The following is a 131,114-nucleotide window of genomic DNA, read 5'->3' as shown; positions in this document are numbered from 1 at the left end:
CCACCTTGAAAATATCTCCCAGTAAAGTGTGCAAATGGATCTGTGAGACCTCTGCTCTTCTACCGGGCCAAGTCCGTCCAACAGATAAATCAGTCAAACCTAAAATCTGTGCCGTAAAACGTTTGTGTCACAGCGGGATCCACTTCGTGATGGACCCTGACAGGAGTATGCGGCATAAAAGGGAAGCAACATGCGATAGTCTGGAAGTCATTATGCAAAAGAGGTTCAAATCTCTCTCCTTCGGTTTCCCTAAAGCAGCTGTATTCCCTGAAGCCCCCAAGAGGCCATAAACAGGTTCTGAGAGCATTCTTCGGGGATGTCTCAGAGATGTTGGACACCCCCCCTCCCCCGAACAGCGGACACACAAATACACATTCTGGGCACATCCATCAAAAAGATTTAAAACGGTTCGAGGAAGAGAGATGCAAAAACCAAGCTTTTATTTTTTATTTTATTTGGTGATACCAACGTTCTAATATTCGTATTAAAATGCTTGCAACAGGTGATGTAACTATCACAAGATAGTGAGGGAAAACCGATTTATTTTATTAATCTCGAACACCTCAGGGTGACATACTAAATTTCATTCGCCTTTCTTCGCACCCCCAGCCTATCTTGGCTCAGCTAATGCCTGAGCTGCAGAGGAAAGACAGCCGGTAAACAAGCCTTATAATAAAATGAGACAAAAGCCAGACACCTCGCTGTTGCTTTGTTGAAACGAATTTCTGTGCTGGTAAGTTCAAGTGGATGTGTTTGTTTTGTGGGGTGGGCCTTTTGTAAATTTCTTTTTCGCCAACTGCTGTTTGACATTCCAGTTCAGGACACACGCTTGCAAGCCAATGTCCTGGGATTAACTTTGTTTTCATTCTGGCGTGCTATAAATAGACTGGATTCAATTAAAACTTAAAAAAAAAAAGTTTGCAAAGGGAAAGAAGAAGGCACCGGCTAAAGTGCAACCATTTGTATAGTCATCTGCATCTAATCAAATTGTTTCTCCTGTCCACAGATGCTTTATTTTATCTCCTCACATTGTATTCTAGATGTTCTGCACCTTAGTTAAACAATAAGGCACTGAGGTTTTGGTGAATGGTTGGCTTCTAAGTTTTTGTTTATCTGAGAGTGTTGCGAAAATGACCTGTTAAAAGCATCTGCTGACCAGTAGCTGCAGTTCTTCCCATGCTTCAGCGCTTCTCCAATTCTACAGTGATTGCAAATCCTCATACTTGGAGAAGTTGTCTGTCTGTCTTACGGAAAATAACTCACGCTGTATCCTGCTGAAGGACCAAAAAAGGTCAGAAGATACCAACTAAACACAGAGGTGGACACAACAACAAAGACAAAAAATGCATTTATTATTATTGTTTAGATTTACTGAGTTCAAGGGCTTTGATTATCACAAAGTGCAGTTGGCTTCTTGTTCAAATATCCAAAGTGCTGATAATGGATAATCTGATGTCTTTGAACCTAATAACTCGTTTCTAAAAAAATATTTTAATTAGAACCAAAATATCGAAAATTAAATAAAAACAAATTTTAAGGGTGCACATGTTTGGATCTCTAGAGCTGGCAGCAGAAATTGGTTAACAATTTAGTTAGGAAGTTTAAAAAGATAACTGTACCAATTAATTATTAATCCCTGATGTTGAGAGTCCGAGTGTGTCTCAGTGTCTCTTTGCAAATAATCAAGACCGTCATGTCACATTTCATATATCTATACTGAAACAGAATCTCTTCCTCTCACAGAGATTTTTCTCTGGCTTTGCCAAGGCGTCGAACCCGCACATGGCCATCAGCAAGGCTCACTGATGTTGAAAATGTTCCTCAGGATGTGTAAACCGATTATCTCGCCCCCCCTCCTCCTAAGACCTGTCACTGTGAGAGTCTAGGTTAGTTCCTGCTCGTCTTGTTGTTCTGCCAGACCGTAAATTGCGAATGTCTCAAATTCAGCCTGACCTCACCCAGCCTATGATAGTAATACACTGCATTACTACTTCACGTATTGTTGGAACCTGTATTTAGGTGGAGGTGTGGGAGTTGGTGCTTTCGCCTGCATCCAAAGTTCTCAAACTGTGGTGAGAGTATCATGAGTAGCCTTTAGTGACACCAAGAGAGAATATTACATTCAGCAAATAAGAGCACATGAGATTTTTGTCTCAAATAGAAACTACTCAACAGAGAAGCATGGTTGTGAATATTTTTTGAACGATCACAATAACTCAAGCCAAAAGCCCATGAACAAGTGCTGGTTGCTACCTACGTACTTCTGAAGTTGTAACGCTGATCTAGAAATTACGTCAAACCCAACTTAACCAGTGGTGCTACTTGGAACTTGGAAAACAAGATTTTCACCCATTATTGTCATCAGTAAAAAAAGCTAACAATTATTAGGACTACAGGCTAAAAACTGTACATTTTATGCATTCAAACAATAAAATGCCAACAGACATTATTTGGTGGGCCTAGTAGAAGTGTGAAAGAATTCATGAGATACAAACTGTCAGAATTACATTTTATTACTGCAACCATCATTACATTTTAAACCTACTGCCACCATATTTCATTTTGAGGTTGGTGTTGAACCTTCCTAAAGAGAATTTCAACTACCGTATTTTTTGGACCATAAGGCACCCCCGGCATTATAAAACGCACATTGAATTAATGTGTCTTTGTGCGTCTCTGTCCACATATAAGGCACACCGGATCATAAAGCGCACCAAATATTTTTCCCAACCGTGTAACATCACTCCGCCTCTTCACGTACACAGCTCTCTCCTTTTTTTTTATATACTGTAATCTGCATGCTTTGTTGAGGTGAAGAACCCAAATATAAACAACAAGGGAAAAAAACAAGAGGGAAACAAGGATTTAATAAAATAAAAAGTCAAAGAAAATGTACATTCACAAAGAACAAAGGCAGTAAAGGATTTAACACCACTGGTCAAACCAGGGACTACAATAGGGACTAGAAGCAATGAGGTGAATGACAGCATGTAAACTGAGAGGAGCAATTATTGGACTGGGGAAAGGTGAGGCTTGTTAAGTCTGTGGAAGCAGTTGGAAGCCATGAAGCTAGAGGCGACTGACAAAAGCTGGTACTGGAGAAAGACTGAATAAACACAATAGGAGAAACAAAAAATATCATAAGAATGTATGAAAATAAATCACAAAAGCCTCAACAAATCCAAAGTAAAGCAACAAAAGCACGCATCCGCAGACTTGATTCATACAGTCATTTACTGCCATTCAAACTCTCGTACATTTTTGATTGTAAGAAATTAATTTGAACACAAGTCTGACGCTTACTGACGTGTACGAGCTTTATAACAGCTGGGTTGGAAATGTAAGGAACTCGGGAGATCAACAGTGTTCATGCGGTGTACTTTTTAAAAATTTGTTGCGTTTCAAGTCTTGCTGTTTTAAGGTCCAACTGGGATTCTTCACATGCAAAATAAAGCTAAAAAGAGAGCTGTGGGACATTCCCCATAATAAACAAAGAAGTTTACAGTTGCACGCCACAATTAACAGAGAGGGAGATCACAGGGTTTTAAAGTGGTAAACTCCCTTAAAACTTGTTGACAACAAGAACACAGCAACTGGCAAGTACCTTGCATTGTTGCTTCCACTGTGTGAATTGTTAAAAATCTTATATTCTGTCCATAGCAAAACAGAAGTAGAAAACAATTAGGCCTTTGAGATTTAATTCAAAGCTTCAGATAAAAAAAGAGAAAAATAGTAGGTTTCCATGAAAAACTCTGGAATTAAGAAGCAGAATCTCCATTTGTTTGGGGTTTTTGTTGCTATTTATACACAATCTTGAGTTTTCTTTGCAGGTTTACATCACATACAAATGTGTACCTCATGTGTTTGCCTAAGACAGATCGCCAAATGCAGCTAAATGCAAACAGGCAGCCATTTGGGCATGTTTGCCAGCTGGCATCATCGGTGGTGGCCTTCAGCTCGCTCTGCAGCGTTGTACAACCGTAAACACAAACAAAGAAGTGAATGTGCTGAGGTCGGTTGTCAACGGTTGGCTGCACGTGGGAAACATTTGTGTGTTTTTCCCAGGTCCCAAAATCCTCCCTCAGAGGACAAAGAATGCATTGTGCCGCTGTTGATCTGCTTTAGAATCTGTGTGTGGTGCCATTTGGTGCTGATTTGGTAAGATCTGCATCCTGATCAGATCTGTCATTGCAAATCTCAAGGCTTACAGTCTAATGTTACTCGGTTTACGGAGTTGGCAGGGGATCAAAATCTTGCATTATTTCTATCACATCAGGCAAACCTCACAGGCCTAAAAATAGAATCTCGGGAAGAAGAATAAGAAGCAGAAAACATGACCATACCAAAGCATCATTGTGTGGGTGGTCAGTTTCTTACTGGCTCAAACAAGTTTTTTTTTTTTGGAAGAACTTTTAAACTTCAGACCAAACAAAAAGGCAAATTGAAACCACTATGTATACATATTTGTTTATAGCTGGATATATTGGTAGATATTCAAATCGTAAGCTGAACTGTGTGTGTAATCAATCATTTTTAGTTCAGAAAACAATCAGACATTCTATGGGGAGAACATACACAGATGTTGCAAACTTATCTTGGAAACTAAATTCATTTCAATTCAGTTTCATTTATATAATGCTATACACAGCACATGTCATCTCAAGGCACTTTCCAAAGTCCGTTTAATCAAATCATACAGAAAGATTGGTCATAAAGTTTTCCATCTAAGGAAACCCAACTTATTTGATCGTGTCTAGCAGCATTCGCTCCTCCTGAAAGAGCATGCAGCTGCTTTTGCAACAATCTCTCATACTCTGCATGCATGAAGCGAAGGTGTCACAGCCAAACACTACACCAAGACTGATAAATACCTACGATGAAGGAAAAAAGCGAGAGAACATTAAGTTAATGTCATGATTTCGGCACTGCTGTCTGGTTTCTCATGTCCCAACACCTGCTTAGCTCCGCCCATTCCTCATCACCTCAGATCTGTTCCACCTGCTCCTACTAGTATATAACCAGCTCTTTGACAAGACAGCAGTGCCAGTTTATTTCAAGCCAGTGGTGAGATCTATTCCAGCGTTCTTTATTCTGATTTCCTGATCCTGACCTGTTTTACCTCCTGACCTTTGAGCCTGCCTGTTCCCCGCCTGTCTGTGTATCGTATTGGACCTGCTACCTGACCACCGAGCCTGCCTGACCTCGTCTTGCCCTCCAGTCTGACCGTGTACCGAACCTGGATCTGTGTCCCGACCTCGTCCTGGATCTCCCTCTGGCGCTTCAGCTGACATCTGACCACCTGGCTCTGACCTTGGATCTCGTCCCCGACATCGGCTTCTGGTTCGTCCTCCTGATCTTCCTGCTCACGATTGTCCTAGCGGTTCTGACCTCCTGCCTGTCCTCCGACCACCGATACTTCTGCTTCAGGGACGTTCTGGGCGGCAACCGCCGCGCCGGATTAGCAGCCCGCAAGCAGGGATCTACCTCCGCTACTAGATCTGAACTGGACATTAAGACCAGGTTAGTGACCGACACGTTGGTGCGCAAACACTTTCAGATAAGCGTGGTCACTAACCTGTTGTCTCCTCCTGCAGAGGCTCCCGCTGTAGACGCTGACGCCTCCCGCTCCGTGTCTGATTTTAATAAACTTTTAAACCTAAACTGTTTGTCTGCCTCGAATACTGGGTCCACTTGTTCCGAGCCTAACAGTTAAAAATTCAAATAACAACAAATAAGGCAAAATTGGAGAACAGTAGGAGAACTCAGCAGAGTGAGAGAAATAGATCTTAATACCCTCCAGCAACCTAAGCCTATAACTGCAGAGATAGGTCAGGATGAGCACTATAGTTAGAGTGGCTTATGTTATTCTGAGCTACCTTTATAGTTATGATGCTATAGGCTTAGGCTACTGGAGGACATCAAGGTTTATTTTTGTATTTGTCTCACTCTACTGAGCTCTACTGTTCTTCAATTTTGCATCGCTTGTCATCATTTCAGCTTTTAACTTTTTTTGTTCTATCTCTTTTTCTTCATAGTAGGTATATCTGGTCTGGCATTCTTTTAGCTGTGACATCCTCCAGGGAAGACAGATAACCCGCTATTACCATCTAATGTAGAACAGATTACTGGATCAATCTGTGCTTCTGTGCTTGTTTGTTTCTGCTCTGTCTTCTTTAACCCGCAGTTGGTAGAGGCAGATGATCGTTCATACTGAGCCTGGTTCTGCCGGAGGTTTTCCTTCCTGTTAATGGGGAGGTTTTTCTTTCCACAGTCGCTCCATGCTTGCTCAGTATGAGGGATTGCTGCAAAGCCATGGACAATGCAGAAGACTCTCCCTGTGGCTCTACGCTTCTCCAGGAGTGAATGCTGCTTGTCGGGACTTTGATGCAATCAACTGGTTCCCTTTATATAAGACAGTTTTGACTAATCTGTATAATCTGACCCAATCTGTATAATCCGATCTATCTATCTATCTATAGGACTGTCTCAGAAAATTAGAATATTGTGATAAAGTTCTTTATTTTCTGTAATGCAATTAAAAAACATGAAATGTCATACATTCTGGATTCATTACAAATCAACTGAAATATCGCAAGCCTTTTATTGTTTTAATATCGCTGATTATGGCTTACAGCTTAAGAAACCCAAATATCCTATCTCAAAATATTAGAATATCGTGAAAAAGTATACTAGTAGGCTATTCAACTAATCACTTGAATCATTTAATTAACTCGAAACACTGCAGGGTTTCCTGAGCCTTGAAAAACACTCAGCTTGGTTCAGTAAACTAAATCACAAGTATGGTAGTGGTTAAGAGACGACATAAGACTCTCACAGTCACTGCTGTACTGACCATGGCATTACTGTCCTTGATTGGCCTGCCAATTCCCCTGACCTGAACCTTATAGAGAATTTGTGGGGTATTGTGAAGAAGAAGCTGAAAGACACCAGAGCCAACAATGCAAATGAGCTAAAGGCCGCTATTGAAGCATCCTGGGCATCCATAACACTTCAGCAATGCCACAGGCTGATTGCCTCCATGCCACGCCGCATTGATGCAGTAATCTGTGCAAAAGGATTCCCAACCAAGTACTGAATGCATTAATGGACATTTTCAAATGTTTGATTTTGTTTTGCTGTTATAATTTTTTTTTACTTGGTCTGAGGAAATATTCTAATATTGTGAGATAGGATTTTTGAGTTTTCTTCAGCTGTACGCCATAATCAGCGATATTAAAACAATAAAAGGCTTGCGATATTTCAGTTGATTTGTAATGAATCCAGAATGTATGACATTTCATGTTTTTTAATTGCATTACAGAAAATAAAGAACTTTATCACAATATTCTAATTTTCTGAGACAGTCCTGTATGTATGTATGTATGTATGTATGTATGTGTGTATATATATATATATATATATATATATATATATATATATATATATATATATATATATATATATATATATATATTGTAACGTTACAACATGTTTAGAACGTGACTATGTTTTCGATCTTGGATACTAAATTAAAAATTTCTGTGTGTTTTAGAAGAAAATTTGCTGACAGCGGTCCTGTGGTTAGCGGCTTGAGAGGTGAATTTTGCAAAAGAAAAGTTGTGGTTTCAAGGCTCCAAAATGCATAAATACAAACAACTTGAACAAAGACATGACGGAGGCCTGATGTAGAGCAGGGTGTTTTGTAATCCTTTTCATGTGTCTGACTGATTTGTTTTGACTTGGGCATATTAAATCTTGTATACTTTTCCTTTTTGTCAAAGTAGAATTGAAATGTTTGGGGGTCCGAACAGTAAATGTCCTCGTTTTGATGCATACCAGCTGCCCTCGGGAGCATTTGCTGCAATTCTGTGTACGTTCTTGAAAAGTCCTTGAGGTCAGCACGCTATTCAAAAGAGTTCTTGATCCTTGGTTTACTTTACAAAATGCCCAGTTTAATTACTTTTTCCAGCCCCGTCTGTCTGTTTTCTCCTTTTTTAGGACCTTGATTGTTTACAAGAGAGCAAGAGAACTCCATGAGAAGCGATCTGACACCCTGGTCACATGATCTGATTGGCTGCTTTAGATATAAAGTGGAGGGTCTGGGTGATTTAGACGTTTCGTTAGTAAGGGCGTGGGAGAGGGGGTGTCTGATGATTTGGTTGAAAAAAAAAATGAACTCAGCATGGTGAGCTTAATTAGGTGTGCTGGATAAAATGAGACCTAGTGAGAGAGACAGCTTAAACATAGGTAGCAGACAAAGAGTATCAGATGTCTTCCTTCAAGGTTTGCTGGACGGTGCATGGAAGCCTGGACTCTGACAAACTAAACACAAAGCAAACTTTTGTTGTCTTTCATATGAAATGAATTTGAATAGGGAAAAATCTTTAGTAGCTTCATGCTATTGCTCATCCAAAAATAAGAGCAACCACGACCTGTAGGCTATAAGAATGGTTTCATGTCTGTCGTCTGTTTACACAGCTTTCTAATTACGAGATTCTCATGGTATTATAACCTCGAGTAAAAACAGCATGGTTTCACTATGCTGCTTTATTTACGCAACAATTCAAAGCAAAAATGTGTAACATGATCTCTTTTATTTAAAACAGAGAAGCGGGAAATTTTATATGGCTTATTATAGAATGGCATATTGATTATTACAGCAATAATGTTATCTATAACATTTATTTTTTGCTAAATATTTCAGATAAGCATGTAAAGCTGATATAGCTGATTGGTCAGGCTGCCAACTTTCATTTGGCAGCTTAACAGAGATGTTGCTTGTAGCTTGCCCACTTTGGTGCTTAAACGGCGTCCCTTTATTAGGAGTGCTATGGATATTACCAGAGTGGAATTTGTCTTTCTTGTAAACGAGAATAAAGTGTAGCCTTCTTTCTGTTGGCAGACCAGCAGTTCAAACCAAAGCTGTGAGGAGGGGCACCACTGCATTATTTGATAATTTGATAATAATGATACTGGCAGATAAAACTTTGGTCAGCAAATTGTGCTACAAAGAATAATACTCAGTGGACTGATAATTCTAAAACTTAATTATATGGGCACTGGAAAAGAGGGTATTTTTTTATCAAGAGACACACAAACATTTTGATAGTCACATACATTTTTTTTCTCTTTTTTATATGTATACCTGTTTGAAATAAACTAAACTAAACTAGTTTGAGCTGAAGAAAACACTACCTTATCCAGTTTAATTTAATCTGCATTTAATATATAGGAAAATGAGAACTAAATCACTTAACTTGCTATGTTAGCCTCCCTTGAATTTTACTTCAGCACATTGCTTTCACATTAAATAATTATGAAACTTCTCAACTGCATCTTCTTTGCAAACCCTGAAATACTCACTAACATCTGTTTGTTACTCTAACAACAGTTGGGAAGCACCAGGACATTAAATAATAATTACTAGCATCTGGTCAGTGTGCATGTGTGTACCCAGGAAATGTAGTTAGGCTCATAATGGGCCCTCCTAAGCCACAAACCATTTGCAACACAAGATAACTCCTTAGTGCATGTTTTTCTATACTGAATGTTCAGCATGGCAATTTTAAAACTCTTAGAATGACTCCGTGAGTGCTTTATTAACTTTGGTTTAATGTGAAAGATTCTTCATATCTGTAAATGTACTTTTATTGTTATGTCAGGGTGACTTTTTGGTACAGTTTCGCATATCTACACAACATGCCAAATGCCATTCATCATTTTGATGGCTAAGAATTTATTTGTAAAGCAAAAAATCATGTACTTCAAATAAAGTTTCTTGTAAATTCAGATGCCCCCCAATTAAATAGTAACAATGATATAAACTCGCTCTAGGTTTTAAATGTGAATGTCTTTGTTTTAACTTTGGAGTTTCAGAGAGCTCAAATTGTGTATTTGTCTGTTTTCCATTTCTGAATATTGCAACCACATGAATTAAGCTTTATGATTTCGCTTCTATTATTTGTTTCCCCAGATGCTGCTTTAGGCTCAACATTACACATGGCAACATTGTTTCCAGCCCATGTCATTACAAAGGATTAAGGATTTTCAATGCAGGGGATGTAATACTTCTATGTGCGCATCAAACTAGGAGGGAAAGGCTGTGTGTGTGTGTGTGTGTGTGTGTGTGGGTGGTGGTTGTCTTGTTATCGGAATAAAGCTGTTACTAATCAAAACAATTGTCTGCAAGATTTCCTACAGCTTTTCAACTTTGGTTACTGAAAATCTATTGTTGGTAAAATAGCTGCAGTGCTAATTCACCTTTCCACCTGAAAGATTGTGTTGCACATCTCAGAACTTGATTTTTCCACATGCGGGGATGAGACCCAAAGTTTCCTTTTTTGGCCTGCAGGAAACTAGGAAACTAACGCTGCAGATTACCTGGAACACACCATTAATTTTGGTCAGAGAAGATGGATGAAAAAGACAAAAGACTTTATACTTGGGCAGCATTTCACATTCAAACAGGACAGTGATCATGAACACAAATGGAGCAAATGTTTTCACAGAAAGAGTGACCCAAATCCTTTCCAAGGATTGCTGATGATGTTGTCCATTATCAGAAATAAGGTTATTGATGATAATTATAAAACAAATTTCAATATTTTTCAATCGAGGCCCAAAAATCTTTTCAAACCGGATGACTATTTTTCTACAAGGCAAATGTGCAAAACCCTTTTTCAAGTTTCAGATCTACAAGGATTTCCACATCCCTTTCCAACAGAAAATCTGAATTATTTGCTTAATTAAAATCTTGCACACAGGTAAAAAGAACATCATTTTAATCTAATCTTAGCTTTTTAATATATTGTTTGGCCCTCAGTTACTTTTGACGGAAGAATATTGGCCCACACGATGAAAAGTTTGAACACCCCTGGTTCAAATAAAAGCACAATCATACGTTAGAATGGCACAGTCGAAATATAGAGAAAGCAAATTGAGAATTTTTGGCAAAAATTTTAAATTGGCAAAACAAAATATGCTTAAAGGCTGCTTATCACGCAATATGTCTGAACTTAAACAACTTTGCAAAACACTGGAAAAAAAACAGTCTGTAGACGCATAGAAACATAACCCAAAATTGTCTTCAAAGGTGGAATGAACACAAATGCAGATGTATTATAATTACTAAAACTAAACACATATGTATCAGTTTTCTTCTATGCACTACTTTGTGTTTGTAGATCCCTTCAAAACACAACTTAGAACAACTTTTGCAATCATTTCCAGTGAAGAAACATTTGTGTGAGTAAAAGAAAGTAATTTATTTAGGTTTGCTTGACAGTTGGTCAGAAGCACAGCCTGACTGCCTTGTGTTTGGCAGCGGGCAGAGTGTGCACAGTAGACATATTTTTAACTTGAAAACAGCTGCATCCTGTTGGAAGCATGGGTTTATGAGAAAAGCACTGAGTCTTAAACCAACCAAAAATGAGAAAAACCTAAATTAAACTGAAATTGTGAACTATAATTGCTCTAAATAATTTCAGCTGAAGTGTAATTGAGCAATGATTATTTTTTTATTTTTTACAATTTTTTTCCAAAACAAAACCATATTTGTGATTCTCACTATTTGTACTACTATATTATTTACAGAACTTACATATCAGGGACTGCAGAAACCAGCAAAAGATCCAAGGGGTTTTCAGTTTGAAATATGTGTATATCTTTCAAAATAAATATCCAAAATGATAAGTTGGGCCTAAAACCAAATTCCTTCAATTCAGGTGGCAACACAAGCACAAACTGGTTTCACAAACAAGTCATGAGTGAAACTTAAATAGCGGTTGATCAGACCACTGTCGACACAAAAGGGGAAATACCAACTAACCAACACTTAACAGACAAACACAGGTCAGGATAGTACTGATAAGTAACCTACATATACAAATCAAACATATTTGGGTTAGGACGACTTGCACAACTTAGATGAAGAATTAGGCCAATAATAAGCACAAAATATCTCCTCGTCCAACGATCAGGCAGGGGTATTACCCATTTAAACAGCTATAGTATGTTATTTAGGGAGAATTGATGCAACTGCGACAGCAACTCCAAAAGTGACTGGTAACACAAAAAAGATATGCATATTAAAAAGTAAACGTAGTACAGTAGACTGACAAAGGTAACCAAATGCATGAAAAAGTAAGGTTCATAAACGGTACTAAAGTTATTGGTATTATTTTTTTACCAAATTATGAATTTATTTTAAGAATGAACAATAATCAGAAAATAAAACAAGCATTACGATTCAGCTGTGGCAGTGTGGCAGCAGGAGTGGCTGTCCCATGCCCCCTTAGATACACAAAAACGTTAAAAACAATTAATAAGGTTGTTAGAATTTTGTTTGTCTTATATATTACAGTCCAACAGACCATAATATGAAAAGCACAAACCTTTGAGGCTGGTGTCATGCCAGGATTTGTGCAACAGAAGAGATGACATAATTCTCTCCAACAAGGGAAAAAAAAAAAAAAAACCCAGACAGAGGCAGACAGCTCATGATTACAAAACTTTGTCCTACCTGCATCCGCTCGCATTCTTCAAGTCTACGTAACACGGAGGGAAAACCAGACTATACAGATTTGCCGCGCATTTAAAGGACCCCTTAGTTTGTTCTGAAGGTATGCCAAGTTAAGATTGTCAGGGGGAATAAGAACAGAAACATTAGAGTCTTTTTCACTTAGATTTACTGCAAACGGGCTTTTGAAGAAGTTTTTGATCCTCTGAATAAATCTTCCACACAGACAACTGTCCTCTAAGGCTTTGGTTAGTCAGCCTTTGATGAAGCCAGAGGTCGCAGGCAGATGAGCAGTCTGTAAATACAGTCTGAGGAGAATCTTTTGGTGACGCAACTATTGGCTTTGTTTACAGGTCTGTAAAAACTGTGCGTACACACTGTTTTTTTTTTCCCTCTCTCCTTTTATTATACTCCTGCAGGCTTTTTGCTTAAACCATGACGGCACCGTGATGACTGATTGCACCACTGTCTGTCATGTTGTGTTTCTGAGTTGGACTCGAGCTCCAGCAACAGACAGACAGAATTATAATGAAAGATATTTACTAAAGAAAAGGGACCACAGCCAGCAGGGAGCAGTTAAAGCAGCAGGCCAGTGAGAAGAAGATGACAGCGACGGATTAACAGGAGCCTCTGAGGATGGCTGAAAAGTGCAAGTCCCGTTGTATACCGAAGGAATGGCGTGATTACTGATGCAATGAGCAGGCGAAGGTAATTTTCTGAATGTGAAGCAGCTTACCCGTGCTGTCCTGCGGTCAAAAACATCAGACATAATCTAGGGGATTTCTGTAATGTAATTTACTATTTACTAATTTACACAACTACATGTAGGCATATGAGCAGTGAGCAATATTCATATATCTCATTTTAAAATGTTGAAATCAAAGAAATCTTGATTTATTTATCATTTATTATTATTGTGACATCAGTGTTCACAAAACGAATAATGCATGGTCTTTCAACAATTTCAAGTAAATAATATAACATCCATCCATCCATTTTCAAAACCGCTTAATCCCTCATGGGGTCGCGGGGGTTGCTGGTGCCTATCTCCAGCGTTCACTGGGCGAGAGGCGGGGAAATAATATAACAATTTATGAAAAATATATTTTTAAAGCATGTGTCATGTGGTGCCCCCCCCATGGTTGGTGCCCCTGGGCACTGGCCCACTGGCCCTAATGGATAATCCGGCCCTGGGAGCAGGTGTGGCAAAGAAAGGGCCGAGGCAATAAAGGAAAATAGGCGGGAGAATTCAGGTGTTTCAATCACTTCCATAGCACGGTGGCGTAAAATAATTAACCATCTAGGCTGCATGCAGACTGCTTCTCTCTCAGCAGCTCATTGAATTCCACAATGGCACTGATAGGATTTTGCCTGTAAAAAAAAAAGAAGCTTATTCATTGAATTTCCTCAGTGCCAAATATTACACAGACACCTATTAATGACATCATCGCAAAATGAAACAAATGGAAATGACAGCACCATGTCAAATAACAGAGTGGGGTCAGCAGCTTCTGAGAAGCATAGTGTAGGGTGGCAAACAGCTCTCCGTAGTGTGAATAGCCACGGAGCTCCAAACTTCATGTGACCATCAGATTAGCTCAAGAACAGTGTGTATAGAGCTTCATGGAATGGGTTTCCATGTTCCAATAGCTGGTTTCAAGCCTTACATTACCAAGTGCAAGGCAGAGCCTCGGATGCAGTGATGTAAGGCACGCCGCCACTGGATGGGAGAGCAGTGGAGACATGTTCTCTTGGGTGACTGATTATTACTCCCCGTCTGTCAATGAGTCTGGGTTCAGAAGTTGGCAGGAAAACATCACTTGTCTGTCTGGGCTGTGTCAAGAGTTGTGACGTCTCATCATTTGTGGCCAGTGGGGCCAGGCCCCACCAGATGTCGCTGTGGAGCGCCATGTTCACAATAATCAGTGGGACAGGATTGTTCTATATAAAAAAAAAAGACAGATTACCTTACCAATAAAATTCTGTAAGAAACGTTTGTGTCTATATATCTAAGTCTGCCAGAATACTGACAAGCTCAGTAGGCTAAATCCTCTTGAGGTGCCTTGGTATTGGGGCGGGCCTACCAAAGTTTGTTTAAATAATGAACATATGAAGTCACAATGCACATGCCTTACGCGATCTCAGTAGACAGCTGTGGGGCACAAATCCTACAGCACCAAGCTCGGATCGTCCAATCAAAATACTGGAAATCCACACGTTACGTTTATGTTCTGCCAGATAGTGTGCGACCATCTAGTGTTGGTTGGCCTTGCTAGCTCATTGAAGGATTGACGTTAATCTTTACTGTTCAATAAATGAACTTTATTAGTGAGCCTTTATTTGTAATTTTATGTATAACAATTGTATTACATTTATCTTATGTAAAATGGCATTTCTGTTGTGTTGGTTTATGCAAATTTATCTGTTTCATTTAAAATTCAAATTCAGGTTGTTTTAATCACAGAAAAATTAGTTGCTGCTAATGTGTGTTAAGAGTAAAGTTTGGTACATAAGGGCTTATGGTGTGGGGCTATTTTTAAGGAGTTGATCTTAGTTCTAGTGAGTTGTTTTTGCTTCAGTACACAAAACTATGGGTGGGCAATTTCATGCTCTCAAGTTTTGGGAACAGTATGGGGATGGCCTATTCTTGTTACGTAATTTTGTGCCAGTGTATAAATCACTGTAAAAAGCTGTAGATGGTTTGGTGTGGAAGAACTTGACTGGCGCAGAGTTCAGACTTCAACCCGACATAACACCTTTGGAATGAATAAGAGTGTGGAGTGTGAGCCAGACCTTGTCCTCCAACATCAGTGTCTGACCTCACAAATATGCTTCTGGTATTATAGCCAAAAGTTCCCATAAACACACTCCTGAGCCTTGCAAAAGCCTCCTAAGAGTTGAAACAGTTATTACTATCCCTTATATAGGAAAATATTTGCCCTATCTTTATAATCTGACCCAATCTGTATATTCTGATTGAATTTTACTTTGGAAAGTGCCTTGAGATGACATGTTTCATGAATCGATGCTATATAAATAAAATTGAATTGAATTAAATTGAATTACTATAAAGGGTGGGGTGACATCACATTAAATGACCCCAGTCAGAAACTATGATTTTACAAATTTCTATATCAGTAACACACGAAATGAAATTACGGTGCCCTGTTGGCTTGTTATATTTTATTTCTGTGTTTCACACTTTGTTTTTGCTCTATTTGTTATTAAACAAACAGCTTTAGTGTATATTTACCTAAACGAGCAACGCCAAGTGGATATGCAAAAAGAAGGAGGATAATTAACCCTAACCTTGTAGATTGGGTTGGTGTTAAATCATGCTGAGCTGTCACTTTACTGACAGGCATTGCAGGACGGTCTCTTGTTGTATCTGCATCAACTGTCGACATCTCGCTTTCTGAAAGTTCAGTGGCACTGCCGGCAAGTGGCACAGCAATCTGCTGATAGGACCCAGTACAATGTTCTTTCAGGCTCAAAAAGGACAATGTAAACTATATCAGGACGGACGCTTGCCTATTTTGTTTTCTTTGAAGATTAAGATTGTTTTGGTGTTTTTCTTTTGATGGTCAAAATGATGTGGACATGATAAAATAGTATTTTCACAACAAAACTGATCATAAATGTATAACATCATTTAGTCGTGGGCTGTGTCTTCAGTTTTCACACCAGGACTGTGTTTTTCGTTAGCAGAAATAGATACAAATGGACATATTTGGGGGGGTTTGTGAGGCAGGTAAAAGTGTAGAACATTTATTTCAGCTAGCCAGCCTGCAGTGTACAGCAACAGTTGGGGGGGAGGATTTGTATTACTCTATGCTTCAAACAGCTGGAGTAAATTCTAGTCCCTCTGGCCTGTTTGATTGATTTTTTTTTTCTTTTTTCCTGTGTTTTGACAGAGCAGCAAGTGGTACCTTGACTGCAGTAACCTGCCTAAATCAGACTACTACTCTTTTTTCCTGTAGTACAAAACTATATATAGTCTACACCTTGACTATAGATAAACGTCGGCATATATATCTGATTAATACAAATATTTATACTGCTTTAATTCTACTTGACCTGAGTGATTTTCACCAATGCAGTCGACTGCAAATTTGAAAAGTTGACAGTGATACATCCCTGATGCACCTGAGGTTGATGCCCAGCTCAAATGGAAGATCTCCCTCTTAACTTTACAGATGCTGTCGTGGCTCAGTGTCTGACTGAAACTGACTCAGGTCTCAAGACAGGACTCCACACGTGTGCTGTTTTCTAATAGACACATCGTGGAATGTCCATGAGATCATTCCCTCTGCATTAGGGAGAAAATGTAAAAAAAAAAAAAAAAAAAAAAAAATCGACTCAGACCCACTGACTCACTCTGTAATTGGCTGGGGAAATGAAGGAATCAAGCAGGCTGTGAGGATACTAGAATATCCACTAACAACATGGGAGAGGTCTTCTCTGCCGGTGAGACGTCCAAGTTACAGCACGACATCTTTGTCTTTGCTCTCTGCTAGTCATGCCTTATGGCTTTAAACTTAAGACCCTGGTCGGGGAGTAATTTGCTGGATTTAGGTTTCAGTGCAAACACCAGATTATCTTCTGAGGACTTAAAGGTTAGCATATTTTCTCAATTTTCTCTCTGTATTATATCTTTATATTATATCTCTATATTTGTGTTTCTTCAGAGAATTGCCCATAGTCTGTTGGACACCTTCAATTCTCTGAACAGATCCTGTCAGAAGTTTATGTACACAAAATGACGACATAAATGTCATGACAAAACTGGTCTATGGACTTAAATGAAAGAAAAATGAAAAATATTTAGTGTTTTCTGAAATCAAACTAGGATCAATATTATGAATGCAACACAGCGCCATAACCAAACAGGCACACAGAATGTTGTCCTTTAGCTTGCCAAGGCCTCTTAACTTCCCGCTAGTAAAAGCTTTGACATGCCAGCCTAAAAAAAAGTTGTTTTTTTTGACAGCACTCATCTAATAAAGAAATACTCTGTAAGCATGCCCAGGAACTCACTGTAGATTTAAGAAAGACACAATATAAGTCTTTATCATTGTTAAATAATGTTCACTAGAGAGAGCTTTTAATGAAGACATGAACTGTGGCTCTCAGGTTCAGCATTATTTGTGTGGCTAGTGGAAGTTGACCCCAGCAATGTCTAAGACAACATAAAAAAAACAATTACCTGCCAGAGCAACACTAGCACTGTAGAGGTGATATCCCTGTGGGCGAAGAGGGTTTGAAATGCACTTTAATCAGACACAGGAATGACTGAATCATTCCCCTTTAAAGATTTGTGTTAATCCGAAGCATAAAAGTGGGTAAACTTCAAGGACATTAATAGAGTCACGATGTGGATAAAACGTGCAGATAAAAAACTCAATACAGCTACCTTATTCTTCAAGCAGAACTATTTAGACACACATTATTCCACAGGGACATTAACTAAAAAACCAAACCGGCATCGGCTGTTGAATAGATTTAGGAAGCCAGCATCTGCTTTTTCTTTTCTTTATTTCGTTTTTTTTAGCGACAGAGAAAGTCTATGGTTATCTACAATGAAGACTGTGGTAGGTTGTTGTACGGCTACAATGAACTTCCTACTCTTAACACCCAAAACCAAGAATAACCCAGAAAAAAAACTACCTGTTATAAATTTAAAGCTGCTGCAGAAACCAAAAATATTACAATTGTTCAAGTCAGCCCTATCCGTTGATTTTTACCCTGGCATAGCCTCCAACTTTATTTTGGCTGTTTACCTTTGAACATGTTCTATTTTTGCAGAATGAGTTTGACTTAGGTCATTGTCAGAAACCCGTAATCTGGTCAAGAAGAGTACACAACACAGCTCATATCCTCATCATTTTATCAGAAACATCTTCTTTCTTTTTCCGACATCTACTTTTCTATCAAAAATAGACATCATACTAAAAATTGTAATCATATTTGGTTGAAAACAGCCAGTGTTTTATGATAGAGTTGCCCTATGTTGTTCCAGTCTGACCGAGGATAAACGATGGTTACTAAAATATTTGTGCAAAGGAGCAGCTTGAAAATGCATTGAAGTGGATGTTTATTACCTTTGTGTAAAGTTTGACTCTATAGTTATTTCAGAAAATCCACAACAGAATGAAAATTTTGACCATCATGCATCTAAATTTTGCCACCGAGTGTGTTTTTCACCTCAGAAAAATACAAAAAGGGAACAACAACAAAACCTGTAATATATTATATTGATGATGAGAGTTGCTAAACTTCCAGTAGTAGAAGAAAGGGATTAAAAAAATTGTGAATGAATAGAGGACTAGTTTTATAATCTTATTCCCTTCAGTACATGGTAATAATCATGTAAATCACATTTTCAGCAGCCTAAACTGGGGTTTTGCATGTAAACACAGTTATTATGTTTTACTTACAGTTATTTCATGAACATCTAGACAACAACACCATATGGTATCAAAATGGAAACTTGTCTTTATTTGTAAAAAATTCAAGTCACCATGAAAAATCATTTTCTTATACAACACTTAGTCCAAAACTTTACATAATGAGGGGCAGATTAGGCTTGGTAAACCAGGCAACACTCTCCAGCTCACTCTGGGGAATCCCAAACCATTCCCTGGCTAGAAGGGATATCTAGTCGCCTTGGTTTGTTCATGGGTGCATGCCAGGGTGTAAACTCAATAGGATGTGCACAAAAAAGTTTGAAAATGCCAAGGCCACCTCAAAAGACTCCTTTGGTTGTGGTGGAGAGGCATCTCTACTCCAATGTCCTCACGTCCTGCACTCAGTATCTTTCAGGCTGAATTGGGACACGTTGGTACGGAAGCTCATTTTAGGAGCTTCCTGTCGTAGCAGCCTCATCACACTCGGATACGAACCACTTCAGCGTATGCTGAAAGTCGTGGTTTGAAAATGCGACAGGAATCCACATCATCTGCAAAAAGCAAAGGTGAGACGTTGAGGTTGCAGAAACCAGACGGCCTCCTCTCAACAACTACACTTTGAGAGATGACAAGAGTCTGACGTACACTGGGGACAGGTTCAACTCTGAAATCAAGATGCAGATGTAACTAATACTTATATTTAAGATATTTTTTAAGAGAGTGGTGCACCTTATTTCAGGGGAGAAACTCCTGACTTAGGGCATGAATATGCTCTAGCATTATTAATGCTGTCATTTTGTTTAATTTCTGAAGAGGATCCTAAGACCCAACAGTTGCTGGGAACCTCTGACCTGATCTACAGTTTGTAGCTTCTTTGTACAGTACGTATATTGGCCGAAACCAGATATTAACATAGCCCTCTTGAAGAGACGGATTACCTTTTTTTTTCTATCACTGTTTGACAATAAATAAATAAGAATAAGAATGAAAAAAAAACATGTTTTAATTTTTTTTCCAACTCTCTTCACATATCTGTCTCTTATTAATAGTACATTGTTACATTACTGACCTTAAAAACCTTTAATTGAAAAACAACTGTGAGAAAACGTTTGGTTATAACCTTGAATTGACGGTCGGTGGTCACTTAGTGTAACAGCCGCACCAACAGTAACTCAGCTCTCTGCCAACCACAGATGACCCTTTGCCAAATAAGCAGCTTATAATGGTTTCTGGAAAAACAATGAATTGGGACTACTGCTGTTATTAACATCTGATTCTTATCCCTGTATGCCTACTTATGAATGTCTCTGCCTCTGCTTCTTTCCCTTATCCTCTTGTTTGAGAGTCTGGCTCTAACAATAAGCCATTTACCATCCAGAACCTCCTGAGAATTTATTGTTGAACCGATATTGCTGTTGAATCTGTCTACAGCAATTATATGCGCATCTTACCACCCACACAGCGTGTGCCAGAGTAAACTGATCCTGGTTTGTTGGTTGCCTTGTTAAAACACACCTTTGCCCATACATTTTTGGTGAGGTATCCATCCATCCATCCATCCAGCCATCTGTACGTCCATTTGTCCGTCCATCCATGCATCTCAAGAGGTCACCAGGCAAGAGGAGGGGTACGCAGGGCAACACTGAGACAAAGAGAGCAACAACCACGCAAACACATGATCACTCCTAATGGCAATATAGAAAACCCAATTAACCTAATTTGTATATTTTGGACTATTGAAGGAAGCCAGAAAACATGGAAAGAGGAGAGTGTGCACACTCCAGGACCCAGCACCTGAGGAACCTTTTTGCTGCAAAGCAGCAATGCTGACAACTGTGCCGGCACCAATCTCTTCCACAACGAAACGCACCAAAGACAATTGCATCTTTGATAAAAAGTATTATCAAAAAGAGAATTTTTTCAAGATGTTCAATTAAAAGGGGCACACTATCAACATATTATATACTGAGTGAAATATTAAATATTTCAGAGGCTATGTCTGTCGATTGTGATTATGTCTTACAGCTGATGAAACGCCCAAATTCTGTCCTTGGAGGCTCAGTGGGTAGAGTAGTCGTCTTGCAATCGGATGGTTGTTGGTTTTTATTTCAGCTTCCCCGTTACATGTGCTCCTGGGCAAAGCACTTGTATGTGTGCGACTGGGTGAATATGGCTTTTGTTTAAAGCACTTAGAGCAGTCAGTATGACTAGAAAAGTCCTAAATGCAGTAAATTCAGTCCGTTTACCCAACAAACTGACAATATCATTCAGGTAATTAATCATTTTGGATGGTGTTTGCAAGTTTCCCCCTTTTTTATGTAACAGACATGGTGGCCAAACACTTTCATTAAGAAAATCATCATAATAACACAAAATATCTCTCTGTCATTATTCCTTGCACTTACTGTAGCAGAGGAAAATCATTTTGGTAAACCTAGCTGACCAAAAACAGAATTTCACGTAAATTATGGATGAAAAACAAAAGTTATTGTCTATCTAACAGCGTATAGTTTTAATTGATTGTTCTAATCAAGGCTTACAGAAGGGGGGAAACGCTTTTTATTCGCCTACAGTTTAACCACTGGAGGATCAGAGCCCTGGAGATCTCCTCCCCCTCTCATGCGCTCAGACAGGGTGAAGGCGGGCGTTTACCGACGTCACAGGCGGCTTCTTTACTTAAACTTGAATCAGCAGCAGCAGCGCAGGGAAGTTTTCATAGCTGGGACGGCGTTGCCTAGCAGCTGGGAAGAGGACTCTGACTACTTCACGCTCGCTTTTCTTTACCGGACTTTCCCATTTCTTCGTCCTGTCATCTGAGTTGCAAAAAATATATATAAAACAAATCTAGATATCCAACATGTCCTATACCGTGACACTGAAGGGACCCTCTCCGTGGGGCTTTCGTCTGGTGGGAGGACGGGACTTTAGCACACCGTTAACCATCTCCAGGGTAGGTCGCGGCTTTCTTCTGCTTGTGCGTGTCCATTCATTGAGCTGTGCGAAAAAGGAGGAAAAAAACGTGCGCTCATTGCCTCGGCGGCAAACGGTTTTTATGCAGGCATTTAGAGATTGTAATAATGATCTACGATGAAGTAAATGGTTTACTGATTCTTTGAAAAAGCTGTGTAGAAATATGAGCCCTGCTCCAAAACGCGCAGATCGTGCCGTCTGTTTTCTGGCAGGTGATTTGCCAGCGCAGTCACTTTGACCAACTTACAGCCCTACCAGAAAAGGATGGTCATCATCATCATCATCTTTATAATTTATTTCTTCTTATTATTTACGTGGTTAAATAGTGCTCAGTGGCAATTGGGAGTTTTGAATAAAATCTAATTCTAGGCTATTGAGGAAATGTCTTATGATGAAACAACTGTAAGCAGCAATTGTGGATCAACGTGTAGTTTATACTGTGAAGCTTTTTGTGTGATTGGATTGAACTCAATGTTTAGTAAAGGGCTTTGAGACGACATTTGTGGAAGATGGTGTTATATAAAGGAAAGGAAACTGAATCAGTAGCTTTATATCAGTCAAACATGTAGTGCGCAGCAACAGGTGAGGTGGTGGTGGTGTGTGTGTGTGTGTGTGGGGGGGGGGGGGGCAGGAATATACAAATGGAGGAAATCAACCGTCAAAATGTGTTTATATATATATATATATATATATATATATATATATATATATATATATATATATATACCTTATGCTCAGGGTGGAATAACATAGGGGGTGCCACAAGTGCTGGTAAAATCAGTTTCGGCACAGTTGGTATCTGATTTGAAGCCTCCAAGTTCGTGTTGCATTTCTGTTGTTGTTGCTGTTTTAGTTTGTTTTACAATTAACCAAGAGTCTCAGAAGTGCCAATTGAGATTTATTAACCTTTTATTCTACTTTTAAAAACAGAAAAGACATTTTTGTTTTAGCAGCAGAAGCACCGTAGACTGAAATAAGCCTAAAATGCACGATAAATGTACTGATTAACCTAGACCAATTTGTACCGGACTAATTACAGATCCTTTAACACACAGTTTGTGATTTATGAAGTTGTTGCTTCACTTTTGAGAAAACAAAACAAACAAGTGACCATAAATACATTACTTAAAATCTTAAAACCTTGGCTTACCTTGATACTGGTGACCTGCCACACTTATGATGTGTGGCCGTGTTTGGATTCTTATCTTGAAAGTTTACATGTTGATTCATCACTGCTTGAAATATTGACATAAATAGTTGAACCTGTACTTTCAAGGCCTCGTGAACTTCCCTGACCCTTACAATTTAGGTCAAGAGTCACAGTGCTTGGCAGTGGGTCTGGCAGTAGCCATTAGTTCATCCTAGCCAAGTAAAACACAGCCTGGTGCTGCAGGGTTTACAGGAGGGATAGAGGAAGGGGGGGAGGGGGGTTGCTGACATTTGTTTTTCATCATTGCTCATTCGTGCAGCTGACGGATTCCAGGTGTTGTCCTCAGCAGTACCGCCAGCCCCCAACCATGCATTTAACTGCAGGGTGCAAGCATTTCAAACTAGAGGTGTAATTTTTACATTTACAGGCGCCGATTAACGGCTTTGAAAGGACAAACGGCAGACCCTCTGGGTCAGTCAAAGCGGTCTGTGCTATTCGGAGTCAAACAGTCTGTGCAAAAGTTTTGACAAATATACACTGTCAGGTTTGTGGTTTCATCAGTCTCAAATGTGTGATACACACTTGCAAACGGGACACCTTTAGGTCTTTAAATCACTGGTAAAGCAGTCGAACTCGACATCCTAAAATCAACGATTTAAACGCAGTCACTACTTCATGAAATGTTTATTTTTGGAGCTGCAGAGGTGGGTTTCTGTTGGAATAGGCTTCCAAAACTTTGGAGAAGAATTGTGAAGTGAAGATCTTAGTGCAGCCTCAGGGCATCTCATACAAGTTTTGGTTTCAGTGCAATAAATCACTTAATTTCTCACCAGTTTAATTTGTGGATATTTGCTTCGGTGCCAAAATAAAAAAACGCATGGCATTCACTGCATTCTTTCTGACGCAGCGAGTGTTGCAAAACCTAGTCTTGTTGGCAACATTGCAATCGATTACAGGTTACACTTTACAAACTGTTGCAGAGCAAAGAAAGCGGCAAAAACCTATAGCTGACGTGGACGAGCTACTTGCAGGAATGAATAAGGGGTGTTTGGTTGATTCCAAAAATCTTGGATTGAAGGCCAGAGAAGGAAGCAGCTGTTGAAAAGGAAGCATATTTAGCAAAATGTGTAATGTCAGAGGCTTAAATATACACGGCATGTTTGCGGCCAAATCCCTGGATACCACTACACAACTGCTTCTCAACCAGCCATCACACATTGATTCATTGACCTTGTGACATAATAACAACCTGAATTTTACAAAATGTGTTTTACAGTCAGAATTTGAGCTCCATACTCTTTGAAAGGGGTGCTTGTCATAAAAAAGTGTCTTCAGTGCATTGTTTGAGTTGTTCGCTGTTACAGTGTACGGATTTTTATTTTATTTTAGATTATTTAAGACTATTAAGAATATTGGGTATCTGACAATGAGATGAGACAGCATTTTAGCCTTGTTTTTGGAAAAAAAAGAATCACTGTTTGTTGGGTTTTCTCAAATAGAGTACATTTTTACAAATTATATACTTTGTGTTTAAAATACACGGTCCATGTCGAGTAGAGTATTTGAGGTTGAACTAATTCAAATGTAGCAGATTTTATGGTTGTCTAATTCTAAGATGTCGTGCGTCTAGATGTCTAGAAAGCTATTGTCCTGCAACCTTCAACTGCGTATGTACTCCAGCTCACCTAGATCCAGTAGCTGAATCACCGTGCCACATGTCCTCATGTTCTGCATAAAAAGAAAAGTCCAGCTATCAAGAAAATTTTTTTTAAATCCATAATTTCCATCTCAACAACACATTTTTATTGCAAACGTTGCTTCTGGCCGATCTCTGCTGTGTTGCCAAACCAAGGAGTTCTTTAATGACTTCACTACCTCAGCACCTCTCGACCCTCTAACATTTTCAATAGTACATCCTAAAAAGTTTCGGCAAATATTTTAGGGACACAGAGAGCCTGAATGGATGGTACTCCAACTATTAGCTCCAAGCAGTTCTTTGCAACGTGTTGCCTACAGCGATTTTGTCATTCCAATAAATATCCAATATATGGCAAGGGAAAAGGTTTCAAGCTCAATTATCGGCACATTTGTGACTCTAAATTTGGATAGCAACAGAATACTGTTTCAAGAGATAGGCCTGACCTTGACCAGTAATATGAAGTTTTAATATTGCCAGATCACAAACAATAAAATAATTGTTATTGCTTTGTTTTTATTTTTTACTGTACGTTCACTTAGCATGAATGAAAGTAAACATTTACTTTCTCACATGTTTAAGGGAATGCCTGGAAACAACCCCACCCTGAGACAGGGAAAGTTGTAAATACCAGAAAACAAGTTCTGAAGGTAGCAGCTGGTTCTTAACCAAAGGTGTTAATGTTCCCAAAAAAAGACTGTTAGTCCCCTGCCAGGCCATTAGAAAGCATACTGGTTGACGGTGATCCTATTTGACTCTGGAAACATTTGTCCTAATGGTGTGTTTGTGTGTGTGTGTGCACGATGTTGTGGGTCGTTAAATGACTGTGAGTGAACCAGAGCGATTGACAGGCAGAGAAAGGTAAACGTAGAAATCCCTGATATAACCGAAGAAGCATTTAGAGTGGATTTGCTGAATGTGGCACATGCTTTTGTACATGAGTTTCACACTGACATCCAGCCAGAAGGTGACGCAGGAAACTTGTCCTCTCTGCCAGGTGGCAAACGGTCAACCACTGAACAGGAATTCAGATGTGAGTGTTGGGTAAATAAGGGTAAGATGCCTGCTCTGTCCCGACATTCCCCTCTCACACCCAGTGGTCTTTTTTGCATTTGGTCAGTGTTTGCATATTTCAGTATCCTATTTTATCAACCCTTAAAGTGACATTTTGAAATTATGTTACACATTTTTGAAAAGTTGCCAGCTTGAGCTAAATTTTCTGGTAAAACTCCATGTCTCTAGGCAAATGCTAAAAACTCCCTTGGTTTTTCTCAAGACGTCATCTCTGCATTTATACTTAAGTATTTAAGGAAATGGTTTATTTCCCGCCTTTGTTTCTTTAAATAACTTTAAGTTACTTTATTGTCATTTCATTTATATGAAATATTCATTAAAATTAAATATTGTTTCTGATGTCTGGAAGACATTGAGAATTTCAAATCAAAGAGCAAATGGGAGGAATTCAGCAGATGCAATATATTTTGACGCCTTGATGAAGAAATCAGTGAGTCTTCTCGGTTAGTAATGTCTGTCCATCATCCTGATTTCCATTAGATGTTGTCAAACCAGGTGTCTTTCAATGCTCTGGAGCCATATTTGAACAGTTCAAAATAGTAAATAAATGGTATTGAATGTAAAAAAAATAAAAAATAAGAAAAAAAAAACCACATTTAAGTTAAAAAAACTAATGTAATACAATATTACAATGAATTATATTTTTCTGAATTTTCCCCATTTATATTATGTGTTGCTTATCTAGTTTAACTAGTTTAGTACTTTTTGAGAAGTTTTATAACAGGATTGTTTCAAGTAAGATGTGTTTAGCTGTCGACTTATGAATTCAGCATACAGTAACAATATCTTTTTTCTTAGTGTTATCACTGGAAAACTTGAAACTGGGCTTAGTGTTAGTTTGATTAAGACCCTAAAATGATAATGAAGTGATTTTTTCAAATTACTTTTAGTAAATTGGAATTAATATAAAACTTGTTAAATTAAGTTTGGGATGTTAACAGACATGTCATTATATGTCAACTTCTCTCTGTGTCTGTGTTGTATGTGTAATCAACAAATGTACCAGTAATCTAAATTCTCTGACATGACAGTGAGATGCATTATTTCTGCCTTGCTGATTGAAGCAGTGTGCCGTATCGTTACTCAAGCCTATAAGTCCGCTGGCTGCCACAATGACAGATGTCAAATGGGACTCCTAAAGATTCCCATTTGCCTCCATCATGATCAATGTAATCTGGACATTGACTTTTTTTTTCATAAAGCTTATGGGCATTAAACATAATGTCCAATACACCTGGACCCTGCAGTAATAGAACAGGGTCTGGATCAGGCAGACCTTAAACACCAGGTTAGGTCTCTGGTGCAAGATTTCAGACTATTAGATTATTACAACAGCAGGTTAAACTGAAACCAGTTTAGCCTCTGCAAAATAGGCACATGGGCGACATTGGCTTTCTGCTTCAAAATACGTTCTTTAGCGGTTACATATCTAGAAACTCAATGTCCTTTGTACTGTGTAATCTCTCAAAGTATGTTTTCTCATATCTGCCTCATACCAGAGACAGAGCATGTGACTTGAAGTCCCATGAGTTGTTGTTTGTTTGTTTAAGCATTTTGCATCTCAAAAATAAATAAAGCAAGGATAACGGAGTGTTCTTTAGGGTGTGTTTGTCATAAAATATGTGAGATGATGTCACGTGTTTGAAATGCTGCAAAGGTTCCTCTGGTCACCTGGTAATACAAGAATGGGAAATTGACTGGAGTTCAATGTAGTGCACTCACAATAAGGAGTTCTGAAAATTAAACATAAAAAGACTAAATAAAATATAATCTGATGTATATTTAGTCAATAGTGCTCTAGAAGATTCCTTTCACTCCCTTTCGGCATCATAAAACGTCATGATCTACGTCTTTATGATCATCGTCATCTTTCCCGCCTACACAACCTGTTCAGCAACCATCCTCATCATCACGACCCTTTCCTGCTGTTCAGCGTTCCTCTGTTCCCCTCCAGGTCTTATTCCCGTTCTCTGAGGGGTTCAAACATGAACAATCTCACGTTGCTTTGGTCGTCTGACGAGGGTTAAAGGTGCATCTCCCGAGCTTTGCCATGGGTTCACAGATCCTGTAGACCTGTCTGCCGAGCTCCAGTCGCCTGTTTGCCAGACGTCTGAGCCCCTCTTTGGGTTCTCCTTGCCACAGAGTCATCCTCGCCAACTGGCCGGCCTCCTCTGCCACCAACCCCCAGACCTCTTTTGCGACTACCCTTCGAGGTCTCTGTGCATTTCACCAACTATGCCATTACCACCATTGCCGGCCTTCCAGGTTACATCACCTCCAGCCTCTGGACCTCCTTTGCTGCCCCTGGCCTCAAAGCCGTTGCGCCACCAGCCGTTGGACCTCCATTATTGACAACCGCTTCCGGACATCCTTTACCAATGACCTCCAGATCTCACTCACGGGTGGCCTTCAAGGCTCCAATGGCGCCTTCACCGCCAACCTCCTGTGTCGCTCTCTATCTACTTGGGATGACCTCCTGGTCTCCCTCCTGAACTCTTGAACTTTTTTTTTTTTGCCTTTTGTTTCTGGCCCTCCTTCCAGGATCCCCCCGTCAGTCAGGTTGTCTTTTGTTTTCTGTTTTATTTTCAAAGAAAACTTGTAAAAAATACATATATAGAAGGAATATTACAAAGAATCCATAGGTAATGTTATGATAAAAACTCAAATAATCTAAACTTAACAGCTTACTTTCACACCTGATCACAGGAAGAAGGCTTGTTTATGAGATGTGAGTCCAAAACCTCTAGTCAAGTCTGGAGTCTATAGAGCTCAAGTCTAAGTGAAGTTTGAAATCTTAAATTAGCCCATTAATTCCAAAAAAAGTAATAAACAAAGTCCATTAAGTGTAACTGTAGTCTTAGCTGTAGACTCCTTTTCTCAGATTACTTGAATCAGCGGTGCCCAACTGATACCAGACATTTTCCTTCAGGAGTTTATGGGTCCCTCAATTACAGCGAGTCTTCTTGCTCCTGAACTGGTCATAGGACTAAAACTCTTGTATAAAATCATCTTAACTCTAGTCCAAGATCAGGCTTAAGAAACCTCATTAGGTTCATATCATTTATCTGTAATCATCAGCTGAAGTCTCACTTACTGCTTTTGCCAGATGCAGCCTCATTGTTTGAGCGTGATCAACACCCACCAGTCGGAACCTCACACCCCACGCTTTGTATTTGCGTTTTGAAGTGTCACCAAGGTCATAACCATGGTTTTTATCACACAGCAGGCAAGCAAACAAAGGCGTCGGATTCTTTGCCAGGAATTTCTTCCCTTTTCACTGAGAAGTAAACTTGGTGCTCCCACCCAGCTCATCATCTCACCGTTGAACTAATCAAAGAGGAAATCATGTAACATAGCAATATTTATACAAATAAACAAAGTTTTTTGTTTGCGTGCTAGACAACCAGTAAAGATTGAAAAGTTTGTAGAGTGTTTAAATAAAGCTTTTGCTGCTGTTTCTGGAGTTGAGTTTGCATATTTTAGTGAGCAGCAGCAAAGTGTTTGCGCAGCTATCAAGTGGAGCACGTTCAACGGTTTAGATCTTGAACTGGATAAGAGACGGGAAAGACACACAGGGGGAAAAAAAAGTGATAATGGTGAGACTTTGCCCTAAGGATGATGTCACACCAGGGTGAAAGTATTCATCAAGTTTTATTATGTGCTTTACATAATGTCAACATGCAAAAACATTCCTGGGGTTTCAGTTTTTTTTTTCTTCTTTTGTGCTCAATCCCTGTAATTTATTCTCAGATGTTGAATGTGAAACCTCCCATCCTCCACATAGCATTCGCCAATCTTCATTGAGCTGCATGATGACACTGGGTGACATAAGGTTTGCATTTGCTTACCAGACTCTTAGTTTGTATTTAACTAGGCTTTAATTTATTTTAGGGAGATGTCACTTATAAATATGAATTTTGTAATGACTACAGCATTACATCAGAGTTTAAAAGCTGTGTCTAACCCCTGCAGTGTATAACACGTGTCTCATTTTTAGTTGTTTCGATGCATTTACAGGTGCTTTGTTAGGAAAAAGGATTAATTTGTTGATAAACCTAAAGTTGTAAACTATGCATAAAATGCCATTATGTTTCATGTTGGTGTTGATTCATCTTCACATATCTGGAGTGCCTCAAACAATTATCTTTCCCCTTGTTTTTGATTATCATGAAAAAAGTCAAATGATTTCCTTTACTTAGGGTAAAACTAAGCCATTATGAACTTGCTCCCCAATCCTAACAACTGGGGGTTCCCTATTGTGAGCTCACATTTTCAATAACTAACAATGATGCTTCTACAGTGCTGTGGAGGAATTTCTTTACACTCTTCATTGCAGAATAATTTTAATTCAGCCACTTTGAAAGGTTGGTAAACATGAGTGGGTTGTTTAGGGTCATAGCAAAGCATCCAAATTGGGTTAAAATCCATTCATTGGCTAGGTGGCTTTGAAATCTACACTTTGTTTAGCTTTTTTAAGCTTTTAAAAAATTCAGCTAGGCTTTTCTCTCACGAGACCCAGGACTGCTTGTATCTGCGGTGCCCAACTGATACCGGATATTTTCCTTTGGGAGTTTATTGGTCCCGCGGTTACAGCAAGTCCTCTTGCTCCTGAAGTGGCCAGATTATCTCACTACCACCACCATGTTTGACTGTAGAGATGAAGTCTTTTTTTGTGAAAAGCTCTATTGCTTTTATGCCAGATGTTATGAGTTTTGGCCATAAAAATCTTCCATGGATGCCATTTTGGCCCTGTCTCTTTGCTGTTGATTCATAAACGCTGACCTGTACTAAGACACGTGAGGCCTGCAATGCTTTGATGTTGCTTTGGGTCCTGTAGAAGTTGTTGGAAAATTTTGTTTTGGCTGGTTTGTCCTTGGAAGTTTAACCTCTGTTCCCATGTCTGCCTGCTTTGCAGACAGTAGTTCTCACTGCATTTCACTTGAAGCCTGAGAACTTGATTTGTTAGCCTTAATTGACTGATTGATATCAGTGTTTTTCTTTTTCATCTGTTCTTCAAATTATTATGAACAGAGCATAGTGTGTTGCTATTTATGACTATTCTTGCCTCCTTCATGTTGTCAGACAGTTTCTTTATAGTGGGTTTTTGACTCAGTAGCTCTGCCAGTGATCAGCCCTGTGTGTACCAAGTGGAACTCAGCCAAGAAAAATGGGTTGATTAATGATTTAAGAGGGAAGTCAATAACTTTTTCAGATAGGGCCAGGTTGGTTTATATGGCTTCTTAACCTTAATAAATAAACAAAGCATTCAAAAACTCTGGTTTATTTTGTCTGGTTACCAGAGCAAAAAAAACGACAGAACAAATCTGTGAGCGGAAAATTACTTTTTAATGACATTGTGTAGACATAAGTAATTACATAACATAACATGAAAAGTGTGTGTATATATAGAAAACCATGATTGTGTATGAACTGCGTGTCTACGTCATCTTTAGGGTACTTTGTGGACAGACATGTTTGTCCTTTAGTGACTATTTTTTGCCTTACCATTGTGGTATTAGGCATACCATTGTGTGTATCTGTGATTCATGCTGTGCCGCTCAGGGTCTGAGCCAGAGCCATAACTGACTGTGTGTATGTGTGTGTGAGTGTGTTTTGAGGGTGAATAAGCTTTGTTCCACTGTGACACAACCCTGGCACAAATCCAACGCTCACACAAATGTTTTAAGGGAATTCTTTCTGGGGAGGCCACGATGATTGAGCAAAGCAAACTCTCCCCTCCAGTTACCGTCTCATCAACCAGGGCACTCACATACAAAAAAAAACCAAAAAAAAAAAAACCCTGTTCCATTTCCAGCCCTAAGAAAAGTTTTTGCATACGCCTTTTGCAAAGACTCGATCTTTAATTACCAAGTTTATAGTTGTGCAGTTGTTTATGCCAAATTTCTGCAAGTGCAGCGTTCCCAGAATCAGTCTTGCGTACACAAAATTACGCAACCTCCCCACAGTGCCCTCTGTGTTTACCGGAACTGAGTTAGTGACATTGGTGCGGCCGCGGGCTGTAAATCAGGAATGCCACATCTGAACCACACAATCTAGCTATTAATGCTTCATGGATCATGAACTTGTATGTCTTTGCTTAAAAAAAAAAAAAAAAAAAAAAAAAAAAACACAGCAGGGAGTTAAATCCATTTCTCCCTGAGTTCCACTTATTACTCCAGCCCTTACATATTATTTACACTGGATTGAATTACTGTATTGATATCTGTTTTTTTTTTTTAAGTCAAGTTTTTACTGATCCAGAAGCAACATGTCTCAGAGCAGCTGTCAAAGTAAAAAATATTAGAGTTGGTGTGAGGTTAAGCGGTGGGGGCTCTGCTATCGAGATCAATGAGTTCAACTTAAAAACTCGCACCAAGTGACAAAGATGGATAGCCAACAAAAGCATAAGGAGTTGATTTAAAAAGCATCTGTGTGGCTCAGAGAAAAAAAACCCTTTGCTTAAATGAGTTTGTTTCAGCTTGTTGTGTTTAAAATTAGATATAGCATGTCTCACGTTTTGAATGCAATACTAACTTAATGATCAAACCTCTAAGTTGAGGTGAACAGTCACTCATCTACAGCTGCTTTTGTGCAAAGATCCCCCCAATCATTCTTAAATAATCTGTTCTCTGGGGTGAATTCAATTTAGAAATACTGTTATAATCTCAAGGGGAAAATGAAATTGTTGAAGTATAAACTTAGCAAAATCAAACAAACAAATAAAAAACTAAATTAAAACCTAAGACAGGTAGATTTACCCCAAAGCAGCGTATGGCTCTGGTATAGAAAGTAATTGAAGACAGATATTGCTTTTAATATGACCTCCTTTACCGCTCCTTATTGCAGCAGAGCTGTATAAACTTTGAGTAATGATACTCTCCACTGGTTAAGCATGAAATTGTGCTGAAGATGTGCAATGTTTTCAGTTATGTTCAGCAGCCTGTGAAACATTGTCTTTAAGTCATCCCTTCTTGAGCAATCCCAAGCCTTTTCATTAGTTTAATAGTTTATTTTTAAATTTTTTTAAGTCTTTGATGTTGCGAGTAACTGTAGAAAGAAAAAAACACAGCTCAGCATCAACATAGCATGCTGTAAGTGCTAAGGAACCCAAGCCTCATCAAGAAGTTGTTTTAAATTTAAACCATTGCTGCATTTCTGACTGAATGTTTTAGTTGAGCATCTTTTTATCTTGTCAATCCGCTTCACGTTTTTCCTAGGACGGTAGTCTGAAATCCACAATAATTCCCTTTCTCTCTTTCATATCTGCGAAGAGGGTTGTGTACGCCGCTATTTATAACGCAGTCCCGACAGTTCCCTGTCTCTGGGCAGTTTTCTTGGTAATCGGCTGCATTTTGTTTTACTAAGACCTTGAGATCGAATGCCAGCTGTGTTGATGTGGCAGGGCTAACACTAACCCCACCTTTTCTTCCACAGTTAATGAGGTATTCTAAATAGATCGTAGGCGTGGATCTGTGCATGAGCAGTAGTTTGTCTCATTTATCATTATTGTCTCACCCACTGACAGCAGGAGATAGTCACCAGCCTGTTGTGACTCTGAGTAGACCCATGTAGATGTTCACAACAAGTGCATGGATGATCTTCGTTTAATTTGGCTAACAGGGAGGTGGCCCTGCTTTGAATCATACCAGTGAAAATCTTAGTTAGATGTGTGTAGAGCTGAGATCTGTGGATTATTTACCAGTTATTAGAACCAGAAACATCACATCATTTGCAGATAAAAGGATTCCTCATATTTCCTGCAAACAAATAAAACAAATACAGTACAGAAGCAGTATATTTAACAGGCTTTATATTTAACAGGGTAAACTACAAGGTGTTGCATTTCATTGTTTAATATCTCGAGCATGGAATAAGATTGGAGAAAAAACAACACCTTACCTCATGTCATTGTTTTTCTTTCCTTCCTGTAACACTAATATTTGTCTCCGATGCCTGTGATATAACTGTTTCCATTCTGTTATGGAGGAAATAATTAGCAGTCTTTTTTTTTTCCTTTCAGCCACAGACTAGCTTGGGAATATAAGCGACATCTGTGCATTTTTGTAATCATGCAAATTGATCTCACATGTTATACGATATGCATGTGAAGGTGAAGGTGAAACACACCCACTGGTCCACCAACCTTCCCTTTGCTCATTCTCACCCCTCCGCCTCCCAGTAAGCCTCAAATGTCCTCAGACCTGCAAGGTTCAGGAATGCGGGCTTGCAGTGCCTGATCTGCTCTGATGACCTGCTGAAAGAAAATCTTCTTAAATTAAAGCAATGTGGAAATATGTCATAAGCAAGACCACGGAGAAAGAACACACTGAGCCGATATCTTCAAACCAGTTGCATCTGTTGAGGTTACCAGGTCACATAGAATTTGTATCCCACCTTGAAAATTATTTACTGATGATATAGTCTTAAACATTGTGTGGTTGATCACAAAACTGTTCATGGTTGTGGTTTTGTGTTTAATGTCAAAATAACAGCCATATAAAGATAAGTGCATGGATTAAAAACTGAGTGCCCTAGCAATTTCCTACCTTAGTTTGCATATAAAAAAAAAATCAAAGTGCTGCCCAAGGCAAAAGGACATCTATGAAAATACAGCTGCTTTGGTTAAATTTTAACTGTGTGGGCACTGCTAAGCTTATATAATTTTTAAATTACTTCTCTTTTTTTGGCAGTACTCAATGGTATACTCTTTTGTGGAGCTGGGCTATATGAAAAAAATAAAACAACAACAAACAAAATAAAAAACAAAACAGAAAAAAACATATTTTTCAATACAAACTGTAACAACCAAATAGAGAAAACGTTGGAAATAATTAACTAGATTAGATTTATTTCCAAAAATAACCACAAACTATAAACAGACATATCTGTTCAGAATGAGGGAGATTATGGAGTATAATAATAAACAAAAAATAGATTTAAAAAAATCACACTTTCTGTTAGGGCATCAAGATGAGACAATATAGTTTATATCGAGATGGTCTAAGTTGCGTTAGAATGAAACCTTTATGTATTCCAGTAGGTTATTTTTTAGCCGTTTCTCATATTTATGCACAGCTTTTTTCTGTGGAACATTTGGGATAAAGCTTTGAATCAGAGATAGCGTTTTATAGTTACTTTATGAAAAGAAAAACATATTGAGACAAATATAGTATCTCGGCATTCAGTCTAAAAATATCAGGATAATATTTTTGGTACACATCGCTCAGCCCTACTTTCTCTACTAGCAGTACATTCATGTACAATACCCTGTATTGTTTAGGATAAGTATCAAGAAATGTAAATGAAATTCCACACCACTGGTTTCAATCTATTCTCCATCTTGTAAAATGCTTTAACATTGGTTGCCCCACATACTGCCTGATAGACTGAATGTCTTGTCTGTCGAATTGAATTTTCAAGCAAACTTTTACCTTTGTTATTGTTATTTTCTGTTCTTTAACAGAATATTGTTTTTTTTTTTTTTTTTTCTTCTGGCACTATTCTTTTGTGTGCTTATATGTGGCTTCTTAACAACTTGTTTGCATTTGTCTGTGCATTGCCATTTTTAGGTAACATCTGGTAGCAAGGCGGCCCAAGGTGACCTGGTGCCGGGGGACACCATTCTGGCTATCAATGGTGACAGCACAGAGCACATGACGCACATGGAGGCTCAGAACAAGATCAAAACATGCTCCCAGCAGCTCACGCTCATCATCAGCAGGTATGAAAACCTCCACTCTGCCAATCAGTGTCATGTTAGAAATCTTTTTAGAGTCCGGTTCATCTTGTTGGTGAGGGTCTGGCTGACCATTCAGAGACTTTTTGGGGTCCTGGAAGGGATGCCAACTAGGTATTCTGCTGTTTTCCTCTGGGACTTTAATACGCACCAGGCAAGATGGAGTGACTTGGAAGGGTGTGTCAGAGGAACGATCCCGATCTGTTTTTTTTTTTTTTTGTATTTATGTGTTAGCCATGGGCATTGCAAAATGACAAACATGTTCAAGAAAAAGTTAATTCAGAAGAACACTTGTCAGCAGGCCTTCATGAACCAAGGGTCACGGACAGATTTTTTTGTTCAAATTGGAAAACTAGTGGTCGATTCAACCTTCACCTAGGGTCAAGAGAGATTACCAGAACAGGATCTTGGACATAAGCATTTGAAATGAGCTTCCTTTACAGAGTAGCTGCGCTCAGCCTCTGATATAGAGTGTGGAGCTGATGCTTCTTCTTCTTTGAAAAGGGTCAATGGAGATGGTTCAGGCAACTGATTAGAATGCCTTCTGGGCACATCTCCCTGGCAGGTTAAACAAATATGTTCTACTGGGAGTTGATTCCAGGGAAGATCCATAAATTGATAGAGGGACTGTATCTACCCTCTGGTCTGGAAACATCCCCCTGAATGAACATGAGAGTATCACTGGGCAGGGAAATGTCTTTGTGTTACTTCCTGGACCCACTACCCAATGACCTGAACTTGTGTATGCCGAAAACAATGGCTCGTTGGATGGATGGATGGATGGATGGATGGATGGATGGATTGCACAAGTCATTATTAGTCATTCTTAATAATGTAACAAAACTAAAGATTTTGAAAGTAACATTTTAATTTGAGTGCATTTTTGTATCTTTCATCTTTGCTTTTTGCCTTAGCAGAAAATACCTGTGGTTTCTAAATCTTTTTCAGCAAACAGAGTAAAATACTTTTTTTTTTTTTATATATATAAAAAAAGGTCAATTCGACCTTAATATCCAGAAATACATATTGTTTCTATTTCTGGTCAGGTCAGATCTTTTTGGGTCTGGGCCTGAGACAGTTGAGTCATAGTGAAAGATGACAGCTTTACAACAGTTTAAATGATCTGGTTGGCGCTCTATCAGAGTAAATGAAGCTTGCATGCGCAGTGAGTCAGACTCCTGATCTCTATGAATGAATTTCAAAGGTGATATTTCACATTTTACTATCTTATGAGCTACAAAAACTCTTATCTGTCTTATAACTAATGGAGTACTTTAGAGCTAGAATTTAGTGATGTAAGGTAAGTTGAAAACCAGTTTATTTCTAAGTTAGGCGTTAGTAGTTTTTCATGTTGTTCTGGAGGACTTTTTGTTCACTGAAGTTTGAAACTTTATGCACAGCTTTGTCAACATCCTACCTCATTACAGTTTTTTTGTTTGACTCAGTCTTGGCCATGGTAAGATCTTCTTTTCTCTTTCTAGATGCTTTGTGGTAGATTTGCAAGTTCGTTTTGGATCATTGTCTGTTGCATAACCCAGCTTGGAAAAAGCTTCTGCTGTCACGCAGTTTCCCTCATATTTGGCTCAATAATATCTGGGTATAAACAGGGGTTTGTGGTCAACCTAATGACTGAACAGTACCTGGGCCCTGTGGCTGCAGAACAAGCCTAAATCATCAATCTAAACCCTACTAGACAGTTGTTATGAGTTGTTGGTACTGATATGCTGTGTTTGTTTTTCATCAATCCTGATGCCAGATGCCAGACATCTCTGCCTTGGTCCCATATGTTAGACGGAGCGCAGTTGCAGATACCAAGCAGTTTTATTAAATGTGGAAGTTGCATCTATATGCTGTGCTGCCCTTTTTTTTTAGTAAGGAGAATTTTTTATAGCATTAATTTGAATTTAAAAATGCAACTTACAAACCAAGCCTCAATCTTTTTCTAACCACACTGTAAGAAACTGAGGAGCAGTTCTAGGTTCTTTTTGCAGTTTCTCTCAGCATTGGGTAAAGTTTCCCAAGGATGAATCTAAAGGATAACCACTCCTTTGAAACAGCAAAAAAAAAAGACAATTAAGATCAAGTCCTCTCTCACGAGAGGGATCTGGCCAAGAAAGTCAGCAGCAGACATCACAGTGGACAAGCCAGACTATGACAAAACCATTAAATATATACTTTGCGGGAAATTTGACAAATAAAGGGTAGGGGTTATTGTTACAGTAACAATACACCATTTGAAGCAGTGACAATTCAAGATTTAAAACACAGACAATGTTTGAAGGATTTCTGTTGCCTGTTTTTTTTTTTTTAAGATGGAGCTGAAGGTTTTCATTGAAACAGGTTCTGGCTGTTCGAATAGTTTGGGGGCCATTTTAAACAGAGGGGGCATAAAAGTTAAAGTTTTCTTTCCTATTTCGGTTCAAACACGAGGAGCAGAGAAATACCTGAGGAGAACTTTGAGTTCTCCAAAGAAAAGTTCATAAATAAGTAGGAACCAAGGCAATAAGAGCTTTTGGCTCCTTCATTGATTATTTTCTCCTTAAGCTGCTTCCATTTGCTCCTGGCAAACCTGAACTTCCCCACTGTGGGACATACACGATATTTCTATTCTAATCTTTTTCACTGTAGAACTGTAGAGGTGGCTGTATTCGCCGAAGGGGTTGCACCTCCGGAGGATCTGGTGGACCCAGGGGTTCCGACACTGTTTTTCGGTTTTCCACATTAAATACAGCACTGTGACTTGCTCGGTAAAATCCATGGTGAGTTGAACAGACAAGCTGAGTAAAAATTCTCAGCGTTGTCCACACGTTGTCAGAGTGAATTGTTTGCGGGAGATAGGCGAAATGTCAGGCAATCAGCGGCAGCCAATCAACACTTGTTTGAGTTCAGTGTGAACCCAAATTTGTGTAGCTTGCTAAATGCTAGGGACTATACTTAAAATTATACATAAAGGTACTTTGTTGAAATTAGACTGAAATGCGTTTTTAGGCAACAAATACATATGAGGGTCTGTGTCCTGCAACGTTTAGATGCATCTCTGCTTCAACACACCTGACTAATATGAGCTCATTAGCAGAGCTTGGCTGCAGGCTAGTGAGATAGTTTAGCCATTCGATTGGGTAAGGCAAGGTACACATCTAAAAGTTTCAGGACACGGGCCCTCGAGGATTTGAGTTTGAGACCACTGGTCCAAAGTAAAACAAAGGAGGGAAGAGGGGAAAAAGACCTAAATCATATTGGTGTGGGCCTGTTACTTTTGCGAAATCCCTTGACGCTGTACAATAACTTTCAGCGCCATAAAACCATTGAAATAACTGGAGACATGAGATAAAAGAGAAAATCTTGGGTCTTCTGCCCAAGAACCTAAACTGGGCTGTCATTGGATCAAATCAATGATGCTTCATGGACCCTTGAACTCTAGACCTGAATGCCTGAAAAATCTGTAGGTGAACTGAAGATAGAAAGCAGAACTCTAGTTGTTCTAGAGACTGTACAAATAGGATTGGTGCGAAATTCCTCTCTCTGTATGCTCCAACCTTTGAAAAGTTAGAGCAGATAAATAATTTCATGTCCTGTTGGCAATTATTCTGGACGGTACATATGCACTTACTATTCAAAAATCCTGAAGTATTTTAACTTTAATACTTACATAAATTATGACACAATGCATTAGGAGATATTTTGTGCTTTTGATCGTTTTGGCCTTAAAATAGACTGGATATAATTTTTTTTTTTTTACATCCTAATGCAGAAACCTTATAATTAAAAGAGGTGTTCTTACTGTGCCTCTGTGGTTTGAACTTTAGAAGAGGACAGAATCGACATGTTTCTGGAGTTAAAATCACTAGTCTAAGCAGTTAATGACAGAGAGGGGTGAAGGTGGTTGAAAGGTTGCAACCAAGGAAAAACTGAAATGTCAGATGCTTCCCACATTTCTATTAGATGGTTACTTGGGTTGCTGGAGTACTGGAAAGTGCGGAGTGATTTTGGCAACCTATAAACATCGTCCTCTTAGATGAAGAACACAGTGTGGTTTCAGCCTTAGTTACAAGTGACATCTGCCAAACTGACGCTTTGGCTCTCTCCTTTTATGGCAGCAGAGAACGTTTTTCTCTGTTTGCCAGATAAAGCCCAAAATATGAAGCTGACACAGTCATGAGAGCAGTCAGATGAGAAGAAATTTACATGCTCTAAAAAAAAAATAATTTTCCATTCCTTTTTTATTCCTGTCTTTTCTATAGTATGCAGCCTCATCTGCTTCACCGGCCTGTAATGGGAATACCCCAACCATATATCAAGTCAAAACTGTGGAGCATTAAGTGGTTTTTCACATGGGGATTGTAAATTTATCGAAGCATACGTGAAGTACCAATCAGTGCAACGACCAGAGAAGCTGCTTTACAGTTGCTTGGGAGAATGGACATTCCAACATTTAACTACTTTCACTCTAGAAACTGGGAATCTGGTCACGTCTGGCCTAGCTCAGACTCAAACTGAAGAACATCTTGCAGTGAGTCAACAGTGCAAAGACTATGCACCCTACACTTTACATGGTTTTAACTATTAACACTGTTGGATTATTGGAGGTACAGACTTATATTCTTAAATATATAATCTTAGCTGTCAGTTATTATTTACCCTTTAGGTTAAACATATGTCTTCAATAATAATCCGAAATAAAACTGTTTGTAATGTACTGGTTATACTTTGAGGCATGCCTTTGATACATACATTAAAGTTATATTTCTTTAATAAAATGTCTCCTGCATTTTACATTTTAAAATGTTGAAGACTTTTAGAATGTTATTAACTGTTAATAAAATGAACAGGACAACACTAGAGAAATAACTAGAACTAACATGCCTGTGCAAATTCTCAATTCACAACAGCAACCACCGGACTTTTACTCATTAAACCCAGGTGGGGATTGCATAAAAAAAATCTTTCATATCCACTCTGGTCATGTTTTTTTCTACTGAGGCCTTCATCTTCTTCATAAATTTGTACATGGTTCGCTTCTTGTGACTTTCAACCACGTTCGAAGTATACCGTGAGAGCAGTGGTTCTACAATAAATGGCTAACACCAAAGCTAACCGCTAAACTAGCCGCTAAGCTAACAGGATTCATAAACACTAGAAGTGCGCATGTGCAGCCAGCAAGCGGAAACTGACAAGTAACATTCCCGTAACGTTCCCGCACATTGCCGATACCCCTGGAACTCGAGGAACAGAGGAGATTGAGAGCAGGAACAAAACTATGACAAATCCCTGCACTTCGGTGCGAAGAGCCGTAATTGGGTAGAATTTTTACAGGCCTGCAGCTTCACAAAGATAGACTTTTTTAACCTCCTTTTTCTGAATATATAATATATTGACTACCTTCAGGATGGAAGGACGATTTTACTCAGTATAATAAAAAGTGTTTCTGAACAGGATTATCAATTATAGCTTTAAGGTAACCTTGAATTATGTCCATGTCCAGCCATGGTTATATTCAGAGAAATCAGCACCCTTAACAGTACTCTACTATCAACCATTTTTGTTTAAATTGTAGGCAGTCGTAATATTGTGCATGTACATTCATATCTATTGATCATTGTAATAATGCGCATACGCCAGGCATTCCCTGTAAGAGAAGTTCTGTCTTTTCCTGTTTACACAACAGCAGAAACCGGGACTCTGGAACCAGTTTTCAAAATATGCCGTTGTATGAGAAAACATTCTGCATTGTTGTGTAAATGAACAGTACCGAATGGTTTATTTTTACCGGAAAACTTTGCCATGTAAACAGGGCCTTAGAATCAGATGAATTTATAAATGTTGTTATATGGACTCATAAAACCTGGATTACAGATCCTTTCCTACACCATTTGTGACATATTTACTCTTATAGTAAAAACAAAACAAAAAATGGGGGTATTCTTAGTATTTCCAAGATATTGCTAAAAATCTAATCTCACCTTCTTCTCATGAACCCAATATTTCAAATAATCTGGTCTTGTCAACTATATACATTGTTGCACCCCCGAGAAAATGGTAATACTTGTAACTGGGGAACCTGTGATAAGCTCATGCAGTTTTAGAATAGAAAAGTATGGTTTGTTTTTGCTGTAATATTTGTTTGCTTTGAATATGGATTTTAGGTAAAGTTACATGCATGTCCATAAGGACAGGTTTTGAACAGATTATTTGTCTTTGAAGTTATTGCTCTAAATAAGAGTTTTAATTAATCCACAAAAATATTCAGGCTATTCTCCATTTTCCCTGATATGCTTTTAAAAATAGTGGGCTATGTAACAAGAGGTAGGCCGGAAAAAGCTGCTGGAATGTGACCTTTCTGCACAATGTTGGTTAAATAATTGTGGCGTGAACCGCCCTGCGCTGCTGGAAAGAAGGATAAGGTAGCTTTGAAAGATAGACATGCACATTTGACTGCAGTGTGAGTTGTTTAATTGGACAGGCCATGATGTGGAGGAAACATGATTGGAAAAAACATATTTTTAATTGATCCTAATGTGTTTGATAAATACTTTGAATACTTAGAGAGATGGAGTGTTGAAACAAGTTAAGTAGTAGAAATATTAGAAAGAAAAACAGGACAGAAATCAACACTAAGGAGCCATGTGAGCGAATAAGGCAAATGGGGTCTTTCTGGCTTAAAATATGGTTTTGGAGGATAAATTTAACTCAGAAGACAACAGTGATAACAGGGACACGTCATCATAGCATATAGAAGTTTAAGGACATTAAAAACAGTGTCCTTAAACTTTTATAAAACAGTATTTCAGTGGCCTGGTAAAGCCTCATAACTCAGATAATGCAACATAATACATCTGCAAAATAAATAATGTGCCAAAACATCATCTAATAACTATCAATATTACCAATCTAACTCACAATGTTGTGCGCTTTTTTCAGTTAAAGGTATTTTTTTTATCTTTCTTCACCCAAAAACTTGGAAAAAGTTACAATAAATTCAGTCGTCTCTCTTGATCAATTCATCAACTTGTAGTTGTCGATAAAGAGGCACAATGTTATTAATGTTTCCAGTAAAAGTGAGGTATCACAAAACATAAACTGTGTTTTAAAGAGCCTTACAAAAGTATTCCTGTTTGGTTTAAAAGGCCATTTTTATGCTTGTTTAATACTTGGGTGGTCACAATGCCAAAACAGCATTCAAGGGCTCTCTTTTGAGTGTCTTCAAAAACAGAATAAAAGTTTAATAAACCGTGTACTCTTTTTTTTTTTAAAGAATATCTGTTTAGTGTAGAATTATCCAGGTCAGGTTGGAGCAGTCTGGGTATTTCAGATCCTAAAATTTATGCAATTAAACGCAGTCCAGACTTATTTAAAATCAAGAAATAGGACTTTTGTTTAGTGTTTGCTGGAATATCCAAAACAGATGCCAACTTTGGCATCTTTAGCAGCTAATAATTAGCCAGGCGCTATATTCTCAGTGCCCATAACCGGCGGAAGTTGGTTTTGTGTAGAGGATTCAGATAAACATTTTTAAAGTGATGGAGGCTTCTTAAATGCTTTTGGAATTGAGTTTTGTCAGACGGCACCATAAGAAGTCCTTATTAATCAACTCAACTGTCAGTTATTCAGGGTTAGTCAAGAACTACTTCCTTTAATACTTCAAAATAAGAGTGTCGAACTTAGATGCAACAGGATGCCAGTTTTAAACACCTTCATATCCAGGGCTCATAATAGTAACATTGACTACACTTATTTCACCAGTAAAAGTCAAATGCTGGCACCAATTTTACTCCTGCCACGAGATCTCATTAGAGTCCTACTAAGTTGTGTAAAATCAACCACATGAAAGTATATCCTCTAGCTGCTAGGCTCAGAGGTATTATTCTTCCAAAGAATATCTTTGTCATGTTCTTGTGGTAAAATTAAAATAAAAAACTTTTCCATTCAAGGAGATGTGACATTTGGGACTGAGATTACTGGAAATAGTACCAAACTGTGGGCCACAGAAGTAAGTGAGGAGTCTTTAACTGCGACCGTTGATTCTGGAGTCAAATAAACTGGGAGTGACTGAAAGAGCACATGCTGACTCGCGAGAAAATAATATTTTAGAGGACAGCCGTTCTCAACCCTTATTAAAAGACCATGTCATAAAATACAGTACTCCAAACAGTCACAAGAAATAGGAGACCTGTAATTTTGTGCAGCAGCTCATCGACAAAATATATGAGTCTACACGTCTGCTGTGAACCAAAATTACAGTACACTGGTTGCATCTGAACTTGAGGTCTTGAGTAACTTAAGAATCTTTCTTTGTAATGGCTTCACATGTTTAATTTTCATAACCAACATTTTTTATGTCCTTCGAGGAGCTTTTTTTTTGGTTAAGTGCTTCAGTAAACGCAAGAAGGGTAAAGAGGAACCATATAAGATGTAATGGCAGTTTTAGTTATTTATTTGTTTGTTTTTTAATGCTCTTACAAAAAAAGCACATGATTGATTGCTTTTGTCTAGTCTACTTTTGTTAGATGGATATGTTTTAACTTTTCCAAAACATATTTCAGGATACACAGGAAGTCTCTAGCCCCTTCAAAGTCCCTGTGGTATTTGTCCTGCTCTCATGATAGTATATTGTGCAGCCCAATCTCACGCGTACATTTAAAAGAGCTACTTTGGCCCACAATAAAAAAAATGTATTAGCAGTACAGAATAAAGAAATGGAAAAGCAAGATTTCAAAGTTTCTCACGGTTGCTATTTAAACCCCCATTGTAAATGTAGAAAAATTTAAACATGGGACAGTCTAGCATGTAAAAAAAACATTGTTATTGTGCTTTTTAAATTGATTCTGTGAACCAAACTAAACCAACACCAACTGAAAATGAAACTTGACAAGATGAAAAGAAACTAACTCTAGAAATATAATGAAGAATGAAAGTAATTATGGGTGTAATACAGACCTCAGCATTCTTAGTCTCCTGCAGTTTTCTTGTGTTTTTGATTGCTGTGTCGTAGTTAAATGTCTGAGATCATCTAACTAATTTGATCAAGAGAAATTGTGGCCTGATTTTTAAGGATTTAAGGTGTGACCATTCCTTAAAACTGGCTTTGTAACCCTTTCCATGTCAGTGACTATAGCCACATTTACCCAATCGCACTCACTAACGGGCGCTAATTCATACAAGATTACACAGATCGGTAGACCACTTGGGGCTAAGTGCCTTGCTCAGGGGCACATTGACAAGTAATACGGGAAAGCTGGAAACCACAGCCTCCCAAATTCAAGACCACTACTCTACCTATTGTGCCACAGTTACCAATGGTCCATAAGTATCCAATGTTGCTTCTGTTGATGGTGACTTTATTTCTTGACATATCATTGGTTTGGTTCTGTTTAGAAAACTAGTGAGGAAAAAGAAGAATCAAAGGAGATTTTGATTGAAAGAATGGAAACCCAGGGAATAAAACCAAAAAGCTTTTCCAATGTCAACAACGAAGCATAACTTTCCATTTTTCATCGTACTTTCCACCTGATTCGTGTCTGTCACTATTCCTGGCCCTTCCTGGTGTTTAAGCTGCTTTTTCTCATTGCGTAGGAAAAAAGGAGGAATCGCTCTTCTCACGTGTGGTGTCCAAATTCATTGTGGCGTTGGAGGACGAGGACAGACACGCGGTCTGCATATTCTCAGACATTTACACACATGAGCCGGCTGCGGAGGAAAGCCTCTCCCCGCGTTTCCATTCATTTTTCCTTCCTCCTTGTCTCCCACAACCTCTTTGTCCAGCTGTTTCCCCCTCCAAACTAAAACCCCATCCGACTGATTTCTTTTGTATCTCCTTTTCATATTTTTCTTTTCTATTTCCCATCTCTTCTGTGGTGCGCTCACCTCCCTGCAGCCCCCCTATTTCGGCCAGAGCTTGTTGAAGAAAGCTTTTTGGCTGTAGAACATGAGAGACAGATGATGGTGGTTGGGGATGCATGTTTCCACCACTGGCCGGTCTCTTCGGAAAGAGTCGTGTGTGGCGAGTTGACAGCAATGAAAAATGAGTCATTATGCCCACACTGTGCGACAGTAAGAGCTCTGTGTCTTGTCCGTGTCATGTGAAGGAGTTATTGTGAAACACGAACAATCTTGTGTTCTCATTAAAATTGCACTTGGTGGTCTAAACATCAGTTTACATCGAATGACACAAAGCCACTTTTCTGAACATGCATTATTTTCAGCGTTCTAATCAGCTGGGTTTGGCTGCTGCAGGGCTGTGTTAAAGGACATTTTATTTTTTGGTCGTAGAAACTTTAAAAAAACGTCCATTTGCAAAAGGGCACTAAGTGGTCACTTTCCCATCCAAAGTCCCGGAGATTCAGAATCATCAGCAGCTTTTATTGGAACCGTTTAACACAGAAGAAATCGAGCATCATAAATGAAATTCTAGTCACTTCCTTTTTATTGGGAGCAGATGATTCCAGTCACGGGTAATTAAAGTTGAAAAATATGCCATTCATCTCCGTTTTGAATATTTACATGGCTGTAAACGTGCTGGTAAAGTATAACAAATTACCCCGGGTAGCAAATAGGTCAACTGGTTCACTTAGTGGCTTTCTCTGTTGCTTCTCAGTCTTATAGTGCATTGACTGTTCATAGCCTTTAAGCGTTTTCACATTGTAACCACATGCCTCAGCGTATTTTATTGGGATTTTAACTTCCTTTTCCTGCTAAAGAAAAGCATCCCCACATCATGATACTGTAACCGCAGCCGTGGTGGTGTGTTTATGGAGATGTAGGGTGCTAGTTTTCCACCACACGTAGCCACAAAATAGATGTCTTTATTCTGAGATTAAACTCTACTTAGGGAAACTCTATTTACTAATTACTGGACTTCTGGAAGTGAATGGTTTCACAAGGTTATATTTAGGGATACTGGAAAAAGTGGAGCTCAAGACAAATGCATGTCATGCTTTTTGTATTTTTTTTGTATGTGTAAACAAAAAATAAAAAAAAAAATGTTTCCTTTTCATTCCACTTAAAAAAGTATGAACTACTCTGTGTATGTTGGAGTTTGTATTTGTACCATAATAGGTTAAATGTGTAAGAATACGATATACGATATATATATATATATATATATATATATATATATATATATATATATACATACATATATATATATATATATATATATATATATATATATATATATATATATATATATATATACTATAATCTGGAAGGTTTGGCCCTGACTTTGTAAATAGGTTACATAAATATGAGGTTAAACATGTGGCAGTGGGTAACAAATCCAGGATCACAAGGTTTTAAGTGATGAGAACAGATAAAGTATGACTACATATTAAAAATAAATCTCATCATTATCTGGAGAATGAAACTAAAACAAGAGAATGGTCTAAGGATTTGGAAAGACTCACAGAAAACAGAGATGGAGTTGGAGTTCCCTTTGGCGGAGGATTTGCCCTTTCTTTCTCACCCTGACTCTGTGACCCATGAGTCACAGCTGAGGAATTAGGCATGAAAACCGCAGAGGCCAAAGGAGCACAGGACTCCTGCTGGGGCAAAACAAAAAGAAACCTCCAAAGATCTGCTCACTGCCAGCCCTGCTGCCTTCGCTTCCCTTCCTTCTCATCTGTCCCCTCACACTTCTCCCCGAGTCTCTTTTATGTGGTTATGATTACAACTTCCATGGTATATGAGAGGCTGTGTTGCAGAATTCTCTGATCATTTGATCTTGTCATCACCCATGACCAGATGTTTGTTAAGGAATGTCCAAAAGGGCTCGTTCAAAGGTGGTTGACATTTATTGCACCCAGGGGAGAGAGCATTGGAATTCTTTCAACTGAAAAAGTATCAGTTCTAGTGGTATCTGAGCAAAAAAACGATATTTTCTTTACTTCTTTTTTCATGTGGTAAATGAAGTATGAATCTAGTTGAAGCTTATAATGGCTATTGATCACCAACATCCTCATTTGAGTGCAGATGGTTGTCAGCTGCCTGTTTTACTCTCGCACTCTTTCTCAAATGTTACATTCAGGGCAGCCAAAGTAAATTCATACTCAGCTCCAAGGCCAGATTGGACTCAAGAAAGGGGAAAATATGACTAAAACCATTTTTTTGGATTAGGCTTTTTTCAGTTTCCTTAGATCAAAGTATGTTCATGTTTTAGGATTGCCTAGTCAAAGCCCAGACCTAAACAGGATGGAGAATTTGTGGCATGGCTCGGAAATAGCTGTTCATAGATGCTCTCCATCCAATTTGACTTAGCTCGATCTACTTTGCAAAGCAAAATGAGAAATTTCAGTCTCTATGTGGAACGTTGATAGAGTCATACCCCAAAAGACATGCAGTTGTATTTGCAACAACAGGTGGTCTAAATATGAATGCATGCCACACTTTTTATTTGTAAGACTTTTTTTGAGGATAATCAGATATGCATGTATAGTTACGGATCTTCTCGAGTTGGGTTATTGCGCTTTGTGCAACAACAGCATACTAACATTTAGAAAAAAGGGAACTACGATTTTGTTTGTTCTTCTGTGTTTCAGTGAATTAGGGAAGCCCCATAACTCAGCAAGTCCAGCTGCATGTCAGCAGTCTTCCAAGTGCAAGCACATAAGCGATAGGCATCTTCCGAGTACCGCCCGGTTTAATGAACCCCACAGTGTGAGGTCCAAACCGGTCCTCCTGTCCTGGTTTCCACTTTAGCCTGTTTTTGTTTGACGCTTTAAAAATGTCGGCCCGGCCAGAAGCCTTAAACTTGAACTTTTGTATCTTTCAATGGGCTGTTTGTGTGGTAACCACTGCAACCAAACAAACTGGGGGGGGGGGGGGGGGGAATGAAGGCTTTCTGCTTCTGAATCACGGCGGTCTCCATTGCAAGGGCGGGAGTGTTCTTCCTACGCAGTTCTGTATCTGCTGGTCATCCAGCAGACACTCGGCGCCTCATAAGAGCGTCCTTGATAGCAACACCTCCGTGGCTCATATCAGAAACATTGCCTCATGCCTGCCCAGCGCTGTGCCAGCTTGCAGTCCAATGATCTCAGTTCTTCAGACATCGCCTCACCCCTCTGTGGGGGTCAGCAACTGCATGCACCCACTCACCTTTAATCGCCCTTTTGTGTCTGATGATAGAAGCAGGGAGGGGGGGGGTACAGGATGGAGAAAATGGTGTACACACTCACATACATGCTGTTCTGTAGCATAATGCCCCAGTGTTACCCTTTAGGAAGCTGCATGCTTTCCCTTCTCAGCATTCAACACCATGGAAACACAGAACCAGATGAACTAAAGAAGCCCTTTTCAATCGTCTCTGGGACGTTTACATGTAACTTGACAGTGAAAGAGAACTGGGAGAGCGCTTTAAGAGAATTACACTGTTTTGTCTGGAAAAGGTGACACATTTTTGGTTGCAGTCAGGCATTCCCCTGTATGTTTTCTAAAGGAAGAAGTGAATTATGCGAACACCTGCTTATGTGTACGCAGTAGGCTCATTGAGAAAGGCGGTAAATTAAAATATTTTACCCTAGCTATTATTCTGTAAGTTATGTACTTTTTTTGTAGGTGTATTCAGCTGGATTTGATTATTGCTAATACAAACAGAAGAGCAATCTTAGACAGCAGTAGGTCAGTTATCACCACTTCTGCACAATAATACTGATAACTAGCTGTGACCCAAAATACTCAAACTCTCAAAGAAGCGTTTTGGTGTTGCGTTACTATGTCACTGTGTGTCTGGGGCGTTTATGAGAAGAGATTATATCCTTTCCCAACGGCTAAACATGCCAAATGTACAAATCATCTTGCACACACAGTTCTTTGCATTAATACTTATTGAACTTTTAAAATGTAAAAACCACAAATTTAAATGTGCTTTATTGAAAAAGAAAAATTAGTGAACTCTGAAGGGGAAGAAAAAAAAAATTTTTTTTTTAAAGTTTATATAAATAAAAAATAAGAAAAACATTATGTTTTCTCGCTGTATAGTTCTACTACTCCCCCTCCTCCTACTACTACTACTATTACTACTTCTACTGCTATTACTACATTATTACTATTGGTACTGGTTGTGAAAATAATGTTTTGAAATAAAAATCTCAAAACTATGGACTATACCTGCCACTACATTTCCTACATCCGGTTGTTTTGGCTATGTCTCTGCTTCTTCCGGCACTGTCCTGCTTTCATTTCCATTCATCCTCTCATTAACCCTGACCTGCTTCCACAGCCCTGCAAAAAAAAAAAATCATGCCCATTCAGCATGATTCTGCCATCACAATGTTTCACTGTGGCTACGGTGTTTAAGGTTCAAGTTCGGGGTAATGTGCGGGGTCGGCTTTTCCCCCCACATGTAGAGTTTTTGCATGTAAAAAAAAAATCTGTTTTCATCTCATTTTGCCTGAGCACCTTCTCCTCTGTGGATTGTGGTGAACGGCAAATTTGACCTCTTATGGCTCTAGTTTAAACAATGGCTTGTTTTCTTTCCACGTGGGGCCAGACTCTACCAGTCCATGACCACTGGTTGATCTGTTGACATGCTTCCACATGGGCTGTTAATCTATGCAGCTCCTCCAGAGTTACCATGGGTCTATTAACTGCTTCTCTTATTAATCCTCTCCTTCAGGCCTGTCAGTTCAGGTGGACAGCGATATTTCTGTAAATCTGTAGTTGTGCAGTACTTTATCCAAGAGTAAATAGTCACACAGGTTAACTCTACTTGGCAAAAGAATTTTTAAAATAGACTTTGTTGTTCTGGAATTTATTTGGGTATATTAGAGTAAAAGGGACTGAATACAAACACATGATACGCTTTTCAAATATTTAGAATATATAAAAAAACCCGAAAAAAACATATATCATTTTGTTTACCCATAACAATTGCATTGTGTTTGAGTGAAGTTTTTTTCCTGGCTCAGTTATGCTAAAAGAAAGAAAAGAAACCACTTTCTACTTTCACTTTTTATTTGTTACTTTTCAGTAATTCCCACTTGGAAAATGACATTTAATACAGAAGGAAAACTGTCAGCAAAAAAAGGAAAAAAAATCCATCCATCTCAGCAGAAATGTTAACTCCGTAGGGTGTACATTGGCAGAGGGTTTATTTAACACCACCTCTCATGGGGATTGTCTTACAGATCGGGATCCGGAGACAGAGTGTGGTCGCCGACAGTAAGCGATGATGGCAAGATAAGTCCGTACCCAGAGCCTGACGCACAGGTAACCACCGTCTTCTCTGGATTTCTCTAATAACAAGTCTGGGATGTTTTTTTTTTTTTTTTTTTGTTTTTTTCCAGATTGAAATTTGCATAAACTTGTGAGCAGTCACAACTCATCTGCCTCAGCCTCTCAACACACAGTTTCATTATGATCATGCCTTCGCTGGAAACTGCTCCTAACATGACACAGTCTCCCCTGTTGAATGGAAAGAATTAGCTTAGGAAATACATTTAAATAGTGCAGCCAAGTATATGGCCCCTTAAAAGAGAGAGTGTCCGATTTTTTTATTACCCAACAGCAAATCTTAAATCTAATTTAAACTGAACTGGGTTTATGCTTTTAAATCAGCTGCCAGTGATAGTGCCTTTTACTGCCCTTCACATCTTCCACAAGAGAAGATAAGTCGTGTTTTTTGAGCCATAACCGTGACCTTTACAACTCGGTGGCTGAGTGGTTCCAGTTTGTTTTGACAGCAAACAGAATCTATGGAAACAGACGGCAAACCCGATCCGCAAGCTGCATGTACACTGTCATTAACTCGGCTATAAATGAGAGAATGCGTCCCACTGTTCGCTGGAACGGTGTTGAAATAGAGTCTCGATTGTTCTCCAAATGATCAGCTGCCAAAAGGATATTCACGGCATGATGAACTCCACTAAATGATCTTTTTCCAATTTTTTCCCCCCCGCTTCCCGATTTCTGGCACACCGGGTCGTTTCTGAGCGCGCAGAGAGTGAGAGATGTGTGTTGGGTGTAAGCGTGTGCGCACACATATGTTGTGAGGAGTGAGGCGCTTGTAGGATGGAAAGAGACAATAAGAGTATTGTGCGTTTCGTGTGAGAGATGCTCAGTGGTCAAGGATTTTGCTGTGGTAGAATGAAGCCTGAACTGTCTTTGTAGCAATAGATACAGAAGATTTGGATTAATCGTCTTACTTCTGATTTATGTCGGTTGATCTCTTAACAGTGATTGTGATCGCTTCCCGTCGGAGTTTTACTCTAAAGTGATCTGTTTTTGAATTGTGCTGCGATACTTTTGGTATTTTGGGGACTAAACCAGAAAACGAAAGCGACTGACTTGCTTCGAAATTATTCGTGGTTTCCTTTGATTTGTGATTCTTCTGAAAAGGAAAGAAAAATGACATTGAGTTTTTATTACTACTCATTGTGGCAGCACGGATGGGCAGTATAAACTACATTTTATTACGTTTTGTGGTATTTATTGCTGAGAGTTTGGGGATGGGGATACAATTAATTATGACAGTCAACACAGTCTCTCGGTCTATAAATCCAACTAGATCTGCAGTGACATGCACACTTCCCTAAAAAATTTAAACTTTCCCATTGCCAAATATGTGATTTTACTGGATCTGATACAATAAGAAGCAGAGATGCGCCAATCAGTGTTTGTGGCTGATTTCCAATGTTGGATTTTGTAAAGCTCTGACCTGCAGATGTCGGCAATAGTGATTAAAATAAAAAATAAAAACCACTAAGGTTTCCGATGCCTCCCTATTAAGCATATTCCTTGAAAGACAAAGTGCTAAAGCTTCTCATACACTCTGTGCTGCTTCTGAGAACGACTCACTGATATTGAAAACAACTACCTTAGAGCCTTCTTTTGTCAATAACAACTTTTACACTGAAGATTGTTGTTTTTAGAGCAAACAGTTTTGGCGTGGCGCGATCGTAAATACAAAGTTTACATTCAACCTTTTCCACCAGCCATGCCGTCTTTGGCCGGTGCCATTTAACATTCAGCAGCCATATAATGGCTTTAGTGCATCTTAAATAAGCAATGTAGCTGTGAATCATAATTGTCACTGCAATGATTCACATTTCGAAAAACATAACCGCACCACGTATTCATTCCTTCACGAAGCTGAGAGTGGAAAAATGGTATTGCATTAGTATTGCTGGATGAACAAATACTATAAATAAAATTATGCAGTTTATTTTGCTCACTCTCTTCTTCTCATCAGTCATTCCTTGTAATACTCTCTGTAACCCTTTTCATCTTGGACACCATTATATGTATCAGGTGTGAGTGTCTACTGCAGTGAAACGTCGTGCGATTGGCCCAGTATAATATTTCTATGCAAATTGTGAAGTTACAAGCCGCAAATATTACATACCCAATATATGCAATATGGTGCACAATCCTATTTATTTTGCTACCTCTTTTTAGTGAAAAGTGTGTTAACCATTTGCCGCAAAAGCAACTGCCCTTTGGCCTTCCTGACAAAAAGTCTGTACAATGTGATGTCCTGGTTTAACATGTAAAAGCTAAAGTTAAGTAAATACCAGACCAAAAGGGAGGCAGATCAGTTTATACAAACACAGACGAGCCTGACAGAAGTGCTTTGCCTGGCGGTAACGAGAGGACCAAATCCTCCCTCCTTCCCGACTCTCCCCGCTCCCTTTCTCTATATCTCTGTAACATCTCATCCGGTCCTTCCTTTCTCCTTCAGCGGACTCTAAAAAAATGCTCTCTGGCGTCTCATTTAATAAAGTGAACCTGAACAGCTGGAAAGCACCAAGTCAGGGCTACTTCAGTGTCACACTCAGGTGGAATCTTCTTTGCATGCGCAGAGGAAACATCCGCTCCCCGGGGTCACTTAAAAGTTCCAGAGCTCTCTCTTTCTTTGTTTCCGGCTGTATTTCGATACAGCTTGAAGGGATCACAATGCGATTGTTCCTGGGTCTCAGTGGAAATGATTTACACATCGTGACCTTGCTCGCGCTGGCTGACTCAAACTTTGTGCCATGTGATATGTTTGGCTCAGATTCCTTTGCAGTAGAGAGCCGGTTTACAGATGGTGAACAAAGATTAACCGATGAGCTTGATGATACAGTTAAAGATTGAGTTTTGCAAAGACTCAGAAAAATATCTGTCATTCAAATCTCGGATTTGTTGTCCACATATAAAGATCTGGCTTTATGCTAAACCGAAAGTTTTGATAGATTCCGACATCTAAAGAGCGTTTATTCCTGCCGAAAGAGTCCCACATCAACAGATGAGTTCCGTCTGGGTATTCCTTTTCTAAGATTTTCCCTTTTATATTGTTAAATGCTTGGAAATTCCAGTCTGATCCTTACGGGAATTTGCTACTGAGCAGGAAGTGACACATGGAAGCTGTGAGGTGTTTCCTTTCACCTTGGGAGTCCGATCGGGTCTCATAAACGTTTAGAGGAAATGCTGTCGTTTCTGGCTACTAACCAAGCAAAAGTGTGACTGCTTTTGTAAAACGGTATAACAATATGATGCATTTTTATTTCAGGGAACTGTGTTCATACTTTGGCAAGAGTGACCACAGGCTACCGGATGTCATATGTAACTGCCCGAAATAGAAATGATAGTGATGAATATGGGTGGTGGAGGTGAGGTAATGATAAGGTGTCATAGCAAGCCCGTGAGAGATTGCTTGCATGAGTTTGACAGCCAGTTTTTAAGCATTACTCTGATTTGTTGGGTGTTTCCCTTTTGGTTTTTCTATTGTTTTTTTGTTTTTTTTTCAATGAAGAAACATTTGTTTAAATAGCTGCTTTTTAATCTTTGTTATGCCTTTACTCATCATCAAGACTCCATATTACATAATCCCTAATGAAACACACTAAGGCCCCAAAAATTCAACCGGTCACAGAGTTCTGTTTAAAACATTTAGCGTGAAACTGCTGCAGGAGCACTTCGGAAACGCTTTTCAGGATCAGCTTGAAGGATTCGGTCCAGACGGCATTCTTCTCCAGGAATGTATTTGTAATGAAAACCAAAAGGGATGTGTCCATTTCTGAGAGTTCCATTCTGTGGAGTTACTCGCTTCTCTAAAGAGAAACCATGGAATGACTGGCGAGGGTGATGATGACACAAGAGGTGATGTGAAAATTGATTCCTGGGCAAACTCGATTAGGTACACGGGCATCAGAGAATCTGTCAGTAATTAATCCAAAATCCAGGGCATAAAACAGGAGACAGGCAAGGGTGATACACAAAAGACAGAGAAACATGGCCATACTGAAGAAATGGATCGAGGGTCAAGAAACAAGTTGAACATTTACAGGCAGGAGCTTTCGATGATCTCGCAGAAACTAGAAGGCTGGAAAGCGTGTACAGAAAGCAGATCACAGGTGAGTGAAATTGCATTGATTGCAGATGAGAAGGTGGATTTCTGGGTTGATGATATTTCTGGGTTGATGACATTAAAGGCCAACCTGACATCAACAAACTGAATCCTGGGATACGTTCCTGGGTGGTCGAGGTGGTACAGGATGACATGTAGTCCCAGGTTGATCTGAGAGCATGAAGCAAACTACAAGGGATCCTGCAGGGGGTCCATTGATCTCCTTCAGACGTTTCAACACTAATAACGCTAAGGATTTCCTGACCATGGATGTCAGGGCTACAGGCCTGCATTCATTTAATATAGGAACAGTAAATCTGCTCCTATATTAAATGAATACCTAGAGTAAATTTTTGAGTAAAGTTCAAAGTTCAGTTGACAGAACTTTGCACTCTGTCTCTGTAGTGTCCAAGCTTCCAAGAAGGCACATTTCTGCTGCTTGTATTTGGGATCTCACTTTTTCTGGTCATATTCTGTATTACATATTTAAAGTCCTCTTAAAGAGATTCCAGATAACCTGACTGATGCAAGGTTCCTTCATTATTTCCAGAAGAAAGACATATTTGGCTGTTTGTAAATACTTCCTCAAATAATCCTGGTGTTATATTTATGTCAAGCAGCAGACTGCAGGCTAGTTATCTGATTAGATAACCCAATTAATTAACCAGCTAATATCAGCATGTTATGGTGGAAATACAGTGGCATCTGTTAACAGAGGGAATCTATTTAACAGATAATTTAAAAAAAAAAGCTTATGTGAAATATGTTTTAACTACATGGTTGTCATCGTTTCTCTTGGAAAACGTTCATGCACCGGTATGGTGGTCACACTGCTGTATCAGTTTCTCATATTTTAAAGTTTCTTCACCAAAGTTATAAAGTGGCAGCTTCAAGTAAGTGGGAAATTCCTGCCGTCAGTGTTTAAGTCAAACAGCAGTTCTTTTGGCTCGCAGTTCCTCTGTGTCATTCATTGCAGCTAACCTATCATTATACTGTTAGCTATTGTGGTCAAGAACTATGGTTTAGTGGAAAGAATGGGGCCTCACAATGAGGAAGCCGAGAGGTCTGGATCACACGTCACTTGAAGCTTCCAGTCTCAGCCCAGGGCTTGGCAGCTGAAAGCAAATTCTCCAAGCTAACATTAATAGGAGCTGACAGATAAACTCCTTGCATGACTTGCAGGCCATAATTCCTACTCTTTTTGGAACTGAATTATACTTTTAAAGCAAAAGTTTTGTCTTTGTTTTATCAATGAGACAATGCAGTTGTTCCAAAGCATCCGTAATTACAGAAGTAGTTACATCAAAGATGCGTATTTATTTCAGGGGACGTAAAATGGACTTTTGATCATAACAAGGGTGACTTTTTAGTGTATCAAATGGTTCAATAATTTACAAAATAATATTTTTGGATGTCACACCTGCAACTGCGCTTTCTTGTCTGTGCGTGTGTGTTTGTGTTCACTAACCATACAGTAACCCCTTGACATGTCCACATCAGTGTCAGCTGTCGGCACACTGCTGGGCAGATGTCATTAAAAAATGGTCTGCTGCTCATGGGTAAAAAGGGCTGCACCTGTCTGGACTAATTTAGATGCATTTGACTTAGACATCTTTCATCAAGCATGTGTGCACAGATTAAAAGGCTTCCATTTTGGTCTCATTTTGACCTTCTCTCTTCTTCTGTTCCGTTTTCTAATAGCAAATCCACATGACATTTAGTTCCGATTGAATTCGAGAACTTTGGCACAGCCTTCATATCATGCTGCATTTATGTGGTTTTAAACTGTAACCGCACAGAAGTTGAATGAAGGAAAGAGCATAACTGGCCTTTCAGCAAGCACAGTAACTACTTGGTAAATCCATGCATAACATAATCACAAACTTTACAATGGTTAAATCAGCCTTTTTCTTCATTGATAATACTTAATTGTTGCAGCATACTTTATGATTAATTAAATAAGCATAAAACACAAGTACCCCCATGATTTGACATTTGGTCATGTAAAAACATAATGTTTCCATGATTCTGGATACAGAAATGAGAAAAAAAAAGTACACCCCATGATTCAGTAGCTTAATGAACCACCTTAGGCAACAATGATGTTAAGTGGTCATGTTATATGCAACTTCATCAATATTTCCAATAGTTAGGAGGACAATTAAGCCTTTCTTCACATTGGATCAGTTCATTGAGGTTTACTGACTTATGCTTATGCACAGCTCTCTCAAGGTCCCACAGCAACATTTACAAAATATCTGGTTGAGGTCGGGATCTTTGCAACACCGTGATTGTTTTCTTTTTAAAATACTTTGCTATACAGGGGAGTATGTGTCGGACTCAATGACTTTTAGTTGTCCAGGCCATATAGCTGCAAAACAAGCCCTAGTCATCAGTCCCTCTGGCCCCATGCTTATATGATGTGTTTAGTTTTTGCCAGACCATTTCTTAGTCTTGAAGATGGTGTTGTCTTCAGGTGCAGCAAACCCTAAGTCATGTTGCCATAAACCTTTTAGTTGTAGAATCCATTTTGTTTTAGCAACCATTTATAACCATATAGATGTTCAGTCTTTTTTAACTGGAACTGTCACAAGCTTTGACATTTAACATACTAGAAGATAGGGCAGTGTTCAGTGTAAATTTGTTTAGATGTGCATGCCTCGGAAGATTGACATCTGTGATGAAATTGTTCTGCTTGTGAAACATATTGCTTACGGTAGCATGATGGGCTTTCACTACACTAGTTTTTTTTTTTTTTGCATGGCCTCATAACCCTTCTCAATTAATTGACAAAAATGACTTTTCTAATCGCATTGTGGATGTCATTTCTTGGTATTGTGTTCATGCACAACTGTATGTTACAAATCAGCAAACTGCTAGAACTCCTGCTTCTATAGAGATGCTCACACTGAATGATGATCAGTTCAGCAGCACCTGGCTGCTACTTTTTCTATCAAACTGTATGGAGGAAGGAAGGGTGACCTTTTATTTTTCCCCATATGTTCACGGAAACTGTTGCTAAATACATAAATAGATACATTCTGTTACACTATTTACAAAAATTAAGAGGTTAGAATGATTTTTTTGCTTTCCTGTTTCACAATTTCTCAAGTCCTCTGCAGCACTCACAGCACATTGTTTCTCTCAGGCCTTATCTGTTGCTCCTCCTTGCAATGCATACTGGGGGGGGGGGGGGGGGGGGGGGGGCAGGCTTATAAAGCCTTTACAGCCTTGGTTTGTGTTTGATTAGTAGTGCAGAGCGGCATCTGAAAAGCTTCATTTTGAATATCCAGCAGGATTAGACCGTGCAGGAGGCAGCAAAGAAAGCGAGCGAGGTGAAGTCTCAGTCTCCATTTATAGACAAACATATGATTTCATTTAAGCTCCTCCACCTTTCAAAGCCCCAGCATCTGTCCCCTGGCCCCAAATCACCTCATCTCCTCCAGTCTGTCTACCGTGTTCTGACCTATCGGTGGTTCTCGACCGAGGTACTGTTGTCTCCCACTTTTCCAGATTAACGTTTTGTCCTATTATTGAGTGGAAATGCTTGGTACATTGCTGCTTAAAATGACCAGAGTAACACATTTCAAAGTGTGTTAATCCAGTCAAAGATAAACACACACACTTTTCTTCCCTTAACCATCAATCATCATGACCCTTTGTGTGTTTACACACTCCCATACACTGCCAGTCTCCCTGAAACATTATCCATGCTTGGTTACCAGTGAAAAGCACACTGATGAAATCATGTGGATTCCCAGATTTATGAGTACAGAACAACGCTGGGCCTAATGAATAATTAGTGCAGTTCAGTCTTTTTTTTTTTCTGTTTAAAACAGCAGGTTGCAAGAACTTTCACTGTGTTGTGAGAGCGGTAAAGTGTAAAATTAATTTGTTTAGACAAAATCCTCCTTTAACGTCTCCTTTCCAGTTCTGAAATAAAAAAAAAATGCATCTTACAAGAGGACAGTAAGCCCACTGTGGAGATCAAGAAACCAAGCGGCTGTATTATTCCTACAGATCAAAGGCAGGTACAGGTTCTGAATGCAACCGTGCTGGCATTTTTATAAGGCACGTACCAGATGTATTGCCTTATAAACCTACCATCCGTCCAAAGAAAATATCAGCGAAGCGGGCGTGCACAGCAAGAGCGGAAAGAGCGCTGCAAGAATAAAAAAAAACAAAAGAAAAGGAATGGTTAAAAGGTTGGGCTTGGCTGGGCTCAGTCAAAACAGATGGAGTCACCCCATCATAGTCAGGTGTGTTTGCTTGAAAATGGGTAAACACCTAAGCATGCCCTGTATTTCCACCGGAGAAGATTGCTGTAAAGCATAGCTGGGCGATCAGATCACATCCTCCACTTTTATTCATTTGATTATAAGGATAAAAGTATCTGATCTTTAGCTAATCTGCAACCATGGGCTGAGCAAGGAAACCTTGCTTTTTTTTCTTCTCTGTCACTTCTTTCTTAGTCTATAAAGCAAAAATCAGTTCTTTGTCTTTCACCTTTCTTTTGAACACATCATTCTATATGATGACAAAGGATTAACTGTGGCTCTCCACTCATGTTTGCATAGATTGGTATCATAAATTGAATGCCTCTTAAGTTTCTACTGGAACGTGTAACAGAATCCCATCTCATGGATTTTCCTTCCCCCTGTTCAAAGAGCACGGGCATGACTGAGCTTGCCTGATTGTATCGGTTATTCTTCTGATTTTTATCTGGAGATTTAACTTTGTCTAAGTATGAGAAATGAATAATGAAGACTAAAAAGGACATGTAGAGACAGCCGATTGTTTTTGAAACCATTCATCCTTAGTTATGGATACGCTCTCAGGAGATAGAAAGATCCAGAAAGACTTGAGGGGATGAAGAAAAAGTGCACATGAGGACAGCAGTCAGCTCATGTGAAATTAACCTTGAATTTTATGCATAATTTCTGTTCGTGGAAGGAAGCAGATAACTCGGGGAAAGGAGGGTTGTAAGAAGGAGATATTAGAGGGAAAAAACGAACATCAAAATTCATGCCAGCGATGCATTTTTGGCACATCTTTCCTTTCAAAATGAAACTTGATTTCAGACTTAAATTTCTTGAGAGATTTCTCATAATCCTATTAAAAATAAAACTGTTCTAGCAAATTAATGAGCTTACAAAAACACTGAAGCTAAGGTTTCACATAATTCCAGTGAGGTCAGCAACGTGAGAACAAGAAGCTAAAGATAACAAGCAGGATCTAGTTTGACCTGTTTAGTTTTGTTGTGATAATCAACCCTGATTGTGTGGGGCTGCTGGGGGGGGGGGGGGGGGGGGGGGGGTGCATGTGAGCCACAGAGACATTGCCGTTTCTTTTTAGTTACCACACTGCCTCTAAAAAGTTATTAATATTTCTTGAACTTTTTCACATCTTGCCACTTTAAAGCAAAAAAAAAAAAATTATTTTATGTATTTATGTATTATGTATTTTATTTCAATTTCACAGTACACCTGCACCAAGTAGCATATAATTGTGAAATGCAAGGACATTTCTTACTCCAAATACTCCTTTTTAGCCCTTTACCTACAGGTCAGACTCCCCATATCAAAACCATGCATATTTGCACTCGTCTTACTCTCTTGTAAAAAAACACAGTATATATATATATTCAAATGTATTTGCATAGCACATATCAGTAACAGGATAATTCAAAGTACCGTACATGAACAGCACATAAGAAAAGAAAACATACAGAGAAAAGTATCTTGCAGCAGAATAGGAGCAGTAGGTCAAGATATGTTGGACTACAAAATTACATTGTGTCGTTTAAGTATTCCCTTTATTCTTTGAGCAGTATGAATACATACATACATACATACATACATACATACATACTCTAAAAATCTCCAACAAGTTTCTGAGACATATATATATATATATATATATATATATATATATATATATATATATATATATATATATATATATATACATACACACAAGACAACAATTTATGCTTTTATTTTCTTATTTATTAACATATTAGTTTTAGGTATAACTAATGATCCACTGATTTTTCCTTGTTGACCAGACTTCTCCTTTAAATGAAAAGTGAATACCTAAAGTGACTGGTGATGGGAGGATAAATCAGACAAGCAGCCAGGAGGCCAATGGTAATGCCAGAGGGGCTGCAGAGATCCACAACTCAGATGGCATAGTCATTACATCAATCCAGGTGTTGATGGGAAAAGTATTAGTCATTAACTCTACGCTGGCCTATTTTTTTTGGAAAAATGGCAAGAAGAAAATCATTGTTGGCTTGTTGCAACTTGTAACAACCCAAACAGGAGACATTAAAAGGAAAGTGCTCTGTTCAGATGAGACCAAAATAAACAATTTACTCTCCATTCAAAACAGTATCATTGCACATCATTGTGGATGCACCAACCACACTGGGTAAGAGGATGTAGGGAGTGTCATGCTTTGGTAATGCATCCCTTCAGCAGGAACAAGGAAGCTGGTCAAAGTTAATACAGTGATATCCTGGAATAACGTCTGCTAAACACTTGAGACTGGCAAACCTGATTTCTAGTAGGACTGACTGCAAACATACAGTCATATCTACACTGAACAGAAATATGAACGCAACACTTTTGCTTTTGTTTACATTTTTGTATGAGATGAACTCAAACATCTAAAACTTTTTCCATATACAGAGTATAACCATTTCCCTCAAACATTATTCACAAACCAGTCTAAATCTGTGATAGTGAGCACTTCTCCTTTGCTCAGATAATCCATCCCACCTCACAGGTGTGCCATATCAAGATGCTGATTAGACACCATGATTAGTGCACAGGTGTGCCTTAGACTGCCCACAATAAAAGGCCACTCTGAAAGGTGCAGTCTGGCACGTTGGAGAGGTGTTCTCTTCACTGATGAATTACACTGTTCAGGGATGAATTACACTGTTCAGGGCAGATGGCAGACAGTGTGTGTGGCATCGTGTGGGTGAGCGGTTTTCTGATGTCAATGCTGTGGATCGAGTGGCCCATGCTGGCGGTGGGGTTATGGTATGGGCAGGCGTCTGTTATGGACGAAGAACACAGGTGCATTTTATTGATGGAATTTTGAATGCACAGATATACCGTGATGAGATCCTGAGACCCATTGTTGTGCCATACATCCAAGAACATCACCTCATGTTGCAGGAGAATAATGCACAGCCCCACGTTGCAAGGATCTGTACACAATTCTTGGAAGCTGAAAACGTCCCAGTTCTTGCATGGTCCGCATACTCACCGGGCATGTCACCCATTGAGCATTTCTGGGATACTTTGGATTGGCGTACCAGTTCCTGCCAATATCCAGCACAGCCATTAAAGAGTGGACCAACATTCCACAGGCCACAATTGACAACCTGATCAACTCTATGCGAAGGAGATGTGTTGCACTACGTGAGGCAAATGATGGTCACACCAGATAAAACATCACAGATTTAGACTGGTTTGTGAACAATATTTGAGGGCAATGGTGATATTGTGTATGTGGACAAAGTTTTAGATCGTTGAGTTCATCTCATAAAAAATGGGAGAAAAACCAAAAGTGTTGTGTTTATATTTTTGTTGAGTGTACATTGGAATGGGTTATGTTAAAGTTTAGAATCTGTAGCAAGACTTGAAGTCTAATCTTCTCAACTGCTCTCCATCCAATCCGACTGCGTTTGAGCTGTATTGAAAAGAAGAATGGGCAACAAAACAAACGAAAAAAACGTTAGTCTCTATACGTGCAGAGCTGTTAGACACATGTTAGAGACTTGGAGCTGTGGTTTCAGCAAAAACCTGAAGAAAACCTGAATACAAATGCACACCAAAATGTTCTAATTTACAATAAATAAATAACAATTAAATTAAATTGAAAACTCTGTAGAATTTCCCTTCCGCTTCAAATATGTATACTACTTTGTGTTGGTCTGTCGAACAAAATCTCCATAAAATAAATCTTTATTCTTTTGGTAGCGTCATGAAAAAAGGGGTCAAACGTAAATGGGATTAATACTCTTCTAAGGCACTGTACTGTATCTCTGAATACTAACTATTTTTTATGAACATTTTAATCAAAATTAGCATTTTCTTTTTTAAATTGTCCAGTATTGTTGAATTTTTAGGGAGTGTCAGTGGTCCATCTCTCCTGAAAGCCATGTCCTTTAGTATTATGGGGCAGGGCAGGGATTGTGCATGTCTAAGTAAAAGAACATTGGCTTGTTGCTGTAGAAGGTAATCACACTACATTTCGAAAACCATTGATTGCATGATTACTAAAGATTACCATGTATGTGTGTGGTCCAGAGGAAGGCTGGACTACATAAAGGAGATCCATCTGTTGGAATAACAGGGGTTCTGAGTGCAGAGGCAGCAAACCTCCAGTGGCTAAGGCACTTAAAACTAGCCCAAAACACACAGCTCCCACATGCACAGACACACTCTCTCATCCCACTGGCTCGGCATTACAGTCGCCCGTCTTCCACGCTGATGCGTTGCTGAACTCGTAAACAAGTTTCTCCGCCTCAGCTAAAGTGTTTAAAAACTCTGAAGCTGTGATAACGCGCAGCCCTGTTCAAGTCGCTCAAAAGCTGCTGGCTATCTTTGAAATTCAAAACCCCGAACGCTATCAGAAGTGGTGACATCAGCGCGAGCGTTGCAGTAAAACTTTATCTGGTCAATTTCGTCTCTGAGACATACGAGCTTGGCTGCAAAGCAAGCATTATCTCTTAAGTGTGCTGATAGCTGCAGTAAACACCGAGCGGCTCGATGATATCACCATTGCGTTTGTGCAAATGCACAAAGAGGGTGTTGTCCCCAGCAAAAACACTAAATATACAGTGGAGTAATGTAGGTGTCTAGGCAAGGCAAGTACGTTTAGTGTAACTCCAGTCGTACACTAAGCAATTCAAAGTGTGATGCAAGAAAATAAAGCAACAGACGTAATAAAGGTTGCATTATAATAAGGAAAATATTTACACAGTCAAAGAAAAACTTCAAGCATTAACCAAAATGCAACATTAAAATGCACATTTTAACAAAGAAAGAGGCAAGATATGATACAAACGAATTGATAAACTGATGTTTGACCTTTATTGCAACACTGCAATTAAGGTCAATGGTAATGTGCCAAGCCAGATTGATAATATACAGTTCTACACATTATTAATCTGGGCCTGTTCAAATTGAATCCGTTCAGAGGGACATTCAGCAGAACTTTCTGAGCTGATTGGGTCAAGCGACTCCTAGTGCCCACCTACCAAAGTTTAGTTTTAGCCAATAAATGGTATGAAATGAAAATGTAGTTTCTCGTGGCAGCAGGCGCCATGAGAAACCACAATGAGTCATGGTGATCAAGGCGCTTCTTGCTGTTCTTTCAAAAATGAAATTGTGGATTCTGACTGAACAGATGTGATAACAGTTGCTACACGTGCGTCCTCCTGCGCTGCCATGTTTATTTTGGTTCGGCTATGGGCTCGCCACCTCTTGCTTTCGTCATAGCTGCACGTCCCGCCTTAAACCATCGTACTGCAACGTGACTGGCCGATCTCGTGCTGGGTCTCTGCTCGAACGGTTGAGGCGGGAGTGGGACAAGACGGATTCTTGTGGGCGCACGAAACCGCCAGAATTCAGCTCGCAGGCAAGGTTGCAAAGCTGCAGTACGTAGTTGTGTTTTCATTTGCAGTGTAAAGGAGCCAACGGTTTCTAACCATCTCTGGGTTTTACGGTGTTGCTTCCAGATCTAAGTAGCGTAAAACTAAACTCTGACTCCACCATGTTTAGTTCTGGTCCCCGATGACCCTAGAGGTGTACGGTTCACATCTGTAAAGCAACTTTGAAATAAATGTGGCTTCAAGAGAGTGCTTCAAGGAATTTTTCCACATAGTAGCATGTGGATAAACCGCTGATGATTGACTTATTTTTGTTTCTTTTTCTACCTTTAAAATATATATATATATTACATTCAAAATATGAGAAACCCCTTTTGACATGCCTTTTCTTCCTGTTCCTCTTCTGTCTTTACAGAATTTCCGTCCCATCACCAGCGGCTCCGGCAGTTACGGTCGTAAACCTTCGTACGCCTCTGAGCCGCAGTCCCCTCTTGCTCCGCAGCCCACTCACATGAATAATGGACACACCAGACCTAACAACGGTCACAGCTACGGATATGGGAATGGAACTGGGCATGCTCAGTACAACAACCCGTCAGGGCTTTATGCTCACAATGGTAGCAACGGCGACAGATCCCTGCCGGGCAAGATGGGGGGTCTCAGCCTCAGCGCCACACACAGGTGAGACAATAGACGTTAACCACAATTTAGTCGATCAAAAGCTCACGTGGATTAGTTGTGTGAAGCTTTTGGTGTTTCAGTGTCCTAATTTACGCTTCATTTTTGCTGTTTTTAGTTTTTCTTTTGTCGTTTTGGGCTTTCCTGCGGACCTGTCATCAAAATAAGCCCCCGTTTACTGCGTTTATTCCATATAAATCCCAGATTAAGGAAAGAACAAAGAGATCTATGTTTTTTTTTTTCTTCATGCTCTAACCTGTAAGAACGGAGAACAGTGAACCGTGTCCGTGCAAGCTGTTAAGGCTTGTTGGCTTTCAGAATATCTCTCTGTGAGATTTTCCAGATTAGCCTCATTGCACACCATGGCTGTGAGAAAACCACACAAGGAAATAAGTCAATGTCTCCAGGAACTGCCTCTGAAATCCATCAGGCTTTCTGTTGTTAGACTGCTCAAGGAATGACTTTATTTAAAAACAGAGTTGCGGTATGTCACACGCGGCAGATGTAGTTGTCTGAATCCTAACGCAGACGCACTTGGATGTTCTTCGACACACCTGAGTGAATAGCCCCCCCGATAGCCTGGAAAAGCTATTTGCTGTCATGCGTTTCCTCCAGCGGACCATAAACGTGTGTCCTCTGTCTCCTGGTGAAAATCCTCTGCAGAACTTGCACAGTTCCCATTGACTAGACTGTTAACTCCTATCCAGGTCTCTACCCTGAACCGCAATGGAAAATACATTGTTTAAAACAATTTTAAAGGTATCGATTGACTTCTTTCAATCTCCTCCTCCAATTTAGCTTATTACTGTCACTTTTCTCCAACACTCAGCTTCACTTCTAACGTAGCTCAGGTTTTTTCCCCCCCTATTGTATAAACATACTCACGCTGCTGAATAGGAGTCTGGAGACAAGCGTGCTGTTAAGTGTGCTTGGATTTGAACACATCTGTCAGCAGCACCAGTCTTCATCTTGCTGAAGTTTGGAGCTTTAAATCTGGCCTGTGAGGTCTGGGAGTAATCTACTGGATGAATGAGCAAGCACAGGCATGGCACGGAGCTGTTGGGGTTAAGATTTAGTGTTTATGGAGTCACATCTAGAGTGTAAACCAAACACCTCTCCTGTTGGTTCGTACATTCTGGTGAGGGGGCACAATTTAACAATATAAAATAGTGATTTTTATCTTTTTGTCTACTTTTTGTTGACAATGATTTTGTTGTTTGTTTTATAATTAAAACAGATTTAAGAGATAAAAAATATTTTCATACCTGATTTTATTACATTTCAACCCCTCTGTGACAGCTGTTAAAATATATATATATATATATAAATGATAGATAGATAGATAGATAGATAGATAGATAGATAGATAGATAGATAGATAGATAGATAGATAGATAGATAGATAGATAGATAGATAGATAGATAGATAGATAGATAGATAGATAGATAGATAGATAGATAGATATAGCCTGGAAAAGCTAAGAAAAGTCAAGCATTAACGAAGAAGCAACATATATATATATATATATATATATATATATATATATATATATATATATATATATATATATATATATATATATATATATACATGAGTGTGCAGTTTTGATGGATTTAAGGAAAAGGAAAGAAACTACAACGTTTTTCAGCTTTTGGTAAATTGGACAGTTAATTGGTGCATCACTGACCAGTTTCACCAAACTGCCATCTATACCCATTTTATCCTACTATGGGTTCTACAGTGAATGTTGCCTGCATCAGCTATATGCCGACCATTAGAGGAAACTGCTGCATCTAAAGAAAACCACTGTAGGATCTGCAATACAAAATGACGATCTTCTTTTAAGACGATGCCATTTACTTGACAAACATTGGAATTTGTTCATTTTCATGAATGCTGCACAATCAGTGAAGTTAAACAGGACGCTCTCGAGATTTAATTCTCTTCTCTTTACTTATTGCGAAACATACGTCATTCTTTACCCATCTCTTGATCATCTGGCCATTGCTTTGCAAAAACTTTTACTGAGCCGCGCTTCTTTTGTGGTTTTCAGTCCAGAGCCTCCTCCACAGTCCCCAGTGAGCCGTAATGGTTTCGACCCCCAGTCAGATGTCTACAAGATGCTCCAGGACTATGAAGAGCCTGTCTCTGCACCCAAACAGTCTGGCTCCTTCAAATACCTCCAGGAGATCCTGGATGCTGAGGATGGAGGTAGGAAATAATGTGTTTGTTTTTTATTGTAGAGCAACCAACAGCCATGGCTCCAGTGCTGCCTTTACCAAAAGATCAGCATTAACTGAACATTTGGAAAGTCTTATGTTAGTTATGGAAGATTGTAGGATGACAAAATGCAGCTCAATTGTAGTACTTGTCAGTTATTTACCTTCTCCATAATAGCATCAGAAAGTGGTTTAGAATGTCATGAGGTCATAGTAGTACATTTTAATTTGGGGCTTTATTAAAAAAGTTTTTTTCAGCCAAATAATGTTATCAGCTATCATAATACAGTTTTGTCCAAACACAAAGTAGGTATAAAATAAGCCTTCTGTTAGGCACACATACATCAATAATTTTTTCCAAAGCAGTACACATAAACACAAGACGTTTGGGAATAAATAGTTCCTGCTTTGCAGCCGGGGCTCGTGGTTCTCGCTCAGGCAGCCTCTCTGACAGTTCGAAGCTCCTCTATCTGAGTGGCATAGTTTTCCTTTTATAGAAAAACACAGACAACCAAGTTAAAAGACGGATAGGAAGAGAGCGAGACAGAGAGAGAAGAAGCGAAAGAAAAGCAAAGACAAAAGGAAAGAGAGAGATTAAGTGCTTTCAAATAGCTGTTGCATAGATGAAAATGCTTGGGAGGGAAGTTTTGATAAGACAATTTACTGCAAAAACAACTTCACCGAAGACAATAAAAGGGAGAAATACGGCTTTCCTGTCCGACTACTTGGCATTCCTGCATTTGAGGAGGAGTCATGTGATGCTGACAGCAGCAGAAGAAGGTTAATCCCTGGAACTAAAACCTTCTTTTCATGGCCCATGTTTACCACTGAAGCTGGACAAAAGTTAGGAAGTGTGGGAGGTAATTATGAGACAGGAGTTTGGTGTGTTTAATCCAGAGTGTATTTATACATCAATAACAAAAATCTGTAGCTGTTAATGGCAGACTAACACAGGCAGATTTTATTTTATTTTTTTACCATAGTTATATTCAATGGAGTTTTACAATATTGAACTCCACCAATTAAACTTTCAATTGCCAAATAAATGTAATGTTTCTATATTTTCAGACATACAAGATTACAAAAACCTTCTGGTTAGTCTCAAAGATGAGAATTTGTAAAGCATACACCAAAAACCTACCATTTGGCCTCAGATTGTTTTTTTTAATTTTGAACTTCATTTTTGCAGCCTGCAACAGAAAATCATTTATTTTTCTATTTCAATTCAATTTAGTTTTATTTATATAGCGCCAATTCATGAAACGTCATCTCAAGGCACTTTCCAAAGTCAAATTTCAATCATATTGTACAGATTGGGTCAGATTATACAGATCGGTCAAAACATATCCTCTCTAAGGTAAGTGTTGACAAGCAGCATTCACTCCTCCTGGAGAAGCATAGAGCCACAGGGAGAGTCGTCTGCATTATCCATGGCTTTGCAGCAATCCCTCATACCGAGCAAGCATGAAACACATTCTAATTTGTGGTTAATTAAATAATATAGAAAAAAAAACAAATACCGTATTTTTCGGACCATAAGGCGCACCGGATTATAAGGCGAATTACATATTCCTCCCAAGTGTGTAATACCACTCCCCCCTTTTGTCAGTTCAGACAAAACAAACCAACCCCCAGGCAGAGATTCTGTGTTTAACAAAATCAGAGATGTCCCCAGTTTTCATTAGAGAAATCAAATCTGGTCACCTCACACAGCTCTGTCCTGAGAGGGAGAGCTATCCTTCTCTGTTGGGAGGACAGAGCAGTTGGCCTACACTGCCCTGTTTCTAACATAAGGCCAAAATAAATGTAACGTTTATATTGAATTAACTTACTTGGTTTATTGTTGCAAGCGTGTACTCTGGGCGCGGGCTTCCTTACATGAATGCACTTCTATTTTAGACATTACAGTCAGGTCTTTCAGACAGCTCAGGGGTACGATCAGGTAGTGACACAGTGTACCGTAATGCTCCGAATATCCATTGAGCGGAGCGGCTTCGATGCTGACCAAAGTCATACTTACACATTTTGACAGATTTCTGAGCGCATTGCACCACATAAAATCGGTCAGTAAGCACAAGTACGGTAATTATATATAAGGATTTAAAATGTGCCTTATAATCTGAAAAATACGGTACAAATGTATTCATACATGTATGTAAAACAAATAAACCAAATTATATAATGGAAAGGTGAACTTTTATACCACAGACAATATATTTGGGTTTAATGCATGCAAATTATAGATTCCTTTTCGTGGTTTATAAGGAAAGCATTTAAATATTGTAAGACAACCCCCCCCCCCCTTCCATGAAACAAAGACAATTGGTGAGAATTACATTTTTATACTGAAAACCTTGTTTATACTGTCATTTTCCCCCAAATATCACAGACATTATGCAACTTCAATTTTTTTTTTCAAAAGTCTGTTTCTCACAGGTTTAGTGTGAAGCAATCTTTCTGTCCCCCCCCCCCCCTCTCTGTATTAGATAATGTCACAACATTTTAGGCTATACCTTTGAAGTGAGAGTTGACAGGATAATTAACAGCACCAGAAGCAAAACAAAGTGTTCCTGCAGTGAGCCCCGGAGCAAAGTCCAACCGCACAGCTTCTTTAATTTATCAGCCCTCATAACACTTAGAGGAGCAGAAGAAGAAGAGCTGAAGAAGGAGGCAGATGCTAACGACAGATGAAAGCAACTGGAGGCAGAGGGAAACTAATACCGCTGATGGACTTTAGAGATTAAAAGCCGGGTCTCTTGTCTGGTGTCAGTGGTCTTCCAGCTGTGGCGACTGAAGGCTTGATTGACAGTTAAAGCCCTTGTTGAAACAGTAAGATGCTTCAAGTTTACACAGGGACTCTTTTAAAAGCTGCTCATATCTTTGTTGGTTTCTTTGTCTTTCAATCTGTGTGAGTATCTGCAATCTAGCCATTGATGTTGCACATGTCTTTGTTAGATTTAAAAGGTCCCCCCCCCCCACTGAAGAAACAAGTCACTAGGACATTTTTACACTCTCGTTTGACCCACATCGCCATTCTCCTAAATGCATGCTTCATTGTCAGGTCTTTAAATCTCTTTAGTTGGTCGACGTCTCAAGGCGTAAGCTCCTGCAGAGGTCATGTTGTCTTTAAGGGGCTTTTAAAGTTAAAGTAAACAAGAGTGTCAGTTAACCCGAAATTCCACAGGCTCTAACCTGGTTTGATAGAAATATAGGTGTAGTGGCTGTTATAATAGACATTCCTTCTGTAAGTGGGGTTGTTACAGGCAACGCGGGATTGTTACTGTAAGAAGATAGATCAAGGCTGTCTGCGAGCAAGAAGAAACTCACAAAAATGTATATCTCGAAAAGATAAAATAAATAGAGGAGGACTCACAGGATGTGTGATTAACGATCCCTGGTTTCTACCAGTCTTCTACAAATGTCATGCACAGGGGTTTAGTTGACATAACTGTCTTTTTGCAGCTACGTCTTCATTTTCTGTAACATTTTAGGAAATAATGTGAACTGATATGTTTCTGCGTATTTAATAGAAGTTTTTTTACAAATGGCCTTTACTGTTATAGCAATACACTAACTTATCTATTTAGAAGGAACGCAATAACTCTTAAGTTTAGACCAATTTAATTAGAACTATTTATAGTGTATACTTAAGCCCAAGATTATTTATATCCCTGACATATTTAGGTTCAAAGGAATGCTTTCATTTTACCAACATGTGTATTCTGACTGTAAGTAATATTAATGTTTAGGAGTGGCCCACTCTTCATCCTGATAGAGACTCTGATAGAGATTCTGTGAGGAGATCTAAAGATTAGGGTGATGCCAAGGAGCCCTTCCAGCCTTAAAGACTTTGAGCTCATAATTTGTCAAAGTACATGCAAAAAAACAGGTCAACAATTATAAGAATAATTTTATGGCTGTAACAAGGGTATGAATAATGCATTATTTCATTGCTTACTATTCTCCTCCATTATCTTTTGATGGATGCCTTTTTTGTTGAGTAAATATAATTTTAAATCTAACTATGGTAAGGGTATTAAGATTATTTGGGTCTCATTTTAATACAGCTACAGAGTAACACCAAAAGCCAGAAAATATCTATTTACGGGGTAAAACCAATCCAGCATATTACCAATATTACAAACAGACATAGTACCACAAAACGGTAATTTACTTAATTTACATTCCTGGGTAAGGCATGATTACGTAAGACATTCGTAATTCTTTCTTCTTTAGAGGTTGACTTGATCAGTTAAAGCTATAGCCATTGCATTACTGCCACCTGCTAATAGGTATATCTATTCCACCGTTGCCAGGCTAAGGCCAAGGCTACATTCACACTGCAGGTCTTGATGCTCAATTCTGATTTTTTCACTGATGTCAGATTTTTTTGAGGTGGCCATTCATACTATTAAATGTGACTTGCATCATACTTCTGTCTAAATGGTTCAAGACCGCAAAGCGACCCACATGCGCAGATGACAGACGGAGACGTCACACAGCAGTACACTGTTTACAGAAGTCATAGTGAATGTAATTGTTTCTAGAAGAGTTCAATAAAGTTTTGGTAAAAACAAAAACTCAAAAATATCTAAAAACGGCCAGTGTCTCTCTTTGTTATTAGTAGATAGCTGCTGAGCAATGGGAGCCAACAGTATTAAGACATCATAGCAAGTTAAATTAAGGTAATAAGTGGTATTTTATGGAGCGCTAACTGTAAAAGATGGATAAAATGAGACTTGACCATTCAGACTGTGGACACTTTGAAAAACATCCAATACATATCCAAATCAGATTTTTTGGGGGGGTGAAAAGATCCAAATTAGGCCTTCACACTGCCATGAAAAAGATTGGATTTGGGTGGCATTTCCCTGCAGTGTGAATGTTGCCTAATTTGCGTGTGTGAAAGCTGCTAAATCTTGTTCGACTGGGAAATGTGGTCCCAGTAAATTACCGGGAGTAATGTGTGAAAGGGGCTTAAATGTAGTTGAAAGGTGGTTGGGGTGTTCAAACGGGCAAACCAGGCCTGGCTTCCAAACGTCTTCATTGTGGCTAATGTTGGAGTCCTGTATTTGATTGTCTCACATGAGTGTTTGGTTGATATTGCTAAGCTTTGGTAAAGGTCAAAGCATGTGATGTTAGTGTTACAGAAAGTGACAAGCAAATTTGTTGCAAGCAAAGTGTATGTTGCAAAGTGTATGTTGCAAAGTGTATGTTGCAAAGTGTATGTTGCAACCAAAGAAAGTCAGATAGATATTCTGTTGGACTGTAACCTGACTTCTATTGTTCAAAATCTTCCATTCCAAGCTCAAAGTCTTCTGGTTGTTTCTTGTACAAGGCTAAATACTTTCAGTCTGTGACTCAAATGGGGAAGAGTTTGTCTCTGTGGACGCTTTGAAAAACCAACAGAAAACCGTTTTGTTCTACCAGACTTTTATGTCATGATTTTATTATGCTTTTTTATCCTTGTTTTTACACTAACTTAAATGTGATTTATGTTGTACAGCGCTTTGTGACTTAGTGTCTGTGAAACGGGTTTTATAAAAAAAAAAAACTGCTTAGTTACTTTATGCGCTTTCTCCATCTGAAGATTTATAACTCAAGCGAGACTAAACGAGCCCTCATTCATTGTGCTTGCTACACTTGAGTGTGGTTAGAAACCATTTATTAGTCAGCCTAATTGGTAGAAAGTCACACTGGAGTTATGCAGCACATTGATTTTTTTTTTTTTTTCCATTACAGTTCCTCATTACGTAGTTGAGATATTAAGCCACATATGATGACTAAGGTTGTTAATGCAGCGTAGTGTAGTCATGTCTGCTGTTAAGGAGGGATAAAAGGTGCTTTAAGGCTGGTTCCAGATGCTGTGGTTAGTGGCTGTCATGCCGGCCTTGTTGGACTGAATAACCTCTGTTGGCACATCATGAGTAAAGCGGGGGTCATACTTCAGTTTAGGCACGAGCTCCTCTGATCTGCCTTACTGCACTTTCAACTACCGAAGTGAATCAGACATCCAGCAGTAAGCACACCGCTTTCATACCCTTTAAGCAGGCATAACTAAACACCTGATGATCTAAGCTGACGGCTCTTCATAAAACTCGGCATCTGTGGGAACCCGTCTCTGCCACCGCCATGATTACTGACCCCTATCACTTATGCGTCATTACCTAAATGGATTGTAACGAGATTTTGACTTGAAGTTAACAGAAATGTGGGAAAAAGCTGGCTCCAGCTGCTTTTGGCAGTAAGATAAATGTCATCGCAACTCATGTGACTCTAACATGAGGGCGAAATGATAAAATTGTGGATTCTGCAGCTCGGGATATTTTCTCTTTATCTGTCAGCTTTGCTAAGATGACTGAAGAGTTCTTACCAGGAAATGCCACTGGATAAACTTGAATAGGCTACACAGGAAAGTCATGGAGAGGACAAAGCGTAGAGAGAGGAAGAAAAGGAAAATTCATGACTCTGACGTATAAGGTTAAGAAGAAAGTGAAGAACAAGTAGTGCGTATTTATATTTCAACACTTTCCTTTTATTCTGTTGTGAAAAGGAGCTTAGTGCTGTGCCTAAGCTTGCAGTAGCCCACGCTGTCTACAACATGCCGTCATTCTGGTCTCATGTTTCGACCTGCCAAGGAGTAAAACAAAAAGTTTCCTTAAATTTTTCTAAAGAATTGTATGGCTTTATTGTTTAACCATCATTAATATTTGAGTAGTTTGTTTTAAACAAAACACGATATTTTCCAAAACTCTGGCTTTATTTTTAACCTGAAAGATGCGTTTGAAGTACAACTCCTCTCAACCAAATAACTCTTTAACATGGATTCTTTTTCCCTTTCTAAACACTCCCACACATCTTCTTTTAGGGTCCCTTATGCGTTTTTGCAACGTCGGCAGATGAAAATGTAAATTAAATGTTCTTATGTGGATGATAGCTTAGTCTGTTTGTCCATTTGTCACAATATCTTAGAAAATATCAAGGATTTTTTTTTCTGATGTTAAGCCCTTATCATAAGGGATCATTATAAGATCTGCAAACAACAGAAAATGTTATCTTGAAGCAAATAGATAAAATAACATTTAAACATGATTTTTTTTTTTTTTGACAGCTACAGTCTCTGATGTTCACTGTGTGGTATACAGACCAATTAAGTCCCCAAGATAGTAAATATATAAGCTTTGATGATTGGAATTTTTTAGTATGTTTCTTTGCATTTAGACCGTATTCTGGCCATTAAGTTGCATCAAACACTATTAACCATTTGTCGGGTTAATAGTGTTTGATGTAGTCCGCAGCGTATAAGGATGAACTAGGTTTTTTTTTTCCTTCACAAAACACCTAAAAGTAGCATTGCTGCACAATAGAAACATCTTTTAGTTTAATGCATTTATCACTTATCTTGTGAAGACTGTAATGAATTGATTTTGGGTACTGAAGCAGTGATACGTGACACCCTAATCATACTTTATCACCTTGCATACCTCATCTGTGTCCAAGTTTATATTAGTGTAAATGCAATCAACCCCACAGGCAAAAAATGGGGGACCACGTTTCATTTGTAGCAACTATATAAAGATATAAAGAGAACGATACCCTGCTCTGCTAACAGTAGTTTACTCATATTCGGTGGTTATTTATTACCTGACAGCATGAGTAATACCTCTAATTGCTCAGCCTTTACACAAAGCTAATTGTCACCATTTTCAGGTCTTTAGCAGAAACGAAAGGAAATTTCCTTCCAGCACAAGTGTGCAGAGAAACACATTCCTATGAAGGTGTGAGCGCCATTTGCCTCGGCGATAAAAATAGCGCAATCAGGAATTTGTTTACTAGTAAAGTGCCTGAAGAAAACTAAACACAACATGTGTGTGGGGCAAATATTTACCACAGGCCAACGGAGAAAGTGTTGATTTTATTTTCTCAGACAAATGTTCCATGTGTATGGTGGATGGCTTGCTTGTCTGCAGTCAGAATATTTTGGCATCAGTTCAAAGTTATATTTGATTTTTATTGTTTTGTTGCCCACAGGTGTGTCACCAACAGAACGGATGAGAAGCCTAAGGTCTCCGGTCAGGTCTCCGATACAGAAACTGGCAAGTCCGATTCCCACTCCCATGTCTGGTCTGCAGAAGCTACCCCAGTGCACACGCTGCTGTAATGGTATTGTGTAAGTATCGTACAGAAAATAGTACCCCAAAAAATGGCAAAGATATGGTATGATGCTGTGTTGAACAGATATTTTACCAACTCAACATCTTTAAAAGCTCAACAGTAAAAAAAAAAGAAAATCTATAAGGAATATCCTGGTTTAGATATAAGACTCTAACTGCCGAAAAAAATGCTTAAACAGCATCTGGAAAACATATATCTACTGCCTGTTTTGTCACGTCGCCTGTGGTCATAAAGTTTTAAGACCCAAACTATGCTAGGTGAGTCAAGGTTTGAGTCTGGCTGGAATCAGAGAGGTTAATTCACACCAGTCGACCTGCACCAACAGGCCATCGTTTCTCAGAAGGCTCATTGTAATGATTAATAAAAGCCACACTTCCACACCCTTTCCCATGCACTCGATACCACAAAGCCGCATGCTTACATGTAGATGCGTAAACCTATACACACACACACACACACACACACACACACACACACACACACACACACACACACACACACACACACACAGAGTCTGTAACCACCAGCACCAGTCGCCCCCCCCCCACCATAAAAGCTGCTACAGGTAGGCGATGATGTCATACGCTTACACTACTGGTTGACAAGAACACATTGTGGGGGTTTACAGGGACAAAAAGCCTGTTATGACCTCGGAGCATTTTACAGCTTTGTGTAGCTCGCGTGGAGCTTTGTGACAAGAGATTAAACAGCCTGCCATGTGTGGTTTCATTGTGGTTAAAAAGAGAAGCAGGATTCTGATTTAATGATCGCCACGCTGCGGTCCATAAAACGAAATCGTGACCTGCCGTCACCCTGTTTCTTATTTTGAACGTGTCCGAAAACACGTTTTATGTGCATCTAACAGGAGGGGAATTAAGCGCAATTTGTAAAACATTAAGTCTTGACCCGTTTCCAAAGAATGTGTGCTGTATATAATTTGGCCACATTTTGTATTCGGCAGTATGTCCCGGCAAAAGGGCAGGAGAAGGTACTTTTGCTGTGACATCATCGTGTGTTTTTATTCTTTTTCCTTACTTAGTGGTCGCCTTACCATCTTGGTCTAAATGTTTAATGCTCTATACAGACGTATCTCACTAAATTAGAATACCACACTTTTTCCTTCCACAAAGCTTTCCATTCGTAGGGTTGGATAAAGCACTCAGTGAACAGCCAAGGTCTTTCGCACTCGTGGCTTAATGTCCTTGTTGACGTTCTCTATCATTATGTGCCGTTAGACACAGGCCTCTGTCCTTGCGCAGCAGTGCGGCACATCTGTAATATATCTGTCATCGAATAGTGTGACAGAAATATTACTTAGAGCAGCGCATAAACAAGTTGGCCACTCCAGAGTTCTTGGCTAACAGCTAGCCACCAGAATATGGTTTGGTGTGTTTGATTAGAGCTCTAAATTTGGATTTCCAATCAAAAAAACGTTTGTATGAACATTCAATGAAATGAGATTAGAGATTTGGAAAATCTTCACTTTCTGATAAATGGCAGCCTCCAAATCCAATACAGCTGCCATATACTGTGTATACAAAACAGAGATGGTTGCAGTTATGAACATACGATTTACACATCTGACAACTTAAGTATGTGGATACCAGTTGCACACATAAAGTGTTACTGTCCTACTTGCATCTGTTTTAAACAAGTTCCTTTAGAAGTTTAATGCATAACATGCACACAGATGTATTGTACTGAAGCCTGGGTATTTTGGGTTTAATCTCATCCATAGATCCAAGCTGTGGCTTTCAAGGCAAACAGAACACGGCACCCAATTACCAGGCACATGAACAGCGTTCTTTCTACTTATAAACACACTCATAATGTATCCTTTGAGATATGACATGTGCGGAGATATATACTCAAATATGCACAGGGTTTAACTGGCTATAAAGGAAGATTATCCCTGATTTGCATAGGTATCGCTTGAATAAGCTACTGTTTCCCTAATAGGCAGTTCATCATAACTTATTACCTTTTAAAGTGTTAATGCTTAGTCCCTGTGATGAGGTCATGTCTCTGAAACACTTGCAAAAACTTTTTTGTTTGCACATGAATCGCAGCACTCTCCAATTATGCATTTCCGTGTGTTTCTAAAGTGCAACCCTGTAATATTCAAAAACTTTAAATTAAATAAATAAATAAAGGTGTGGTCGAGACATAATGAGACTCAGGGTGGTTGAAACCTAAAATGTATTTTTTTTTTTTAGCTTAAGTACATAATTATCAAAACATAAGCACACGCCCATAGACACAGTGGCTCTCGAAAGGGTACACACCCCTGATAAAATGAACCATGATAAATCATTTTAAAACAGTTTCCACATATGACGTGACATTGAAATCCTGTGTGATTCACTGGAAAAAGAAACACATCTGTCTGACAAAAATACAAAAAAGGGTGCATTAACTCTGCTGGTACATTAGTAGGCAAACCTTTAAATGAATAATTTGTCGAATAACATTTTATTTAATTTTAGCATTCAGTCTTGTTTGGTAGAAGTCCGTCAGCATTCCACATCTTAACTTTATATTAGTCCTGTCATTTTCTGTCAAATTTGGTTCTGAGCTTTAACTAGGCCATTCTGAAACCAATTTTCCCTCTCAGCAAGCCAGTCTTAAGTATATTTGTGATGCACGCTTAGACTCACAGCGATGCTGAAAAATTAAATCTATCTTGAAATTCAGCTTTCTAATAGAGCCCCGAAGGTTTTGGTTTTGAAACCGACTGATATTTGCATGATTCTGCTACCACCGTGCTTGACAGTGGGCATGGTGCTTTTTTTTTTGTTGATTCTCTGTGTTGTTTTTGCACCAAATGTGACTTTTGGAATTGTTTTCAAAAACATTTTTGTTTCTTCAAACTATAACAAATACTCCAAAAAGATGTTGCTTGATTTTTTTTGTCATGTTTGGAGTTTTTCCTTAAAAGAAAGGGCTTCTCTCTTGTATTCCCTCTGCTTAGCCTAGACATGAAGCCAATACCAAAGGTTGCTGTAATATTTGAAACACCACCACAAACAGATATTCCCACAGTCCCATCAAAGCTTCTGCCTTCTTTGGCGAAAGATCCAGATTAAGTTATGCCAATGTTGTCTCTAATAACTAATAACTATCTTTCTTTAGCCAATGTAAATAAATAACACGGTAAACCTTTTGTAAACTTCTCCTTACTGATACCTTTGTATAAATTTAAAATCTCTATACAAACTGCGGCCACATAAAAAGGATAGAAATGAAGAAAATTCAAGAAAAACAGTGGTACTTTATTTCAGGTTAATCCGACTGGTGTGAACGTAACAGAACTAAATGCTAAAATGAATCAAGTTTTAGTTTAAAGGTGTGCACATTTAGGCAACAAGGTTATTTGACCTTTTTTTTATTTTTTCTCTCAATTTCTCCATTAACCAATTTATTTTCTTTAGTTCAATGGTGCAAAATAGATCTCTCATTATATTTGGAAAAGGTTTTGAAATGTTTTATTAGTTATATATATATATATATATCACACAAATCTGGTAATAGGGTTTTGTAAACTTTTTAGAGCTTTTGTATTTACTATTAAAACATAGTTTGTCTTCATACAGTGGCAGATACTGGACACTGTGACAAACTTGTCTGGATTTAATAAATTATGCGGCTCAGAAATGAGTTGCTTGTTTTATGTTTCTTTGATGTAAAGGGAAGGATTGCAAAGGCAAAATATGTAATATTTCCAGAACGAAAAAAATAAATAAAATAATGCTAACCCAATCTGTTTCCCTTGACTTTTGCACAGTGGTACCATCGTAAAGGCCAGGGACAAACTCTACCATCCAGACTGCTTCATGTGTGATGACTGCGGCATCAACCTAAAGCAGAAAGGATACTTCTTTATCGAGGACAGTCTGTATTGCGAGACCCACGCCAAGGCTCGCGTCCAGCCACCCGAGGGCTACGACGTCGTGGCTGTGTACCCCAACTCCAAGGTGGAGCTGGTCTAAGATTAAGAGACTGGCTTTTGTTTGTAACAGAAATGGGAAAGAGAATATAATAGAACGAGGCTACTGAGCAACCTAGCCAGCACTGATCAGGCTCTGTCGAGTAGGACTGCTGATGTTGGATCAGTTTTGCCTTCTTTGGTGGGGGAGAGTTGTGTGAATTTTTCGTGATCCCAGATCAGTACTCTCACACTGACAGGTTTGATGAATGCTGTGCATGTAGAGCATACTGACATGTGTTGACAGGTTTAGGCCTGGGACTGACGAATCGCCAAAAACCATTCATTTGAAAGCCGCCATCATTCATCTATTGGGTTTGAACCTAATCCAAGAAAACAACATAATTAGTGACGCCCATACTCAGAGAACAATGCTAATATGAGATCACAGACAGTTCAGTAGCCCAGCATTTAATGTAATTTAGAAAACTCACAAGTACACGTTGCAAAAAATGAAAAGAAAAAACAAATTATGTTTTCTGCTTTTCTAACACCAATCTGCCAATTTTACTTCAATTCAATTTGCAGTGATTAGTAGTTTAAGTTTTGGCGGATGGGGTTACTTTGTCATTTAACACTGCTACAGGTAAACATTGTACACATGCTGTTTCTAACTTACTGGCGTTTCACTTAGCAGACTTTTCAGTGTTGTAATTAAGGTTTTTTTTTTCTCTTAATAATTCACTTTACCACAGTTCTCTCACAATGTCATTAATGTGGTTCAGAAACTTGGGAAGCAGTTTTACCGGAATGCGCCTTGTAGGGAAAGCCGCTGCATGCAGAATAGAACTACACTGCTCTACACAGTCATTTTCACCTCTGGTAAGGATGTTTGAAGCTAACTTTTTTTTTTTTTTTACTGCAGTGCCATAATATCAGAGTGAAAACAATGCAGTTGTTCTGCAACAAAGAGTTTGGGATTTTTGCCTTTATGACATTCATCCTCCTCCTCGATATGTGGTGTGACATTAAACATGGGCCCAAATCCAGCCTTTGTTGTCACTGTTGTAGTTGTTTGAAAGTTTTTAGCTATGGTTCAAGGTGCCCATCAGAAGTTTACATCCTCAAATCATGTCTATGAATATCATGGTCATTGGGGGGGGGGGGGGGGTGATTTATTTTGAAGTGAATTTGTTTTGGTTTTTGATTTTCTTGTACTACTAGATGTATTAGAGGGAAAATTTATATTTTTTTAGGCTAGCATTTATGCATACAAGCTAAAAAATATATACATGCATCCCTGCTAATATTTGTCCCTGTACAATAATATTGATGGAAAGTTACATCAAACAAGTAGCTATTTTTGTAGCCTTTCATGACCAATAAACATCAGCACATGTCACTTGTCTTTCCTAGTTTGAAAAATTGAATGGGACCTTTTGTCCCACAGTTTTGTATACCAGGGTTACAGGACATCATGAGTAACTAATGACAGGTTTCTCCACATTCAACACTATTTGTTCCTTCAACACTAATCTTAAAAAAGTAAATTACAACTAAAAGCTTAGTGTTCCATTTATTTTATAGGGAATTGTAGGGGGGATACTAATTGTGGCTCAGAGGAATTTGTGAAATACAGTTATATCTTATATTTATTCGCCCCACAAAGCAAGTATTGGAATGTAGGATGTTTCTCTTTTTTTTCTACTGTAGTGAAAGAATAATTTCTTTTAAAGCTTTTTAAACATATTTGCCATGGTTGCCATTGACCTTAGAGGGTGCTGTGTTTTCTAAATAATTACCCCTGCGGAAGAAAACCCGTTTAAAACATTTTGATTAACAACCTGGCATTATTTTTTAGCAACTACAGAGTGTGACATAAAAAAAAAATGAAGTTGAGTCTTATGACAACTGAACTCTTTGCCCTAATGCTGGGAGTCAGGCCATATGGAGCAGAGTAAAAAGATTATTCCGAGGATGTTTTCTTTCTTTTGCACCTGACTGGGAGAGGAATTTCAGCCATCGCTCTGAAGCATTCCTATTCATAAAAACAATAGCTCCCTGGGTGTTTTTAAAACTTTCCTGGGCTGACACAAGTATCCTCTCTCCTTCTCCTGACAGTTTTTTTTTAAAAATATGGCTTTGTGCATTTGAGACCAGAGACAAAGCTATGGAAAACGGCTTCAAATAAAATTAAAAGCTTGTAAACTGGGACTCGACCGCCTGTAACATGTGGGAGTAATACCCGCTGTTTCGGTTTTTCTTGGAGCCACAGAATCTGCTTGGAAGTTAGAAATATGCATCGTTTTTGTCACCTTCTTTCTAAGAGTTCATGAGTCTGCTTAGAGCAGGGGTCATAAAGCAAATGAAATATATTCCTACATTTCCTCTAACGAGACAAGAGAGAGTGTCAGGAGGGGTGAGGGAGAAGAAATGAGTAAGATGACACTGAATTTCCTTTCCTGGAAGAAGAAAAGAACAATGTCCGTTTGTGGCCATCAGTCTTATCCTATTGTGAGTAGTGCAGTGGAATGGGTGGACAAGAGTGATGATCTGCTTGATTTTTAAAAAGTTTCTGGCAAAGTTCCCCCCCCCCCCACCCACACACACACACACACACATTTCAAATAAGAGTGAATTTTGCAGTAGTTACGCCTTTGTTTTAGTGTCTTTGCTTGTCATTTGTTTAAATTATGTGAAAGCTAACACTACCACATCCTGTCTTTGGTCTTGTACATATTTTTCTTTCATTGGGATTGCTTTAACACGGTGTAACTTGTCACTCACAAACTTTTGCAATTCATGTATCGTTTAATATTTTTCTTTAAAACAAATTTGTACTTTTTTCCTCTTGTATTTAACTTATTGTTCTGTCAACACAATTTAAATTTTTTCAGGTTTTTTTTTTTTGCATCATTTACTCTTCTTTCTTGGTTTTAAATAAAACGAACGCTGCAATTTCATCATGTGATTGTTTGTATTTTTTTCTTAACCTAATGCAGGATTTTCCACCACAAGAATTTCCCAAAACACAAGCTCTTCAATTTGTCTTAGTTGTACACCTAGTTATTCACAGTTTTTTTAGTTTTTGCATACCTCACAGTGTAAAGACCATGAGGCTGCAGTATTTGTGTCTTGTAACTACATTCCTCAGACATGCACAGGGGTCGTAAATCTGATGCAGGCTGTAAAACTGTCTGGAAAACTCTTTATAGGTGTGGTATATTTTATACAAGAGAATCTTGTAAAAGCATGCTACAGTTTTTACCTGCGTATTGTATTTTCTGTTGATAGGTGCAAAATGCACGAGGCGGAATATTTTGGGGGGAAAAACCACAGCAATCAGTAAAGTCATACTTAGGAACTGGTACAAGAACCAGAATCAATAATTATTCAGATGTGTATTATCAGTTCTACTCATTGTATTATTAGGGAGCCATATAACAGCAAATTAATAAAAAGAAAACACCGCAGGGCTTCAGTTCAAATACAGTTACAGTAAATCCAATTCATTTCATTCAGTCAACTTCATTCAGCGTCTTCATGAAGTCCAATAGCAAGAAAGTCAATGTGGTCTATTAATGATGCAATCCAACCAATTGAATCCAATACAGTGTAAGACAAACCAAGGAGAATCATAACCTTGATTCGATCCCCATCATGAACATCAACCGGCTGCCACCATTTCATTTCACCTTTGTTTCTGCTTGCCTTATGCAGCTTTCATCTTGAAAGGTCTTGGGAAAAAAAATGTCCTGCGCCATCATGTTATGTTAGAATGCCATAAGTATGAAAGAGAAAGAAGGTGTATGAAAAGAGAGTTTGAATGTATTAAGGAAAAGATTAATTTGATAGATATTTTGAGGAAGAATTCGGGGAGTAAACATATACAAATAATTATTAAATATTTAAAGAAAACTAAATTATTTCAAAGAATATGATTAAAATAGGTGTGTGTGTGAATGGGTGCATGATCTAGGGGGGTGGATTATAAAGACATATATAAAAATGGATGAGAGTATGTAGGTATATATAAATAGGAAATTCATTTAGTTAAATTATATATTAAAAGGTAGGAGTAGGAAGATATAAATACTTATATAAGTTGATAGTCCATTTCGAACCACACTCCATACCAGTAGGTGGCGGTAATGCTACTTAAAGTTTGTTGCCAACCGCCAATAAAATCAAGAAGAAGAAGAAGAATGTCCTGCGCCATAAAAACTTTCAGCTAGGATACACAGCTCTGATTACCAAAATGTTCAACACAGGCTGCATGCTCTAAACTGAATGTATTTTACTAATACTTCATGTGATAAACCAACTGAAAGTTGTGCATAATTATAAAGTGGAAGGTGAGTCATATGTGTAAAAGTTTTACAAATATCTGAAAAATGTGCAGTTTCCCTGAGTCAATATTTTGTAGAAACACCTTTCTTTTGTCTCAGTCCCTGTCAGGATCCCCATGGATTTAATGGTTTCTTGTAGCTCCCTGGGAATACTGTGTGTTTTTTACCTCTAGCATTGTTTAGCCTGGGACAGTTGCTTGTGTTATTAGTTTGGTATTTATATGTATAGCTTTACTTGGTATCTGTTTTATTCAGTTTTTGTTATGATATATTTTTCTGGGATGAACCCGGACACAGCACGCACACACAGAGTCAGTTCTTATGAGTGAGTTTTTATTGAATAGTGTGGAAGATTGATGATTAGACCAGAGTCTTTCAACGGACGGAGGTGAAGGGTGTAGAAGCTGGCTGGCAGGAGGAGTGTGGAGAGACTGACCGGGAGGAACTCTGGAGCCGAGCACTGGAGAGCAGGACATCTGAGCAGAGCCGTGGAGCGCAGAGCATCAGAGCCGAGCAGAGCATCAGAGCCGAACAGTGACGAGCAGAGCATCAGAGCCGAGCAGAGCATCAGAGCCGAACAGTGACGAGCAGAGCATCAGAGCCGAGCAGAGCATCAGAGCCGAGCAGAGGCGAGCAGAACGTCAGAGCCGAGCAGTGGCGAGCAGATCATCAGAGCCGAGCAGATGGAGGTCTGAACTTCTGAGCTGAATACTGGAGAAAACAAACTGTCGGAAAGTCTTTGGGCTGACTGTAACAAAACCAGGTGAAAGGAGTCTTCAGGCTGACGGGTACAAACGGAGCTGACAAGAAAAAACTGGCAGGGACTGAGCGGGAGTGAACGCTATGGACCGGCGACGGGAACAGAAAGAGGTGAGTCTGATAAAGCGGTGGGAACAGGTGGAAGCAGTTGTGGGTTAATTGCAGCCTGCCAGGTGAAACTGATCAGGCTGCGCAGGAACAAGAGAGAGGGAGAGAGGCTCAGCATGCAGCCAATAAGCTGCATCCTGACAGTTTTGTTTAGTTAGAATATGTGAGGTATTATTAGTGCTGTTAAATACTTGTTTTATGTTTGCCTTAGTTCCTGTGTTTGGCATTCTGAATTTTATTAGATGCTGCTCCTGTTTTAGTTACCTTCTGTCTGTCACTTGTTAGATCTGTTCTTTATTAGTTTAGTTTGGTTTTTCACATGTCTAGCCATTCTCTATTTTCCTGTTAGATTCGGTCAGTTCCCCTACATCGGTCAGTTCATTGCTCTGCATTCCCAGCAGTCTAATTGTATCACTCTTTTCACCTGTGCCTAATTACCCACCTTTTCACTCCGTCTCTTTCCCTTTATGTTCCGCCCTCTTTGTCACTCACTATCAGGTCCTCTGTCTTCATTTGGCTGTCTACTATGTACAGGTCTTTATTCAGTGTGTTCCTGAATCCTGTTTGCCTATTGTTTATTCATTAAGATCACAGGTGTCAAAAGTATTCACATCTATTACTCAAATAGAGGTATAGATATTTCTGTAGAAGTATCGACTCAAACCTTTTACTCAAGTAAAACTATAAAAGTACTGGATTTATAAATACTCAAGGAATTAAAGTAGTGTTCTTTCAGCAAGGGTCAAATTAGTTTTACTTGCCGAGTTGGAAAAAAAATAAAATGTCAGCTGTGTTGTTTTGTTTGATTTCTAATAATTTTCAACATTCTCAATGTTCTAAATACATATGCAATACAAACATGCTTATAATTTGCCAAACTTGTCATTTTGTTTAACTTCTTGATCTTTCATGCAACTTTCTAATCATTTCTAACTGAATTCACATTTACGTACTTGCGGATTTAAAAAAAACGAGACAATAAAATGTGAGTAATTTACAGTTTACAATTATAATAATAATCAATTACACTTTAGAGACAGAAATACCTGATATCCCAGTTTTGTTTACCTTACCTCTTACTCTCTTAATAGGGCATAGTTTTCATTCCAGGTTTGAACCTCCAATATGCTGCCATGATGCATTTTTTAGGCCAGAGTCAAAAGAAACACACACACAAGTTTCTAACCCTTCTCAGATATAAAATACATTCTATAATCAAAAGAGATAAAAATAATCTTCACACAAAACTACAATTCATAAGTTTCTTATTAGGCTTTAATGAATTAGACTTCTCGCATCACAAGTTTAGCTTTACAGCACCAGTTTTCATATTCAAGAGATTCACGTTATTGTAGCACATGAATCATACAGATGTTTTAATTTTGTTGATCTGATAAGTTACAAAAACCTACTGCTTATGTTGTTTACCAGTGTGTGCTATGAAAGACTGTCTTGTTTGTGTGTTAGCCTCAGTACGGCCTTTGTGCAATACTGGTCAGCCGGTTTATCCGTAATAAATGGCTCAGTGGTTTCTTCGCAAAGTTAAACGTTGACTCCCTTGACCAGAGAGATGACACATAACAATGTGTCAAAACAGAACAACTTCCTGCAAAATATTCTCTCACTTCAGGATTATTTTTCTTCCTGATTGAACAAAATCACCCATGCCAAACTAATCAGCACCACCATCAGTGTCTAAAACAACCGTAACAGAACATGGGATATAAATGAGACTTGAGAGAGAGGTTCAATACCCTAAGGCACCTTTAAATGAAGGCAGATCTGTGTTGATCTTCGTAGGTCAGGAACTTATAAAGAAATACTGCTACTTACCTATACTTGCTCACATCAACAGTCAGAGCTTTACTTAAAAAGTGTAAAACAAGGGAGCCCGTGACAAGTAAGGCAATACAAGGTCCCATGTTTCCATAGCACGCTGAGAATCAGATCTCAAGGGGACGGAATCTCTGTAACTGTAATAAAGAGTGGCATTTTGGGCTCAACAGGTCTCCACAACGACCGCTCTACATCAACATGCCAAATCAGTGTTTGGAAGACATAAATTGAGATTTTAAACAGAAAAAAATCCAGGTTGATCTGCTATGAACGTAACAAAACAGCCTCACAGCCATTGTTTAATATAGTGGTGGATCCATGACAGGCCTTGTCAGGTTTTACCACAGGGATGGACTCACATTAAACTTAAAAGAAAATTAAAAGCACTCTCTGTGAGCCATCAATGGGTCTCTCAGTACGATGTACAATACACATGTCCAGGTCAACTCAGGTCTATTTTAATCAACCTTCTTCCATTGGCCATCTCAGTTCCTAGACCTAGACCTGAATCATGTAAGAAAACTGTTGGGTGAGCTGAAGAGGAAAACACATAAAAAGAATAGCCAAGACAATTGAAACAGATTGTGAAATCTGCTTGGCCCCTGTAAAATCTTCCAGAAAAAAAACAAATTTCTGTCCTGCGGGCAAAGAGGTGTCGTACGGAGTATTAAACCCAGAGTGAATGTTGAAAGCATTTTTTTTTTTTTGTGGGATGTTTTTCACCACCAGATAAACATACACAAATTAAAACCTGTGAATATGTGGAAACAGCAATACGCTTGTCCATTAATGAAAATACTGACATTTTTTTGTGTCCTTAAAAGGCTGTTTTGTGAGGGGACCCTTTTGACGGATTACCAGGCCTTCAGTTTGTCTTCAAAGAGTCTTATGTACATCTTTGCTGCTCCTTTCAACCCTTTTCATGGTCCAGTTGGCCCTTTGAAGGGATAAGGCTCACACGGAGCTCTTATTTGATCCTACACCCACAACCAGAAGGGCCTAAATTATCTACAGCCTAACATTGTGGTGGCAGACACACCACAGGGCACCCAGTGTCCCTGCCCTGATGACTCATAGCCTCAATGACAGTATCAGTTAAACAATATTTGGCATTTTGATGTTGTGGCTGATGCATTTGCTGCTTTCTGCTGCAGCAAAAATTACCATTTGTTCCCCATGTAAAACAAACTTCAACCACATAGTGCTACATAGTTTTTTAGAAGAAGTAAAGCCCTGAGTGTCCCTTCATTTGTTGTTCCTAAAGAAATCTCATCTGGATAGCTTCTCCAGTTCTGATCATGAATTTTAAAGCTTACAAGTCATTGTTTGGAAAAAAAATAACAACTCAGAATACATGCTGTGGACATCATCATTGTTTTAATGCCATGTTTTTCGTAGTGAATGCTGTAGGACCCACAAGCAGAGAGACAAAGGCAGGGAGCAGTTATAGGTGAATTTAATGAGAATCCAAACTCACAAAAAACACTGGAGGACGCAGGAGCCAGAGCAAAAAATTAAACAGAGCTGCGGCGCTAACAAGGACGCAATCAGGCAAGGTGACAGGAAGCAAACAGTAGAAACCAGCGGTAAACGGCACAATGAGAGGAGCTTAAATACTGGGAGGATGAGAGCTTGAACGATGGCAGGGGTTGATTGACTAATTGATTGCAGGTATGGAGAAGGAGCTGGAGGAAAAACTGAGGAGAGAGAGCGAGCAACAGAGGAACAAAAAAACAATCTAAAGGTAACTGAGGAAAACTAGATACAGGGAATAAACTGAATAACTTATAGAATAGACCTGAAACAAGGCTGACCTGATAAATACCAAAACCAAGAACTGTGTAAACCGTGACAGTGTGACTAAATGTATCAGCGTGCTTACAGTGAAACTGCGACAGAATTATTTCCCCATGTCCACATCTGACCTTTCTTTGAACTGAACTTATTTACACTGAGCTATCACCCTGAAAAGAAAGAAAAATCATGTGTTTGGACACTGTCTTGACAACTTGTCCTTTAGGTTTATTTAACAGATTTGGCACAACTGAAAATGCACAATCACTGGATGAATTAGTTTAAACAAATCTGGGAGATTAAATACGTTTTGCAGACCATCTTTGTTCATTAGAGCCTTGCCAAAGACACCGAGTATATATTTAGCTGTAAGGCATAGCTATGGAGGTGTTCAATTTACCTTAGAGCGTATAAATATCCAGAGGAACCCACGTCGGCTGACCTTACTGCACTATCAGCTGGAATTCAAACATATGCAACAGATCTCTGCCCTCTCAAGTCTGTTTAAACAAAAAGGAAAGAATGTGAAAAGTAAACAGATGGCTCGTGTTTTAGTGCTCTGAACCAAACCTAGCTCTGGACGACACCAGCTAGCCTGAAAATCATTCAGCATTTATGTCTTTATTGACAGTGCCTTAAGACAGCCAATTTTATTTGCATCAGCTACAAGAAACAATCTAAAACGCTATTATTTCTTCATATTCACGTTGCTTGACAAAAAAGTTGTTCTTCTGGCCGTTGTTTAACCCTAACATTAGGCACTTGAATATTTTCAGAGTAATTATTGCTTCATTCAAAATAAAAATAAAAAAAGTGTGGGGAAGCACACACTATAAGAAACAAGTTCCAACTCCTTTTCATTCTCTTTTTTGTCCCCTCATTTGTATCCGCGGCTTTGACGTGTTTGATATATACAAGCAATGAGACACATACCTCCACCAGCGAGACAGATGGTGCATTCCATCTGCAGTTGAAACTCGGAAATCCTGGCTTCTTATCGGAAAAAAATCAACTGTAACGGCCGCATAAGTTGGACTTTCCCCTCGGAAATTATTTAAGGTCTATCGTCGGCTCCAATATGGCCGCTCCTCCGGTCATGTAGGTTAATACTACAGTTAGCTGTGATGAAAACATGTTGATTTTACGAGACAGAGTTGTAAGAGTGCGTCTATGTGACATGTAGCAGCTGTGACTCTGATCCGAACAAATTAAAAGTGGTGTTTGCATGTGGAAAGTACAGTTTTAAAGGATGTTTGTAAGAAGCACTACAAAAACAAAACAACAGCTTCCCTGGCCGTCGCCATGTTGGAATCCTAACCTTTTATTTTTTTGTTTTTATGTTGGAATCCCCCGTTCCCAGCTCCTATGTTTGATTTCAGAGGCAAATGGAATGCAACAAGGAGGCACAGATAGAGATCCAGGTATTCACACATTTGGTCCTGTAGTATCAATCTCCAGCTACAACCAATATTAACATCAGACCCACAGTGCTCAGGCCCCATGACACAGCCGACTGGACACCGAGAACCACCAACGCACCAGCGGAACAAGGCGCCAACCACCGGCAGGGAGCCTTTCACACAGTAGTTGTAGTTTTCACACCTACATTTAGCATATGGCATATGTATATTTGCCAGTTGCTTGTCTAATTCTACTTTTATCTCTGTCCTTTTCACCTGTTGTAGCTTCCAGCACGTGTAATGGTTGTTTCTCTATTAATTTTTAGTCTTTTTGAGTTCATTTGCCAGTGCAAAGCTTTTGTTTACAGACTGTTTTCCAGATGCCTACCCATGCATAGATAACTTCAATTTGGGGCATTCCTCTTTTACAAGAAATGGCTAAGACCTAAAATATGGATAATATGCTCAATAAAAAAAGCTAAATAAACAAAAAAAAAACAATTAGGGCCATCTGGTGCACCTAGGGCCAGAGTTAGGAGGATTTTGCCCTCGTAAGCTTTTCTGGATGTGAATACCCACAGATTGATACCAGATGATAATCTTTTTTTCTGAAACTATATTTGCATTTGGCCTTTTTCAGAGGTTTCTCATGGACCACAACAATTTCTAGACAATTATTCATCCATAATAAAATTATAGTAAGTAGGCTAGCCCTGTATCTGGTCATAAAACAGCAGAGAAGGTGCTGCTCTAATGTCTCACGTCCCTGGGGTTGAAGTTCAGATAAGAGAGGAGCTAAAATATTATCCTTTTTAAATGGTTCCCTATTAATCAATTATATGAAAATCCCACTATTTAAATTACATCACAGTGATATGTGTTTTGCATGACCTGGGGAAGTATTTTGTGTGTAATACCTCACCAGTAAAAAGTGGATACAGCTTTGCTCCTTAATGTATAAAGTTGTAAGTTGAGGTGAACTCACTGGAGGGACTGTATAACCCATAAAAAGAAGAAAATAACCCTAACCCTACCCCCAGCAAATAAATAAATAAAATAAAAAACTGCAGCAAATTTACTGGAAAGTAGAATATCAGGGCTGTGGTTTGGCTGCACCCTCAGTTGAGTCAGTCAACGTTTATCCCATTCATCCGTTGCCTCTGGTGTCCAGCGTCTGGTCCACCAGCCCTCATTTCATGAAAGATCTTTCCACTGAAATTCATACCACAACAGAGTGAATTTGACAAACATGCATATAACAAAGTCCCTTAGGTCTGGTGTGTCAAGATATTGCTGTTATACCAGCAATCCTACAATAGTTCTTCAAAGGAGAAATGCAATCAACTTGAAATCCTGAATTGAACGAACATGACGCTGGGAAAACAGACAGACTGACAAAACAAGAGGGAACAGCTCACACACTCGGTTTCAAACAGGGCAAGCAGGAAAAAAATTAAGACTTTGAAAAATAAAAAATAAAAACCAAACAAAGTTCAACAACCTATGTGTATAAAAAAATAATAATAATACTTAACAACACCATAAACCACTGGGTTTTTGGCTTTACTGGTTTCCTAACCGAGTTAAATGACCTGAGGAGGATGAAGGGAGTGTCGACCCTTCCATCCTGACTAATTCTGGCAGGGTCATGAAAAAGCTTGTGTTTCTCTCCAGCTGTTAATGGATGAGAGGATGGGTCGCCGGTCCATCACAACTCAACTCCGAAACACAGGTGAAAAAAAAAAACATGCATGCATAAACTCATGGCTGTGGGCAATTTAAAGAGATAAAATTAACTTAACAGTCATGTTTTTGGTCTGTGGTAGGAAGTCAGAGTAATCAGAGTAAACCCATTCATGCACTGGCAGACTCCATGCTGGAGTTCCCATTCAAACCAGGGAACTTCTAGCAGTAAGGCAACATTGTTACCATCTGAACCACCATGCAGCCCGTGATAGGGGCTGTTCGGTTACATGCTTTTATTAAGACCTCTTTTAGGAGGTTTTTGCAATGAAAAGTCTTCATTCAATCATTCCTACAAATCTTTTTGGATACAGGTAAATTATAATACATGCAAATAAACACGAGGGTATGATTGTGAGAGTGAGCTGTTTAGGAGAGCAGACTACATAAAACAAAGTGATCAAAGGTTTTGCGTTTTATGTGGTAGTACACATGGTGAAACATTTCTGAAACATCTTGAGTTAGATCCACAGTAAAATGTTTCTGCTGCAGTGCCGTTATTTTTTCAAATATTTTCCTCAAATTGTTCCTACAGTCTCCATTGTTTCTTTAATGGTGTCAAGTTAAGTTTTTCAAAAAAAAAGTCAGTGGGATGCTGTGTTTTATTTAAGAGACAAATGACTTCCATTTTATATGCAGACATCAATGCAGCGAAAGAAAAAGAAATATGAAGAAAAAGACGCGGAAGAATTGCTTTCTGTTAAACATCTCCTAAATCTTATTGGATGTTAGTCATGTGCAAAGGGATAAGGGAGGATTGTGGTAGGAGGACTGCTTTGACAGTCTTAATTATTTTAACAGCATGTAAGTTAACAAGGATAAATTTTCTTTCTTTCATGCTGTATTAGTAAAGTCTACACCCCAACAGTCAGGTGTCACTTGTCAGCCAGTTTATTTCTAGACAGACCTTTAAGAGGTATTTCTGAATTTTAAACTGAGGATGTCACTTTTCAGCTAAGCTGCTTGCCACAATATACTCATGAAGAGCATGCAGGTCTTTGCTGCACGAAGCTTTTTCTGACCAGAACAAAACTGAGCCAAAACGTTTGTATCATAATTTAACAACACAGCTTACATTCTTAAACCACATCAGCTACAAGGAATTGAGGTGAAACCAAACAACAACAGAGGATTGAGATATGAGATCAGCATGGCAGCAACCCAACACATGCATTTTCATCATTTTAGTGCATTAGCTGCCTCATTTAAGCTTGATGCTATCTTGCCTGAACGCATAGTCATTTTGCAAAGCTTTCTGGGATTGTACAGTCAATTAATCTTTAAATTACCATTACAACACCGGCTAATGCGCACCTTCCTATTCGACCTGACAGGCAGCTGGTTTTCAAGCAATGATAGATGTGAAATGTTAGCTGCTATTTTTCCCTTTTTATGACTTTCATATAAGCTTTAGCTTCTCTAGAGCTAAATCGAAAGTCAAAAAACCCCTAAGGCTTGTTGTAATCTGTTCACTTTTGTCTGTGTCTTAATGTGAATATTTCATCTAATGAAGAAAAATGAGGGCTTGGAATCGAGTCACTCCCACACACTTTACAGCAATCAATCTACATGTAAATGTCATGGATTGTATAATTGCAGTTGTTTTAAGATGACACAATGTTGAATGCTGTCAAAGACATGTGGGAAATAGTCTGCAATGAAGCCAAAGAGCTACATCATTTCACCCGAAACCATGAGCTCATTTTCATATTTAGCCTTGTGACTAAAATTTACAACTTCCAATTTGATTTATGTGCATTCAAGAGTCCAAGTGTTCTGTTGGCTTTCCAATTCAGCAAATCAAATTTAAACTTGCAGCTGGGAAACTCCGCTAACCTACTTGGAGCTAAACACGAGGCTCACAGAACCACAGTCTAGATTGTTCCGCGCATGAAAAAAGTGGAACGAATCAGTGTAATATTTAATCCTCTTTTCACATTTGATTATTGTATTAGTGGTTCTAGGAAACGTTTATTTCCAATGTTGTCTCAGGTTCTACACTGCCATCCAGTGAACACTAAGCTGCAACTGTGGGGGCCCGAAGGGATCAGCATACACTCAGCCAAGAGTGTCTAATTTATATTCATCAGTACAAGTTTAGGGTTATCTTATTTTGTTTGAACGGGCAACCTACTCAATCAAGAAAAATATCTTCGAGGGACATTAGCAGTTGATATAAGATCTCAGTTGGCAATCTTCTCAAAACCTATTTTGGCAATAACTCTGACAAGGAACTCAAGATCACATGTAAAGTCAAAGTCACATATAAAGTTAAAGCGCTGTAATTTTGGGTTTCTTATAATACAATAAGCAAGACATACTGATCTACTTATGCCCCCTTTACACCAGAAAAATTCTCAGTGCAACCTTACACATCATGCCGGGCGGGTGTGGGTGAACTCTGCAGGGTTTTGTAATGATTTTCTATGCAGCTTCTAGAACACAGGGCTTCGCCCATAGCAGTTCCTCAGTTGTTTTCAGCATGCACAAGATATGAATGCCGAGAATATGGGGAATAACTATTGGGGTGGCCGGTTATCTTGGTCCTTCACATTGAGTGGAGGAGCCTAGTAGCAGTAGAGGAGATTGCAATTGTCAATGGAGAATGTGAAGAAGGAGTGGCCATCCTGAGCTCATGTCAAGGCTACAACCTCATCACACCCATTCCAGGCAGAACTCCAAGATGCCTTATTTATCTTAACTCTTGACATAGCAACCACTATAAGCATGGCATCTTGTTAATGGCTGAAAAAAAAAATCCTCCATACCAAGGCCTTATGACAGGATTCCCAGATGAAGGAAAAGTGGACAGTACTCTAAATTCTGCATGTAGTTACTGAAAGACCAAAAGAAGCATGAAATTTGTCATCTAGAAGCCCCTCTGTTGTGCTTTGTGATTGTGAAGTGGTGGTGGTGGTGGAGGAGGAGGAATACCATAAGAAGATAATAATATTTATCTTGTGATTTTTTTTCCATGGTTTCTAGTCGACTTACAAAACACATCAGGCTTTAGAACGGGGGTGTCAAGCCTCAGTTATGAAAGGCTGATTATCAAGTTCTACAGAGTCCTGTTAAGGACATAATTCTATGATGTGTTGAAGCAGAGCCACATCTCAAATTTGCAGGACACCAGCCTGATTGGAATTTGACACCTGTAATTTTGAACCCTGTTTTTTGTTTTTTTTTGTTTTTTGTTTTTTAACAGGATTGAATTCTTCACACAGATTTAAGATTCCTGTGGATTACTCTCTTTGACCAGTCTCGAAAAATAGAGGATAAACGTTTTTACAAATGCACATGATTGACATGATTGCAGGCTCAGTGATCGTGTACACGATCACTGTACAGAAAACCCCTTATCTGCATCCTCTAATTGTCACAAACAAGGCTGTGTGTGACAATTTGTGTGTGTGTGTGTGTGTGTCTGCACATGTGCCTTACCCCTCTCTGCAGGGTGTGACAGGCAAGTGACTTTCCAGGTGGAGCTCAACAAAGTCAATTAGGAGGAGCTTGTGAAGGAGCAGATTATCGGAAGCACAAGCCATATTGTTCCTACTCTGACTGGTAATTGGACGTCCTTCTCTGTGCTACCATTGCCTTTACCAAGCTCTACATCTTGTTGTCTTCCTCTCAGGAAGAGCTTCTGGCCAGTCCTCAGTCTGTCCTCTGGTTCCAAGTTCTCTGGCTCATTGTCTCCTGTAGTCCACTACAGAGTTAACCCTCCTAAGAAACTCCTTACCGTTCCTCTGGTTGCTCCTCCAAGGATTCACTGCCTAGACCTTATCTCCCACCTCCACCACCACCTCCCTGTCTTCCTGGAAAATAAGGAACCGGACATCAACAACAACCCTTGCCAAACACCACAATCTTCATATTCTGTGGGTATGCTCATCTCCCTCTTGAGAAACTATCTCTGATAACAAGCCATTCTGCCTGTATTATTTTTTTTTGACAATAAATCATTTAAACTTGTCCGTAGTCATTGCCTGCACAAGGGTCTCAGCAACAAGTATAATTCCTGTAAATGTGTTATTCTTGTTATTCTTCTACTGCAAACTGGAGCAATTCCAATACCAAGCTTTGCTTTCAAAAGGACATAATAACGAAAAAAAAAATTAAATAAAGATGTTTGAAACTGGACAATTTATGTCAGAACATTTTTATAGAGGCACATTTAAAGTACTGCCATGAAACTCTTGCAAGTTTTCACTTTTGGTGAAGAGTAAATTCTGGCAGTAAAAGTTGATGAATCAGAGCGGGATCTGCAGTCCAGATGAACCAACTCATTCTCCTGCTGATTGATGGCCCTAAAAGTAAGAACAGAAACTCTCAATGTAGTCTTTTCTCTTCCCTTTAAGTCATACTCACTTCAAAGACTGATTTATTCACAAAATAAAACTTCTAATTTCCAGTTGGAAGATTATGTATTTGAGGATATTGTACAAACATGAATTAAAGGTAAAATGCTGCATATCAAAGCAGATATAAATCAGACCTCCAAAGATCTTCTGTTGACATGTTTACCAAAACTGTCTAACAACTATTGGGCACTCAGACATTTTTGAACTAAGTTGTCCGATTTTTAAACAATAATTTTTTTATCTCACAATATCAAGACTTTATCTTTACACTTTGGTAATCTCTATGACCAGATGAAACTGTTGAGAGGATGTGAAGAACTAAACATCTATATATATATATATATATATATATATATATATATATATATATATATATATATATATATATATATATAAGAAAAAAGATAGAATAAAGGAAAAATCTGTATATATTGAGAAAGCTTTTGTATATGGATGTTACCTATTGTACAAACGCTGTTCTCTGCCTTCCACTTCAGCTGCAGCCTGTTAACAATTAACCAGCTGCTTCTTGTTCACTAACCGCCTCCCCAGCAAACGACTTGCAGTTCCCTCGGCTCATTGCCAGATCCAGGCCAGTTCTTTGCTGTCTACCCATCAGTTGGACTGCTATATCAGCACTCAGTGGGTTCTTCCTGTCTTCTTTGTTGGTTTGATGTCTCTTTCATGTTTCCTCTCAACTTTTGTTGCTTTCTTTTAAAAAGAAATAATCAAAATCAAAAGCCTGGTTTACTCCTTTGTGGTCTTGGGTCCAAATTTCAATCTATGGCAGCTACACAAACCACATATGTATCAGCAACTGAAGGTTCACAAAACGAGCTTAGTCTCTTCATGTTTGGGCCCACAAAAGGGTGTTTGTTAATATTAACAACATATATTGCAAGCTAAACCAATAAACTCTCCTAAAAACAGATTTTCAAAAGAGATTAAAGGGCAGTAGAAAGTAAATTGTGAGCTTTCTATTATAGATGTTGCTTTACATTTACTAAAACCCACAAATAATGCTTCAGTTCTAGAGAACTGGAGTACAGTTGTTATATATTGCATGTCCCATCCACGAAAACAAATGAGAAAAATCTGTCAGTGTGTTGCAGCCTTAAACCAAATATCACAAATAACAGCAAGTTGAAGCACAGAAATGGGCAGTCAAATATTTCTTATACCCCAAAAAGGATTCCACAGTCCAAACCAAATATCGTGGTCTCCACTATTAGACAGTAATAAGAGCACGATAAATTTAAAATGAAAATAGATGGCAAGGCTTGTGGCTCTTGGAAACTTTATATTGCTGCAAAGATTTAAGTGATCAGCATCATCCCACACACACCACTTTAGTTCATTTTAAGTACAGGCATTTTTATTGAACATCTGTGGACAATATTGTGAGGTTGTAAAACAAAATGTAACCGTGAAATCCCCAAAATACTTTCAGTTGTGCTCCTTAGTTTTAGTTCATTTACCTGTTTTACTTTTCAGATTGATTTAAATAAGAGTGCAATAAATTAGACCACTTTGGGCCTGTTACTGCACAGTTTTCATATGCAGTTTTAGTTAGTCAGATATGATCGATGCTCCATTCAACAAATGAAAGCAGGTTTATATAACTGGTCCCACAGAGAGAAGCCAGAGAAGCGCCTGCTCACGCTTGTTTGCTTAGTAGTTTTGGGGGTGATTGTTTTTCTCCCCTCTTGTCTTTCATTTTTTCTATTTATTTATTATTTAATGTAACTTTTATATTTTAATGAATTTATTTAGTAATGTTACAGCTTCGGCTGTTGTTTTTGTTGCTCTGCTTCTCTGTGCATACATCACTCCCTGCTCTATGTGCTGTTCTAGAAATTTCCTTGTGTGTTTACATCTGATTCCTTGTGTGTTTACTCTAGTTACTTGGAGGAGCACCCGCTGCACCTGGGAGGAGCAGTAGCTATACCTGGCTCTCCCAGTGTGTAGGCGCCAGATTCTCGAAAGCCATGGTGTTAGTGAAACTTTCAGTGTTCCTTGACTGCCTTCCTGTGTGTGACTCAGATTCTTCTGTGGATTCCTGTCTGTTTGCCTCGCCCCCGTCGGACTCTCTTGTTTGGTCTTCAGATTCTGGACATCGACCCTTGCAAGTATCCTGACCTAGCCTCTCTGTCTCAGCCCTTCCGTTACCTCCGCCTCTCCATGCTTCCTTGTGGATAAAGAAGTAACAGAGGATTCCCCCTCTGTTACATCCGCCTGCCTCTGCCTTCATGTTTTTAACTTGAATTGCCATTATAAAGAAAGGCATTTTAAGTATATTTCCACTTTCTCCACCTTTGAGTCTTTCTTAGCAACTTTTGACAGTTTTGATAAAAGCAAAAATCCTCGTGTAAGATAACAAGAATGTGACAGCAGTGCTTCCAAGTCCCTTGTCCTTTGTGTCTTCTTAGTGTTTTATACTAAATGCCATTTATTTCTCAAATGGATTCTTAGCTGTAGAATCAACTCCATAGAAAACATCCTGAAACACGTATGTACCATCTTGAGCAAAACTGTAATAACGTCACACTGAAAATGTGCTCACTGACCTCAAACGCTCTCTAATTTTATTCCCGGCGGAGGGAAATTAAACAGCTTCTGTGTTGCAAAGGGGAAACCGGGGGAAGACTGGGAGGGGCTCGGCCTGTTTTGATTGGTGGAAATGTTTCTGGTTAGGAAGATGGATGGCAGAAGGAAACACGCCACCTCAACCTTGGCTCATGAAGTGCTCATTGTTGCGAGACGTGCAGAATGAAGCTGTGCTATCTGATGATCTTGCCACAGCTTGACCTCTGATGTCCCAAATGTGGAAAGGCACGAACAGTTAGTAGGGTGTGTTGAAATCCTACCATAAAGCCAAAAAATAAAAAACAAAATAACACACACACACACACACGACTACAATATACGATGTCACTTTTAAAATATTGATTTGGGAGGAAGGTTAACTGATGTCACCTATTGTTCTCAGCAGCTGTGAGAAAATGCTGCACTCCCTCACACAAGGACATTTAATTAAGCAAATCATGAATATTCTCATCTTTTCTAAACTATAACAGATTGAAATGTGGAACATTTTTCAAACTGATTTTTCACAGCCTTGTTTGTTGTTATATCATAAAAACCTGCCATTTTAACATATGTATGTTCAATTTTGAGAGTCGCATCATGCTTTATTACATCAGACAAGACCTTCTGATTGTTATGAGACTCAATCCACAACCATGGAGGGACTTATTTCTTTCAATCTTAAGGATTTTATAAAACTCCAAATAAATAAAGAATTAAAAAAATGGTTTAAGTCACTAAAATGTTTTTTTTTTTTTTTAACACAGCACAAACTTTTAGCTTAGAATTGTCTATTTTTGTCAGAAATGTTTCACAGGAGGGATTGTTACAAGGCTGCTAATCAACACAGTCCTAAGTGTGACTAGCCAGAGACATTTTAATTACATTACTTTCTGGTGTGAAAGTTATGGCGTTTTAAAGCTTATTGAAATAACTACAGAGATGGTTGATTTTTAATTAGCAATTGTATTAGGATGGCAGAAATCTGCATTAAGGTCCACTTTGCACAACCTTTCAGTCAGAACATTTTACTTCAAGGTCAGTTGACTCTTGTCTACTCCAGGATACCGAGTACACTTTCTAATGGCCCAACGTTTCAAACAAATCTTTAAGACAGACTTTTTCAGCCTAAATAGGAGCCTTTTATTTATTTTATAAATATTTTGATGCTAATGGAGATGAATAAAATATATAGCCAAGTTGTTGCATGAGTCAAAATTAGACTACTGTAAACACTATTCTGTTGTATCTGCATTGCCTTTCAATAATGTCTAAATACACATGGTTTTATCCAAACTCCATACTCCATCGTAACTTTTTTTATAGGAGATTGAGAAAGTCAGTGAAATAAAGGTTGCAACTTTGTTACATCATATATACCCATGATAACGACATAGTTATTCTCATGTTATGCTAGGATGACTTTTTGTTGGCATTGCTAAAGATTCACTTACTTTTGTAAGTGGAATTCTTGGAGTGGCTCCAACAGAAGGGCAGTCTCACCTGGTTTCAGGACCCCTTTGGGTCAATCTCGGGCTTGGTGCAGAGCATTGAACCCTAGCCCCAGGTGAAAGGGTGATGATTAATAAATAGCAAAATAGAGACAGTGACAATGTGGAAAAATTAACTTACACTGTCCTCAAGCATCATATTCATTTCAGACTCTTCATGCCAATAAAACACAAAATGTACAAATCCGGGGAGCTTCATAAGTGAAATACACTTCTTAGACATCGCATGAATAGATATTTAATTCTACTGTATGTGCTTTATTTATTTAAAGGTATAGTGGACAATCTTTTTCAGCTTTATGTTCCAGGAGGATCATTATCCATTGGTTGTCTCACATGCTACACGTAAGACCAATGTGCGTGCACATTCCATGTTCATTTCTGATTGCTGGCTGCGCACATGCACACGTCTAGTATTTATGTATCCAGTCAGCTTCTGTGTTAGCCATTCGTTGTAGCGCTGCTGCTCTCACCGTATACTTTGAAAATGGCTGAGAGTCGCAACAAGCAAACTGTATTAGAAGTTTATGAGAAGAAGAGAAATTAGCTAGAACTGCTTGGAACTACATTAAATTACAATAATATCCTTTTGAGCAGATACTGTTCTATAAAAATGGCCCATTCCATTCTCTCACAATATTACCTAAAAGTGCTTTTTTATTATAGGGCTCTTTTCCACTCCCTCATCTGGCATTCTTCCGCTTTCATACAGTAAAAGTCTGAGCCTTAAAGCAGGATAAAAGCTACAGCTGTGAGAGCAGCAGACTGTCAAACAAAAGTAAATGGAGTCATTCTCCAAATCAAGGCCAGCTCACTGGACTGCTGCAGTTGTAACCCAATTACTCCCAGGCCACATGTTTTCAAAGCTGGGACATCAGGCCTAAGAGGGAAGCCCTCCTTCCTCTTCTCTGCAGTCACCCAATAAAAAACACAGCAGGGAGAGAAAATTAGAGTAGAGAAGTAGAAGAAGAGAAAGTTATAACCTGTAAGTGCTATTCCTCATGGCTTCAGTGTAAAGTCAGCTTCAAATATTTTGGCCTCTAGTGAATGCTGGCACATCCTGCAGTTTGGTGCATATGGAAAGATGATTGACTGAGGATTCTGGTACTCATGGGAATTTCTCGTTGGAAATATACCAACGGCCAGATTCATAAAAGAAGTGTGAATAATAGATTATTCTCAGGGTCATTTTTTATTTTACTTTTGCTTTTTTAAAGAGTTGTAAAAATGCATATTGTTTGCAAAGATTTTTTAAAATGATCCATTGGATAGGAGGTAAAACTAATATTTATAAAGAAGGGAAAGAAACGGAGAAGGGACAGTGTAGATTATGATGCACAATTTAAACGAGAGGAGCCTCCAGCCGTAACATCAATAAAGCTCCAGAGAAGATGAAGGATGTGGTTTGCAGTTGAGTTTTTGTGAGGGGCAATTAATGATGTGAGGATGAGGACTTGTTCCACGGATGTATGTGGGTGGGTTTACAGTATTAGTATTTCAAACCACCATTTTCCATCTACCACTGTTATTCTCTGAGCTGAAAGAACGACAGGCAATGTATTCATCCATAAAGGTCAGCGGAAATGTAATTAAATAAATTATATTAGAAGGAATTACAGTTTTTATCCACACGTGTGATGGCATTTCCTTCTCTGAAAGGACAATAGGAATTGACTGAAGAAATGTTGCCAATTACTCCCTAATGAAGCTTGTGGAGGCAGCTGTTAAATATTGTTTGGCGTTAGCAATTAATATTTGAGAAATGTGCCTGTCTTGATGTAAATGAACAGCATTTGTTAAAGCTAAGATACAGTTCAAACTGTTGTCTGGTTTTCAAACGTATTCAAACAATAAACATCTTCCCTTTCCAACAGATACTTCATATCCCTCTCAGGCCTTCACAGCAAAGACATATGTTAAGTCATATTTAGACATGCAGTTGAATGCAGTAGGGCTGGACGACATAGAAAAAAAAAACATATTGATAAAATAGAAAATCATATTGATCAATATCGATAACTATCAACTAATTCAAAACATATATTTTAAGTGCAGCCCTGGACATTTTATGCTTTTGCTTGGCAACTTATTTTAGATACTGAATTCAAACTCAACCCTTTATTCAACCAACTTTTTACCAAAACTATAAGTTTTTAAAAAAGAAAAAAGAACGCGTGCTCTCTGAATTCTTTGAAGAGGGCAGAGCTTGGTGATGGAGCATTTCCTGGGACTGTGCATATAACTGAGAGCAAATAATGACTGTAATATTAACCTACATGTCTAAAATGCATAAGGAAGGAAAACTTTCATTCTATTGAACTTTTTATTGACCCTTTTTCCTATCATCTGTATACGTCTATCGATTGATATATATTGTTATCTAATTATCGTCCAGCCCTAGAATGCAGGTCCAAACCCGGATAAATCTTTGAGAATTAGCTGACTTCTGGTGGTTCTTCATTGGACTGTATTCTATTTAAGTATAGTAGAAGATAGAGGGTGAATTAAAAATACAAAACCCACTGTTCAGATTTTAATAAACATAACAAACTTAATGCCACAATCCTTTTCCTTTCTCTTTACAGTTTTGCTCTACATGATGGTGGTCTATGACCTGAAATGTTTTGGTTATGTGACAATGTGAAAAAGTTAAAAATGTATGCTTTTGCAGAGTGTGTGTATATATACTCCGGTATTTTTACACAAGTAAACAAAATAGCAATTTTTAACTGAAAAAAAAAATAAACACTCTGAATTTTGGTAATGTTAATACATAGTTTCATCTTAGTTTGTTCAATTAAAACTGAAAAAAAAAATCTTTATGAAGGGGCTGTCAAAAAAGCTGTTATATAGGAAAAAAACAACCACAGAAATCAAGTTGTTCTCTTTCAGATTGCCTGGGAGGAACTTTGTCACCACCACATGGTCAACCATGATCACTGAAATAAAACAAAGGATAAAGCTGAAAGAAGACTACAGACAACTTTTGTTTGCTGCTACTAATATTTCAAATGTAATAAGCATCTGTGTACCAAATGCTACTGGGAAGAAAAAAAACTTGGATGGTTCTTGCTTTTGAATTTTAATGCACGGGAGTGGGCATTTGTGGGATATAGTACTTTATTTTGTTTTAAAACATAAAATATCATAAACAAAATAGAATAAACAAAATGTTCTGCAACTCAAACAAACATGTTAAAATATAATAAACTGTGACATATTATTTAGTCTATACAAAACATACAAACTGGTGTACTTTATAGTTTAAAATAACACGATACATGAAAGAGTTTTAAAGTTTTTAAAAGAACATCCAAAACCTTGAACACAGGAAAGAACCAGAATTTGAAAACTGCATTAAGACTCATTACCCCCACCTTGATGTTATGACCCACCACTGTGCTGTTATTTTGCAGTTAAATAAGAAGTACTGTCAGCACTTTGCAGAAAATCCTCATTAAAATGCATCTCAACAAAGTAGAATATCATAATATATATATATATATATATATATATATATATATATATATATATATATATATATATATATATATATATATTATTATTATTTTTTTAAGTAATTCTCTTCAAAATCCATATATTTATATATTATTTACAGAGTCTGCCTACTGGGATGTATGTTCATATGCTGCACAGTACATGCAGTCAATAGCTGGTCAGTGCTCCTTTACTATGGATCAGTGTAGCGCAACTTATAAATGATCAGCCTGTGGTTCTACTAGAGTGTTGAAGAAATGCAGGTTGCTTTATTAGTGGCCTTCAGATTGCCTGCTTCACTGGGTCAGGTGTGTCTCGTCTTCCTCATCTATTCTCCATAGATTCTCTATGAGGGTCATATCAGATGAGTTTGTTTGCGCATCGAGTACAGTAATACTGAACCAGCTTGCTTTGCCTTTGGTCGAGTGGACAGTTGCCAAGTTGTGCAGGAAAATGGAATGTGAATCTGCATAAATCATGTAAACAGAAAGAAGCAACAATGGGTCTATGACTCCCCTTTAGGTGGTGGATCTGACTTGGGTCTCGTTAAAACTCGTCAGACTAACACCAGCCGACCCCCACACTATCACTGACTGTGGAAACTACACATGAAACTTGAAAACACGTCATCTCTATATCTTGTATTCACTTTTTATTCAGACTCTGTACCTTGATTTCCAAAAAAAAAATACAATATTTACATTTATTTAAAAGGAGGGCTGCATGAGCTGTTTGAATTTGAGTTCAGTCTTTTAATTCTGGTGTTTTAAAGGATTGTTCTTTTGTGATTTGTTGTGAACTTGTTGTTCTGTGTTTCCTGTTTTTTTATCTGATTTTTTCTCCAGTGCCTTCCACAATTCATATTCATCTGTTAATTGACTGAACTTTACAGCATTCAGGGTTCAAACCCCCCAATATAAATACTCTGATAGAGTTACTTTGTTGTCAAATCCATTGTTGTCCTCAGCCTGCGGTCATTAGTTCGCTCTTGCTTCTTGAATTCTATAAAGTTGGACTACATTGCCCTTTTTCTAACATAAGGCCAAAATAAACTTTAATGTTATATTGAATTAACTTATTTGGTTTATTGTTGCTAGTGAGCACTCCGGGCACAGGCTGCCAAGAATACACTTCTAGTTTAGACATTACAGTCAGGCAGTCTTGTGGACTGCTCAGGGGTCCTGTTACATGGCAGATCAGGTACTGACACAGTGTACCGTAATGCTTCGAATATCCATTGAGCGGAGCGGCTTCATTGCTTACCAAAGTCGTACTTACACATTTTGACAGATTTTCAGTCAATAAGCACAAGTATACTGTAATCATACATACGACACACCGGGTTATAAGGTGCACTATCAATTTTCAAGAAAATTTAAGGATTTTAAGTGTGCCTTATAGTCTGAAAAAAACCTGTACCTCACTGGGATGTATATTGCAATGACAAATAAATATGATTATGATTAGAATTTATATCATTATTCACAATGCTCCTGCTCTCATTTTCTCTGATTTTAGGGCCAACAGTACTACTTCGGGGTAGTACCTGTCAAAACAAAAACATAGAACTTAAACTAAACCCCGTAACAGAGGGATAATAAAGGATATTTTAATTCTGTTATATTTTTAACAAAGGAGCCACATCAAATTTCAGCCATGTGTACATTATACTTTGCTTCCTACTTACGTATACAGTTATCCTTCCTCTAACCTGTTGACTGCTGGGATTTAGTCCCACTCCACTGTGAGATGGACTGGGATTGGGAATGCAAATTGAACATTTCAACATCCATCAGGTTACTTGTGATGGCCATGGCATCCCTCATGTGGTCGTCAAAAACAATGCAACACTTATACTCACACTTGTTAACTGCCACCAGTGCTTAATTGTTAGATTGTATACAAAGAAGTATAAGGATCACTTGGAGAGGAAAAACAATGTGTTGGTGTTTTTCTTCTGTTTTGTGATAAAAGTCAAAATATTAACAATAGAGTTTAAATGGAAGCTTGAAGAAATTTCAGAAATTGCACTGTTCTTCCAAAAGATGTTTGACATGCATCACATAGGGCCAATCAAATGTGTGCACACAATGTTTATACTGTGCACTAAAAGAAAAAAAAAAGAAAATATATTAAATTTCAAGTTTCAACCTCATTTACTGGTGGCGTGGTGGTGCTGCTCTTTACCCCAGTAACCCCATTTGACTTTATTGTTGAGATAGACTTTCCATATTTGTTCTCATGATTTTGACTTATTTTCTTGCCATTTCATCTATAAACTTTAAATGGACACACACATAAAAATATACTTCCTACAAACTTTTTTTCTCCAAGTGACCAAAATAGTCAGTCTCATCATAATTGTGGAAGAACTCAAATCTGAAAGACCTTAATCTTGTCCATCCATATAAATTCAAAGTATTTGACTTGAAAATGTCTTACAATGCCTAACAATTATAAGAGCGATCTTGAACCACAGATTCTGAATTGGAATAAGGTCTGGACTTTGACTCGGACATTCCAATTGGACTGGGACATTTATTTGTTTCATTCCTTTGTAGCTCTGTTACTGTACACCTTTTATTTATGCACTTGAAATTAAAGCTGTCATGTTTTACAGATCACACTTATCCACCAATTCCTCTGTGCATTCAGCAGCACCCTTAACATCCATCTCAGTAGCCTGAGTCACTCTGACATCTGAGAACACAGTTTGATCCTCAACGTTGTCTAAAACAAAGAAAACACAAAACACAAAATGGTAATGAGAGCCAGTTTTGTTGATTTAAGATGTGAAACATTTTTCTAAGGTTATTCAAGTAAACCGTCTTAGTAACAGACATTATATATATATATATATATATATATATATATATATATATATATATATATATATATATACATACATACATAAGTGTTGGTGCTTCAATGACATTTTTCGCACCTTCTTTGATACTTGTGGGGCGTCTTCTATTTTTAAGCAGTTTGATTCCAGGAATTACGATCAAAAGAGGAATTAGAAGTTTTATACATGTTAAAACGGTCATAGGTAGAGAATGTGGCCCTGATGAAAAAAAGACATTAGGCCACGTCAGATATTTATGTATTGCCAAGACTAATTTATATGTCTATGCAAAGCACAAATTTCACAAAGTATTATGTTTTGCAAAATTGCTCAACCTGGGAAAAGAAATACAGGAAAGAAAAAAAAACCTGAAAGAAATCAAACAAATGAAATATGAAAATAAAATGCATTACCTTTACAGCTTGTAAGGTGGCTAACGGTCTGTTTACTGCTGACCTTGTTCTGCACTTTGCACTGCAGGTTTCCTGCCAGAAGCCCATTCAAGCTGATGGTGACACTTTCCTTCTTTGCACTGCTGGCGTTAATCTGCATTAATGGGTTATTATCTAGAGAAAAAGAGAACTGTGTGACATCTCCCTCTGTAGAGCAGCTGATTGTCCGCTGTTCTGGTGACAAGCATGTCTGAAACACGGAAGGGTGTGATACTGGAGCTGGAAGAAAAAACACCAAGTCACATTTACAGATATGCAGTACCAAGTAAGACTGTCAACCTTTGCTTTCTTTGTATTTTGCTTATAATTTACACAGACAACAAAAAGTGCTAGATCATTTAACATTCTGTGAGTTTGGTCAAATATTAAAACAATACATTTTACAGAATGCATTGATAAAATAAATTACATAAAAAACACAACATGATAAATTAGTTCATACCTAAAATCTGTAGATTGATGCTGATTGTTTTGTTTATTTTGCCATCAGTATCATATACTTCCAGCTGATAAACTCCAGAGCTATTCTTTGTGGTTTTGTCACACTTAAATGTTCCATTCATGAGGAACTTCCAGCATGTTTTACGCGTGGCATGCATTTCTAAAAGTGTATTGTTTGCTAACTTCAAAATAATATTGTTGTTATCTTTCAAACTCATCCTTGCATGATCAGGAAGGTGTAAAGTCAGCGGTTCACCGAGTGCTCCATAACATTGTTTGTCTTCATCACGATGAGTTAAATTGCATTGTAGTATTCCTAACAGAGAAACATTAAAAAAGTAAATCATATGGAAACAAAATGGAACAAAAAAAAATCTCTTGTGCTCATTGTCACCAACATTTACTTGAAATGCAAAAAAAAGACCAATTACAATAGCAATTAACTTCCAAACATTTTAAATATAAGCGGTTTGTGTTAAATATAATTAAATGACAGCTAATATCAGGAGGACCAGCAAGAAAAATCTCCCTCAAACAGTTCATTTATTTCAGTTAATACCTTGGATTTCACAATGTTACATAATATCTGATAGTAATCACTTTAAACTTCATTAGATTTAAGAAAAATTACCTGCTGCCAAGGTTGGCAGAACCAGAACTGGCATTATCATGCAGATGAAACTCATTCTCTATAAAGACAAAAATAAATAAATAAATAAAAAGGAGCAAAATGTTACGGACAAAAATTTTGCCTTTTTGTTATTCAATACGATGGATGGATGGATGGATGGATGGATGGATGGATGGATGGATGGATGGATGGATGGATGGATGGATGGATGTTGTACTGGCAATCAGAATAGCCATATATTTTATCATTTGTGTATTTATTCAAACTGAAAAGTTTACATTGTCTAAGATATGATATGGCCTATGTTGATGCAAATATGACAACAATTGGAGAAAGCCAAAATAATGTTATGGCTTTGGAAGCTTCAGAAAGGCTTAAATGCGTAGTGCCATTACACGTGGTTATAAATGATTTAATGTTTGGTAAATCTGTTAGGTATTGTCTGCTGAATATCAACCCAAACAGCTGACATTAGGACAATGGTTGAAAGGGTGTGCCAGAGATCCAGTCTCGTGCTCTACTCTTGACTTTAACCTGCAGCCTCTAATTTTTGTTCTTTGTTTATTTCTTTAAATAACTCTCTAAAGTACAACACCGTGTCTGGTTCGAATACCGGGTTCTCTACTCTTCTTGGCATTACAACATTAAAGGATAACTAAAGAGGATCTGATCCAATCACAAACACCCGAGGATTATGACATAATTCTGTGAAGTGACTACTTTATGTCTGTTTTTGATTAGAATATTTAAATCTGAAGGCCACTACATACTGCAGCGATTACCCTATAAAATATCCTAACAGGGCAATCCTGTGCCTCTCACGTCCCCGGTGTTTGCAGTCTTTACAAATAACACCAGAGCACACGTGTCTACCAGTTCACCGCATGCTTGGTTCTCTGCCCCCCCCTCCCACACCTGCCCAATCTTCAGTGAGGTGGGACTGAGTGTCTCGTGCGGTATGAATAGACAGAGCCCAAGCAAACATTTTTCATGTTCTTCCCACCCCGACTACAAAAAAAAAAAAGATTTGTTCTGGAGTTCATGGAGTACGTAGCAAGCCGTAGCAGATGCTAAGGACTATTATGCTTTTAGCCTCTCATTAAGTGTCGGTGCTGCATTCAATTTGAACGTTGTGTGTGTGTGTGTGTGTGTGTGTGTGTGTGTGTGTGTGTGTGTGTGTGTGTGTGTGTGTGTGTGTGTGTGTGTGTGTGTGTGTGTGTGTGTGTGTGTACACAGGTGTCTCACATATATTTTATAATGGTTAAATAGTGACAACAAAGATTCTTGATTAACTTGTTTTTTAAACTTGAAATCCCTCACAAAACGCTCATATTGTTATACGTTGTTAATAGTATGTGCATGAGATGGAAAACACATGTTGCTTTGTGTACTGTTTTAATTCCCTTGTCATTATAAATGATAAAGAGGATAAACATCTAACATGTAAATTGGTCATATATCTCATCTTTCTCTCGCTGTGCTTTCTTCTTGTTCTTGCAAGACAATTTTCTGAGCTTTGTTCTGTTATACATATTAAAAGCTGATTAAAAAAAATATTGATCATAAAAAAATGGCAGGGGTCATTGTGTTTTCTTTCTTTTAAAATGAAAACAATTAATTGTCAAAAGGTGACAACAAATGATCGCAATCCTATTTTAAAGAAAGAAAGAAATTAAACCATGAAAGTCATTATATGGATTAAATAAACCTATTGTAAACGTGACTGACACTATAAACATTTCATTTAAGATATGCATAACTATTGCTTTTTTTTATAAAGGTTTTTAAACAGAAATATGGAGGGCGACAAATTAAGAGAGAAACTCCAAATGTGTGAAATGAAACCCGTGCTAAAAAAATACTGCCTCCCCTCCCAAGAAATCTGTAATCTAAATGATTTAAAGGGCAATATTATGTTAGAATCTTTTTTTAACAGCGTTGCATCTGCATATTTAAACATTTTAAGATAAGATAAGATAAGATAAGATAGAACTTTATTGATCTCACAATGGAGAGATTTACTTGTGACATTGGCTCTTATAAGCAACAAAAGGTGCACAAAGGAGGAAGAAGGTACATCCAGATATATACAGTGGATGGGGGGGAAAATTAAATAAAGAAGAAGAGATTTAAGGTGACTTTTATATATTCAAGTTGTGGCAGGTAAAAAAACAGTGCGGTTTGTTACATAAGTAAATAAAATAAGTGATATAACTGAAATAGGTGAAGGCTCTTATAGTACAGTTTAGTTTATTTAGTTTAGTTAGTTTAGTTATCCTAGTAAGCAGGTTGATGTTGTAACCAAACAAAAATATGGCAAAATTAGGAAAACAAAAAACTATTTTTCTCAACAAGATAAATTATATAGTTTGGCTGTAACTGCTATAAGTGGATCATCTGTAATCTTATAGAAGTGTAAATCATTAGAGTTCAAAATAAAGTTTTCCGCACTTACTTGTGATAGAGGATTGCTGTCTCTGAACAGGTTGGTTACTTTTTCCACTGACTGTGGGTAGGAGTAGAAGAGCCTGTTATTTGTGGTCTGGACAGAACAGAGAAAGCTGCTCTGTCATGATGCAGCTTTGCCTGCTGCACCATGGACATTTCAGGGCACTTCCCACCTCCCATACAGCTCCGGTCCCACACCTCAGTTATCACTTACACCTGCCAGCCACTTAACAGCCAGCACTCAGCACACCTGTCAGCCTCCCTATTTAAGCTCCCTTCATTCAGTCCTTCCTCGTTGGTTCGTCTGTTTAGTTCTGTTCATCTCAGTTCACTCTGGTTCATTCTGCCGTGGCTACTCACCTCAGCTGTTCTCCTCCAGCCCGAGTTCCCTTCATCTCCGCCTGCCTGCTGTGGTTCTGGTCCCGCAAGTATTCACCCAGTCGTGCTGCTAATCCTGCTGTGGTTCTGACTCCAAGTCTCCACTCTGCCGTGCTGCTGGTCTTGCTACCTCCGTGCTCCGGCTCCATCCTGCTTGCCAGCTCCAGCCATTAACAGCCTCCTGCTCCAGCCTGGTCAAGACTCTGATCCTCACCCTCCACAATTCATCATCTTCAATAGACCAGTTCATTGTTATTGTTTTGATGCGGGTTTTTTGCGCATGCGCGCGGACTGGTAGGCAAAAGGCAAAGACAATGGCGGACGCGAACAGAGAAACTGACGAGTTCTCCAGGTATTTTTCTTCTTTAGATAACGTATCACAAGATTGTTTTAAGAGTAAGTTAATGGTTGATGGTATCAGATTGCCAGATCCACACAGCAAAAGCCTGAAGGGACGGAGCGAGTCTATGAAATGCTGCCAAGTGTTCCTTACCGCGACATATACAGCTGCCTTATAAACACGCAGGCCAGTACAGACGAGATAACACGAAAGCCCCTGAAACCACTGGACGGCTACAATTATTTTATATCGGGAAAAAGGCTCCAGCAACCCCCATGACCCCATGAGGGATTAAGCGGGTCAGAAAATGGATGGATGTTCAGACATGTTTGTGTAACAGCAGAAAGCGGAGTCGGACACAGACCGCGCCTCAGCAGAAAGGAAGACCCGCCCGGTAGGTTAAAAAAAACATTGTTTACTACGGATTATTTTGGTGTTTTTGTCTTGTTAAAATGGGTGGGGGTGTCGGCGACGTTGCAGCTTAAACACAGACGTACAAGCGTGCATGAACAGGGGCGTAATGCAGCCGCTGTCTGAACATTATTGCACACTGATTGCACGAAGAAAAAAGATGCAGCGTGTTGCTGCTGCAGCGCATCGACTCCGCTTCTCCCGGCGCCGCCTAGCGATCGCCACCTGCCCTCCGCCGCTATTTTAGTAGAACAATGACTAGAGCAGAGTTAAGTTGTATTTACCGGAGATGAAGTGTAGACTGCAAATTCTGTCGTAATATGATGGCTCCCACAGTCCATTTGGATTGTCTGCCTGCGCTCTTTTCATTGAAATTATCCATTTCTTTCTTCTTCCTTCGTCCTTCGGTGAATGACAGAAATGTACATCCGACGATTTGGAATGCCTCTGTGTGCAACCGGGAGCACAACAAGTCGTAGGCATTGTTTAGATTCCAAAAATAAACAAACTAAAAGTACGCTCTAGATCACCCGTTTTGTCCTGTAGTAGAAGAGAACAGTACTGTTTTTTGCCTACTAGCGGGACCCGGATGTAGCGCTGACGTCACGCGTGAACTGGTCTATAAACTCACAAAACTGAGCTCTGTGTGTTGTTGTGTTCGGGTTCATCTAAAAACATGACATGCTCAGTGAACAAAGTCTGAGTGGCTCCAGGCTTTGATATTTACTTACTAAAGTAGAACATAAATTATTTCAGTACCTAGAGTGTATATTTATCAAGCCAAGTAAAAACACTGTCAGTGTCCTATTACTTGTAAAATACACAAAGACATTAGACCATTCTTACAGTAACTAAAATTATTCTTTTTGTCAAAATCAAACATATTTCTAAAAAAAGTGTTCTTTTAAGATCCTAGCATCAGACTGTTGACTTTTTCAGAGATTTTGTCAAATACGAATAATCCAAATTTGTAGGAACTAAATTTAATTCTATTCAACCCAATGTGCATTTATAGAAGCAAACATGCATGTTCACATGATGCAAAAACTTTAAACAATTTACTTTTCTGTGTATTTTGATCAGCATTAACAATTTAATATTCTATACTGTCAGACTTATTTTTCTCCAAATTAGATGGCCTTGGTTACTTTTTTGTTTTATAAAAAGGAAGTGCCATCTCAGACAGGAAAAGCTATTCTGATGCTCGTTATAACCACAGTCTTTTTCTATTCTCGGTATGCATGCTTCCTGCTGAGATATCATGTCAGTCTCTTTATTTTTAGGTGTTAAGAAGAACAGGGAGTCTGATTGGTGCTCAAGGTGTTGGTTATGCTGCATTGGAGAAGAATTTTTAATGTTAGCAAATGTATAAACAGTCAACTGATAACTTCAGACATGCACTTGCATTGTCTTGATAAAGTGTTTATACCTCCTGAACTATTTTACATTACAGCCAGTTTTCTATACTTTCTAAAACAGAGACCGCTTGGGCGCATGCGCTGCTCGGAACTTTCCACTTGGTTTATATATTAGTTATTAATATTACAGTTTTATAACAAGTCATTGAAAACAATGACAATAAAACAAAATTCAAAAGAATCACCTTACAGTGTTTAAATGCTCAAGTTCCCTGTTCCCACTGAAAAGTCTAGAAGCAAGTTCAAATGTTGCTGCAAAACAATGACTTTGTCCCTGAGGAAGTACAAAGAGGTGGGATCTGTGCTGCTTATGTTAGGTCTGACATCAGCTTTTGATACTGTTGACCATTAAACCCTGCTAAATAGACTGAGGTGCCGGGGTGATGTTTAAGGCTCTGCTTTAAAATGGTTGCATCTACTTATAGATCCTTTTCCTGTCCTTTTCAATATGGTGTTGAATTGCTTATTCAACAGGTCTCTGTTCTGGGGCAATTGTTGTTTTTGCTTTTTCTGCTTCCACTTGATCAAACATTGTCATATTTTGAGGATATTTCCTATCATTGCTATGCAAAATTCACCAAAATATCTGGATTTCATTAAAGGCTGGATGACTGATTTGTTTTCTTCACTTGAATGAAGAAAAAACACAAGTAATCATATATGCACCAGAAAATAAATAAATAAAATAAATAACTAAATTTTAATCCACTTTTGTTATGTCTCATCTGCATTATTGTAATGCGCTTTATACATGCCTTACCAAAACCTCCCTCATACAAAATCCCACAGCTAGGTTCCTTACAAGATCTACAAAATAGTGTAATCTGACTCCACTGCTTATGAAACTTCACTGGCTCCTGGTTTATTATAGAGTGCGTTTTAAAATGTTAGTTGTTGTTTTTTTGTCCTGTCTGGCAATGTGGCAATAAAAATTGTTGTCTCAATGCCAAAAAGAGCCCAACAGGTTTTACTTTCACAAGTGGAACCTTACTGCTTTTGCCATAGGGCTCCACTTGATTTATATATGCAAGAAGCTGTATTAAATTTTATGCTAAGACTATTTCATGTTAAATGGACACTGAAACAGGAAGGTAGAAGAGGAAAAAAGGAGAGAAACAGATAAGACAAAAGGCCAAAAGGGAGAAAAGTCGAAAGAGAATGGGAGAGAGTCTGCTTCTACACCTGCAGAGAGAGATATAAAAAGAACAGCAAAACCAACCGATAAAGTATCACAGGCACAAACAACCAAAGCCTTGATACCATTGTTGAAGAATATACAGTATTATTTAATACAAAATGTATGACAGCTGAAGATAGTGACATGCCCTCCCCACAAAACCTGAGGTGCTACCCCCTCACACCCTGCCCTCCATACCTTAGCCGACCCCCCACCCCCCAACCAGACTGAGTGGTTTAATTTAAAGGGCAGCTAAAAAATTATATTTTATGTGTGCTTCTGTTTATTTTTTGCTTGTGTACTGTTTATCTTTTCTTGTAAAGCACTTTGTGATTTTTATTTTGGGAAGTACTCTTCCCAAAGTATTTACTTGCTTACTTATCAAGTCATTGTCCTGCATGTCATATGTATTTCGAACTATGTTTATTGAACTAGCTTATTGAACTAGGTTATTGAGCTTCTGATAGGAAATAAGAAATGCATCTCTAGAAAGATAATAATAATTTTAATAAATAATTTTGAAAATGATTGGATAACAATATTTTTTATTTACATTTTTATCAAAAATTGCAAGGTAAAAATGATTTATTGTCCGTTGAATAATCAATTGAAAAATCATTAATGGCATTATAGCAACGGTGGACACTTACTATCATTAATCATCTTTTTTGCATGTTTATGGTGGTGGACGTTAAAAATCTCTACAGGCAACCTAGTTGACAGAGTTAACTGACACTGATTTGATGACCAAGAATACACAATAATTACAATGTAAGTCATTGTATGATGTATTGTATTATTTTATATTTTCATTTGAATTTAAAATATATTCGATTTTTTTAGATACATTCAATAAATAATGTGAACCTGTACCATAAAGTAATAACCTCTAAGTAAACATGTTGTGAATGAGGATGCTTGTGGACTGGCTTTTTTATTTATTTTTTTGCAAATGTCTTGCAAATTTTTTGCTTTTCAATGCACCCCCCCCCCCACACACACACACACACACACACACACACACTCCGCCTTTCATATCGCGCATGCATTGACTTTTCAACAATTCTGTCTTGCGGTTTTCAGCAGCAACGGCATTGTTTCTTATAGTTTAATATTGTCCATATGCCTTCTTTAAAGATTTTCAATTCTGCTCGCAGGACATGCGCACTTCCAAGCTTATTTCCTGTCATTGCCATGGTGAATCACGTTATTTGCGTTCCAATGATCGGGCTTTGTTTCATGCTTGTGCTCACGTTCAATGGTTGATGGAGCGCTGTGTTTAGTTACCTGACTGATATCATCTGTTCTGAAATCTGAAATGCTGAGTATGACAGAGGGAGGAAGAACTACTCAGTGTAGCAGCTTTCTACTTAGTGTAGATCAGCCGTTTTTTCGGAAACGACGCTCAGAACAAAGAAGCACAGCGAAACCTGCCCAACCATAAAGGCGTCTGGCCAACCCATCAATCAGTGGTGCGCTCCGATCAGCACTGGCGCTCACAGAGCGAGGCCGTGGTACACCATCTCACCAGAGTTGCTATGGTTAAAAAAAACAAAAAAAACTTGGTTTATTATTATTTTGTTTACAGTTCAGCTTGGATTTTATTTAATGCGCATCATAGCTTTGCTGTGCGCGCTGAATCCAGATGCTGTGCACGAATGCACACGCGTCCAGTTTAGAGGGAACAGAAACAGTTTGTTTCGAACTGTTTCAGTTCGAAACAGTTCCTGTCTCGGTCACGTGACTTTCCCATAGCGATACGCGCATCGACACGGGTTTTGCTCTATGAGCTCGACACACGCGCTGGCGCATCAGTGTTGCCGCACCCATCACTAATATTTATTTATACTGTATGCACTCAATACTCAGCTGGGCTTCTTTTGCATGGTTTACTGCATTAGTGCAGTGTAGTATGGAGACAACCAGTCAGTGGGACTGCTGGAGTGTTATGAAAGCACATGTTGCTTTATTGATTATTATTGCTGTGTACTGTGCAGTTTGACCTGAAAAACTGTTGACTAGATCCATCACCTTTGCCATGTATGTTTCCTCCATCATTTACTTTTAGTCTTCAGTTACAAGGAAGTCAGATTAAATGCAGCACAACATTTAAACTGACGTGTCTTTAAAAATTATAAGATATGTAGGACCACACATGAAAATGTGCCTGGTTCTGATTTGAAAACTTTTGTTTGAGCTGTTTGGACTGTCACATCAAATAGAACAGTGGCGGCTGGCCAGTAGGGGGCGCTCGGGCGCCGCCCCCTTTAAATCGTTTAGATAATAAATGATTTCTGAACTGCAAAGTACTTAGAAATGTATTTATTCATACTGTGTCCAATAGACATGTTAGAATTTATTAAAATAGTAAATACATAATTCTATTTAATTGCTCACATTGTGCACACTTCCTATGTGCAGGGCGCCGGTCTAATGGGAGTGAATGTAGCCGCGTCAACTTTGGCAAGCACGTGATCTGAGGCTGACTTTTAATTGGTTAGCTAGGGTTTTGCATAGGGGCGCACGGCTCTGCGTCCCGGACACACCTATTCTGTTGCGTCATTACTGGTAGAGTGTCAGTACTGGCTAATTTTTTTAAAAACATTGTGTGATTGGACAATCCCCGATTCGGCTCAGCTCAGCTGCAGTTCGTTAGGTTGATTCACGGTTGTGCTTGCAAAGTTGAGTAGTTTCAAAATGAGAGAAAATTCTGTTTTGTCTTTACAAAAAAATGCTTTTACAAAGCGTTCACTTGAAGAAAAAAAACAGGATAAAGGAGCTTGGACCGGATCGTCTTAATTTACAAATTCAGCAGCAGGCAAGTGATCTCTCCACTCCATGGTTGGGCAAAGCAGTGTAGCTAGTAGTCAGCCAGCGAAGAGGCGTTGAATACTCAGTGTAGAAGACCATGAAAGGATTGCTGCAGAGGTGAGTGGTTGTGGAAAATCACTGTTACACTGGTTTATAGTAATGTTATTTAATATATTAGGAAGATGTGCTTTGTAGTTAGAAATACCTTTAGTTGTGTCTATGCTGTGTAGGTATGTTGATGTAATGTTTGTCAGCAAGATATTTTATTATTTAAGTTGTACTGAAGTTTATGGGTAATGGGGAATAAAACATTTGGTTACTAAATTTTGTATAATCTTGTCCCACAAAAATGCTGTAACACATTTCATAACACAGCCTTAAAAAATGGCAGCAAATGTTATTAAAATCAGGAAAACAATCTAGAAGAAGTCTTTTCAGAAACTGTCACGCTCTTGAAGATCCTCCTCACCACACCCATGACCACAGCAGAAGCTGAAAGGTGCTTTTCAACTCTGAAAAGAATCAAGACTTTTCTGAGAATCTCAATGACTCAGGACAGGCTGAATGCATTGGCCATGTTGTCAATGGAGAAAAGACTAGTCACAGAGATGACTGACTTTAACAAGAATATAATTGAGAAATTTGCTGGGCAGAAGGAAAGGAGGGCAAAATTCATGTTCAAATAGTGCTATTTTTTTAAGATTTGTTTTGTTTGTTTTTCATTTGTTTGTTTGTGTGCGCCCCCCTCAGTTTTTTTAGCACCAGCCGCCACTGAAATAGAAATGTGTCATATTGAAGCAAAAAAGCCTGATGCACACCCATTTTCCCCGTAGCATAAATATAGGTTAAGTATTGCTAACTATAGCTAGAAAATAATATTGTAATGTTACATATTACATTATTACAAATGTGCCATGGAGATGGTGTGGGACTCAGGTTTCCGCTGTACCTTCATTATTGATACATCTCTGGTCTTGGGTGGAAAAGGTGGTATTTGATGTTTTTGTGCATACATCAATTTTGTATATGAGGTCCTGGAGAGTTGAGGACCAGTTTGAGACAGTTATCAAGATTTATTGATAATTGTCTCAGACCTGCATGATCACTGCGACTGTTTTCGAAATTCATCAATTCCTTCAGCTTGTAGTTTAATTAGCTGAAACAAAGTTTATGCAAACAACAAATACTACTGTTTACATATTAATTTGGTCCTAATCAGGGGTTCTGTAACTCAGAAGAAAAATCTTTTCACAGCCGGTTCATCCACTGATAAAATAGTCTATCTGAGTCCATCCATTGGCAAGATATATTTTGTAGTAAGCATTTTTTTGTGCAAAGAAAATGAAATGAATAAAAAGTCTGATCTGACATGTTTTGAGATAAAAACTTTTTTAATATGGAAAGAAAACATGTTACAAGATGTTTTGTCATGTGGCACTATATAATTTTGACTTTAGTACTTATGACGTTAAGTAAATACCTAAATATGCACCTATAAAAGGCTGGTAAAGGGCTAGAGGGTGTGTTTTTCATATGATGAACCATGGGCTGCAGTTCGCAACAGATAAATCACACAACAGTTTAACCACTTGAATGTTTCCTACTTATATTTTAGGTACAAAAGGAACATAAGGGGGGGGGGGGGGGAATGCTATCGATTTTAGCCATCCAACATTCAAACACAACACACTTTTTAGATTATTGTGGTTAGCAACCTAACCATCCTACTTGAAGGCAGTCCGCCTCACTCGAACATCTGCATACACAACGTCAGCACTCACTGAAAGGAGCAAAAATAGACACATCAGTGTAGCAAACACATCCACACCCAAAAGCCAACAGTTTCACATGCAAACAAGCAATACGTTTATTCTTCACCTTCTCTGAGAGATGCACGACTCCTTCTCTTAATGAAGGCCTTGAAACCAAGAAACAAGGCCAAAAGAAGCAATAGAACACAGATTACAGCTGTCACAGCCACAGTCACATCACTTGTGTCTAAAAACATAAAGATAAGAAACTGTCACAGAATTTTCATAGACTTATATGTAAAACCACATCCCAGAAAAAATATTTAGTAACCAAACTGTACTGTAGAGACAAGAAATAATAAAACAATGTAGACAAACAAAAGAAGAAACTGAGTACCTTTACAGCTTATTAGGTGAATGTCTGTCTGTTCACTGCTGACCTTGTTCCAAACTTTACACACCAGGTTTCCTTCCAGCTGACCATGTAAGGTGAGGATAACATTTGAAACACTTTGATTCTCCCCATGCTCAACTTTGGTCTGTATCAACAGGTTTTCGTCCAATGCCAAAGTGAACTCCACATCATCTCCCTTCGCTGAGCAGTTAACTGACATTTGCTGTGGTGACAAACAGGTCTGAGACACGGCAGGTTGCGATACTGGGGCTAAAAGACAAATGCAAAGTGACATTTTCATTGCCTTTAACACCATCCAGTTCCTATGCCAGCCTTTTTCATTGCTTACAGAAAAGTACTTTTTATCAAATATGTTGTAATTTTATCAGGAGCTATTAATTTTTACACAAAGTTGACAAAAAATATATGACTTCAAATCTAACAGCATTTGAGCACAGTACCAAAATGTTATATACATGCACATGGAAAATTTGACATATTTTCCCTACCAATAATGTATAGACGGAGTTTGATTTTCCTCTGCAATATCCCACTGCTGGATGAATATACTTCTAGTTGATAAATTTCTGAGTCATTTTTTGTTGTCTTATCAACCTTCAATGTTCCATTATTGAAATATTCATAGTTATTTTTGTGTTTAGCATTACTGTCAGACTTAAAAACTGTGGCCTCGTTTCTTTTCAGCAGTATTTTCTCTTTCTCACTGGTCAGCAGGTAAAAAAACAGCGGCTCTACAAGCGCTCCAAAACAGTGTTGATCTTCACTAGGGTTTGTTAAATTACATTCCGTTGGCCCTGACGAAGGAACATTAAAAACAAACAAGTCATAAGCACATAATTTGAAACAATATATCTCATAATCACTCATGTGTTATTGAATGCATATTTGCATATATATATATATATATATATATATATATATATATATATATATATATATATATATATATATATATATATATATCTCCTGCTCAAAAAATAAAGATAACACAATGTAACTCCAAGTGTTCCCTTTATTCCCTTTATTTTTTTGAGCAGTATAGTAAATCACACGCAACATGCTCATACATTTTTAAATTAACTTAAACTTGAATAATTGCATAACGTATTGAGAGCACCTTTTGCCAAAGCTGATGTTCCCAGGACTGTGATCAATAGGTAGATCAACATCATGATCTGTAATGATAAAACTGGTTTTAAACAAGTTGTGATGTAGACTCGCAGGTTAAAATTTACGTCTTATCATAGAACTAAATATATTGATTCTTCTAAATATATTGAGTGGTCTTTATGAAAAAAAATTGTTTTTACCTTTGCAAATTAAGTAGCAAAGCATTTTTTTCTTTCAAAATGCATACATGGTGTAAAAGAAAAAAAAAAGAAAAGCACTGTAATTGAGCCCAACGATATGAGAAATTTTGGGAAAGGGCAACATAATACAAGAAAAGACAAGAAAGCAACAAAAGGTCCTAATTTTAGGTGCAATATAAAATCTAGTTTTAAAGCTTGATTTAAAATTTGATTTAAAATTTAAAATTTTGAGAGTTCAGACTTAAATGGAATAGTTTTACATAAAATATTTTTGTTTCACGTAAAGTTGCTCTGTTTTTAAACTTTAAGAAAATCAAATTCGGCTCACTTTTATTCAAAATATAACAGTTATGCCAATAACTGCAGTATTGCATGACTTAGGTGCAAGGTTATTATCATTAACTAATTCTAATAAAATTATAAAAACTAGAAGTAAAAAACATGTTAGTTAACTGAAATAAAAATAAAAACCTGAAACAAAACTAATTAAAACTAATTGAATTTTAAGAGAAAATATTCCTAGGTTACTTTTGTGTGTCTTTATTATAATGCATTTACATGAAGTCTAATCTCCGGTTTTCACTGTACTGCATTACGCAAAATCTAGGATTTTGTTCTTGGATTTTGTTACACACAAATATTTCTATTTATTTTTTTCAGTCTTTTCCCTGGTATGTAAGTCGTATTACATAAAAGCCTAAAACTATAACTGAAACTAATAAAAACTCAACTGAAACTAGGCGTTTTCAAAAACTAAACCAAACTAGTAAAAAAATTCTAAAAGCTAATTAAATTTAAAATAGAATTGATAATCAGAAGTCAAAACTAAATAAAAATAAAAACTAATGAAAATTTCAAAACTATTTAAACCATGCTTAGGTGCTACATTTTTGCCTGTGTATGTGAACGGAAACACAAAATATACATTTAGGGTTTATCTTGAATGGCTAAAAGTTCTTAAAGTAATCTGGAAGGATACTTAAACAGGATTTCAATAAATTCAAAATAAATTTACTTAATAAATCTCAGTTAATATAAAAATGTAAGTACACTTGCATTACTGTTAATTACCGCAATGTAGTTTAGGGTGTTTGTGTTGGAGCCAGAGGGTGTATAATATCACAAAAGTAGTATTATTTATCTGTAATGTGTTGGTTTTTTGCAGTTATATTAAGCTTGATGTCTTTATGTATATTGCACTAAAATAACATTTAATTTAATATTTTGTACTATTGAGGAATTGACTGAACAACATCCGCTGCAATGTTGTATATGTGTTGCATATTTTCTGTAAAACTCTGCAGACATTTCTGCAAAACTGAATAAATAGTTGAAAGCAATCGTAAAATATTGACGCGCACTTACCTGAAACGGAAGATCTTATTAACTGACTGTTGAATTTTCCACTGGCAGCAGGGTGTTGCGTCAGATCTTTTTCTCTTTCTTGTAGGTGGAACTGAGGACACAGCTATCAAAAACAAACGTGGTCTCTGTGTGCTTTGTCTTTGTGTCCCTTTATTGCCCACATTTTCATGACACTGAGCTACTATGTAAGTTTGAAGAACAAAGCACCAACAGCAACACAAGTACTATGTAGTGACTCTCTTAATATACATTACAGTATAACGCTGCATCAGACCCTTTTTTTCTAATTTTGTTAGATAAACCCTAGCAAAAGAGTTAGCAAATCATAAAGCCACGGTGTGTGATGGGTTAGGGTTAATATCACCAAGTTAATATCACAATTCCATTTGCTGTCTCTCAGCTTCCTGCTTCGGTAACAGACCAGTGGGTTTAGTTATAACCAGAAAAGTTTTTAATTCTATGGTACAATGCAAAGAGAAGAATAGCTGTCACAGACAACAGAAACATACATATTTTTTGTTTGTTTGTTGTTTTGCTAACAGATTATCATAATGGAAAATATTTGCCCAATATGCCTGTGTGAGTTCTCAGTTATCTGGGTCATCGCAACAACAAACAGGCTTAAATTTGAGGCAACCGGAATTTCGTTTAGTTCTTTCTGAAAACATTTAACACCTATTTAGGAGCACCTGAGCAACCTGTAGTTGGAGCACTGCTGTTTTTAAGTACATTGAGACCCATTCTCCTAGGCACATTCCAAGTCAGTGTCAATGTGGTTAGACCAGAACACAGGTAAGAACTTGGGAGGTGCTTGATGAATAAAGAACAATTATTTAATTAAAAAAAGGCTTACAAAATAATACGGATGCCAGGAGCATAACACGGATAAAATCAGAACAGGGTAGATTAACAGATGAAGACGGAAGACCTGACAATGTAAAAGACAGACTGAGCTGAACCTATAGGGCAAGAGACGGAGGGAACAAGAAGTGGATAAATAGGCACAGGTGAACTGAGTAAGACAATAAAGATGCAGGAAAAGGGGAACAATGGACTGGCAAGAGCCCATATCAGTATGGGCCGTCCATACCGGCACCCATACTGCCGGTTAAGGGGTTAAAAAGACCCCTAGGTAAAGAGTTGGTTAAATTCAATAATATGTTTATTTTGTTATAAAGATGTTTTGACAACTGGTAAAAAAAGGGGAACTATTTTAATATCCCTCCTTCAAAAGGAGGAATACTAAACCCCATGTTATTCTATTTCCTGTATTTGTTTCATAGTTTTCTGCTTTCTCTTTTAACCCTCTATTTACCATTTTGACTTAATTAAGGAGTCAGTATGCTAACTTTGGAGTTTTATCCATTTGAGCCTGTAAACTCCACACTGTTTTATTGATGTCTGCCAATGTGGCAGATTTAAGAGGCATCCTAATTTTGTGCTTCTTGTTTGTGCCTCTACTTATTTTAATGTTACTAGTAAATGCAGTTTCTGCAATGTCTTTTTGCATCAGCAGCAGGTGTAAAGTACCAGGGTTTATTGTGTTTATATTGAAATGCATCTATGTTTAATCATAACCTCTGTAATTAAAAGCAAAATGCAGATTTTAATTATATATAACACAGCTTTAAGGCTTCAGGAACTTGATTTCTCTTACAGTAAGCCAAATGAATACATTTCTACCTTTTATCATCAGTTATATTTATTTTTAACTAATCTGAATCGTTTCTTGGTCAAGCAATATATCTTTTTTAATAAATTTGAGCCAGACATTTAATGTGATATGATCTGGCCCAAACATTTTTTTTTTCTTTTAAAGTCGCTCGTTCTTCAACTTCAGCTAAATCTTTCCTGCTTTTTAAGCTAGGAGATCTCGTAAATGTGGTTGTGTTCAGCGCTGTATTTCTCTTGACACAAATTAACATTTTTGAATCCTTGACATTTAAAATTTAAACCAAATTATTTTGTACAGACAAACAGTTAGTCACAGAATCCCAAACAAAACATTCAATGTTGCAAAAACACACACGCAGACCTGTTTTTCTCCTCTCTCCTTTTACACAGATCTGTTATCTTTCAATTTTGAAATTTTTCGACTCAGAGTTAATGCCGAAAAATATATTTTACTATCTTAAGTGTGTCAAGAAAGGGGGTGGGGGATGGATGGTTGGATCTCGACCGTCTATCATTGACTAACACTTAGTTTTACTGGTTCCATAAGGATCTCGCAACACCTGAACATTATTCCTTTTTAACAAAATTACAGCCATTTCCACAGCAAATTTAACATTTTAGCCACAGCTGGCAAAGACCTAAGACCAACGGTTCTTCACCTTAATGCGTCCCCTTTTAGTTCCACTACGTCACATATTTTTCTGTATTATACTGGCCAGTTTATTTTAACATCGTTTACATATACTTTCATAAAATATCCATAGATAAGCCTATTTTGACGGTCTTTAAGAGACCCTTGGAGCCATTCAAACCCAATTTCCACCCACGTCTGGCAGCCCTCCTTATAAAAACTAAGTTGTCAACTTTTTACCCACACGTTTACAAGCAAGTATCCTGAAACATTCTTCTGCCCTCCAAATACAAACAAATCTGCTCACATAGGATCTGACATCACAGCCTCTAGGGATTTAAAAAAGGAAATTTCACCTTATTTTTTTTTTTTTTTTTGCAGCTGCTGGCCATAATTGTTGCAATAAACTTGTTGAGCCACTATGCAAAGGTGCTGCTTAAAAAGCTGAGTTCATCAGTAACTTCTCAGGCTTAAAGGTACATAGCCACATTATATGCTTAAATAAAAAAGACCAAAAACCATTTGATCGTGTTAAAATAAGGTTATACAGTGTTTTGATGTACCGAAAAGGACTGAGAGGCTATGCAGAAGGTGTGTGCTGTCAACGTCCCTGTAGATATGTGGACATGAATGAATATGGAGGCGTACCCGGCGACAAAATGCCACTTCTTTGATGCAAATGACAAATTGCACACTGTGCTGCTGGGAGTTGAGCATTTCCCTCAGTCACACATCAGATAATTTGGTAAGGGTAGGGCATACACACATGGAGGAGTGAATTGCCTGGTGTTGCCTACAGATGCTGCATCAAATATGACTGGATGTGCCAAGGCCTAAAGGTCAGGCACTCTGTCTGCATTGCTCATCCACTGAATCTGTTAGTGAAAAAATAATTTAACAGTCACTGCTCTCTGTAACCATACAAAGGCAAAACAAATTTTAACATATTTTTACTCAAGGACCATGGCTAAAGAAAGGCTAGAAGGGATCCGGATACAGAAGGGAAGAAGGTCACAAAAGCTTGTTATTGATGTGGACACATGCTAGAATAGCAGTTGCTGCACCATCCATTACTTGCAAAATCAGCAAATATCACCAATGATGCTACTAAACTTCTCTTGGACAACCTTTTAAGGCGTGTTGGAGAACATGTATAGAATCCTTAACCCTGATGACAATGGCCACATTACCTGATGCCAGGATTAAAAATCTTGGCTTTCCCAACCAACACAAGGCACAAAACTGCAGCTAAAATAAATGTTCCGCACTAAAAACCAGCAGTGAAGTTCAGTAGAAGGCACCAGCGGCTCTAGTGAGTTATTCATTTTGTAAATTCCTTGACATGTCAGTGCTGCTGTTTTAACACTGCTGGTTTCGTATGCTTATTTATAATTATTTTTTTCCTACTATTTATAGATGGACTGTGGTGTCTGCTTGAAGCAACAGTGTACCAGAAGAGAGCTCCAGTGACTCAACAGTTGCCATCGTAGAAGTGGAGTGATACCTAGCAGAAATCAACTTAAGGAGACATGAGGACTCCTTGGTGTACTGGCATACAAAGAAACAAGTGTTTCCCCACTTTTAGAGAATACACATGGTTTCTGTGTTCATCAGCATCCCGTTGCCTTTTGAGTGTTTTCCAAGGCCGGGGAGGTCATCAGCCAACTGAGAAATGTCTCAAACCACAAGGAGTGAAAAAAATTTCCTGTTCTTGAATAAAAAATAAATTAACACCCAAATACGCATCCGGCAGAAATTTCACATTTTCTTGTTTGATCAGCAAAGACACACTAGTCTCACACAAGAAAAACAGACTGAATGCTCTGGGAAGAGAGAAATTCTGTGTGCAACCAACTATTAAGGATCTCAAGCAGAAGTCCCAGAAAAGGACTTGAAACAAGTCCCAAACACAAAGCGTACAGTGCATCTTCATTGTCAAATCAGTCCATGGCAATTACCAAAGACAGTCAACATATATGCTGGATTATTTTGGGTATAAATCATTTTAAGAAGTAAAAAGAAATGACACAGGTTTGACAAAACAAAAACTTTATTATGACAATATTGGGCATGCTGCCATGTTCTGGTATTTGAAATATGAAGGCTGTCACAGTGTCTGTGCAGCAGCAGATGTCCCTAGTGAGCGATGAATGAAGCATTAAGTATGAACCTTTAGGCAAAGCAATGGGCTGGAAAGTGTCTTTGCTTCGTTAAGACTTAATTTGGCCATCGCTGGTTCCCAGTCCAGGAGAGGTCAGTCTGTCCACATGCTTCATCCCTTACCCATGAACAGAGCAGCATGTTCAGTGTTCCTGCACCCCCTGTTGTTCACTATGACCTCCTTAGCCTTGCTGTTATTAACCCTAGAGCACCGCTGTGTTTGAGAATCACCCCAGCTTCTAATTTAATTAGCTGAAACAAAACAAGTTTATGCAGACAACAGATTAGTCACATCAACAGTTTACATATTAAGTTGGTCTTTATAGGGTTTCTGTAAATCAGGCAAAATATCATTTCACAGTCACTTCATTCTACCGGTTACTTCAGTTTTCAAAGTTGATAAAAGACCAGTCCATGTAAGCTTTGGCTAGATGTCTTGAAGAAAGCTTTTTTTTTTTGCAAAAGGAAGTAAAGAGTGTGAATACAAAAGTCTGATCTGACATGTGTTGAGATATAACCTATTTTAATTTTGGGAGGAAACATAGTAAAGGAGTTTAATCATAAGAGATCAACAACTTGCATATTTCCTACATGTATTTTAAGGACACCCGCAAATAAAAAGCAAAAGAAAATGCAATAGATTTTAGCCTTTCAAGATTCACACGGCAGACGTTGCACAGATATTTTAGTCACTGTCTTTTGCAACCGAACCATCCACTTGAACATCTTTAGTGCGCAACATCAGTCCTGTCTGAAAAAAGTAAAAATAAACACATCACTATAGCAAACACATTCCCACACTTAGACATGCACACATGCTATGGTTTTAACCATTACCTTCTTTGAGCTTTACACGATTCCTCTTCTTATTAAAGGCTTTGAAACCAAGAAACAGGGCCAAAGGAAGCAGCACAACACCGATCACACTTTTTGTCACAGCCAAGGTCACACCAATTGTGTCTAAAAAGAAATCATTAAGATGAAAAACTGTCATACAATAGGTTTTTGTAGACATATAAAAAAACATTACCCAGAAAAAAAAAACTTATTTACCAAAAAGAACTGTAAAGAAAAGGATTGATATAACTATAGGTAAAAGCAATTTAAAAATAAAAAATTACACAGAGTACCTTTACAGCTTGTTAGTTGAATAACTGCCTGTTCACTGCTGACCTTGTTCTGAACATTACACACCAGGTCTCCTTCCAGCCGGCCATGTAAGGTAAAGATAACATCCGAAACACTTTGATTTTCCCCATACTCAACTTTGGTCTGTACCAATAGGTTTTTGTCCAATGACAAAGTGAAAACCATGTCATCTCCCTTCGCTGAGCAGCTAACTGACATTTTTTGTGGTGACAAACAGGTCTGAGACACGGCTGACTGCGATACTTGAGCTGAAAGACAAGTGCAAAATTACATTTACATTGACAATTAAAACCATTCAATTCCTAAGCTAAACATCTTCATTGCTAGTTGCAAAGTAGCTATTTTTTCCCAATGCAATGTAATCCATTCATTCAAAACCTATTAATTTTACACAATAAATATTAATTAAAATCTAACACCACCTGAGCACAATACCAAAATGTTCTAAATGTATATGAAAATATCAACATGTTTTTCCTACCCTGAATATGTAGATTGAGTCTGATTCTCCTCAGGAGTCTCCCACTGCTCAATGAATATACTTCCAGCTGATAAACTCCTGAATCATTCCTAGTTGTCTTATCAACCTTTAATGTTCCATTAGTGAAGTATTTGCAGTTATTTCTGTATGTATCAATTACAGCCAGCAATGTATTATTGGCAAACTTAAAAACTGTGGCCCCATTTTTTATCAACATTGTCTTGTCATCTGTGCTGGTTGACAAGTAAAAAGACAGCGACTCTCCAAGTGCTCCAAAACAGTGTTGGACTTCATTATGATTTGTTAAATTGCATCCCTTTGGCCCTGACAAGGAAACATAAAAAAATGACCTATACCAAAAGAAATTTCAAATATATTTGTATCTTTATATATATATATATATATATATATATATATATATATATATATATATATATATATATATATATATATATATATATAGTAAATACATATGAATAATTGCATACAATATTAAGAGCACCTTTTGTCAAAGCTGGTGTTCCCAGGACTGTGATCATTATGTAGATCAACATCATTACCTGTAATAACAAAACAAAAGCTGTGATGATGAGCCTTTGGTCAGAGCAAGATATAAAGAATTCAATTTACATGTTATGATTCAAGCAAATGTATTTCAATAAATATAGTGTATGGTTTATATGTCATTGTTCTTTTTTAAATTTTGAAACACTATACAACATGATATCCCCACTTGTGTACATTCAGGGTTTTTTTTTTTTTTTTTGTTAAGATTTCAAAATTGAAATTCATTGCATTTCGTTGAAGAGGATTGATGACTTAGATTTTGGAAGTGATGAGAAGCGTTGCTTGCCACACATCTACTTTTGGTCTACAGACAGTGTTTAATAGCCACCTAGTGGTGAAATTTTGCTTTAAGTCTACTTTAAATGGCTGATGAATATGCAATTTGAGTGCCAAAAGGTGTTTAACCCCTCAACTTGGACTTTTGTATAGAATGTTTTTGACGCTCTGAGCAAAGTGTAGACAGACCAGTCAGACACCTGTTAGGAGGAGCTACGCTGTTCTTTACCTCAAACGCAGGGAAACTTATTGTGGTAAGAGTTTTGATAAGTTACCTGAGATCCCAACTTCCTTGCTAATCCTCCTCCAGACAAGGTATTTCTATTACTGTCTATGTAGTAACGGCACAATTGATAATAGGCTGGGCAGAAACAGCGACAATGAGTTTGTCCTCTATTATAAACTTCCAAGCTTTTCCTGGTCCTTCTGTCCCATTGGATGTCTAAGTCAAACTATGTCACATAGTAGAGTCTCTTTGATTAGTTGATTCTCCATGTCCGCCCGCAAAACTTCCGATTTTCCAAATCTAGCATCTGCCGCTTTGCATAGACACTTGAAATATCAAAATACACCTCACCCGACAGGTGAAATGTACCCAAAGAACCTTTCAACGCTCCTAGATGTGGGTCCATCAAAGACTTTGCATGTACACCAAATGCCCCTAACACTCAAATCGTGTACAACTATCGAACCCATTAAAGTGGACGCTAACTGAACTGCAAACAGTTTCTAAGCTTAATCTGAAAGATAATGCGAAGAATTATCTGTTTTAGAATGACTGTGCCCACCACTGTCCAATTTATATGCAATATTAACTCAAATAAAGCAGTTTGTTTAGGTCGGTCTTTTGCTTTGAGGCAGTTTTACATTATTTACGGACTTGTGGACCGAACAGGCTTTTAATTTTAAATCCAAGATATAAAAAAATTTAAAAAAATTCAAGATTCAATCACTCTTAGTTTTGCTTGGTCTAAACGTAGCTGGAACAAATATGTCTGAATCATGGCTATGAATAAACATAACACTGACTCATGTCTAAATGTCTAAATATAGGTTAAATGTTGAAATCAGTCAGTCACCTGATGTCTGAGGGTAAAAGCAAAAAGAGCACAACAGAATTGTTGGGCTGCAACAGCAATACACACCAAAATAATTAATTTAAGATTTATTTTCTAATAATCCTGATTGGGAATATGCATATGATTTACACGCATGAAAAATTTATCAAATCCTCCTGTGCAAAACACGCCTGTGCAAATTCTCAGTTATCCGGGTCATTGCAACGGTAAACAGGCTTAAATCAGAGGCAACCGGACTTTCACTCAGTTCCTTCAGCAGCTATCCAGGAGTCTTTATCAAACAACTGCAGGTTGCTCAAGTGCGAGCCACCAGAATTAACAAAGACTCAAAAATTTTTCCGAAAGAAATTTGCAAAAGAACACATGCCTCCAATTTAAGCCTGTTTGCTGATAACAAAAAGATTTAGCTAAATTCGACCCTCCTGACTTTCCCTGCTCATGTGCTGGTTCCTCCAATGTGTTACTTCTGTGTCATTTCTTTGTTCCAGTTTTCTGTTCCATGTTCATGTCCTGCTTTCAGTGTATTGTTATTATAAGTTAATTTGTTTGATTTATTAAAAATATAACACATTATGTCACCTTGAACCCCCAAATTGTGACAGTATTGAATTTACTTTTCTTAAAGGAGCCATGTCACAATATCTGTTGTGAATTAATGCTGGATAAACTGAATTGAATTAATTCAAAAGGCATTAAATGAACCATTAATGCCTTTTGCGGCATAGTTTTTGCACCATAAACATGGTCGAACATTCTTCTGCACACTGTTTTGCATTGTTTTTCTCCTGCATTGTTACATTCTGATCACTGCTGCACTTTATATTGTAATGTTATCTTATTCCAACTGCAATCCCATTACACTGTCGTAAGCTGTATGCCACAAAATTTTGTTCTGTATGCACTCTGTACTTACAAAATGACAATAAAGGTGTCTAAGTGTAACAAAATATTAACATCACTTCCAGTCACAAGAAACACTTTGTCAAAATAAACTGTTACTTTAAATCTAAAGCTGCCCAGGTTATGAGTAACTATGGGCTACATTGTGCATACTTACATGTGTCACCTGTACATTAAGCCGTGCTGGAGCTTTATGCTTTCTATAATTTCTGTATGCTTTGACTCCATGTAGGAGCAATTAAGCATCCCTCAGCAAAATATACATCTAGATTGTATTTGAAAAAAAATGTTTACCCCACATTTCCAACTAAATGTATTTCATTATAGTTTAATAGAGCAGGTATGTCACACCTATAAAATACGTTTTATTATTTACTATTTCTTTTAAATCAATTTTGTGCTTACACTCATTTATGTTTTATGAACAAAACAGACCTACTTACAACTAGATTGCAAGAAAAGAGATCAAAATAATCAAAGGTCCAGTTTTAGGTGAAATATATAATAGTGTTTTTCTGAATTTGGAGGGTTCGTACACAAATGCAACAGCTATGTGCAAAAAAAGTTT

At 38.2% G+C, this 131,114-nt stretch overlaps 3 protein-coding genes across 3 annotated transcripts; 1 reads left to right on the top strand and 2 right to left on the bottom strand.

Annotated features, from left to right (window-relative positions):
• Positions 1–21,617: 21,617 nt before the first annotated feature.
• Positions 21,618–81,617, top strand: pdlim4 (PDZ and LIM domain 4). Its single transcript, XM_012852982.3, has 7 exons — positions 21,618–21,874; positions 35,384–35,535; positions 50,667–50,748; positions 64,909–65,174; positions 67,226–67,383; positions 75,423–75,561; positions 79,351–81,617. Exons 1-7 carry the CDS (start codon positions 21,782–21,784, stop codon positions 79,553–79,555), a joined length of 1,095 nt encoding a protein of 364 aa, XP_012708436.2. The 5' UTR covers positions 21,618–21,781; the 3' UTR covers positions 79,556–81,617.
• Positions 81,618–105,856: 24,239 nt separating this feature from the next.
• LOC110366941 lies at positions 105,857–110,291 on the bottom strand. The gene is made up of 6 exons (XM_036129983.1): positions 110,261–110,291; positions 107,806–107,863; positions 107,176–107,490; positions 106,695–106,952; positions 106,381–106,500; positions 105,857–106,166 (listed from the first exon to the last, which is right to left on the bottom strand). Exons 2-6 carry the CDS (start codon positions 107,858–107,860, stop codon positions 106,051–106,053), a joined length of 864 nt encoding a protein of 287 aa, XP_035985876.1. The 5' UTR covers positions 107,861–107,863; positions 110,261–110,291; the 3' UTR covers positions 105,857–106,050.
• Positions 110,292–118,471: 8,180 nt separating this feature from the next.
• Positions 118,472–121,699, bottom strand: LOC118559310. Its single transcript, XM_036129982.1, has 6 exons — positions 121,630–121,699; positions 120,072–120,129; positions 119,443–119,748; positions 118,937–119,203; positions 118,667–118,786; positions 118,472–118,568 (listed from the first exon to the last, which is right to left on the bottom strand). Exons 2-6 carry the CDS (start codon positions 120,124–120,126, stop codon positions 118,513–118,515), a joined length of 804 nt encoding a protein of 267 aa, XP_035985875.1. The 5' UTR covers positions 120,127–120,129; positions 121,630–121,699; the 3' UTR covers positions 118,472–118,512.
• Between the last annotated feature and the right edge of the window lie 9,415 nt (positions 121,700–131,114).

Source organism: Fundulus heteroclitus, unplaced genomic scaffold, assembly GCF_011125445.2.
Source record: "Fundulus heteroclitus isolate FHET01 unplaced genomic scaffold, MU-UCD_Fhet_4.1 scaffold_270, whole genome shotgun sequence".
Classification (NCBI taxonomy): Eukaryota; Metazoa; Chordata; class Actinopteri; order Cyprinodontiformes; family Fundulidae; genus Fundulus; species Fundulus heteroclitus.
The sequence above is the reverse complement of the archived record's forward strand: the minus strand, read 5'-3'. Positions and strand labels throughout refer to the sequence as shown.

Excerpts from the sequence above, each read along its gene's own strand:
- pdlim4 (XM_012852982.3), top strand. The coding sequence starts at position 21,782 with ATGTCCTATACCGTGACACTGAAGGGACCCTCTCCGTGGGGCTTTCGT. Across the intron at positions 35,536-50,666 it reads CTCACGCTCATCATCAGCAG|ATCGGGATCCGGAGACAGAG; the intron begins GTATGAAAACCT and ends ATTGTCTTACAG. Across the intron at positions 75,562-79,350 it reads CGCTGCTGTAATGGTATTGT|TGGTACCATCGTAAAGGCCA; the intron begins GTAAGTATCGTA and ends ACTTTTGCACAG.
- LOC110366941 (XM_036129983.1), bottom strand. The coding sequence starts at position 107,860 with ATGAGTTTCATCTGCATGATAATGCCAGTTCTGGTTCTGCCAACCTTG. Across the intron at positions 107,491-107,805 it reads TCTGCCAACCTTGGCAGCAG|GAATACTACAATGCAATTTA; the intron begins GTAATTTTTCTT and ends TTTCTCTGTTAG. Across the intron at positions 106,167-106,380 it reads CCCCACAAGTATCAAAGAAG|ACAACGTTGAGGATCAAACT; the intron begins GTGCGAAAAATG and ends TCTTTGTTTTAG.
- LOC118559310 (XM_036129982.1), bottom strand. The coding sequence starts at position 120,126 with ATGATGTTGATCTACCTATTGATCACAGTCCTGGGAACATCAGCTTTG. Across the intron at positions 118,787-118,936 it reads TCACCTAATAAGCTGTAAAG|ACACAAGTGATGTGACTGTG; the intron begins GTACTCAGTTTC and ends TTATGTTTTTAG. Across the intron at positions 118,569-118,666 it reads TCGTGCATCTCTCAGAGAAG|TGAGTGCTGACGTTGTGTAT; the intron begins GTGAAGAATAAA and ends TGCTCCTTTCAG.